At 43.0% G+C, this 144,179-nt stretch overlaps 5 protein-coding genes across 5 annotated transcripts in view; 3 read left to right on the top strand and 2 right to left on the bottom strand.

The window, feature by feature from the left end:
* Positions 1-12,123, top strand: part of kif23 (kinesin family member 23) — a 14,214-nt gene extending 2,091 nt beyond the window's left edge. Inside the window, 26 exon segments of the mRNA XM_048256166.1 lie at positions 146-274; positions 418-436; positions 439-522; positions 648-784; positions 883-995; positions 1,525-1,695; positions 2,167-2,211; positions 2,548-2,660; positions 2,790-2,911; positions 3,545-3,647; positions 3,728-3,807; positions 3,928-4,047; positions 4,133-4,292; positions 4,662-4,751; positions 4,754-4,822; positions 5,406-5,572; positions 5,908-6,081; positions 7,016-7,213; positions 7,667-7,963; positions 8,576-8,708; positions 9,146-9,456; positions 10,031-10,264; positions 10,394-10,482; positions 10,763-10,849; positions 11,092-11,162; positions 11,598-12,123. Of these exon segments, the coding sequence (XP_048112123.1) occupies positions 146-274; positions 418-436; positions 439-522; positions 648-784; positions 883-995; positions 1,525-1,695; positions 2,167-2,211; positions 2,548-2,660; positions 2,790-2,911; positions 3,545-3,647; positions 3,728-3,807; positions 3,928-4,047; positions 4,133-4,292; positions 4,662-4,751; positions 4,754-4,822; positions 5,406-5,572; positions 5,908-6,081; positions 7,016-7,213; positions 7,667-7,963; positions 8,576-8,708; positions 9,146-9,456; positions 10,031-10,264; positions 10,394-10,482; positions 10,763-10,849; positions 11,092-11,113 (3,267 nt within the window). The 3' untranslated portion in view covers positions 11,114-11,162; positions 11,598-12,123.
* A 983-nt stretch (positions 12,124-13,106) lies between these two features.
* LOC125302849 (pyrethroid hydrolase Ces2e-like) lies at positions 13,107-25,941 on the top strand. The gene is given in 13 exon segments (XM_048256165.1): positions 13,107-13,154; positions 19,605-19,755; positions 20,218-20,407; positions 20,686-20,824; positions 20,931-21,064; positions 21,511-21,664; positions 22,803-22,907; positions 22,984-23,085; positions 23,302-23,445; positions 24,875-24,913; positions 24,916-25,024; positions 25,214-25,286; positions 25,438-25,941. Coding segments are annotated over 13 exon segments (1,572 nt in total). The 3' UTR covers positions 25,622-25,941.
* Positions 25,942-36,349: 10,408 nt separating this feature from the next.
* On the top strand, positions 36,350-65,718 carry ppm1h (protein phosphatase, Mg2+/Mn2+ dependent, 1H). The gene is made up of 10 exons (XM_048257404.1): positions 36,350-36,892; positions 45,643-45,805; positions 46,833-47,201; positions 52,536-52,648; positions 53,230-53,314; positions 53,552-53,670; positions 58,356-58,419; positions 60,286-60,393; positions 62,626-62,777; positions 62,957-65,718. Exons 1-10 carry the CDS (start codon positions 36,660-36,662, stop codon positions 63,102-63,104), a joined length of 1,554 nt encoding a protein of 517 aa, XP_048113361.1. The 5' UTR covers positions 36,350-36,659; the 3' UTR covers positions 63,105-65,718.
* A 3,804-nt stretch (positions 65,719-69,522) lies between these two features.
* mon2 (MON2 homolog, regulator of endosome-to-Golgi trafficking) lies at positions 69,523-107,162 on the bottom strand. The gene is given in 36 exon segments (XM_048256164.1): positions 69,523-70,278; positions 70,582-70,664; positions 71,691-71,898; positions 72,112-72,235; positions 72,362-72,422; positions 72,583-72,773; positions 73,617-73,745; positions 74,397-74,414; positions 75,356-75,499; positions 76,756-77,013; positions 77,016-77,407; positions 77,728-77,926; positions 78,271-78,564; positions 78,815-78,977; positions 79,407-79,582; positions 80,333-80,443; positions 81,772-81,873; positions 84,688-84,778; positions 84,859-84,932; positions 85,219-85,299; positions 86,672-86,776; positions 87,072-87,184; positions 89,191-89,372; positions 89,945-90,026; positions 91,679-91,860; positions 93,101-93,254; positions 93,698-93,837; positions 94,263-94,387; positions 95,425-95,625; positions 96,241-96,366; positions 96,772-96,869; positions 97,711-97,840; positions 98,270-98,401; positions 99,523-99,650; positions 100,576-100,639; positions 106,667-107,162. Coding segments are annotated over 36 exon segments (5,133 nt in total). The 5' UTR covers positions 106,775-107,162; the 3' UTR covers positions 69,523-70,114.
* Positions 107,163-113,211: 6,049 nt separating this feature from the next.
* Positions 113,212-138,127, bottom strand: slc6a13 (solute carrier family 6 member 13). Its single transcript, XM_048257295.1, has 15 exons — positions 138,012-138,127; positions 131,953-132,153; positions 127,182-127,316; positions 126,514-126,654; positions 126,344-126,431; positions 125,918-126,050; positions 125,216-125,350; positions 117,803-117,906; positions 117,586-117,710; positions 116,768-116,880; positions 115,911-116,048; positions 115,295-115,397; positions 114,984-115,084; positions 114,594-114,764; positions 113,212-114,188 (listed from the first exon to the last, which is right to left on the bottom strand). Exons 1-15 carry the CDS (start codon positions 138,016-138,018, stop codon positions 114,024-114,026), a joined length of 1,860 nt encoding a protein of 619 aa, XP_048113252.1. The 5' UTR covers positions 138,019-138,127; the 3' UTR covers positions 113,212-114,023.
* Between the last annotated feature and the right edge of the window lie 6,052 nt (positions 138,128-144,179).

Genomic DNA, 144,179 nt, shown 5'->3' with positions numbered 1-144,179 from the left:
GGAATGAAGAACATGAGATGACATCCTCAGTAGATCGATTAGATTGATAAGCTAATTGCAATTTTTGACCCGTGTGAACTCAATATTGACGTTTTTAGGCACCACTAGTGATTTGTGTGTGATGGTGCTCTGGTGTTTTTTGCAGGTGTACTGTCGTGTGCGCCCACTGAGCTGTGATGATGAGGAATGCTGCATTGAGGTGATCCACAACACCACTATTCAGCTCCACGCCCCAGATGGCCTCAAGGCCAACCGGAATGGGGAGTACAAGGAGGTTCGTTTGTTTTGTTTTGTTTTGTTTTGTTTGTTTTGGGCAGATTCTTTCCTCATTCTTTCCTTATTTGGATTTCCTCAGTGGAAGTCTGGTAGTCACATTCATGGCCGTGCAGGACCATAATCTCTCTCCCTGTATTTCAGACCCAGTATTCCTTCAAGAAAGTTTTGGCATCAAAACAACTCAGATGGAGCTGTTTGAGGATGTTTCCAAACCACTTGTGGATGATGTCATTCATGGCAAAAACGGTTGGTGTTATGAGCCATGCTGTAAACCTGCTGGTGCCTGTAGCTGCATATCTAAAGTATGCCTTTGATAAGGTCAAATATGCGTGTCATACATCAACGTCTCAACATGCTTTTCACTTTCCCAGGTCTGCTCTTCACCTATGGCGTCACTGGTAGTGGTAAGACCTACACCATGACTGGCTCTGCTGGTCAAGGTGGCCTCCTCCCCCGCTCACTGGACATGATTTTCAACAGCATCGGCCCATACCAGGCGAAAAGATTTGTACGGAAGAGTAACGGCTTGATTTCTATTTCTCCCTTAAAACCCATTTGGTTGTTGACTGTCGGGTCTTACCTCGTGTGCTGCCTGTTTGTGCCCAGGTGTTCAAGCCTGATGATAAGAATGGCATGGAGATTCAGAACCAGGTAGATGCCCTCCTGGAGAGGCAGAAAAGGGACAGCCAGCAGAACGTTCCAAAAACTCCATCCTCACGGTAAGTTCATTGGAAGTACGAGTGTTTCGGTTGAGACGTAATGAGGACATGATTTATCAGCAGGGTTCCCACGGGTCATGGAATTTCTGGAATATCATGGAATTTTAGAAAGTCTATTCCAGACATGGAAAGTCAGGGAATTTTATCAGTTTTGGGGCAGGGAATTTTGTTTTAGCAGTTTAAAATGTACTTGCCAAAATACATGAATACACATATTTCCACGCAGAACTGGTCATTTGCTTCACTGCTTCCTTGACTATCCCAACTTCGTTTATTCAATGCCCATTTATTCATCTCTCACTCTAAAAAGTAAAATATTCTTGAACGCTATACCTTAGTAAATAGTATAGTAAGTCATGGAAATTCTTTTTTTTTTTTTTTTTTTTTGTCATGGAATTTTACATTTGACTTAGAGTGGGAGACCTGTATCAGGTTCTTTTGTTAAAACCTTGGGGAATTAAAGCAGCATGCACAACATGGCATGATCTAGATAAGAATAAAACGATGCTGTGTGCTGTTGGAACTGTAGGCAGAGGCTAGACCCAGAGTTTGCGGACATGATCCGGCCGGAGGAGGCCTGCAAGGCGGACGGGGTGGATGAGGACAGCAGCTACAGCGTGTTTGTGTCCTACATCGAGATTTACAACAACTACATCTACGACCTCCTGGAAGAGACGCCTGTTGACCCTTTAAAAGCCAAGTAAGGATTGAGTGATGTCTTTGGGTAACTTATCGTCACCTCTGAACCTCCACATGTCTGATTTGTTGATTGTGACTTTTCATAGTCTTCAGTTATTTAATTGTTTGTCAAAAATATTGTTCACACATTCAAAGCATTGCTGTCATTTTGTAATTGTAATTTACTGGGGGGAAAATTGCCTTTGAATTATAATGATTATTAGGATTTTCAGTATGTGTTTCTATTGTTGGCTTGGATGTGTGAGCACTATTTTATTTGTTATATAAAAGTAGTCACAGAAGTAGCCCAGTAGTGTCTTTGAAAAAGAGCAAAAAAATATTCATAGTTGGCAGCCTTACTGACGAAAGTAAATTGTAAACTATAGCAGAAGCTGCTGAGTTTATAAAATGGCTACCTACGGGCCTTGTCTCTGTGGCTAGTCTATCATTGTCCTTGGTAGTGTAGAGATGAGATGTGTGTGTTCTTCGCTAGGTGGAACAGTGGAGGCACTCCCCTTCGGAGCAACACTGAGTTTATGTACGTGGCCAGTGGCTGCCCTTCCACCCCCACACCCATAGATAGCGCTCTTGAGCTGAAAGTACCATGTGCCCTGCGCTGCTGCTGCACCCCTGTGCTTGTGTGATGCCCCTCCCCTGGTCCCATTGCTTTGCTTGTGCTCATGCCCCCTCTGCTGTAGCTGTGTGTCTGCTTGCAGTCTCTGCTGTGCCTTGTCTGTCATTAAAAACTGTATGTTGAGCTAAGAATCAGTTATGCATAATCACCCCCTCACTGTTGCCTAACCCATCTCATTGATTACATATGTGTGTGTGTTTGTCTGTGGCTCACCCTGTGGCTTGTTTGTGCTTGTTCTAGACCACCCCAGTCTAAAATCCTGCGCGAAGACCAGAACCACAACATGTATGTGGCCGGCTGCACAGAAGTGGAGGTGAAGTCCACCGACGAGGCTTTTGATGTCTTTTGGAAAGGTAGGTGTCTTTGACCTTTCAGTGGGTCAGTGTTTTGGAAAGGTAGGTGTTTTTCACCTTTCAGTGGGTCAGCGTTTATCTCTACAATCTATATTCTTATTATTGTAAATATTATGGTCATTTGCACAGGTCAGAAGAAGCGTAGGATTGCCAACACTCAGCTGAACCGCGAGTCCAGCAGGTCTCACAGCGTGTTCATCATCAAGCTGGCCCAGGCTCCTCTGGATGCTGATGGAGACAATGTGCTACAGGTGAGACTCACCTGACTCACTCTACCTGTCTAATGACCCTGCCCTCCATAATATCATCAGTGTGGTCATCCATACACCAATAACCAGAGTGCTTGTGCTGTTCTGTACAATTATGGCATTATTATGCAATTTCTGTAATGACTTTCATTGAATTTCATGATATTGTTTTCCAGACATGAAAAATGATAAAATGTAGGTGAAAAAACATCTGACTTGTCCTTGCAAAACAAGAATATTGCACAAAAGCATTGTCAATTCTGTGTTACTTCACGTATTCCTGCTTTTAGTGATTTAAAATAGATAAGTTGTAGACCAGTAACTCTTTGGCGAGGATCACATCAGCCAGCGGCAAGCAGCAATGGCTAACGCAACGCTCAGACCATAATAAGTTTTATCTCATTCCTAAGCAACACAAACGGTTTGTCAATTGAATACACTCTCGTTGCGCTTTGAAAGCTGAACCAAGTTCAACACTCAGCTTATTCAACGCCACCGTTCCACTGCCGAACCATAGAGAACAATAGGAAACCTGCCGCTGGCTAATGTGATCCCAACCTTTCTGTGTTGATGCTACTGATTTCTCTAGATTATAGGCCTGTCCCATGTTCTAACTGGTTCCGTGTGTTCTGACAGGATAAGAACCAGGTGACTGTGAGCCAGCTGTGTCTGGTGGACCTGGCGGGTAGTGAGCGGACCAGCAGGACTCGAGCCGAGGGAAGCCGCCTCAGGGAAGCAGGTACTGGACTGGTCTGGGCTGGGGGGGGGGTGGGTTCTGCCTTCTCTGGACTCTTAGCTCACCGGTTTCACCCTGAACAGGTAACATCAACCAGTCCCTGATGACCCTGCGGACCTGCATGGAAGTTCTCCGAGAGAACCAAATGTGCGGCACGAACAAGGTTGGTGCTGGGGATGGATTTCTTTTTTTTTTTTTTTTTTTTTTTAAATATTTTTCTTCTTTTTCTAACTACATCCTCCTTTGTTTATTTTAATAATCTGCCTATTTTCATTCTGCTAAGATGGTGCCGTACAGAGACTCCAAAGTGACTCACTTCTTCAAGAACTACTTTGATGGTGAAGGCAAAGTCCGAATGATTGTCTGCGTCAACCCCAAAGCCGATGACTATGAGGAGACTCTGGTACGACCGTCCTCCTTCACATCTACTGATCATTTTCACCTCTGGCCTTTTGTGGCCTGTGGTCTAACTGTGTGTGTGTGCGCAGCTGGTCATGCGCTTTGCAGAGATGACCCAGGAGGTGGAGGTGGCGCGTCCGGTGGACCGGCCCATCTGTGGCTTCGCTCCCGGCCGGCGCCAGCGGAACTTGGCCTTCAAGGACGAGCTGAGTCGCCGCCTGGAGGAGCGTGGTGGTCCCATTGACACAGGTACACTGGACATTTGTGCAATCTAGAGGATATAAGTATTCAACACTTGTCATATGTACATGCAGGTACTTGCTTCTTAGCGCAGTGTAAGGTGCACTAGCTTGATCTCTTCAAGCTTAAGTACTATGCTAAAATGGTGAACTAGGATAAGTTGTTAAGTGCAAGCTGACACTGAAAGTGTGTATATATTATACTCTGCTGGAAGCACACCATGTTTTTGCAAGTAGGCATGTGAGGAGTGCATTCTGTGAAATGGCCCATAAAGAGGTGTGTGTGTGTGTGTGTGTGTGCAAATGGAGCTGTGTGTGGGGGGGTTGTTTGTGCAAATGGAGCGGGATGTTAACTCTGTGGTGGTGGCTGTTCTGTCAGAGATCCCAGCGGCTCTGAACCAGCTGCTGCAGAGCTTCCCCCCGCTGCCCCCGTGTGAGATCAGCGACCCCTCTGACGACCAGACGCTGCCCGGCTCATCGAGGCGCTGGAGAGGAGGCACCGCATGAGGCAGTCCATGATCGAGGAGTACAACCGGACCGGTGAGGCCCCCTCTCCCATCTCAAATCAGTTGTGTGTGTACAACCGGACCGGTGAGGCCCCCTCTCCCATCTCAAATCAGTTGTGTGTGTGCAACAACTGGACCGGTGAGGCCCCCTCTCCCATCTCAAATCAATTGTGTGTGTACAACGTGTAGGAACCGGTGAGGCCCCCTCCCTCTCCAATAGTGTGTGTGTCAAATCAATACCCACCCTCCCAATGTGTGTACACTGTGTGTGTTTCAGATCAATACTACATACAGCCAATGGGTTTTACACGTACATTCCCCAGTTCTAATCCAAACACTTCGTCAACTTCAGCTCTGTGTGTGTGTGCTCAAAGCATGATTTGTTTACTTTATTAATTACAAATTGTACATTGTAATACAAAGTCACTCATGCTTTTCTTGCTAATTGACACATTTTAGTGGCTGTTGAGCTCAACTATTGGCAACCTTTTAGCAGAATCATTCTGCTCATTGGTCCAGATAAAGTGTGAATAATTATGTTCACAGCCTTTCATGCCTGCTGGTGACGTTCAGATTTGAAATGTTTTTTTGTTTTATTTTTCCTTCTCTCGTCTCAGCCAACATGCTTAAGTCCATGCTGCAGGAGATGGACGGCAGCCTCATGAACAAGGAGAACTACATCCACCAGCAGCAAGGCCAGCTGGGGGAGAAGGACAAGTGCATTCAGGACCAGAAGAGCGAAATCGACCGCCTGGAGAAGAAGGCAAAGATGCTGGAGTACAAGGTGAGGAGAAGCCCCTCTGCCAGTGTTGACATCCTTCGGGCTGTTAAAGCTCTGAGAGGTGTTAATCTGTCTCAAGACCTTCTGTAAGACCCTGCTCTATCTGGGAGAGTACCCGTCCTAGCTGCATTACATCGGATACCGTTGTTGTGACTTTGTTTATTTCCCATAAACACTCACCCATCAGTGACCTAGGCATGGAAATACCGAAAGGTCATGGTGTTGTGAAATCATTTTTCAGACCTGGGGAGAAAATGACATCAAATTCGGTGCATTTGTCGTGAAATGTTATTTTGCAGGAGGATCTGGTGAAATTGGTCCTGCGTTGTGTTTTTCAGATCGACATCCTGCAGAAGACAACCAACATCTACGAGGAGGACAAGCGCACCCTGCAGCACGAGCTGGAGAGCCGTGAGCACCGGCTCGCCCGAGAGCAGTCGGAGAAGAAGCGCATGGAGGCCCGCATGCAGGGCATGGTCTACGACACCAAGCTGCAGTGGGAGAAGGAATGCGTGAGTACAGTGCTCTCGGCCTGCCTCTGTCAGACCAGATGGCTATACTAAGAAGCCAGCTTCTCCAGTTGACGTTAGGTGTAATCACTGATCTCAGAAAGAATGGCACCTTTGAAACAATAGATGGTCGGTGCAGTGTTCTTTAAGAGAATAGTGGGTGCTCCTCAGGTTAGCTGGATATGCCAGTAGCCTTGCTTCATTGTAAACCCCTCAGAGCTGCAAATATAATTTGTATAACCCAATGAAAGCTCCTGCACATATGCGCCGATTTGATTACCTAGATTCCATTGTTTTCAGTACTACCCCGCACACCACCGCCATCGCCATGGAGATTACGATTCAGTTCTGTTTTTGTCCCCACCGCTCAACAAAGTCCATTGTTTATTGAACGCTTTTCAGTTGAATGCTTCTACACTTTCTGTCACTTGCCTACTCACACACCGGCATGAAATGTTTAATTGACAAGTATTTGATAAACAAACTCATTGAAAACATCATAATGTAATTATTTTCTTTTTATATTTTCTTTTTTATTGTATTGAAAACATAATGTAATGTAATTGAACGTCAAAAGCGGAGTGCTTCTATGTGTGGGCCTCGAGTCGGGGACTTTCAAAATGTTAAATACTGACTATAGGCATGAGCTAATTCTGCTCGTACACATGCATGATTCCCATCAACCATAGCAGCTGCACTCGTGCGATTTAGTAGTACTCATGATGGGAAGATCAAATGCTTTGGGAATACGACCCCATGATTGCATTCCCTGGAAGCATCGTTGAGCAACCACCAAGGGTGTACCAAGAGTATTCAAAAGAGAATTCTGTATGTAGTATGATAGTTATTTGGTAGTATCCTCAGGGATAGCTTGGGATTATTTTCTCATGTTGCTTGTTTGCTTACCTGTGTGTGTGTGTGTGGTCTCCCCCCTCAGGAGAGGCGTGTGAATGCCAAGCAGCTGGAGATGCAGAACAAGCTGTGGGTGAAGGACGAGAAGCTGAAGCAGCTCAAGGCCATCGTCACAGAGTCTCGTCCTGAGAATCCCCCAGCACGCCCAGAGAAACCATGGCGTCCCTGGCGAGGGAGAAAGGACCGCCTGCGCCAAGCTTTCGCCTCCCGTCCCGATACCCACGTCGTCCACCTTGACATGCGCTTCTAGCTTGCTCGCTCGCTCCCATCCGCCCTCTTCATCCTCCTCCTCCTCTTCCTCCCCCCATCCCTCTCTACTACACGCATGCCTGCCTTTTAAAGCGTCTGTCCACCAGCAGAGGCCGCTATTCCCTCCACATACCACAGCTGGAGCTGATGGGAGAACTGCTGTCCCACATGGACCTCTGTGTGCATTAATTATGTATTATACCAAGTGACTTTTTTAAAAGAAAAATCTAACACGTTTGTATAGATAATCATCCTTGTATAGCTTTTTAAAATATTTTGTGTGTTTGTTTATGGAGGACATTTTTATTTTTTTAAGTGTCCTTGTTGGCTGTCCTACATAGTCATGTTATTTTTTTTAGTGTGAGTGCATGCAATGTTTGTGTTCTAACCTGACTGTCATCTGCAGTCTTCTTACACTCTCCCCCAGCCTTGCCCCCCGCACCCCGCCTCCTACACCTGCGACCCCAAAGTGGCCAAGGCCGGGGGCACGGGGGGTCCCCTGTCTCCGAAGGCCAGCGGCCTGTCCGTGGCCTCCTGCATCACGGACTGGGAACAGCGGGTCCCCCAGGACAGCAGGCAGCGTAGCCAGTCGCCCCCGTCCAGCAGAGCTCCAGACAGCCTAGACAGGCGCAGAGGCAGGCAGTGGCAGCTCCAGCACCAGCGTGACTGGGAGGTGCCGCAGCAGCCAGACCATGTAGGCGTAGAGGAGGTGGCAGGACCCAGGGTCAGTGGTAGCAGTAAGAGCAGCGCTAGATGGAGATGGAGATGGAGATTGAGCTCTGGCACGGCTGTAGCTACTAACGGGTTGTTTTTTCTTTTTTTTTTTTTTCTCTTTTGATGTTGTGGTGTTTTTTATTTAGTAGTTTCCCCTTATGACATGACCAGTGAATGAGGTTGCTCTTTATTTTTGGTCCTCCGGAAAAAAAAAAAAACCCTACCCTGTTGCTATACACTTCAATAAATCTTTTGTAACATACTAACATGATTAACTGCTCATCCAGTCTCCAGACCATCTCATTCTTTGCAACAATGTAACTTGTCTGACCCCTGTTCCAGTTGCATTTCTCAAGTGCTCTGGTGTGTAGACGACTTGTTATATGATTAATTTTGGAGAATGTGTTGCTAGCGTTGCATTGTGTGTTTGTTGCATTGCCACAATAGAGTGTGCGACTGGCAGCTTCAGTAGATTAGCATCCTACTAACTTAAGAGGCATGACTCCTAGAACCTCGCATTGCCCAGCTGATTGGCTGACCTGTGTGTGTGTGTGTGGTCTCCCCTCAGAGAGGCGTGTGAATGCCAAGCAGCTGGAGATGCAGAACAAGCTGCGGGGTGAAGGACGAGAAGCTGAAGCAGCTCAAGGCCATCGTCACCGAGTCTCGTCCTGAGAATCCCCCAGCACGCCCAGAGAAACCGCAGCGTCCCTCGCGGGAGAAGGAGGGACCGCCAAGGGCCGGGCCTCCCGTCCCTGGTACCCGTGACGCCACCTTGACATGCGGCTTTAGCTTGCTCGCCGCTCCCATCCGCCTCTTCTTCATCCTCCTCCTCTTCCTCCCCATCCCTCTCTATTACACGCATGCCTGCCTTTTAAAGCGTCTGTCCACCAGCAGAGGCCGCTATTCCCTCCACATACCACAGCTGGAGCTGATGGGAGAACTGCTGTCTCACATGGACCTCTGTGTGCATTAATTATGTATTATACCAAGTGACTTTTTAAAAAAAGAAAAATCGCAACACGTTTGTATAGATAATCACTTGTATAGCTTTTTTAAATATTTTGTGTGTTTGTTTATGGAGGACATTTTTATTTCTTTTAAGTGTCCTTGTTGGCTGTCCTACTTAGTCATGTTATTTTTTTTAGTGTGAGTGCATGCAATGTTTGTGTTCTAACCTGACTGTCATCTGCAGTCTTCACTCTCCCCCCCAGCCTTGCCCCCCCCATACCTCCTACACCCACGACCCCAAAGTGGCCAAGGCGAGGGGCACGGGGTCCCCTGTCTCCGAAGGCCAGCGGCCTGTCCGTGGCCTCCTGCATCACGGACTGGGAACAGCGGGTCCCCCAGGACAGCAGGCAGCGTAGCCAGTCGCCCCCGTCCAGCAGAGCTCCAGACAGCCTAGACAGGCGCAGAGGCAGGCAGTGGCAGCTCCAGCACCAGCGTGACTGGGAGGTGCCGCAGCAGCCAGACCTTGTAGGCGTAGAGGAGGTGGCAGGACCCAGGGTCAGTGGTAGCAGTAAGAGCAGCGCTAGATGGAGATGGAGATGTAGATGTAGATTGAGCTCTGGCACGACTGTAGCTACTAACGGGTTGTTTTGTCTTTCTTTTTCTCTTTTGATGTTGTAGTGTTTTTTATTTAGTAGTTTCCCTTATGACATGACCAGTGAATGAGGTTGCTCTTTATTTTTTGGTCCTCTCGGAAAAAAAAAAAAAAAAAACCCTACCCTGTTGCTATGCACTTCAATAAATCTTTTTGTAACATACTAACATTAACTGCTCATCCAGTCTCCAGACCATCTCATTCTTTGCAACAATGTAACTTGTCTGAACCCTGTTCCAGTTGCATTTCTCAAATGCTCTGGTGTGTAGATGACTTGTTATATGATTAATTTTGGAGAATGTGTTGATAGCGTTTCATTGTGTGTTTGTTGCATTGCCACAATAGAGTATGCGACTGGCAGCTTCAGTAGATTAGCATCCTACTAACTTAAGAGGCATGACTCCTAGAACCTCGGCATTGCCCAGCTGATTGGCTGACCCTGTGTGTGTGTGTGTGTGTTGTGTGTGTTTGGTGCAGACGGGTGCCCCAGTGCGCCCCCACCACCGGCGGTCCCACTCGGCAGGAAATGAGCGCTGGGTGGACCACAAGCCCGTCACCAACGTGGAGCTGGACACAGTGATGCAGCCCAACCTGCCCAACTCCATCAAGGTGTCCACCCCCAGTGAGAAGGCCCTGTCCAAGGCCGACAAGTACGTGCTCACGCACCAGGAGGTGGCCTCCGACGGAGAGATCCAGACCAAACTCATCAAGGTACAGGAACACACACCCCATATCTTCTGCATGTCTTTCTGTATTATGTGTTAATGGTGACATTAACTTGACCACACACAGACACATCCAGAATGCTAAAGTGGGTGTTGTTCCTCTGTTTGCCTCCAGGGGGAGGTGTTCAAGACCAGAAGTGGTGGTCAGGCTGTGCAGTTCACGGACATCGAGACTCTGAAGCAGGAGAATCCCACAGCACCCAGGTAACCTGCTATCAAGTGCCCACACCTGCCCTCAGTGTTCTAACCAGTGCCCCCATGCCCACATCTGCCCTCAGTGGTGGTGGTCTTTTTTTTCCCACTGCTAGGATCCGGCCATCTTGGAGTCAGTTTTCAACCTGTGAATTCACTATTCTACAATGATTATGATATTGATGCTGATGTCTGATGTTTTTCAACATGGCATTCACAACTCTGTTATGCTTGTTTGTTTTCTTGTGTGTTGGGTGGATATAGATGCTGTGTGTTTTCTGTTTCCCTGCAGCCGCAAGAGGCGGTCTTCTGAAAACCAACCACCCCAGGGAGATGGGAACATGCAGGGCGGCTGGACCGAACGAACCGGGAGAACAGGGTATGACTTTCCAACCAGAGCTATGGATTAACAGCCTGCAACTTAGCTTACCTAATGGCTTTATTTATGGATTCAGCTCGATGACGCATTACTCTATACAGTCAACGTTCTGACTATTGGCAACTGGATTATTGCAGCCTTTTTGGGTTGAGGGGTTCATACACATGTCTCATTGTGCCATGTCTCATTGTGTGCCTCTGTCTCGTGAGCGTATAACACTGAGCTTCCTCCTGCTCCCCCAGTGCTCTGTGGCTGTGGAGATGAGGGCTGGATCCAACCTGGGACCTGGCTATCAGCACCACGGATACCAGAAGTGAGTCGTGTGTGTCTGGGGCAGGACGCTGCTGCTGGGGCATGAATGTGAACAACACAAAGTTTTCATAGAAGTGTAAACTGTGGAATGGAAAGTGACTGTTCATTTTCAGAAACTCCGTCTCTGCTAGGGAGCTTGATGGACGTTATTGCATGATGTTTGACGAAGAACTTAGTTTTACTGTGAATCTCAGTGTTGGTTTTTCCTCAGGACAAAATGTACAGCAAATTGCCCTGTTGTGCTCATCTAGACAAGCTGCATCTGTTTTCTCAAACCCAGACTACGGTTTCCTCACACCTGCTTATCAAGTTTGCACTTAAAGTAAATGCTAAAAAACTATTAGACATTTTAAAGACTGAAATAAATAGCTAACACCTTGGATTCAGTCCTAGTTAAGTACCAGAGCCTAATCATTTGTGTGTGTGTGTGTTTTAGGCGGAGAAAGCCCTAGAGGAGCTGCTCAGATTCTGCACATCAACATGTTTTTTCTGCCCTGGAACCTCACGCTGTTTGTGTGCAATAGCAGATTCACTTTATACTATTTATCTTTTTAAAATCTGTATATAGTCAATTCACCAAAGTCTGTGCATTTTATATTGTAGTGTTGCCTGGTAGAGTGCTCAGTTCATGTATCATGATGGCAGGGAAAAATGAATGAAATGTTGTAGTACTAGTTGTTCACACGTATATTGCAGACTGTTATTCTAAGAGGCACTATAGCATTCTAGTTCAGTGCATAACTACTTTGTACTGCCATTGGACCAGTTCAAGAATCTTCTTCAAATGCAGGTGGATTTATATTCTTTTGCCCTTTTAAACGGGCTGAACTTTTCACTTTAGCATTTTGTACTTTTTTCTATGTGGCGCAATTTTATATAAATTTGTTGGGGAAAAAAAATACTGCGCTGTAAGTCTTCCTCTGTACCCTTCGATGTTAATAAATTCCCTATGCAGACATGGATTATGCTTTTGGGATTTCTTACTCTAACAAGACTCGTTTAATTGTGATTTTTGTGTTCATTGAAAGTGTATTAAGCCATTTAAATGAATAGTAATATATCACATATATTAGGAGACAAAGAATTTGGCTCAAACACTATATCTTCCATTTTAATGCATTTTCATAAATAATTGTTTTAAATGATTATTTTGTTTTCGGAACTGTTATTGAGATTGTTTTTACATTGAATTTACTCAATCAAAACAACACAACTGCACTTTTATTGATATTACCTGAAAAACAATTAAATAACATGACTTGTTCCACAAAAATGGATTTTAGTGTTTTGGAAAAGAGCTCTTCATATGCTAGGCTTTATCGTTCAAGACAGTCTAGCCTATAAAAATACTTTGTGCTGCATCCATGAAGCATGCTGGTAGAAATATCTATTTAAAAGCACTGTTGATCTGTGCATGCCATTACCAACTTTTGATTCTTTGATTTGGAAAGCAAGTTCATTATTTTGGGCTGCTACAATAAATTAGAATTTCAGCCCAAAGTTGGATAACATGTAGAATTTTGCTGCAATTTCAAAACCGGATTACTCGGTATGTGCTTACTGTACAGAGGAATGCTTCATATCCTCGTGTTTGGTAAGGTCTGCTGCTGTTTATTTCAATATATGGTTTGCTATGTTTTGACCAAGGTGTTCATGAGATATACCACCAAGAGTAATGGGTGTGGAGATGGACAAAGCACTGTGCACAATGGAAATATTAAATGTCATGTAGCCTATATCCAACGTTAATTTTTTATCGTGAACCGTTTCACAACACCTAGCCGCTAATATCATGGGGAAGCTCAGGTTCTGCTCTTTCATGTGATATCTGTGTGATAAGTACTCCGTGAGCAATTCAACAGAGAATAATGGGTGTGAATTTGGACACATTTTGTCTCCGTTGGCCACATAGCCAGGGGTTGCCAGAGTTTCTGTTGCGGGGGCCATGGCCACCCTGGGCCACCCCTTGGTGGCGCCCCTGGGCACAATGGAAGTATAAGGTCTGTTTTTTATTTATCTTGCAGATCGGCAGAAAGAGGACCACAGTGGAGGACTGAAATATAACAGGAACTGAAATATAGTTCCTGCATACAGTGCATAATAAAGAAATGCATTTTCCATTCAAGGACTCATCTAATAAATCAAATCAATTTGATACATGAGTTTGTATGTTTATTATAATTATACTGTGAGCATTGAGAATAGCTGGACGGCTGAAACGTCTGCTCTTGCTCCCAAAATTAAATGGACAAACTCTTTCTGTAGACTTTGTTTAAGTCAATTCTTTCAAAAAACAGATTTTTTTGGCATAGCATACTGTGATAGTTATTTTAACGTTCCAATAACGTTTTAACTTACACAACCTAAATGTAACGTTGTCTTAAGGTTTTTTTAATCCACATGGTAAGGGGAACGTTACTGCAACTAAATAGTAACATTCTCTAAAGGTTGCCCCTTGGTTATCATAAAATGAATAGAAAAACGTTAGGAGAACATAGTATTTCCATCAGAAAAACTTTCCTGGCAAACCATAGGACAACTTTCAAGCAACGTTCCCATTACCAAGAAAAAACGTTCTAAAAACCAAAAATTGTTAGCTGGGATGGGCATTTGCTTAAAAAAGCTTGAGAACCACTAATCTACACACGGAATTCCCTGCTGAGGCTGAGGCTTTTGCAGCCTACACTGTGCATTTGTTTGAATTCGTCAGTATTATATCATAGCAAAGAACACAGTCTGAATGTACCAGAGAAAAGGACAGCCCAATGGGGGGAGAGTTTGAAAATCGTATTTCATTAGATTATATCATGAATTGTTGGTATGTGATGGTAATACTGCATTTAATTACATGCAATATTGGATACCATTAAATCGTATAACATTTTATGTAATAAAATTTTCAAACTATTATTTTCATCCCTTCTGGGAGGGTCCAAGTCTTATCTATGGGGGTCTGACCCGCCAATACCCTCGTAATTCAAACCATGGTTGGGGGCATAAAATACCAACAACAAAAAAATTGCAATGCCTGTGTTTGCAGTGAATCTGAGGAAGACTCAAGGAATCAAGGTCATAACGTAATTCTTGTCAAACTGAGAATATAAAATCAAGAAAAGAAAATACCAAGGAGTGTGTGGACTTTTTCCTAAAAACTTTTGCTTGTTTTTGTCATGCATCTGGGATTGTGCACAAAGTCTCTTTACAAGTTGCTAGAGAATGGAGCCATACACTTTTCTAAGAGATTTATCTGAATACCTGTGTCACCAAAGCATAATTATTTTGCAATCTCAGAGAATCATATTTAATGGTTGCAAAAGATTTAGGGTAGAATATGGAATGACAGTGGCAACATAGAATGACGTTCACAATTTATTAGAATATTGTAACATAATGTGTCACAAAAGAACAGTTAACATGGCTAAAGTCAGGGACATCAGTTTAACTTTCCCAATAGCCTTTAACTTTTTCTTTTTGGGTAATCTTTGAACTGTTTACAGTTTAGTCACATTTCCTATTTGGAAACAGTGGCTGATCTTGCATACATTATTTGGGGACTTGCTGACTGCAGATTTAGAAACTGATATACTGTGGTTTGTTAATGAGGCACTTTGAAGCTTGCCTAGCAATGTCCATCAAAAGGGGGAAGTGAGTGGACAGTGTGAGCCACGTGACAGTCAACTGCAGATAAACGTTTTTTAGCCAACAGAATTGTCCCAGTCCCATGTTTGAGGTGGGCTACACACTTCACAATGACGGCAAAGAGTTATTATCAGACATTCACTGAGACTTATTACCCAGCACCAATCTATATAATAAAACCTTCTGGAAGTACCATTCATATGTTATAAAATATTGAAGTTGTGGGAAGTTTTTATGGCTTAAGCTGTAGGCCTATGTTTCATTCCTCCCGAGCAAGGACTGAATATTTAAAAATTAAAGGAAAACCGAATATTGATCTTTCATTTAAATTTCCAGTAATCGTTATGTGGTTTATAGGAAGTGGAACCAAGTCAAACAGCATGCGTGTCTTGTTACAATAACTTGGTATAATAATATAATATAATAATAATTTGGTAGCATTTATGTAACACCTACATAAACTATTCATTACAGATTTTTCCTATCTATATTTTGTGTTTGCAAACACATAATTAAGGAGGCGTTATGTTGATGTATTTTCAATAGCCTGATATTTTCTACATTTTATACCAAAAACATCTGATTTCTAATGTATGGGATGATAGAGAAACAATCCCTTATTAGGGCCCGAGCACCGAGAGGTGCGAAGCCCTATTGTTTTTGGAAAGATTATTAGGGCCCGAGCACCGAAGGGCACAAGGCCCTATTGTTTTTTATGGAAGCATATGGGTAGCTTTATTCAAATGAGAATACAATCTGCAATATGCAATTCAAAAAGACATTACATTATGCAATTGACAATTCATTATGCAATTTAATATTGCAATTTGCAATAATATCCAACAAATTGTATTTTAATCTGCAAAGTGACAATGAAATCCTAAAATCAATTCCAATAATTTTGGTTAAAAAATAGAATAAACATGGATTGAATTGCATTCCATTTTGCAATGGTACTTCAGTCTCAAAATTCAAATGGCAATTCATTTTGCATTTCAATTTTCAATATTCAGTTTCATCATTTAACTGTCAATTCGTTTTGCAATTTAATATTTAAAGTGCAATGTAGGATTGCATTTTAAAAACATATTTGGCAAAACTGTCAATGGCAGCCTGAAAAGATTTTGGATTATTTTGGGCAAAACGTTTTGCCATCGTTTTGAGGCATTTTATTCAAATGGAAAAGAAATAAGCCCCGTGATTGCATTGCACTTTGGTCACGCTCTTTGTGTTGCAAAATTCAAATGGCCATTCAATCTGCCAAACGCATTGCAATCTGTCAAGTCACTCGTCAAGGCGGGAACTAGGCTACGTCACTTCCGTGTTTACGTCTTACCCAGTTAGCGAGAGGTCATTTAGAGACGAATGACCGTGTCGCAGGAAGTGCATCATAACAAAGGGACGCCAGACCCTCTTGTGTCTCGCAGTAGGGGTTAAGTCATTGAGAGTACATAATTTACTTTACTCTTTATGGAGAATACAGCTGGAAAAAACGTGTTTTCTTTTACAGTTCATGGAAAAAATAGTCACATTAAGTAGAAGCTTTTTATTATTGTTCGTAATTCACATTTGTTTATTAAATAATCGATCGCGACTGACTGTCACGAGATCTGCCAGTCAGCTGGAAGGAGCTTGTGATTCACTCCATACTGGACTCATGGCAGATACTGCGAGGGAAATTTTGGTTTATGGCTATCGTTTAAGGTGTCCTTCCTATTCATTAACATGAACATGATGACTGACTAATAAATGACTATGATGTTTAATAACCCATTGTAGGCATACAAGTTATCATTATATCACATCAATTAAGTGTTTTCTGTAGGCTAGGGCTACATGCTTTAGGCTACAGCATATAAATCAACAATAGGCTATCAACCGTTTTGCAGGATCACTGTTGCAGAAATCACATACAAGAAGGCATCCTCTTGATTGTTTGTACATTTTGCACATTCCAACATAAGGAAGCAGCATGAGGAAACTTGTCGTTTTTCTGCCTCATTTTCTAACTACTTGTTACAAGCATAGACATAATATACATAGACGCCGCATTGGCTGCTGGAAACAAGAAATCGGCCGCCATCTTGGACCTGTCATACTCCTCATTCGTTGCAGCAGAAAACACAAGATGACAGCACTGTGCAGCATGTTCCTGCTCAAATCGGCCGGACCATACTGGGATTTACTTTTCACAAGTAAGATTTAACATTACCGTACTATTGGTTGTATTTTGTATTTTCGAACAATGTGGCCTGTATCATAGCTACATGTATGACCTTTGCAGCAAAAAAGAACGTGTGAAAATCTGTTCGGTATTCAGTGAGATATGATTAATTAAGTGTGCTGACAGCTCATTGCACCGGCCAAACAGATTACACTGAGTGGAGTGGATGACCGGTCCAAGATGGCGGCTCCAAATCTCGTCAGCGCTAGTAGGGAGCAGCGGTCGATGCGGCGTCTATGTATATTATGTCTATGGTTACAAGAGGGTCTGGCGTCCCTTTGTTATGATGCACTTCCTGCGACGCGGTCATTTGTCTCTAAATGACCGTGAGTCCTTATGCGTGAGTCACAAGCTCCTCCCAGCTGACTCTGGCAGATCACGTGGACAGTCAGTCGCGATCGATTATTTAATAAATAAATGTGAATTACAAATAATAATAAAAAGCTTCTACCTAATGTGACTATTTTTTCCATGAACTGTAAAAGAAAACATGTTTTTTCTAGCTGTATTCTCCATAAATAGTAAAGTAAATTATGCACTTATTTCCGGAATTTACGTCACTTCCTGGACTCGTCTGAGGCTGGTCTAATGAGTCTGAGGTCTCTCAATGACTTAACCCCTACTGCAGTTAGTGCTTGCAATGGACTAGTTTGCAGCTGCACTAAGGTCTCTGGCTGATTATGTAGAACACCACCGTGTCAACGAGTCTGACTCAACGGACAGATTAACGGAGACTCCCCTCCGTGGTCTGGCTAGCCTCACTAACAGACCGGGGGTGCGTCCCGGCCCCCGCGTTTGGCCAAAATCTATCTCAGCTGAATTGTTGTATACGATGCTTATTTGTAGGCTGGTGATTGCTGGGGGTTGGGGTGCTACTAAAGATGCCGCTGGTTGGCAGTTATCAGCAGCAACATAAGAGCCTTAATAATGTAAGAACACAGCTGGGTCTAGCGGACACGGTTAACATTATTCATCAACTGTGACATGATATGTTTGCGCCGCCAACACCCCCCACCCCGCCAATAAAAAAAATGTGCCCCCTTGAAAATCGCAAATGCCCCCTCTGTCACTGTACTCTACAGCCGGGCCTGTCGGCCAGAGACTGCAAACTCCTCCATTGTAAACGCTAACTGGGTAAGAAGACATTAACACGGAAGTGACGTAGCCTAGTTCCCGCCTTGACGAGTGACTTGACAGATTGCAATGCGTTTGGCAGATTGAATGGCCATTTGAATTTTGCAACACAAAGAGTGTGACCAATGTGCAATGCAATCACTTTAGGGCTTATTTTTTTTTCCATTTGAATAAAATGCCTCAAAACGATGGCAAAACGTTTTTGCCCAAAATAATCAAAATCTTTTCAGGCTGCCATTGACAGTTTTGCCAAATATGTTTTAAAATGCAATCCTACATTGCACTTTAAATATTAAATTGCAAAACGAATTGACAGTTAAATGATGAAACTGAATATTGAAAATTAAAATGCAAAATGAATTGCCATTTGAATTTTGAGACTGAAGTACCATGGCAAAATGGAATGCAATTCAATCCATGTTTATTCTATTTTTTAACCCAAATTATTGGAATTGATTTTAGGATTTCATTGATTAAAATACAATTTGTTGGATATTATTGCAAATTGCAATATTAAATTGCATAATGAATTGTCAATTGCATAATGTAATGTCTTTTTGAATTGCATATTGCAGATTGCATTCTCATTTGAATAAAGCTACTCATATGCTTCCATAGTATTATTATTATTATTATTTATTTAAAGAGGAATGCCTCTTGAGATGTGGCATCTCATTTTCGAGAGGGTCCTCATAGTCTCTATCCTTTCTGTTTTCGTTGTTTAAAAAAAACGTGTTATATCCACGATGAGTCTCGAATTAATGAATTAGCTCATACCATTGTGTGCTGATATCCAGCATAGATAGTAATAGAAAACAACAAGCTAGCCTACAACTTCTGTAGCATGCATGTGTATCTCTCCTGCTCAAACAAAAGCGTGCATAGTTCTGCATTTAGTTGATTTTGATAACGTTACAAACTTTACTTTACAGAAAATTGTAAATAGCCTACTGGCATGCAGTTAATGGAATAGGCTACTGTACAGAGTTGAGAAGTTGTGGTAGCCTAGGCCAATTTGGTGTGAATACACGCACACAGGGGAAATTCTCTGTCGTTGTTGAGTAGCCTGGCTGATACGCACAGTGCGTACGGCCGTGGTTTTGGCGCGCCTTACTGAGAACGTCTGGCTGAAGCTCTCTCTTTTTTCGAGATCCGCTTTCATATTTCCTAATTGTCTCATGCGAAGTCATTTGTTGTCTGTGATAGCATGCATTGTTATGGGCAAAGGCAGATTTGACGATAGGACCTTGTTTTCTTTTTTAAATGTCCCGCGCCAGGGCCACCCACAATAGCCTGGGCCCGGGGCAGCGGCTTAATGCCCAAACGCGCGGCCCTGGGTTTGACATAAAAGGTGTACATGCCTGGTGGCATGCATGCGCAGATAAGACAAAGAACATTATCTGGAGGCGTGGCGCGCTGGGTGTGTTTAGAGTTGGTGAACGGTAGACTTCAGCGCGTTCAGAAGAACTTCAAGAACTTGCGCACGACCTGGGCTACTCTTTCAGGATTCAAACTCATTCTGAACATAATGAAGCCTGTTTTAACCTCGTACTCATTGCATGCGTTTTGCATTTTACATTATCGACAGTACATAATGGTAAGTAGTACAGTAGTCCAGGAAGTGTGAAAGAAGGTCTACTAAAATGTCGTAAACATATTGCAATTGACAATGACTGACGACGATATTGCACCAGAAAGTGTTGTTTGGTAGTCATGTTTCAGGAACGTGAGCATTTGAACACAGAGATGCCAATGTCTCCTTATCTATAAGATATGTAGGCTAAATCAGTATTTCACGTGTCGGGACCCAAAATTGGTCGCGGAACCGGTCTGGGTCGGTCGTGGGGCTTGTGGTAAAAAAAGCCTATAAAATCCCATCCTATCAAATGTAATGTCAGACCTTTACTTTGATATACTGTATTCGTGTGCCAGTCGTTGCATGGACGCAATACCACTGGGCAATGTTTTATGTGACAGGTCTGTTGTTGATATGTATTATCAGTCACTATAAGTTACATTAATGAAAACTAAATGAATTTTTTCACATTGATAATCATAGGACCTGTACTCCACACCAAACTGGGAGTCCTTAGGGGAGACTACATGCGTGTTGGCGGAAAGACAACAGTGGTTCATGCCTACCTGGGTGTGCCTTTTGCCACACCACCCGTGGGAAACCTAAGGCTGGCTCCACCACAGCCGTTGCAAGGATGGGAGGGTGTCAGAGATGCCACCCAGTTGCCTCCCATGTAAGTGTTTTTTTGGTCACACTCAAATTATGCGTCAAGATTCTGTGCTGCTAAACAATTGCTGTACAAATTTGATGCACTTTTGTTAATTTATTAACTAATCAAAAACTGGCAATGGGAAAGCGTGTCAGTACAACGATATGAAATGAAATTAAGATATACCAAGCCATGCAAGTAAGACAACCTATGTATTCATCTTTAGCAACAAGGCAACACTGTCAACATGTCGACAAATAGGCACTATCAATAAATGTATTTCAAATCTGCATTATCCTAAGGTGTGTACAAGATAGAACGATAACTGATGGCCTATTGGAGGCGGTCGGCTTAGTCATGGATCCACTTGAGGCATCTGAGGACTGCCTATATGTCAATGTCTACACTCCTGCTCAGCCTGCCAAAGAAGCAAAGTTACCTGTAAGTTTAATTATAAAACAGCAGGCTATGTAATAAATTGTTGCCAATGATTTGGTTGTACACAGCGAGTCATGAGTGTCTTACTGTGCTAATGTGTATGTCACAGGTGATGGTGTGGATACATGGAGGAGGGTTTATTATGGGGTGTGCCTCTAATTTTGATGGATCTGTCCTGGCAGCATATCAGAATGTGGTTGTGGTTACAATTCAGTACAGGCTGGGCATGCTGGGATTTTTCAGGTGAGTGATCTATTTCTGCGGTGATTAAGTGATTACAGTTTGAGTCACAGTGGTTGCTGTATCCGTACTCTGTGGCCATGTTGACTGGCACATTTTTAATGATGTAATGAACATTAACATCACTCATTGGGTAATTTTTCCCCTTCATTCAAACACGTGAAAATAAACTATTGACAGGAATGTAATGCATATTCAAACAGAGAATCCTTTAATTTATGAACTAGTGTAAACCACTGTTTCCATGTTTGAGTATTACTGCATGTCTCAGATGTAGGCCCCCACACCTACAGTTGTCCAGAGGGGCGTTTCCCAAAACCATAGTTGCTAACCCTTAGTAGACTTAGTAGGTTGGCAATGGGAAATTGCATTGCAACCAACAAAGTTGCTAAATTAGTTAGCAACTATGGTTTTGGGAAACGAGCCCCTGTTTGGTTTCCTACACGCAGCACAGGAGATGATAACGCCCCGGGAAACCTGGGCCTTTTGGACCAGGTAGCAGCACTGGAGTGGGTCCAAAAGAACATCCACAGCTTTGGGGGAGACCCATCCTCCGTCACAATATTTGGAGAGTCCGCAGGGGGTGTTAGCGTGTCATTGCTGGTAATAGACATTTACATACATTAGTGACAGCCATAATCAATCTTATTTTATTCTTCTTTTAAATGGTCTTTGGTATCTTAATTCATTTAACACACTGGGTCATATCTTGCACCTGGCACAAAGCGCAACCAAGTTTTATTCATATCGTATACCCAATTCAGTGATTATTTTTCACCTATTTCTTGCCCCACTTCCATTAAAAATTGCGCCCAGGGGTGTGTCAATGTAAGAACGAAGATATCCAAGCATATAATCCAAAAATAGCTATTTTACACCCACTAAAAATCATTACACCATTGACTAAGGAAAACCTGGTCTATAGAGAAAAGCGCATATAAGGCACAGAAGTGAAGACGCAGTATCACGAGATGTAAGCAGAAATCCGTCATTCGAACATTGTTGGGGCAAGTTTTGCTTTTTTTAAGCAGATTCCTTCGGATGCACTGTCAAAATACAGACGCTCTGTTTGATGTTGCGTTGCTGGCTCTTAAAGGGAATGACATATATAATTCTCATTGGTTTAAAGGATGTTAGCCCAAAACACACCCATGACTGAATAAGAAGCATAAGAACAACCTTTTGCGCTAAGCGCCTGACATTTGAAAACAAAACCACCCCAAAATGTGGACTGGATGAATTTAAGCTTTTCGCCCCTAACCATCCGTTTCTGATTGTCAAGATAGAGCCCAAAATCACACTGTTAAATTTGCAAATGTGCACTGGACACACCTTAAATGTCTTTAAACTTTGCGTCTCTGATCAAGCGTTTCAGATCGCTAAAATAGGGCCCACAATTTCAAAGCACTGCAGTGTCGGAATGACTGCTATCCTTTGCATGAGTTACAGGGATTTGAAGCACACATTAATATTGTTTTATTTCCTTATTTTAATTTTAAAATCATAATGTTAGCTTTAAAGTTTATCATTCAGGTATACAGTATATTTTAATAAAACTTTTGAACTCTTTCACAAGACTTGTACTAACCAGTTGCTATGGTGAAGTGACTTTTGAGTCAACATTGAAAGAAGGTCAATGTGGCCTGTCAATATTCAAAACTATTCATGTATATGTAAAAAAGAAAACGTGTTGCATTTTGTGTATGTATGCACTGATGAATGCTGTTGGTCTTTGCAAAAGGTTCTTTCCCCGCTAAGCACCGGCCTTTTCCACCGTGCCATAGCAGAGAGTGGCACAGCAGACCTCGTTGGCCTCATCAACACTGATCCTCTGACCACAGCAAAGGTTATCATCAGTCCATCTTCACCATGTTTTTTACAATGGAATGCAGCCTGTATTCAAAAGTTTTCTACATCCCCAGATTGTGGCCAATGTATTAAACTGTGAGGGCACCAAACCAGACCAGATTGTGGATTGTGTGATGCGGATGTCAGTGGAGGACATTGTGAAGTTTTCACAGGAGGTGAGAGACAACTGTCCTCATTTAAAGTGAATGTATTTTAAATGTGAGGCAGAAATAAAGAGCTGACATATTTAAAAACAAAGGGTTTATGAGAAACATGGCATAGCTTTTAAGTTCTTTCTCTGAGATTTTTGAAACTCTTTAAAATTTGAAGTGCTTCAAAATCTTATACTTCATCTTTCAACATATTTTTCAACTTCAACATAATTTTTACAGCATCCAATGGCGCGCTTTCAAGTGGTGTATGATGGCTTTTTCCTACAAAAGGCAGTGCCAGACCTTCTTAAGTCTCATGAGTTCCAAAAGGTGCCATTAATGAATGGTGTTAACAACCATGAATGTGGCTGGATGCTGCCTAGTGTAAGTAAACTCAGTTTTACAAATTTATACATCCTTACATTTAAGAAATTGTTGTAGAGCTCACAGTGCTATATAACCAATCACCAGTAAGAATACATTAGTAATCACCAAAATGGGTCTTTTTGTAAATATACCCAAGTCAATCTTTAGTTTAAAAGCATAATTATGACGTAAACCGCCACTTTTAAGACTGACCGTATGTTCGTTTTCGGGTCAAATGGCCTTTTTGGGAGTGCTAGAGGCACTACTATGATCGCATTAAAATCGCGATTTTTAAAACACTAAAATGGTCCGACACAACATGAACCTTTGCTCGTATCACCAGGGTCTCTACACATGAACACGAGCATTGAGAACATTGTTTGTGTACACAGAGTTTACTAAAAGGAAAGCTTTTGAAAAACTCACTTCTTCACTGGGAAGATGGCGGCGAGCGGAAAAAAAAACTTCTAAAGGGAGTTGCTCAAACCCTTTCTTTGAAAATACTGGTCATGAAATGAAATTACGCCGTAGTTATGCTTTTTCAAACGAAAGTTTGACTCAGGTATATTCACAAAAAGACCCTAGGTTGCATTTTGGCGAGAGTTTTGCTTTAAAATATGAAATGTGCGTGTATTTTCAGTTTATGGCACCGCCAGACTGGGTAGAAGGGATGGATCGTGACTCAGTCAAACCCATTGTCGACCTCCTCTACCCTAATGTAAGAATATAGCCTCAAATGATGCTAAACACATGGAAAGTGAATTTATTACATTTATTATGAATTAAATACAGTATCTCTCCACAATCTTAGAGACATTTCTCTAATGTCATATAAGACCCAACTCTGATTCTATTTGACTGCTTTTTATTGAGGTGATGTAAATATTTCAGCCAGACAGCGAAATCAGCACGACCTTGATTATGAACGAGTACCTAGGGAATGGAGAAGACCGTATCAAAAACAGAGATGCTCTTACAGAGTTCTGTGGAGACATTATGTTCACCATCCCTGCAATCACCATATCAAATGCTCACTGAGGTTTGAGATTTACCTACTATTTGTAGCACCTTGCTAAAATTACAAGCTTTCATGGAAAGAATAACCATGTGAAATTGCAGTAGGCTATAATGAAGGAGACTTTGGGGGCATGAATAGGGGGGGCTCATGAGCATTGCCGGAATTCTCCTTTAAGTATGAAACAGTTGCATAATCATTTATTCTTATAGCATTAAATAGTATCATGAAGTGACACAGGAACACATATAGTACATTACATGTATAAATAAACAAGAAGAAACAAATACACAGAAAGAAAGAGAGGGACAAAGAGAGAGAGAAAGCTCTACTTTTGAAAGTCTTCCCAAAGATAGAGAGAGAAAGCTCTACTTTTAAATTTCTTCCCACAGATAGAGAGAGAAAGCTCTACTTTTAAATGTCTTCCCACAGATTCAGGAGCACCAGTTTTTGCCTATGAGTTCCAGCACCCGCCCAGCATGTTTGTGAAGAAACGTGCCAGCTTTGTGGGAGCGGACCACGGAGATGAGATCGTCTTTGTATTTGGAGGCTGCTTTTATAACGGCCTCCTCAAGATGAATGGTAAAGCTGCCATGGTGTTCTCTACAAACATTAGAATCATACATAATGTATCTGTTCATCACAGGATTTTCATCTGTTCATCACCTATGTTATTGCAGGTGTGTTATACGTAATATGGTTGAACTGGAATAAGTATGGTTAAATTGAAAAAAAAACATTCTAATCATGTGTCTCTGTGCTTTCTGTAAGGCTCTTTTACCGAGGAGGATGATGAGCTGTGTAGAACGATGATGGCATACTGGGGAAACTTTGCACGCACCGGGTAATTCCACTCCACAAAGTATTACAAGCCTCAAGACTGCAAAAGGGTTCATCAGCTTCAACACCTTGGTTTAAAATAACAATGGTTGTTGTCTTTTTTGTGTGTGTGTGTGTGTGTGTGTGTGTTTGCTGTGTGTGCTTTCTCTATTTAGATCCCCCAACGGGCCTGGTTTAACCCATTGGCCAGCATACGGTGCCAGGGAGCAGTATCTGGGCATCGGGGTGAAGCAGCAGGTGGGATACCAGCTGAAGGCTGACCGCTACGCCTTCATAACCCGAACACTGCCAGAGAAGATCCAGGAGATGAAACAGCACCAGCAGCGCACTGAGCTCTAGAGGGACCAACTACCCATCTGCCTCTGATCCAATCCCACTCGTTTGGGCCACACCACTCGTTATGGCACTGATCCAATCCCACTCGTTTGGGCCACTTGTTATCGCACTGATCCAATCACACTTGTTTGGGCCACACCACTCGTTATGGCACTGATCCAATCCCACTCATTTCAGCCACACCACTTGTTATGGCAGCAGATCCAGTGTCTGCAGCATTCCAGAAGCACTTATATAATGGACTCCTGAAAAACTTGAATTCAATAAAAATAAATCTTTATCTATGAAAATTGTAAATCCAGTTTCCAGAATCAAAAGCAATAAACAAAGGTTTCATAATGTCACAATTTCCAAATATCTTGTCTCTACTGAGCAGGCAAGCAAGGTCAAGGTCAAACTGTTTCTCTGTGCTTCAATGGTCTTTCTAACGGTTGTCTTGTCTAATGCGTCTTTATACATGTATACCAAAACTATATAAAAATATTTGAAATTTAAAAAAATCAATTTAAACTGACATAATGTCTTTCATATAATAATAAAGAAATACATACATTAATATTAATACAGAAATAAACAGAAATCACCAAAGCCTTCAGTGCTGAAGGAGGGGAAGGACTACCCAAACACTTTTCAAGCCCAAATCAGAAAAAGTTGGGATGTTTTGTAAAATGCAAATAATAACAGAATGTGATCATATACAAGTCTCATAAACCCATATTTAGCAGCAAAAAAGACATAGACAAAGATTATTTATTGGAAAAATTTATGTTCATTTTGAATTTGATGCCAGCAAAATGTTTAAAAAAAAAGTTGGGACAGGGCATCTTTACCACTGTGCTGCTTCACCCCTTCATGTAACAACATTCTGTTAATGTTTAGGAACTGAGGCGACCAGTTGCTAGAATTTTGAGAATGAAATGTCCCATTCCTGCTCCATATGGGATTGCAGTTGCTCAACGGTATGCGGTATTCTTAATCATGTTTTTCATTCCATGATGCAATTCCATGACAGGTCTGGACTGCAGACAGGCCATTTTAGCACCTGGACTCTTCCTCTATGGAGAAATACTGTTTAAATATGTGCAAAATTCATTTTTGCATTGTTTTTCCTGAAATATTCAATGTCGTCCCCGTAAAAGACATTGCCTGGATGGCAGTATATGTTGCTCTAAACCTGTGTAAATCATTCAGAATTGATTGTGTCTTGTCAGATGTGCAAGATGCCCATGCTGTAGGCACTAATGCACCTCCATACCATAGATGTTGGGTTTCAAACTGAGCACTAAAACAAGTTGGATAGGTTGGATATTTGGATAGGCCCTCTCCTCTTTAGTCCATTGGAGCCCATGATTTGGATAGGTTGGATATTTGGACAGGCCCTCTCCTCTTTAGTCCATTGGAGCCCATGATTTGGATAGGTTGGATATTTGGATAGGCCCTCTCCTCTTTAGCCCATTGGAGCCCATGATTTGGATAGGTTGGATATTTGGACAGGCCCTCTCCTCTTTAGCCCATTGGAGCCCATGATTTGGATAGGTTGGATATTTGGACAGGCCCTCTCCTCTTTAGCCCATTGGAGCCCATGATTTGGATATTTGGACAGGCCCTCTCCTCTTTAGCCCATTGGAGCCCATGATTTGGATAGGTTGGATATTTGGACAGGCCCTCTCCTCTTTAGTCCATTGGAGCCCATGATTTGGATAGGTTGGATATTTGGATAGGCCCTCTCCTCTTTAGCCCATTGGAGCCCATGAGGTTGGATATTTGGACAGGCCCTCTCCTCTTTAGCCCATTGGAGCCCATGATTTGGATAGGTTGGATATTTGGACAGGCCCTCTCCTCTTTAGTCCATTGGAGCCCATGAGTTGGATAGGTTGGATATTTGGATAGGTTGGATATTTGGACAGGCCCTCTCCTCTTTAGCCCATTGGAGCCCATGAGGTTGGATATTTGGACAGGCCCTCTCCTCCATTGGAGCCCATGAGGTTGGATATTTGGACAGGCCCTCTCCTCTTTAGCCCATTGGAGCCCATGAGGTTGGATATTTGGACAGGCCCTCTCCTCTTTAGTCCATTGGAGCCCATGAGGTTGATTTGGATAGGTTGGATATTTGGACAGGCCCTCTCCTCTTTAGTCCATTGGAGCCCATGAGGTTGGATATTTGGACAGGCCCTCTCCTCTTTAGTCCATTGGAGCCCATGATGAGGTTGGATATTTGGACAGGCCCTCTCCTCTTTAGTCCATTGGAGCCCATGAGGATTTGGATAGGTTGGATATTTGGACAGGCCCTCTCCTCTTTAGTCCATTGGAGCCCATGAGGTTGGATATTTGGACAGGCTTTAGTCCATTGGAGCCCATGAGGTTGGATATTTGGACAGGCCCTCTCCTCTTTAGTCCATTGGAGCCCATGAGGTTGGATATTTGGACAGGCCCTCTCCTCTTTAGTCCATTGGAGCCCATGGGGTTGGATATTTGGACAGGCCCTCTCCTCTTTAGTCCATTGGAGCCCATGAGGTTGGATATTTGGACAGGCCCTCTCCTCTTTAGTCCATTGGAGCCCATGATTTCCAAAAAGAATTGCAAATTTTGATTGGTCTAACCACAGGACCTTTTCCACGTTACCTCAGGCCATTTTAAACACGCTCAGGGCCAGATAAGACAGTGGTATTATCTGTATCATGTCTAAATACAATTTTGGCTGCATGGTAGTTTACACTAACCTGACTCTCGCCAGATGAATTTCGTTCCACCTAGCTCCAATCATCCATCTGGGATCGCTCCGTTGAAGAGGTGTTTCAGAAGGCTGGGCCTTATCAAAAATCCTTGCATATGATTGGATAAGCCACTTGTCCGTCATATTATACTTCAACCACTCACATCGAAGCCAACCCGTGACGCTGATGAGAGCGATGCAGGGAAAACCAAAACAGAACAGCCCGACACGCTACGTCACATCTATGAAACTCCCGCCCTGCGTCCTGATTGGCTCTACCATAAAATCTGGTGCCGAAATCACTCTCAACGGAAGCGATCCCAGATGGATGTGAGTGGAGCTAGGCGGAGCTAGGCGGAACAAAATTCATCAGGCGACACTAGCATTTCTGAGTATCAAACTGTGCACATAGACAATGGTTATCAGAGGCATTCCTGAGCCCATACAATGATTTAATTTACAGAAACAGGTCTGGGTTTGATGAAGTGCCATCTGATGTCCAAAAGACCACGGCCATCCAATATTGTTTTTCAGCTCTATCCCTTGTTTGCAAAGATTTCTCTGGATTCTCTGAATATTTTAATTAAAAAGCATTAAAATTACATTGTTATCATTTGTGCATACAGGTTTACACAGAGTGATGAATACCCCTACATCTTTACTTCTATGAGACCCTGCCTCTCTGGGATGCTCTTTTTCATACCCAATCATGTTGCCAGTTACACTAATTAGTTATGAAACATTCCTCCTTTTGTTTTCTTTATCATTATACAACTTTTCCAGCATTTTGTTACCGCCATCCCAACTTTTTAAAAAAAAATATTGCTGGTATCTAAATTCATAATTAAAAGAATTATCCGGAGTAAAATGCACTTTAGATCAATTTACGGATGATTGGGAGTACATTTAGTTGACATCCAAATCATGTCATTCGGATGTGTTTTGAGAAAGTTCGATGTTACCGTTTTTAGATTTGCAAATTATTACATTATGTTTTTATTCACATTTTACACAATGTCCCGACTTGTACTATTTGTCATCATGTAGACTGTCGTCTACGCAGTAGCACATGCAAACAATGTGTTAGCTTGGACCAAGGATAGAATTGGAAATACAATGAGAACTACAATAAGGAGTCATTTTCTAAGGGAATAAGCTTTCAAAAATAAAATTTGGAACATCTTTACATGTGCCATGTGTGAAAATAATTTAGGAGCTTTATTTATATTGATAAATTGTGAGGTATGACAGAGCTGGAAACTACTTGCTGTGTAGGCAGTAATAGATCACATTATACTGATAATTCAGCAGACAAATAATAATAAAACATATCGCAATAGTTAGCTGTATAGACATTCTTGCACAGCCTAATGCTAATAGATATAGCATTGATATTTGATTATTGATATTTGGCAGCAGTGGCGATACAATATCGATATATCGATATTTCGATATCAATGCACAGCCACCTACGTGCGCCACCTACCAGGTTTAGCTCTGCATGTGGGACTTTCTGCTATGCCATCTTTCCACCACTAGATGGTGGCAAACTGAGGTAGAATTCTAAGGTTAACTGCCACCAACATTCTGATAGAAAAAGGTGTGAATCTTTCCTTTGCGAAAAATACATTTGCGATTGATCACATTGATTAAGGGAGGAGCTGTGAATTACCTGGATAGGAGATGACCACCCAGTATGTTTAAAAACTGTGCAGAAGAAACATTTCTCCACTTCACCAGAGCTGCAGGCATGGTCCACAGTGTGTTGGCACCTGGGGGACATCTACAAAATGTACTGGGACCCCTGTGCTGCATCTTCTGGAATGTAGAAGACAACTGACCTGAGGATTGAATGAACGTAGGGTTATGATTATGAATATAACCACTGTCCTGTGAAGGAGAACACAAGCCTATGAACCATTCATATAATTTGTGTACCGGGGAATGTTTGTATGCATGCCAAAATGTACGCAAGGCCGTAGCCTACATGCAGGATATTCTTTTTCTATCAACATTCTGAAGTGACTGAATGACCAGAATTAGGAGTCAATGAGGAAGAAATGTTTCTCGTTCAGAGAAACAAGGTTATATTTATAACCCTACGTCCTCTTTCAGTCGAATTCACTCGACATTAACCAATGTGAACGCGTATACCACGCCTCATAGTGGCTGTGGCCACGTAGTTCACCAACTCATAGTCAACAAAGTGAAGAGAATGTGCTTGATGAGCAATCACACACCACAGAGTGAAGCGTTCATACATGTACCGTAGCAGTATTGGCCTTTCACAAAGCAGTATTCCCTCTCACTCCTGCTGTGGTATAAACCAGATCATCAAAGCAGTAAGTAACGAATGCATAGAGAGACCTAATGAGAATATCAGAAGGTTGATACTAAAACGAGGGAAGAGTTCTCTCACACCTGCTCTAAACTTGAAGGGAGGCAAACTAACTGACACAAGAGTGTGGGGAGTGTGCAGATAGATAGATAGATAGATAGATACTTTATTGATCCCTATAGGGGAAATTAAAGGTCCCAGTAGCATACAGACATACACACACATTCACTAACAGCAGAAAAAGTAATTAAAAGTATATAAAAAAAACACAACTAAGCAATACGGACTGTAGAAGATAAAGAATATACTAAATATACTAAAATACAAATCATACTAAATAAAACTTAATCTAAATCAATTCTAAAAAACAGTATCCACATAGTGGGTGATTAATCAATCAGGTGCGCTTGCAATGACTGAAGCAGGGACTGAGCCTGTGGTCCTCTGTCCATAAGGTAAGGGGCTCTTTGTGAATGAGTGTCATGGTGATGGTGCAAATGAGTTAGTCAAAGTCAAACAGTGCAACAGTGCAAGAATAAAGTCTATATATCTATGTATAAATAACTATATCAAGAAAGGTATAAGTGTGGTCACAGTGCTATGGCATGGAGGGAGGGGTTGTGCATATGTGCTAATAAAGCACGCAAACAGTGAGGCAGAAGACAATGGTAAAGTGGCTAGTGGACAGACAGTTCAAGACAAGGAGGTGGTGAAGAAGCAGACAGGCTATGCGGAGAAGTCTATTTCTCCTCTTTCCTTAAGTGATGCATTGAACAGTTCAATGGCCCTGGGGATGAATGACTTCCTCAGTCTGTCTGTTGTGCAAGGCAGTGAGCGAAGTCTCCAGCTGATCAGGCTCTTCTGCTTAACAATAGTGCTGTGGAGTGGATGACTCTCATTGTCTATAGATAGAGTATTCACTACCAGGTGAGATCAGTAACCGGTGGTTTGGGTGTTTGACAGTTGCATAAGCATACTGATAAGCTCATTTCTTTTCAATGGCAATGGTAGCTTGCAGGCACTGAGATCTTAGGAAATGTAATCAATGATGTAACATGTGATACACGGACGATGAACATGCAATGACATCAGAATGAACATTCAACATAATGGCACATCAGGCTATTTGAGTAGGGACAACTCAGCTGGCGCAGGAACAATGCGAGAGGCCGAAAGCACAGCAGGTTACAAATAATGATGTCCACATTGTAAATGGGTGAAGATATTTCCTGAAGTCCAGCTTGCGCTTAAACATATCTGTTCCATCGATACTCCTTTCCACGCTGCACAAGAGGCAGCAATTCTCGGGTGGAGTGGGCAGAGCTCTTAAGGTCAGGGGGAGGCCGGACTGACTCTTCGTACACTTGGTTGATGGCTTCCACTTTCCAACGGGAGAGCCTGTTTAAAATACGCACGGCCAGTCGCTTGAGTTTTGTGGCAGATGAACAGCTATTTGGACTGGTGGATGGGGTGTGTTTGGTCGGTCTAGACACACAGTGCTGTATCTGGGCACAAGTTGTGTAGCCATTCCTCACCCTGTTGAACATTAGGGCGGAAAGCAGGTAGCTCAATTATTAAGGCTTATATTATATATAAGGCTTCACGAATCACAACACAACCTTGCTCCAGCTGCGAGATCACAACAAATAATTGGCACGATGTATTCACAGCAGGCGCTAATGCGCGATAAGACGAAAAAGTAGCAGAAGGCACAGCCAATTAAATCAAACCAGTGTTGCGCTGTGTGTGAAAACAAATGACGTTAGGAACACTGAGTCGGTTTATTGACATTTGGCACTCGATTCTCCCGGCTCAGTGACACGAACCGGGTTAAATAACCGACACATCGGTCAGTTCGGCAACACTACCATACATTTCTATGGGAGGTTCTTTGAGTGCTGTGTCTCATTAGAACAAGCTAAGACTGCTGCTTGGAGTCCGCATCAACAGGGCCTAAGCATTTGTCAGCCTAGGCATTTGTCAGCAAAGCCTTTATATATCCATAGTAGAATAATAGTATTTCTGATATGTTGCTGATTGGATCATAAACGGCCACAGCAATGAAGAAAAGTGAAAGTGATTGATAATGACTGACTGACTATTATTGTGTTAAGCTTACATGCTTCAAATGTAAAGCACTTTGAGCTGCATTCTGTGTATGAAAGGTGCTATACAAATAAAGCTTATTATTATTATTATTAGAAAGTCTCTGATTATTCTGCTAATTGCTAAGCAGAGGTCAGCACCTTGGGTAGATAAAATGGGTCGGCTTGAGAACCAAATTAGTCCTCTGTTGTTTTGTTAGATCACTCACTCATTTGAACGAAGTTATGAGGAGGGTGGTTTTGAGTGGCCTTTTGAGCTATATCTCCTTCAGAGGCTTGAAGGTCCACTTTGAGAACTACCATGAAGTCCCAAGAGACTTTCTAATGAGGAGACACAGCACTCAAAAAATCCTCCATAGAAATGCATGGGGTTAATTTGTAACGCCAATATGGCAGTTGTCTACATATATCACACCCCTTCCGTGGCAAAACGTCAACATGTGAATACATTGTGCCAATCATGTGTTGTGATCTCGCCGCTGGAGCAAGATTGGTGTCGTAAAGCCTTGCACACGTGCATTTCTGCCGAAATAGATGCCCGATCGTGGGGGGTTATTTCATGAAAATGTTCAGATTCAACTTTAGCCCAGATTTTCTAATGCTCCCATGTCTTGGGAATACATTGATGTGAAAAATGTTCAAATCAAGCCCGAAACCCCCCCTACCCTGAAAATTACTTTTTCAACCCTGAAAACGTGTGTTTTTTTCAAAGTACATAGTGGATTTATGTTCATGCTGGGTCCTTTAAAGGTATTTCATGTGGCATGCAATGCCGTAAGAGTACTTTGCACTACAAAGGGTATAGTGTCAAGGTCATATTTTAGGTCAAAGGTCACAAAAATGGCTCAAAATGCCTATTTTTTGCAAAAAAACACAATATTCTAACATTTTGCTAAATTCAGAAAGAATAGAAATGAGAAATGTTCATTATGGGCCCTTTGATGGTCTTTCATGTGGTATGTCATGCCATGAGAATAGTTTGCATTATAAAATATCCTATTTCAAGGTCATATTAAAGGTCAAAGGTCACCCAAAATGCTCCAGAATTACATTCAATAAGAAACATTAAGCAGAGATCATTACAATGCACAATGTAAAACAAAGTTGACCTCAGTCATAATGTTCTGCATGGTTCACTTCAGCTTGAACAGTGGAGATCTTTTACGAGCAGATATACGCAAATGCTGATAACATGGCATAACTTCTCTATCACTGTCATTGCTGTCGGTGTCCGTGGCAACGTGTACTTTTCTCCTTTTGGAACCCCTACATGTATTCACATGTCGACGTTTTGCCGAGGAAGGGGTGTGATATGCGTAGACAACTGCCATATTGGCGTTACAAACTAACCCTATGCATTTCTATGGAGGATTTTTTGAGTGCTGTGTCTCCTCATTAGAAAGTCTCTGGTATCATCTGCTGTATTTACCTGCTCTGAGATACTATCAGTAGATTCAGTGGTGGTCTCTATGGTTGCCTCCCCCATAGCTTCCTCGTATGTTGACCCAACCAATGCTGTATCAGCCCTCTTCCGTTCCTCTTCCTTGTTCTGCATGCTGCAGGGCCTGTTCCCTCGCATTCTTTCGTTCCATTGTTCGCTCCCACTTTCTATCAACCTGCTCCTCACAGTAACCTTTGCGGTCATTACGCATGGAATGCAAGAACTGCCATTCCTCATCCCCCATCTTAACCCCAAAAAGGTTTTCTTGGGACTCTCGTGCCGATTTGTTCTCACAAAAAAATGTCAAACAGATTTTCCATATCCCCATTGTACTCCTTCAGTTTTCCATTTCTCACTTCGTTTGGACTGTGGCCAATTCATATTGGCGAGGAAGCGGGTAAAACGGCTTCTACACACAGTTGCGTTCCATTAACGCATGCCAGTGGGTGTTCCCGACGGTAGCTATGCAAATGACTTGAAGTATAACCGTAATTTGATTGGTTGGTGCCGTCTGTCGATTGGCTTGATTGGCCGCTGCCGTCTGTCGGTGCAGCAACAGCTGAACTTCTCAACGCGAGTGACGGGAGAAACGCGACGCAACAGACCCACAATTCAGTTCGGCAATGGGATAAAGTGAATGGGATGCGTCTCCAGCACTGCAACACACGCAACTGTGTGTAGGAGCTGTAAAGGGCTTCAATTCTGCTGGCAATGTATTGCTCCCCAATATATATGTTGCAGAACAACCAGTGGTCTTTTAAAGCAGATGCGAGAATCTTTGCCGCACTAGACCTGGTTTGCAGGATTTTACCGGCCCTTGCAGGGCGAAGAAGATACATCATGCATTCAATGATATCCTTCTTACGGGGCAAGACACCATGAGGGAGGTCAGATGCTTCCATATAGGCCACAAGTTCCTTGGATTTTGACCTTGTTCCATGAATACAAATCGCCATTGTTAATTCGTCAGTACTGGACATGCCAAACTTCAATTATGATGAATGTGGGTTTTGTCACTGAATAAAAGCCACATCACATAAGACTGTTTTTTAGAAACAAAATATCTTGTATGACACTTAAATTTTCTGCCAGTAGTGTGACACATTTCGATGAGAATCATGATTTGATAAAGTGTGGGAATGTTATTGTTTTTTTGGGGCAGAAAGGCATTTCGGTGACCTTTCACCTACAATATGACCTTGACATTAGACTTTTCATTGTGCTCTACTACTCTAAGTACTCTAACGATATGACATGTGGGACATGTGACACATGTGGGATCATTAAATGGTCCAACTTGAAAATATTTATATGTTGTAATAGGCCAAAAGTGGAAAAGCTGTGAAATATGGCAAAAAACACGCATTTTCAGGGTTAAAAAAGTAATTTTGGGGGTGGGGGGGTTTGGAAGAACATTTTTAAAAAATTACACAGGAGTGCTTAAAACATCTTGTTGCATCAGGAAATCAGGGCTATTGTGGTATTTGGTATTAACACCCCCTACAATAAGTGCCCAAAAAGCGTTGCTATATGGCCGTCTAAGGGAGGGACTTGGCAAAAAGGACTTTGATGGTACTAATGTAGTGGACGGTGGCCGAAAGCGCTGTGTGCTTCTTAGACTGATTGAAAACCCTCATCGAGGTTAATTTCTTCATCAGTCTCTACTTAACTTATAACTAATGTGTGATGATGCTCTATGCATTACAATTATGAGCATAGAAAATGTTGTTACAAAACTCTGTTTCAGAATGAAATGCTATTAGAAAACATATTTTAACTGACCATAATTAGGTCAATAAAAGCTCTGCAGTATAAACGCATAAATTAGGAATACACTTCAACAACTCTTAGGTCTGTAGGCTCATTAGCGCTCTCTGAAGCCTGTGAGGACATTCATGAGTGCAGTACACAGCCTATTTACCGGCACCCTCAGTAAAACATCATTAATAGCATAATATATTACTCAATCCCAGCTGAAACCATACCAGCATGATGATGACATGACTCAACAGTGTCAAATGTTCAAGGAACACAGGAAACAGCCAGTGTTAGCGGAGTCCTATGCTGCACTCATACGCACGATTTCCAGAATGGAAGCAACTGTCAACAAAACCTCTACCTAAAAGCACTGTTGGAATTTGGAGATGTCGAGATGTTCTGTAGCTAGCCTACGAGATAAATTCCGAGAGAAGACTGACTCATTGGTCTGACATTAAGCTGATCAGAGCAGTGGCTATGAGACCAAATCCCACAACAGGACTGTCACATGACTAAGCTCACCATTAGTTTATTTCCGTGTTCACTTGGGACTGTATGAAACTGTGAGGGGTGCCCGTCTTGTCCGCGCAGTTGGATAGAACACTGTGCCAAGCTGGGGTGGGGGGTAAATTCGGAATAGGGAGACCACCACAGTATTCAGCAGGGGCGCACACTGTAGCGGGACCATGCTCACACGAGTGAAATCGGCCGTAGCCAATATAATGGGAGGCATCATGGCTGGTGGTACCAACGGCGATAATCTGGGCATCTCCGATTTACCGCTGAAATTTCCCTACATGAGACCGGAGTTTTTGGGTCTGTCACCTGACGAGATCGAGTGCTCCGCGGATCACATAGCGCGACCGATCCTCATCTTGAAAGAGACGAACAGATTGCCGTGGACTACAGGATATGCAGAGTAAGTGCTGCGTCCATGTTAAAGTAATAGGCTACAGCATCTCTAGCGTGTTTTCAGCTGTCTTATAAGTATGGCAGATGCTGACACTTAAAGGACAATTGCATAGGCTACAATGCAATACAAGCATTGTAGCCTATACGCATTCGTCCACCACCATATAGGCTACAATTTAGGTATCGTACGCGTCATGTTATAGGTTATGCAGTAACAAATGCACAGGGTAAACTTGGAATAAAATAGTCTAAACATGTCTTTTGATTACAGTACACAGTACATAGTCGCTTTGATAGCCCTGTTCTACCTGGTTACCAGTTCATCCAATCACAGCAACCTAACCTACAGAAGGCCGTTTTACAGATGATGGGTAGCCTAAATAAAACAATGCGAAGCTCAAAATAAAGGAGTGAAGGATATTCATCAGTCAATTGATTTTCGGCGAGGGAAACTCGCTTGAGAAAAACATTGTAAGTTTTATTCGCCTTGCACGGCAGTCCACCTCTGAAAACGCGTTGGAAAAGTCAGTCCTCCGTCCTCGCGCAATAAGGACAGGCGACGTCACAGCAGATGAGTGAAAAACGGTTCAAGGTTTAATGTTCGAGAAATCTTCGAGATAAATCGTAGGCCTAATCTCAACTGGTTTAACTATATGTCTACCCTGTTTACTCTTTATATACGATTGTATAGAAATTAGTTGCCTTTACCTAATATTTAGTCTGGTCATGCAGCATATTTGAGGTCCAGTTTAATTTATTTCCCTTGTGTTCATTAGCCTAATTACACACCGGGCAACTAATGACTGCTGGTGTGACGATCTTTAATCATGAACATTGTATTCGTGTATGAAATGTGTAGGCCTACTGATGTGTAGGCTAGGCTATGTGAGTATTCATTGGCGTCCATCTGTACCTGTGCTGTAGGCTAACTTAAAGGGCAGTGAATAAAACAAAGTTAGGCTACTTCAAAAATGTATGAAACTAGTAAGAAATGTCCATTTTCCCACATTAGTACATGGTACACTTACAGTATACAGTAGCCTATAGTACATCACTGTCATAGACAGGTGATTTTTCAGTATAGTCACTCACTTCCCAGTCCTGGTTTTGCAGTGGATGGTGTTTAGTGGTTATGTGGATGTGTAGTCATGCAGCTGAATAAAGAAAGCCTCTTCTCATGCAGCCATGGCAGTGAACTAACTTAAAACAGCTGAACTGCTTGGTGTCCTGTGGGTACAAAGCACATTCAGTCCCCAGATAGTCTGATAAAATGTCAACATTGACATCAGCACATGGCAGCATAGTGTTTCGGGCCTTTACAAACTGTGCCCAACAGCCATTCTGTGGCGGTGGCTTTACTTCTCCACATTCAATACACTTCTTGTTGAATTGAAAGTGATTCTGGTCCGTGGGAATCTGCACCCTGTGCTTTGTGGAGTGTGCACCAGGCCTCGGTGGCTTTGAGCAGTGTTGTCATTTTGTCAACAGCTGGCTCTCCAGCTGGTGGACTCGAGAAACACCCCTCTGAGTCACTGTCCAGGAGAGCAGGAGAGGCACAGCCAGGGATTAACCACAGCTGCTTCTTCCTGCAGGAAGATAAGCTGAAAACCATGATAAGGAATTGCTTTTTGTCATCAGCCATGCTTGCTTACACACACATACACACACACACACACACACACACACACACACACACACTCTGGCATTTATTGCCATATAGGCTCCAGTGGTAGATAAATTAGGATGGTTCTGCCGTATTCAGTAACGTCATGTTGACAAACAGCAAATGACAACAAAGTGTCTAGTGGAGATGTTAGATGTAAACGGTCAATTATGATGTTCCGCACATTACATCTGCAGTTCAGCGCTTCTGCATTTCCTGAGGGACTAATGGATAAATCCATAAATCTCTGTCAGTAAAAGACTTTGTGTGTACAACTGAAATTACCTTTTCTAATCACAAAGCACACTGCAGAACTTTGTACTTTGACAAAATATTTTCTACACGGGCTGACAAATATTTTTGAGTGTCTAGTACAGTAAGAGACCTTTGCACTGTACGACTATTGGGGTTAACATATAAATGTAATCATTTAAAAAAATTGTCAGCCATTAAAAATGATCAGTCATAGAAATCACTCAAGTTACAGTAAGGTAAGGGTCTAAATTTCTCTACCTTTGCTGACTGTCCAAGATTTTTATAATCTCATAAAATATCCATCATTTCTTGGCTGAGCTAAGCAAGTTGGGTGCAACAATGTGTCAGAGCTTCTTCGAAGAATGGCTACAACATACAGACACAGATACAGAAAATACACACAAGAATGGCTACAACATACAGACACAGATACAGAAAATACACACAAATGCAATGCATTTGTTTGTTTACTATTATGAGAAATGTCACTCAGCCTGATTGACATTTAATGATTAATGTAGTAGTTTATTCACTTTGGCATGTGCTGTTTTTGTCCAAGTGAAGCACAGTCCAAAGCTTCACTCAGAAACAGTGGTTGTATGGTCCAGCGTAGTGTGAAATCTCAACAGATATTAACACATGCCCAAAGTCAAGTCCACTCCCAAACACAGAGCCTTTCAGTGAATTCATTTAGTAAATACTCAGAACACATCATCCATGCCAAATGCCTTGATGTGTGTGTTGACCCAGGGTAATTTGTTTACCATCCCAGACGGGTATTCCGCAGGTGAAAGGGGGTCTTTCTGCCAGTGCCTTTGGCTGAGCCGGATTTTGTTTGCTCTATTTCATCTGCCAGTGAAGTAATGAGTTGGCTTCGATCACAGCGTAGAAGATACAAGGCTCTTTCAATACTAACAGCCGGACATGCCTCTGGCAGGGGCTGCCGGGGGGCCAAGTAGTGTTACTTTTGAAAATTTTGTCAGGCATTGGCCTTCACAGTGCTCCCCCATACGCTACTTTACTGTTGGACGCAGTGTGTATTAGTTTAGGTTCTCTCTTGTTTGAATTTCCTTTCAGTTCTGCCTTAGTCTGGGTTTCATGTTGATTCCAATGTAATTGTGTTACTGCCCCTCTGGCACGGGATCTCATCTCAGCATGTCATGGCTCTTCAACCCCTTTCCCCATACACACTCCTAGTTAGCCTGCCTCCATGACAACCAATCTGCACTAGCTGTACCATCCGAGGACAGAAAGGGCATCAGTTTAAGATGTCAGACCAAGACAAATTAAGGATTACAGTCAAAGTCTTTCCCATTCCTGTACTCACAAGGGTATTGTCTGGTCCTCTCACCCGAGGCACGTCACATGTGTACACTGCAAATGTTGGGGATGGCTGTCTGCAGTCTGTAGTCTCTCAGTCATGAACGCTGATAGGCCTGTGTACAGGGGGAACAGTATAGGCATTCTGTCCTGATTTCACTTCCTCTCTGTTGACCAGGAGCAGAAGTGTTTTGTTGTTTTCTCCTAACAGTAGGTTAGTTGAATATTTTGTGGTTGCCTAGTTACTTGTTAGTGTGGAGTATTCAGTAAACATCCAGGGTATAAGTAAATGTGAGTGAGCTTGAAATCGGTTTAGTTCACAAGGGTACACATTGGAAATATAGAGAATAGTTTCTTTAATCTAATAAAACCAATGAATTGATGGATGAGTTGTTTTTGCCAGTATTGTGTGGTGAGATTGTAACAAATCTAGCCTGGGAGCCTTTGGCAAATTTCTGATTTGCTCTGCAGGTCTGTCTGGCCAAGAGGCCTTTGAAGCTCATTTCCAATGTCACACGGGCACGCAAATACAATCGCTAATCCGGCATGGACGTGTATTTCTCTTAGGAATTCAGTAAACAACTGCATTAATAACCTTCGTTTACAAGATTGTTGCACTTCTGAAACTATTTGGCAAGAGTTTAATGCACCAATTTAAGTTTCATTTCACTGCTAGTTACGCCCCTACTGGAATGAACCCTGTCCACACCCACTCTCAGTTCCAATGGAGAAGGTCTGCATGCTAACCAGACTCTAACAAATCATGTTTTCAAACATAACTTCATGATCTTTATTTCTTTGGGTATTTGATAGTTGTCCAAAGTTGATTATAGCTTCACAAAGTGCACTGAGAGATTAGTGATCCTGTGAGTGTCTTCTGTGTCACACAGCCTGAAGCGGGATGATGTGACATTAATGGCATCCTGTGACCTGTATTGTCCAGTTCTGCTCTGATATTTGATTGACATATCTGTGTTGTGACCCGTGTAAGGACAAAAGTCACATCGACTTCGGTGTTAACAAGTACAGAACCATGGCTTTGTGGTCTTTGAAACGTTAAGAGGCTGTCGCTCTCTTGAGAAATAGTATTAGCCAATGCACAATTCTTTCTTATTACAGTAGGTGAAGTCGTGTAGGTAGGAGAGTAGAATAAACCTCACTGTCACATTATCAGTCATGGCATCATCATAACCTCCTGTTTTTCATATTAGTCTCAGTGTTTTGCACACAAGCGATGGAATGAGGTTAAGTGTATCAGGGCATGAAGTCTAGGACTCTATCTGACCATGGGCTGAGACTGAGGGCCTGTCCACACGGAGACGCTTTTTAGGTTAAACGCAGAGGTTTTGCTTCGTCTTGTCCGAGCGTCCAAACGAATCCTGTAAACGCACTGCCCGAAACCGCACTTTTCTGAAACCTGGTCCCAGAGTGGAGAAATCTGAAACCATAGCCCGTAAATAAACCATAATAAAGGACGGGACTGCACCCTTCACAAACCGTAAAATAAAGTTTATTAGTTTTACAGTTGACTACAGTTGACAGTTCACCATCAGTCCACACAAACAATTCTGGTTTCCTTTGCACTAGCCATTTCGCCAGAGCCTATTCTGTCTGTTTTAAAGCGCAAGTTTTGGTGAATTTCTGTAAAGACACAGTGCCACCTATAGGCCTGGGGTATGAAGTAACGCGGTTGAGTCGTGTTGAGATGGATCCGTTTGGACGCAAATATTCTTGATACGGTTCCAGGGAAGACGGAGGAAAAAAAGATCGGTTTGGTACGTGTGGACTAGGCCTGAGAGAAGGGCCTTATATCATCATCACACACCAGGGGAGCCATATCTCCGCGGAGAGAAAGCAAACATCCCCAATGCGGTTTGACACTGCCCTCTCTCCATGCTGAGTAATGTCAGTAAGCATGGCATTGTCTCTCGCTCTCTCCTCTGTGTCTCTGTCTCCTACCTTAGCTTTCATTGGTAGTCGATCTATGATGACTCTGTCTCTGGGTGAAAGAGAAAGCAGCAGGTATCTGGGTTCAGTAGTAAGCCAGGACACTTGACACAGAACACAAATCTCCACCATCACAAACACCCCCAGCACACACACACACACACACACACACACACACACACACACACACACACAAAGAAAGCTGGGGCCAACAGATCAATTAAAAGGTAGCCATGGAGACCAGTGCTGCTCTCCATTTCATGACCAGCATTAATTAGATGAAAGACTAAATTGCCTTCATCCTGTTTGCTATGACTAATTAGAAGCCCTGGGCAGCCACCCATAGAGAAGGCAGCCAATCATCCCGTGGTGAGCTTCACCCTCTTCCTGGATATACATAGAACGTTGAGGGTTCTGAGCACTGTCATCCCTGCTTCATCATCAATGCAGTATCTGAAAGGGTAATTAAAAGCTTGTGTCTATGTGAGATTATTTAAAAAGCAAGGAATTTGAAACAGCATCAAAGCTGTTCTTTGAGTTAGTTAATTACATACATACATTGTATTCATTTCTGTTTACATGTATTAAAGGAACACGCCAACATTTTGGGCAATTAGCTTATTAGCACTGCTACTTGGGCAGAGTGATATGCATGAAGCACCTGAAAAGCTCCAGTTTTACTTCTACAAATCCCAAATAGCAGTGCTTCGCCTGAATGAGAATATAGTTCTAAGTATGTATATTCTTATAAAATCGCTCTGTCTAAATAGGGCCCGAGCACCGAAGGGCGCAAGGCCCTATTGTTTTTGTAAGGATTATTATTTATTATTATTATTATTATTTTAACTTTGTCTCAGAGCGTTTTCCTTTTTTGAGGTGGTTAAAGATGGGTGAAAAGTCTTGAAATTTGGCACACACATCAGGTGTCATGCAAAGCAGTTAGGTACAAGAGCTTGGCCCCGGGCATGGCCCAGGGACTCAGTAGCGCCCCCTTAGGTGATTGATGCAGTGGTTGGCACATACTTTCAGCTAGGCAGACCAAATTTGGTAGGTGTGTGTATCTCCCCAAGATGAACAACTTTCGTATGTACAATGCATTAGCCACGCCCAACAGGAAGTGAGGTATTTGGGATTTTGTGTGGACTAAAATGTGATGAATTGTGATGCCAAAAGAGGTGCTTCCCATCGGTGAAAACGCATGAAATTTGGCACACACGTCAAGAGGTACCATGAATACACAGGGGAAAAGCCTTGGCACTGGGCTTGGCCCAGGAACTCCATAGCGCTTATGTCACTGTGACTTGTGGTGGCATATAGTTTTACATACACACACCAAATTTGGTGGTTGTTTGTAACTCCCAAAAACAATCAACTTTTGTATTAACATGCCATTAGCCACGCCCACAGGAAGTGGGGTAATTGAGATTTTGTGCATTGTGGACATGATCAATTTTAACGTACTCCTTCTAGACGATTGATCCGATTCATGTGAAAGTTGGTATACATGATGCCAATATGCTTCTGATTCTAAATTGTGAAGCTTTTTTTGATATGATGTAATTTAACGAAATGGCGAAACTATGAATTTTAATACCCTTCCACATAAACAATAAATGTGTCTTAATTCACAATGCATGGCTTGAAATGTTTTCATAATTTCATAGGTCTTTGAATACCATGGTAGTGATGATATTCGCATGCCCAAAATGCATATTTGGCATATCTGTCACATGATCAATTTTAACATACTCCTCCTAGACAGTTTGTCAGATTCATGTGAAATTAGGCAAATATGATGGCAAGATGACGCTGATGTTTTTTTTTATATGTTGTAATATGTTATGATTATAATATCTTGCACATAAACAGGAAATGTGTCATGAAGTCAAAGTGCATTGAATGAACAGTCTGAAACCCAATCAGAACCCCTATTGGCCTGCCTGGCATAGCGCCACCACCTGGCCAAACAGGAAATGTGTCAGAATGGGCAATGCCTTAACTGATTTATTTGAAACCTAGTAGGTATACAATATTGGAAATCATTATTGTGATGATGTGCACATATCAGATGGCTAGCATAGCGCCACCATCTGGCCAAGCATGAAATGTGCCAGAAATGTTCTATGCTTTGAATGAATGGTCTGAAACTTAACAGGTTAATAGATATTATGATTATGATGATATCCAGACACCTAATGGGCCTGCCTGGCATAGCGCCACCACCTGGCTAAACGAGAAATGGGCCAGAAATGGGCAATGCCTTAACTGTTTGATCTCAAACTTTATAAAATATTGGATATCAATATTCTGATGATATTAACATGTGTAATTCCCATGCCTAGCATAGCGCCACCATCTGGATAAGCAGGAAGTGTGTCAGAATTGTTCTATGCTTTGAATGAATGGTCTGAAACTTCTCAGGTTAATAAATATTATGATTATGATGACATCCAGCCACCCAATGGGCCTGCCTGGCATAGCGCCCCCACCTGGCCAAGCAAGAAAATGTGCCAGAAAATAACATGCAACAACAAATAGCACACGCATCTCAGGTTAACAGATATTATGATTATGATGATATCCAGACACCCAATGGGCCTGCCTGGCATAGCGCCACCACCTGGCCAATGTAATTCGTAGCCTATGTAATTGTAGTGTAGCGCCACCTACTGAATGCCATCACAGTAAAATGTAACGTAGCAGAAAGTAATCTGAATGAACACCCTGAAACTTCCTAGGTTAATAGATATTATGATTATGATGGTTGGTTCAGTTGGTTCTGAACACCTCAATGAACTATGCTAAGCTAGGCTAACGGTGGGTGCGTCAGGCTGAGTTACTGCACGCACAGAGAGGAGAAGGGTATGTAACATCTTATCTAACTCTGGGGGAGACAGCTGAATAAGCTCATTTCAAAAAATGTTCTCCCAAAATTTCCCATGCGCGCATGCACGGTCAGACACAGCCATGGTGGCCAATTGAATCAGCCCACAATAAATAGTATCATACTTTATGTAGCATGTTTAGAAACCCCAATGATTGCAATAATTGCACTTAAAAATGCATGTGGTGTAGGTCATTATGCTGAGTGCTGTCTGTTAGTGATTTTGTTAGTATCAGGAATAGGGCTGGGATAAACGATTGTTTTTTAAACGATTAATCTAGCGATTATTTTTTCGATGCATCGATTAATCGAACAATTCATTTTTTCAGTCTGATTCGATTTAGATTCGATTCGATTATCGATTATTTCCCCATTAATTCACTAATAGCAACTTATACATGTTTATAAATAATATTTAAATAGTAGGCCTACAACATAGAACATCAATGTGTGGTGGCCGGTTTTGATTTCGTGGTGCCCAGCCACAGATTAGTCAATGTACGGAAAACACTGAAGATGTAAAATTAAAAATATTTAGTAGCACACGTTATGCTTGATCTAATCGACGCCATATTTCAAGGGCCGACGATTTTTTAAGGCCGATCGCCATCGACACGCCGACGTTGTCCCAGCCCTAATCAGGAAGTGAAGTGGTGGGCTGAATGATGAGTGTGCGGTGGTTATTCAGGGTGATCAATGCAGGGAAGAGTGCTCTGAACGAGGACCAGGCCTGCTGTGAAGTTGTGGCCCTGAAGAGGAGGCCAGCCCCCTCCACCCCCAGCCACACCCCGACCACCCACAGGCGCTCGTCCCTGCCCAACGGCGAGGGTCTGGGGCTCCGAGAGAGCGCTGTAAGTACGGCTCCCCTCCGCCCCCAAGGCCTTACTGCCCTTTCCCCCATTTGTGTGGTTTCGCTTGGTTTCTCTCACTCTGTCAGCTGTCTCAACAACAACCCATTTCAGCTCCCCATGGCTATGCTATTCGAAACCAGGTCAACCAGTTTGTGTAGAGGAGCCCGCCACATTTTTCTGCCATGTCATCATGCATGGTGCTTTCGACATTTGTCAGATTCAGTTTACATTTGATGTTCCCTCTGTATAACTGTCAGGTAGCATATATGTTACTACTACTGTACTATTGACAAACATGACAAACATGCAAGAATTGTGTGTAAGAATTGCATTTTAGTGTAACTGGCCATATAGTAGTAACCTGACTCTCGCCAGATGAATTCCGCCTAGCTCCACTCACATCCATCTGGGATCGCTTCCATTGAGAGTGAATTCTGCACCAGATTTTATGGTAGAACCAATCAGGACGCAGTTTCATAGATGTGACATATAGCGTAGAAGCGATTGTGAGACTGTTCTCAGCGTCACGGGTTGGCTTCGATGTGAGTGGTTGAAGTAGCACGTCAATAGATGACGGACAAGTGGCTTATCCAATCATATGCAAGGATTTTTTGATAAGGCCCAGCCTTCTGAAGCACCACTCCAATGGATCGATCCCAGATGGATGAGTGGAGCTAGGCGGAACGAAATTCATCTGGCGAGAGTCAGGTTAATATAGTAGACCATCTGAAATAACTTCTAACTGCTTTATTTTAGCTTAATTTCATTGAACCTCTGAGAAGAGAGGATATGCTGTGTATATTTTATACAGGGATAGAATATTGATTAAGATTGTAGCCTACTGTTTTCCAATTTCCCAAAGAACATACTTATGTAGTGCTGGACAAAATGTTCAATTTTCTGGAAACACCTGATAGAGGACTAGAAGAGTAAGGTGACCCAGTAAGAGGTTGTAATGATGTGTCCGTGGGCCTGGTGACCCAGTAAGAGGTTGTAATGACGTGTCCATGTGCCTGGCCACATGCAGGACTCCGAGGGGCTCGTGCTGCACTACTGGGGCCTGTTTGACGGGCATGCGGGCTCTGGCGCCGCCGTGGTGGCCTCGCGCCTGCTGCACCACCACATCCAGCTGCACCTGCAGGAGGTGCAGGACATCCTGCGGAACCCTGCCGTCCTGCCCCCCACCTGCTTCGGCGAGGAGCCCAACCACCACCAGCACCACCAGCATCTGTCTCCAGGGGGCGCTCAGCGGGCCCTCACCCGGGCCGCCTCGCTCCGCGGGGCCTCAGGGGCCCCCGGCTCCCCCAGCACGCCGGCCCCACGCTTCTTCACAGAGAAGAAGGTCCAGCACGAGAGCCTGGTCATTGGTGCCATAGAAAATGCTTTCAAAGACATGGTGAGTGCATAGGACCTGCTGGCCCCCCTAAGGCCAACCAGTTACCAACGAGGACTAAATCAGGCATACAAAGTCTTGTGGTGATTCTTATCAATTCATTCTTTACAACAAAAACATGTTACATTTATGTACATTGATGTTTACATTTACATTTACAGTGAGAGGGTACTACAGTGTCAGTGGCTTACAATGAAAGAGTCACTACAACCATCATCAGTGTCACACCCACACAGCGCTGAGGCATGAGCGCCATTTTGCACCACATACTACCATTAAAGCCATTAAAGGGATATTCCACCATTTGGTTTTCCACCTCCCCTTGAGTTACCGGTAAACAATTGAGTTTTACCTTTCCCCAGTTCATCCAGCCGTTCTCTAAGTCTGACAGTAACACTTTTAGCTCCAGCTCATTGGTTCAGATTAGACCGTTATCTTATAGGAGAGATGCTAACGGTATAATCTGATTCAATGAGCTGGAGCTAAAAGTGCTGGTCAGACTCAGAGAACGGCTGGATGAACTGGGGAAAGGTACAACTCAACAGTTTAACTCAAGGGGAGGTGGAAAACGAAAGTATTTTCCCAAATGGTGGAATATCCCTTGAAAGCTTGGTATTATTAATGGGACATTAAAGCCATTAACGCTTGGTATTATTAAAGCCATTAACGCTTGGTATTATTAATGGGACTTTTAGTTCTCTTTTTGTTCAGTTGACAGGAACTCAAACAATGTTAAATTAACAAATAAATATATTAGTCTTGTCTGACCTGTTCTCTAAGGCGTGAGAGAATGAGAATCATGCATCACTTAATGAGACTTTTTGGGAGGAAGCAATAGAATTCCGCTTTTGCTGGCACCATTGTCGCAGAGCAGTGTATAAATGACTTGCATGCGTCAGGGCTGTGGCCTCCGTAGTCTAATGATCATTACTGAGAGTGCAGAGGCATGGCAATTAAGGTTATGGGGAAGCAGGGGACCTTTGCTATCCTCAGCGTCATTATGAAATCATTTAGCATCATTAAGTGCAGTAATCTCAGCACTAGCCAGACCCCACTTCACATATTTTTTATTTTTACGAGATTAAACAGAGCTTGGGACAGGAAACGGGATGTGTTTGGGCACATCATAAGACCCCGCCTCTGACTTGTTTGAAAAGGCCAGTAGATCCCTAGATGAGTCAATTTGCCCCGTACGCCTGGGCTAATCCGTAACATGCCACTACTCCACTGGGACAGGTAACATATGGTGCCAGTCCACTGCTGCGGAGCTAGCGTGCGGGCAGGGGACCACCGGCGGGAGCAGACCGCCATCACCATCAGGGGACTCTGGACGTTAGCTCCCAGTCAGGACCACTTTAGTGATGGCCTCTAGTGGTTGCTGCCCTGTTCCAGACAGGGCGTAAACTATCAGTGACGTGGTGAGAATCTAATCTACTATAATAGTGAAGGGATTTGGGTTTAATCTCATGAGGCAGAAATTACTTTATTAACCACTGCGACAGAATAGGACCCTATTCAACAGTGGGGCACCTGGAACATTAACACTGGGGCAGTTACAAACTTATTTAACAGTATGGCACGTAGAACCTTACTTAACACTGGGGCAGTTAAGACCTGATTTAACAGTATGGCACGTAGTACCTTACTTAACACTGGGGCAGTTAAGACCTGATTTAACAGTATGGCCAAAGATCCTTGAGTACCACTTCAACCCTAGTCTCTGGTGGGGCGCTTAGAACCTTACTTCATGCTGTTTCATGTGCCAGAATAATTATATAGTGGTGTGTGTGTGTGTGTGTCTGCGTGTGTGTATCTGTGTGTGTGTGTGTGTTTGCGTGTGTGTGTCCATATTAGTGTACATCCTTGTGTGACTTGGCATTCAGAGCTGGGGTATACATTTTCTTCTAAAATGTGCTCTCATCAGTAACATTTAGTCAAAGTTCTTTTTCTGTATCAGTATATATGGAGCATGGTACACAACTGACGATGCTAAGAAGGCATGTTATTGACACAGTGTACCATAATATGCAAAATGCTAAATGTTTAACCAATTAAGCAGCATTGCTGTGTCACACCACTAGGTGGCAGCATGCTACAACTCGTATCATGCTGCATACCCATCCTTAGTTTAACTGTACTCGGTGTGGCATATGATTCTGCAGCTCTGAACCATTTGTCTGATTGAGGAAATGTGCTGCCTTCGTTCCCTGAGCCATCTTGTGCTCTTTATCAAGCACACATTGCCACACACTCATCAGTTTACTCTGCCTGAGTTGCTCAGATAAGATAGCAGAAGTGTGCCATGAAATTATGCACTGCATTGTGTCGTGTATGTGCTGTATCTAATCAAAAGCATAACAAAAATGTAACTTAAGCATTAGATAATATGTATAAGCACTATAGTTGATCAGATGTATGACATTCTACAACAGACAAACAGTTACAGTAAAAGGAAACCATAAATCAAATAAAACCATTAATCATAATGATGGTGTGTAGAGGTGGAGTGTCTGGTGGGCAACAATGAAAGAGTCGATTTGCCACTCTCTCCTCACTGCAGGAGATTTCATGAAATTGGACCTGGTTGCTTCTCACATTCTGCTCCCGTTCCTCCCTCCCTCCCTCTCTCTCTCTTCTCTCTCTCTCTCGCTGTCTTTCCCTGCACCTGCACCACAGACAGCATGGAAATGTGAACAGACTCACTCACAAGCCATCTTTTTTACCCTGTGTAGTCACACCTCAGCTTATCCAGGTTGCCTCCGTTCTCCGCACCCTTTTCGTGCCCTTGACGTGACTGTCTCCTCCCCCCTCCCCCTCCCCACACATCCTCCACCCACCCACTCGCTCTTCTTCATGTTCTGAAGATGAAGCTGCTTTGGCTCTTTGTTCTTGCTCCTCACCTCTCCATTCTCCAGGTGCCTAATCACAAGCGCCGCTCCCCTAATGGCAGCTGTGGCTGCCGACTGTCAGGAACGCTTCGGTGGGCGCAGACTTTCTGGTAGAAAAAAAACCGGGTGTCTGGAAGTTCAGCGGCTTATCTTATCACTGATGCCGGTATTATCGGTTTGTTGCTGACGTGAATCGGTCCATTACTGTCTCAGCGACTTGTGTTTTCTTGTCTCTCTTTTTTTCCGTATTTTACCCTTTTTCTTTTTATAGAGAAGCTGCCTCAGTCAGATAAAGACTGGCCAACGTGCAGACATCAAATATGGTGTGTGTGTGTGTGTATCCGCCTTATCGCCATCCTTGTTTGTGTACACTAGTGGAGAATGGTGAGATTCCAGGCCTCGTCGCTCTGCAACACAGATTGGAGGAAAAAGCTCCCCCTCAAGCCTCCCTTCACTGCCCCCCTCCAAGCCTTCCTCCTGCACCCTCCTGCCCCCCTCCTGCACCCCCCTCTCCTGCCCCCCCCTCCTGCACGGACACATCAGTGAACTGCTTGTAAAATCTCCAAAAACTTTACAAGACGCTTCCTATTGTGTCTTATACTGGCACACAGGAAACAAGAATTTATTCTCTTGTAACTGAGGTCGTGTCCATAAAAAGCAGCCGTGGCGTAGGAACTGGTTAGCGTTTCGGACTTGTAACCGGAGGGTTGCCGGTTCGAACCCCGACCAGTAGGCACGGCTGAAGTGCCCTTGAGCAAGGCACCTAACCCCTCACTGCTCCCCGAGCGCCGCTGTTGTTGTAGGCAGCTCACTGCGCCGAGGGATTAGTGTGTGCTTCACCTCACTGTGTGCTGAGTGTGTTTCACTAATTCACAGATTGGGATAAATGCAGAGACCAATTTTCCCTCACGGGATCAAAAGAGTATATCTACTTATACTTATATAGGGATCAAAAGAGTATATCTACTTATACTTATATACTTATACACGGGATCAAAAGAGTATGTATGCTTATACTTATATACTTATATAGGGATCAAAAGAGTATATCTACTTATACTTATATATACTTATACAAAAGCACCTCTCAAACCAAGTAAAGGGCTACACCCATGCACTGCAGGATTTGTGTTTGTTGAATCTGTAGATATTTAGTGAGGTTGTTACAGGTCCTTGAATGCTTGGGTAAAGTAAATTATATAACAGGCTGAACATGGCTTTCATGTTGTGGCACACTGCAAGGGGAGATGGTTCAGCGGCTAGCTCTGCTACCTTTGCAATGTGAGGGAGCTGAGTGCTGAATGCTGTAAATGGTGCGTGTGGCTGTGTTTATAATTTAGAGCATTTGTGGCATAGAGTTGTCCCAAGGCAACAGAGAACTCTCTGCTCTGACCTATGTGTGTGTGTGTGTGTGTGTGTGGATGGCAGAGGGAGAGGAGAGGTGGAGAATGTATCAGGATAAAGTCGCTATTGGGACTTAGCCACTTCTTCCTGACATGCGCACACACACACACACACACACACACACACACACACACACACACACACTCTCTCTCACACACACTCACACACACTGAGCAACCAAGCAGATGGCAAAGTCGCCACATGATGAGACCTCACTGAGACTGCCTGCCATCACCTCTTGTCACAAACACTAGGTAGTAATTCTGTGGCTTGGGAACCAGAGACCCTTAAGACACATTTTCAGTAGAGACAAGCAATTCTTTTGTATGGAACATGAGAAAAACCATCGATCCCTTTGTCTACAATACAGTCCTGTACATGAGAAAAACCATCGATCCCTTTGTCTACAATACAATCCTGTACATGAGAAAAACCATCGATCCCTTTGTCTACAATACAATCCTGTACATGGAAAAACCATCGATCCCTTTGTCTACAATACAATCCTGTACATGGAAAAACCATCGATCCCTTTGTCTACAATACAATCCTGTACATGAAAAACCATCAATCCCTTTGTCTACAATACAATCCTGTACATGAAAAACGGCATTCTGGCTCAGTTCTACTTTACATGTAATTCTGTTGTATGTTCTATATAGTAGTGCCTCATTGAATTTAATGCCAACTTTGTAATTAATTCTGTGGTTGATCAATTATTCAACTCATTAATTAACATAATGGATTTTTAATAAATTCTTGGATTAATTAACATAATTAATGGGTTTAATTATATACTTTGGCTATGGTTTTTCCTTTTTAAAACTCTAGGACACGGTTGTTATGGGCTTTTGCCTGTCCATTGACCATTTATCGCATATTGATTTATGGAGGCATGGTAATTGTAACAAATGATCTAATATACTGTATATTTTTTAATCCATGTTCTTCAGAAGAACCATACATCATCATATCATCCCTCTTTAATATTAGCAGAATGTTTTATTTTTTTTGCATAAAATGATTGCTATGTTTTACCCCACAGGATGCCCAGATCGAGCGAGAGAAGGCCGTGTACAACATCTCGGGCGGCTGCACAGCTCTGGCAGTGGTGCATCTGCTGGGCAAGCTCTATGTGGCCAATGCTGGAGACAGCAGGTAAGGACGTGGGAGCTCATGGTAGGGTCTCTGTGAAGCTGCCAAATTGGGGAAGATAAACATCACATATCTATGTTTATGACAAAGTTGCATAAATTTCTGTAGGAAATTTGTGTGGGCGATATGGCATTTGAATACGTTGTAATGAGGTAGCTTATCAGTGAGCAGATGTCTCTACTAGTCCTGACAGAGATGAGTAAATGTCTTGTAAAACACCGTTGAATTTGTTTGTGAACATGAAGCAGCAAAACGTTCCTCCTTAAAATGTATGTATCTTCCTCGGTATGGTCAAGATCTTTTGGTATTGCATGCAGACAGGCCTCCAGCCAACGAGTCCCGCTTACGTAACTACTGTAAATATAAACCTAAAGGCTAAATACCACCCAGTCTCTCCCCCTCAGACCACACCGGAATAGAGGAGCCTCTGTTTAAAGAAGGACATTCTTCACTTGAAGCACAACATAAACGTTGTTTTGAAAGCACCATTCATACATGTTTCAATCGCCCTTTCGGATTTGTGTTTGTGTGCCCATCTGAAAGCATTGCACATCCATACCGTATGCCCTCTGTTCACCCGCCAGGGCCATCATCGTCCGCAACGGCGAGATTGTCCCCATGTCGACAGAGTTCACCCCGGAGACAGAGAGGCAGAGGCTCCAGTTTCTGGTGAGGCTGCTGTCAGTTCCTATTGAGTCAGGATTAGCCCCACCACACCACTCAGTCACTGCACATATCTAACAACCAGATGGGGCAGGGTTCTGTCAGGAAGAGGGATTCTGTAACTCCCATGTCTGAAGGCACAGGAAGCTGGAATCACCTCTCTCTCTCTCTCTCTCTCTCTCTCTCTCTCTCTCTCTCTCTCTCTCTCTCTCTCTCTCTTTGTTTTGCTGTTGTTTTGGACAGGGTTTCATGCAGCCTCACTTGCTGGGCAACGAGTTTACGTATCTGGAGTTCCCTAGACGGGTGCAGAGGAAGGAGGTGGGGAAGAGAATGCTCTACAGGGACTTCACCATGAATGGATGGTGAGTCCTGCTTCTTTACGCACGGCAACGCTTCTTTACGCACGGCAACGCTGTCTATGAATAACCCTCTGAGTCACGGCCCTGCAGCCTACGTGGGAACACCACCGGTGTGTTGATCGCTGTCCGTCTATCTCCGCTTGCACAAAGGAAGTTATGAAAGAGGGTGCAAGCCATCAGCGGAGGCACATCTCAATCGAAGTCCACACAAATCACAAGGCCAAAATATAATCTTTTCAACCTGTGTTTTGCTCAGAGTACTTGGTGATTGGTGCATTATCTATAACAGGCTTTTTGACTTGTTGTAATAGACAAATAGACCATTTTAATTGGAATTCTTTTAAAACAACAACCCTCCATCTCACTGCTATGTGTATCTCTTTTTACCCGAGTTCTTGCGAGAGCACAATTTTAATTTGCTCAGCGAGTCACTCAGTAATGATGCTCATTACCCATGCCCTTGGAGCCGAGCTTCACCAATCACATCGGTGTATCTGATATAGGCGGGCAAGAGGCGAGCTAAACAAGAGCTAACCCTAGGGCAGCTGTGGCCTACTGGTTAGCACTTCAGACTTGTAACCGGAGGGTTGCCGGTTCGAACCCCGACCAGTAGGCACGGCTGAAGTGTCCTTGAGCAAGGCACCTAACCTTGTTGTTGCAGGCAGCTCACTGATTAGTGTGTGCTTACCGGTATATACTTATACTTATAACAGAAGACGATGATATTTTCAAATGCATGCTTGGTGCCGCCCCTTGAGTTGGGCCATTTTCATTACTCATAGCCAGACCCTAAATCTTTCTAGATTTGGGTCTGGATTTCCAGGCTAATCTCTTTTGGCCTTACTGGATCAACTGTAAGATAGCAGCTACTCAAAGTGTCAGCTCTGCTGTAATTGCTGGAGCTGATTATAACAGAAAAAAAAGTGTGGAAAATGATAAGGCCATAATCCACATGGTGTCCGCTGTTTCGCAGTGGGAGAGACAGGGTGTCGGATTGCAGCGGAGATAGCGAGATGTGTGCAGAAGGGTCAGTGGCGCTCATTAACGTGTCCAGCATGGGAGATGATGAGAGGGCGGCGGCGAGGGCTCGCGAGTGATGAATTATCAAACACGTTCCCCCCTCAAGAGGTCACTCTTCATGAAGGAGGAGCCGGGCCTCGGAGACGGATTGGCCAGACCAGATGGGCTGAAAGCTTTGTGTACACTGGAGGTCCCACTGAAGACAGTGGTGCGAGACAGATGTTCATGGAAATGTGTGTGAGAGTGTCACTCGGTCAGTTAGTCGGCCGCGGCGTGTGTGAGAGTGTCACTCGGTCGGTTAATTGGCCACGGCGTGTTTGTCTTGAATGCTGGGCAGATCTCAGAACCGTGTTCTGATTGATGTTCGGCATTAAAACAGCTTTCTGTTCTGCAAATGTTAGGTTGTGTGTGTGTGTGTGTGTGTGTGTGTGTATTATAAGACAGAATGTGAGTGAGTGTATGTGTGTGTGTGCATGTGTGTCAGCGTGTCTACTGGCTTGTCTGTGTGTGTGATGGCGCACCTTTGGGACGCGATGGAGCCCACAGTCTAATTAAGAATGCAGAACCGTGCCTCTGGCTTCTCTCACTGCTCATATTTTTACACTTTTTTCCTCCCCCACCTTCCTCCACTTCCCCTCCATCACCGCCTATCTGTCTCTTTCTTTCCCTCTCCATCTCACTCTCTTCTGTCCTTCCTCCCCATGTCTCTGTGTCATTCTTTTTCTCTCTCTTTATTTCTCCACCCCTTCCCTCTCCCAAGCTAATCACTCTTTTCTTGTTTATTTCTCTCTCATCCACCTTTTTTTGTCTTTATCTCTCATAAGCTCATTCTCTCTCCTCCCTTCTTCTTGTGCTCCTCTCTCTTTCCCCCCCTCTCTCTCTCCCTCTCTCTCCCCTCTCTCCCCTCTCTCTCTCCCCCTCTCTCTCTCTCTCCCCCTCTCTCTCCCCCTCTCTCTCTCTCTCCTCTCTCTCTCTCTCTCCCCCTCTCTCTCCCCCCTCTCCCCCTCTCTCTCTCTCCCTCCCCCCCTCTCTCTCTCTCCCCTCTCTCTCTCTCTCCGCCAGTTTCCCCTGACCCAGCTGCCTCTGAAATTCGCAGTGCAGATGGGGGGTTGTTGCGAGTGGCAGCCTCTGCTGCCTGGGGGCCGTGTTAAATTGATGGATGCTCTGCAGTGGGCATGTTCTGTAAGTTCAAACGCCACGGCGGGCTGTGGCTGGGCTACGATCCCTCTCCTCCTCCGTCTCTATCTCTCCTTTCCTCCTCCTCCTCCTCCTCTCCTCCTCCTCTCCTCACGCTCTCTGGAACAAAGAGGCGCTCTGTAGTCGTACGGCAGTATGCAGCATCACCACCACCCAAGTCATTATCTCCATCCATGCCACCATCTCCATCAGATCTAGTCTTGTGCCAGACGACCATGCTGAGGTAGGCTTGAGATGGATTGCGTATCAAAATGGCCGTCATTGTTTTTCGATCTGCCGTGGTATTCTCCATGCTTTTGTTGTTTATTTTTACACTATTGACGCAGTCCTTTCTACAATCTTTTTCACCTCCTTGTTGTCATGTACAACTGTAGAAGTAGAGGTGCACCAAACCATCATGCTCCTTCAGTGTTGTCTGTAGCTTAGTGGTGTGAGATGAAGTCGCCGTAGCACAACTGCACACTACCTTGTCTACCTTTAACGGGTATGTCGTTAGAACCATGCGGGTACTCATCAAAAATGTATACCGGTCAGAGGAGAAGAGTGTCCATAGAGGTGTCAAGTGGAGCGGCTAGATAGGCATAATGTGAACATAATGTGATGTGAAGCCTAAGTGATGCTACTCCTCTGAGTTCCCAAGGGTCCCCCTGTCCTGGGGCCGCCCCCTCTGAGAGCCTGAGAGACGACTCGGATCTCGCTCTGGTGGCCTCGCTCTGGTGCCATCATGTCTCCGTGCAGGGGATCTAGCTCTGTGGTGACATAACTACCGCCTCAAAAGGTTGGGCTTGGCAGGGGCGCCTACACTGTGTAGATGCAGTGGAAGTATGATGCAGAAGGTCCACTAGAAATGAATGACAGAAATTTGGACATGGGAACTGGGACTAGTTAGGAACAAATTGTTTGTACTTTCCCTAGAACCACGTCAGTATCGACAATCTAAGCGTTTGTGAGATTTTTAATGGGATACTCGAGAGAAAGGAATAATAAAAAGTTTTTGATGGTTGAATGAGTCAACATGATCAAGTAGATTATAAAATCAGGGGAATTGCTAGGCAGTTAGAAAGCCCAAAATGAGTGATCAAGTACTACAGTAATTACCCATGTGTAAGCCACATTGTGTATAAACCGCAGGACAGTGTTTTATGCCATTTTAAAAAACAAAACCATGTAATAACCTCACAGGTGTATTAGCCGCAGTTCTCAATAGCCCAATGAATCAGAACCAGATTGTGCTTTTGTGTGCTTTTGGACCGAGCTCTTGAGGTGGAGCCTGGATCCTGTGTTGAGCGCGACCCAAAAGTGGGCCTCGATGTGTGCTTTTGGACCGAGCTCTTGAGGTGGAGCCTGGATCCTGTGTTGAGCGCGACCCAAAAGTGGGCCTCGATGTGTGCTTTTAAACCGAGCTCTTGAGGTGGAGCCTGGATCCTGGGTTGAGCGCGACCCAAAAGTGGGCCTCTATGTGTGCTTTTGGACCGAGCTTCCTGCCACGACTGTGGCTCCGGCAGCCTGAAAATGCTGAGTGCGAAACAGCACCTGGTGAGAGAGCATATGGGCACCTCACGGTGGAAGCAGGCAGTTATCTGCACATTTCTCTCCAAAGCTCCACTAGTTCCCCCCTTGTGACAAGACTAAGAAGAAAATATCTCATGTTACACATTTGGAAGATTTAGAAAAACTCTCACTCTCATGGTGAATGTCTGATGCTCTCAGTTAGCTTTGTTGACAGCAACATACTTGATTTTACACAAAGAATGCTGTTAAGTGGTCACATACATGTAACATGTCAACACGAGTCTCTTCTATATCTCCTTTGGCTATATAAGGAGCTGCTTCTGTATGCACTGTTTCCACAGTTACTCCCAGTTGGTGACTGCTGAATAATTCACATGGGAGTGGGCTTAAAGATTCCTCTGAGCAATTACTATGGTCCGCCCTGCTTGTTGCTATATAGCACGTATTTTAGTTGCACAACTGGCTGACATCACAGGTCCCTAGTTCTCAGTAAACAGACCTGTGCTTTCCACAGTATTCCACAATTATCAAATAATGTTCCCTTTGTAGGTAGCACACTTACAAATGTAGCAGGCATCTACAAAAACATACATTACAAAACAATAAAAACCTAAACAATACTTCTTTAACTAGTGCTGTGTAGATTAGAGGGTTAGTGGGTCTGTTTACCTCAATAGAGCTGTAATCTCTACCTTAAACTTATTTGTCTGGGCACAGCCAAGTGATGAAGATCATGCGTTCAACAAAGTCCTTACAATCCTTGACTGTAGCTACCAGCACCACTGTTTTTTCTACTGTGGTAGAATAGTCCACATGGCTTTTCCACTACAAAGGCTTTGTGGAACCCTCCTCCAGTGATCAATCTCTCACCTTCTTGTGAAGGCGTGGAGCGATTTCCCGAGAGCATGTGTGTCTGCCATAAAGCAAAAACCTATTACAGTCTCCTCTGTTCTGTGCAGGGCATATAAAACCATAGAAGACGACGACCTGAAGTTTCCTTTAATATACGGGGAAGGGAAGAAGGTAAGAAATGCTGCCCTAATAACAATTATTCCTGTGGCCTTGCGGGGTATTTGACTGAGACTAAAGTCCAGTAATTACCATTTGTCAGCTTCTGACATTTACAGTCTGTTACACAATGCAGCCCCAAGAAAGACCATGTTCTATTTATAACTTAAATAATATAGCCTACCCTTTCGGATACAAGCATATGAAACATGTGTATTAGTACTTAATGTGTGATAGATATTACATACTATATATTCATTACTCTGTAAAATGTATGTTAATGATCATGACTAGGCTTCGTTTGACTGAAAGTCATTGCTGCTTGAGTAAGGGGTTTGTTGACTGGGCTGAAGGATCAGGAGGAAGCACTCAAAGCTAGTGTGTGGTGTCCAGAGACGAGCTGAAATATGACCCGAAGGAGCACTGGCTTTTACCCCCTCCTTGATAATACCCCCCTTAATAATACCCCCTCCTTAATAATACCCCCTTAATAATACGCCCTCGTCATCGCGTCCATCTGTTTAAAGTAATGCTGACAGATGAATGGCAAATCGGAGACAGTGGGCTTCGTGTCAGACTGGCGGCAGAGGCGCTTCAAAGCTTGACTACGAGGGGGAAAAAACTGGAAATATTAATTAAAAATTTGTGTGCTGCTGGGCCTAACAATTAATCCCCAGATATTTCTCCTTGTCTGCCCGAGGAGCGCCAGCGCTTCGAAAGACTCCCACATCTATCTCCTCCTCGGTGCTGGTTCCAGCACTCCTCGAAGTGCACTCCCGATTCCTCCCCCTCTCCCGCACACCACTTTTATGATTCCATTTCAAAAGTAGACCAGTGCGCCTCAGCGGTAGAGAGCTGTTTCAGATGTGTGCAGACAGAGAGGGGTAAAAAAGGAATCGGGAGTTACATGTGCAAACGAGGTTGGCTTCTGAGTAGCTGCAGCACTGAGGAACCGTATAGGCAGACAGCTGGGATACTTGTTTTTAATGGGGTGACACTTCTGTTAGATATCTGCATTTGTGTAAATGTTTCTTAGTGCTTTTCATCTTGCTGTAATTCAATCTAAAATATGTACAAAAATGTATGGTAGCATTTCTCAGGAAGTAATTTTATATGTATATAAAAAAATGATTTATGCATATGGTGGAGACTCATCCATGAGGTCATGCATATCTTATGTACTTCATGCTATGTGCAAGTGCCACAAATGATCCTTATTATGGCTTTTGAGTTCCCATAATGGATCATTAGGCTTTTGGTTTCAGTCAGATCTAGCAGACTTTAATGCCACATTTCAGTCGCATCACCTCTAGTGGTACTTTTATATGATTTTTTCTCATGAAGCTCTCCTAATAGAGTGTGTGGTATTTTCCAGAATTATTTATATTAATAAATATATTAAGTATATTAAGACTAATGATTTTTACTGGAGATTTGTATGCACCTCCATCCATAACAGAAAGCGAGTGAAAGCACAGGGTTAATGATTAGTGTAAACACTGAAGCTGTGCATACCACTCAAAACTCTCCAGATGCTGTTGCTTTGCAGTAACTTGGGGTGACCACAGAGCCTGTGTCTACTCACCAAAAAAGTCAAAACAAGCATTTTCATGCACCTGTATGGTTTTTCTCAGACAAGAACATGTTGACATAGCGGGCATGTTAGATCAATTAAGGTTCTACTCATGAGACCCACATGAGAAACTGGAACCCTGAAACCATCTCAGTGGAGTCCTAAGGCACAAAGTGATCAGACAGGCATGTCCACTGCACAGCCAACACATAGGTCATGTAGGTCACCCTTACTCCTGGTAGAATTGAATTAAATTTCAAACGTGGACTGTGCGCCGTTCATTTGCCACATGTGTGTTTTCCACTCAGGCACGTGTACTGGCTACTATCGGTGTAACCCGGGGCCTCGGCGATCATGACCTGAAAGTGCACGACTCCAACATCTACATCAAACCTTTCCTCTCCTGCTGTCCAGAGGTACTACACACACGCCAGTGTAGCGTCTCATACATTATACATAAAGACCCGTTTGTAATGGCAGCTAGTCTCATGGAGCCAGACGTATATCATAACATCCAACTGGAGTGAGAATTTGGTCTGAGTGTGGGTGTGAGCGATTAGCTTTAATCCAGACCTGTTCTGGACATCATGAAGGACGAAATCAAAGAAGTCAGATTTAGATTCAGGGGAGAACTTCAGAAAACAGCATGGGCTAATGGTCTAGTTTGTTTTGGAGAGTAAGACACAATAACTTGTCACAAAAAGCTGAGCTTATGAGCTTACTAGCCCTTGTTTGCCCTTATCTTGTTCAAAATGCCTGGGTGCAAAGCACAACCCCTGCAATCTGATCCTGAAGCAACGCGTTTAATATTCCCTAGAAAAGTGTTCTGGCTTTCCTTCTTGTCTGCCTGCCCCCCAGACATCTTTATGTTCAGTCCACTTATTCTCAGCATCAAAGCAAAATACAAAGAAGTTTTCTTATTACTGTGGGCTGACCTAACTAGCAATACGTGTTAAATAAAACCTATAAATAAGCTGTCCACTTAATTGTGATGGTTATATTCAGACATTAAAGCCAAATACATATTCGGTATAATCTAACCTATAATCTAATCTCAATGTGATGCACATTATTTTTTAATGAAATGGAGAAAGCAATGTTATTTGGCATGTGTCATTACATATAACAGGTGTCTGAATGTCTCTGGGCCTCAAGGGCCATCGTGAGATGATAAATGTTATGACAATGTGGTAAGAATGGCATTGTGTATCAACACAAGCTGAGACAAACCCATCCACTTACTTCTCCTTTTAATCTGCCTTTAATCAAAAATACTCCCCCCAGCCCCCCAACACCCAGCCGCCCTCTCAGACCATCAGCACGAGCACGAGCACAAGCTGCACGGTCAGGGTGTGCGTTCCCAATCACCGTGGCTCTGATTTCTCCCACAGCTCTCTTGATCTTTTATTCACTCTGCTCAGAGTTCAGACACAGTTCAGCTTGCAGTCAAGTCTCTTCTCAATGTGGTAAGTATGGGTTTATGCATAGACACTTCTCTGTCAGGGTGTCGTTCTCTCTCTCTCTCTCTTTCTCTCAGACACAGTTCAGCTCTCTCTCTCACCAGTTTATATGGACACTTCTCTCGCTCTCTCTCTCTCTCTCTCTCTCTCTCTCTCTCTCTCTCTCTCTCTCTCTCTCTCTCTCTCTCTCTCTCTCTCCGTTCCTTTGAACTTCTCTCCCTGAGCCATCCAGCGTTATATCTCTGTGCAGCTCTCTCTAAATATGCTTTCACTGTGCGACTGTATGGCGCGGTAATAAGATGTGGATCGCAACGGTTGAACTAGGGGTCAGAGTCTCGACTTGTAGTGCATGCTGTTGAAAAGTTTGCAGCTCCGAACAGGAGGCTAGAGACTGTGAGTTCTTCTGTAATGTGTGGAGGTGATAAAAAAAAGTCCAGTCGGAGTAGGTGTTGCTCTCCACAGCTTATCAGAGAAGCTCTACAGGCTCTTTACCCCCCCGTAGCGGAGGGGAACTGACAAGCACTTTGTCAGCGCAAGGCATCCATTTCAGTGTTTGTGGCAGCGTGTCACTGTAGCAGGGGAAAATCAATGGCTCTGCGTGTGTGAAGGTGACTTGGGTAGAGTGGGAGGCTCATGAGTGGAGGGGGTGGGGTGGGGCAGGGCGGGGGATGAAATAGTGGACGCGTTTGTGGTCACCGCCATCACTAACGGGTGAAGCAAGTGCCAGCCAAGCAGAAAAGAGGTCATGGCAGAAGGCGTAATTGCCATTTCTGTGAGTTAACGCATCACACCCACGTTAGGGACTCTGAATAAGGTATAGAGGAATGCAAACTACTTAAATGAAGATGCAGGACAGTCCATTGAAGAGCTTTATGATTTTTGTTAATAACCAGTAAAAAAAAGAAACCAAAAACAAACAAAAGAGACCAAAATCTTTCAAAAACAGATATCAGATATCTTCAATTATTAATGTTGTTTATTTAGGGTTAGCTGTAGTTTATTGTCTTCATTACAAAGTTGATGCCCCTGTCCATTAAATTCTCATCGATCAACAAAGCATATGTGTAAAAATATCCAACCCAATCTTAAAATGTCTTGAATTTTCTGACACTTTGTAGACACTATATGCCCTTTCACAAAGGCTGCTTCAGTTCCCTCACATCTTGGCAATAACTGACCTTTTCAAAGGTGAAGGTGTATCCCCTCACTCAGTTTGAGCATGGAGCAGATGACGTGTTGGTACTGGCAACCGATGGCCTGTGGGATGTCCTCTCCAACGAGGAAGTGGCTGAGGCTGTCACCTGTTTCCTTGGTAACTGTGACCCAGATGATCAGAACAGGCAAGTTTCCTCCAACACAGCGAATGACATTACTACAGTGAACACTGCACTCTTTGGTTTATCTGTTATATTAAAAAAAGAAAGTGACAGTAAATCTTTGTAAGGACACATAATTAAATCTTCCTCATATTTTTCAACTGTGTGGTGATGTGTTGTTATTTTGTGTAAATGTTTACCAGATATACCATGGCAGCTCAGGATCTGGTGATGAGAGCACGAGGAGTGCTTAGAGACAGGGGCTGGAGGATAGCTAATGACCGCCTGGGTTCTGGGGATGACATCTCCGTGTACATCATCCCACTCCTACATGGGAACAAGCAAACCTAGCCAACATGGACTCAGGGCCGTTGAATTAGTGGCCTCGTGTTCTGGGAAATCCTGAGGCATTGATGATTGTTTGAGTCTCTGAGGGCCGACAGATCCAATCCACTGACAAGGATACAAACTGTCAACCATCAACACCCCATTGGTAAAGGTAACAAACAATTTTGTTTGTGGAAATGGAAGATCTCAGGATGCAAGAGACCCTCTTCAGTGCCACCATTTTGTAGTTTGGGATGGATTCAAAAGCTGCTGATGAACATTGTACATTGTTTGCCATTTTTATCCCAGGACTTGTACTGTCTTTGGGATGCCCTAAGAGAGTTTATGAGCATGCCAAAGTATTGGCTATTCTTTGACTTTAGTTGGGGCTATATTTATTTATTTTGAAAGTTAATACAGGATTGTTAAATAAACATTCTTAACATATAGTTTTATTGTCAAAAGATTAGATTTAAATGTGAAAACATCTGTCTTTTCCTCAGATAGCTTAAGTAAATGTGCGAAAGATTCTTTTAAATCTCCTGTTTTATGGAGAGTTTGTACAGACATTAAATAGACTAATCAGAGTTGCTTACAAGTCATCAAGATGGTCTTCCCTCAGCAGCCAGACTGTTCTCTCTCTCCAAGTAAGAGTGGCCATCTGCCATGTGTACATTTCCACCGACTCCAACCTAAACAGAGCTGTCAGACTCCCGGTATTCTGTTATACTATGGGTCTCATTTGGAGAGAGGGCTCAATGCTCCCTTGAGGTGCAGGGGAGTGGTGATTATGCTGTGTATACTTACCAGTGCACTGCAAGTGGAACTGCTTAAACCATTACCCTTATTCGCATGTGGCGAAAGAACAATATTCCGTTTCAGCATTGGTAACTGGCAGTTTGGGTGCCTTTGCACGTTTAAATATTTGGACATTAATTGCCTGAATCAGAAACACCATAACAATTGGACTATGCATCAGCTTCTTATGCAGTCCAAGTAATTTTGAAGTGACTAAAGAGAGAGTTAGAAGCTTATATTTACGATGCCAGTGGTAATCTAGTGCTCTATCAGACAGTACAAATAGTCAGTATTCTTCTCAGCATGAAGTACTGTTGCATGATTGTGTTGCTCCAATGTATAAGTACATAGTATGAGTTTTTTAAAAAAACATAATCTATTTGCATTAGTGTACCGTATAGATCAGTCCCTGTGTAGTTTATTGAGGTTTATGTTTCATTACTCAGAACAAGATAACAATGGGTGTTAAATGCCTTAACGCCTCAGTATTATGTTTTACCACTGATGTAATGCAAGATGTTTTTAATGTAATTCACACAGAGCAAATTGTTTCAGATTCAGAAGTTCACATGCAATTGGCTTTAGTCCATGACCTGATATACTTGTTATCTCACAACAGACATGTAAGAGGTGAGTAAAACATTAATACATGTCATTCCTCCTGACAAGTTTCAGAAGGTACAATTTGTGCATACCATACCAGCACATTCTGTGCAAAGTAATAAATTCTTCCCCCAACTATCTTCACAACTGTTCTGATAATTGATGCTGCAAGTGCAGTTTTTTTGATCTGTAGAGGAAAAAAGCATTCAAATGTATACTGTGACTTATGTGCAAATCAATGCTGTGTTGGTGCCATAGACCATGTTATGTTTATGTTCATATAACTGTTTGATTAACTTAAGAACTGATTTTTTAAATTTATTTGGTATGAATGTTTGTTTTAATTTATTAAATAATCATAAATGACCATAATGAAAATGATAGTCTTACTATATGTACAAATTGATTGTTTGTGTTTCTCCCTATTTCTGTCATGGCTTCCTGTGAAATGAATGCTCGGTCATAAATATTTGAAGTGATGTTAGGTGAGCCAAGTGATCATTAAGATTATTTCCACTGGGGCTCCTCGTGTCTCAGTCTAAACTATTCCCGGAGCCTCTAAGCTGTATTTATCTTACTGAGGGCTGAGCATGAGCTGGATTGATGGGAGGGAAATAATGTTGTGATGCCTGACTGACTGTACAAATGAGCCTCTGCCTGGGAGATTCTATCCAGGTGGATCATTACGAAGGAATTGCAGTCCACATGTCACTGTGAAATGTACTCAAACTCCACATCCGGGCCCAAAACACTCGTATCCCATCTCAAACCTCAAAACCGCAGGCTCTTCCTCCGTCTCTCTCATGTGGATAACTTTTATTCCCTGTAAAATGCATGACTGGAAGATCCAATATTTCTCACATTGAAGAGGACTTTAATTCCTAAACATGGGTTGTGTGTAATTTCAAGTTGTCTGGGGGGAAATGGCAAGACTCCTTTGGCTTTATACCACACCACACCACATCATCTGTCACCTTTTTACTGCATCAGGATTTCCCCCAGTTCTATTTGTGCAGACTGCATCACATCAATTATGAATTGGTGTAGTAAATGGCCGCAGAGGAACGCCGGCCAATCGGATTTATGTGGATAAGAGAAATGTGCATGTCTTATGTGAAAAGTAAATGTCTTACACATGAAAAATGACATTTATGTACAGGATATTTGAATTTCTTTTGTATGTGAAACCACTTTTGTAATCATTAGTAAACCTTTTGGATTCAGCATTTGCTAAAAACAGTCTCATGTCAATTGATGTAACACATTACTCCAGTAAAAATGCTTCACCTCCTCTTGAGGAGTTCAAGATGGAGCTGACAGCCTGCCAGGGTCCTACTCCTACACACGTACCATTGGACGTCATGGTCTGAGTGGTTGTTTTCATGTACATTGAGTCCATGTATTTGCCCTCCATGCTGAGCAACATTGCAGGGGTGGGAAGGCAGAGGATTTAGGAGTGGCAGAGCACTGCCAAGGGAGGCATCCACACCCACCCACATCCACAGCAGGAGCCACCAAGCCATCTGGTCAGCATAACCTAAACATGGCTACCAACATTCCAAATAACACTCGTTTGGAAAGACGCTCCTTCTGTGAGTTGGGTGGGGTGTGTTTGTGTGTGTTGGTGTTTGAGGGAGAGATTGAGTGAGTGAATAACAGAGAGAGAGAGAGAGTGAAAGGGAGAGATGGGGGTGAGGATGGTCAATTACAACACTGTACATAAACACACTTAGTCATTCCAGAGTGTGGGTGGATTTTCAAGGTCACCACATGCCAACTCCAGAGGAGCACCAGGATTGTTGCTATGGAAAAGAAATTTTCAGAGAGGGAGTGCAACTCTAGGAAAATCCTGGTTTACAGCTCTTATAGATAGCTAAATAGAGTATTTGTCACTATTTCACACACACTCACATCCCATCATACTGAATGGGGAGTGTCTTTTTTTTAAATCTTATCTCTGCCTGGATTTCAAAGTGGACCATTAGCAAAACACTTGGGAGTTAAAAGGGAGGGTGTATACAATGACATTTATTTATGATAATTCAAACTAATAGACTTCAAATGACTGATTAAACCATATACTTTTCTCTTCCCTATTTCATTGATTGTCCTTTAGTATGCTGATGCCATCTCCCTGTGTATGGTGGAGCCAGGTTTGTGCAAAAGAAAACCTTCCTCATCGCAGCCTGGCAACCAGCAAAGTCCACCAGACCAATCACTCATCTGCCTCATTCCCCTAGACCCAAGGGAGGCGATCTTTAATTACACCAGGAATATAAATGTGTTTTCCTAGTTCAGTGGCCACTGTCACTACCTTCCCTCACCACCTCTGATAGTTAATGACATTTGGTCAATTGAAGGTTTATTAGTTCAGCTCACATTAAAAAAAAAAACCCAAAGGTCTGGAGGCAGAATCTCTCTCTTTGACAAAGCCTTAGAAACTAGTTAGAATTGTTTTTCGTCTCATGGGGTCTAACGTACACAAAACACTAAGGACGGGCAATTTGAAAGCATTCAAAAAATGTATGCTTTCCACACGAGGTCCAGCTTCAGCATACAGCTGCAATAATAACTGGAGGCGGCAGATATTCCACCAGGGGCTTGGTGCAGAGGACTCCAGTTTATGGCCTCTGGCTTTAAGAGCCCCGGACTGATTTATCTCCAGCCGGGCCAAAAGGGGAATGTCAACAGAAGACAGAGCAGGGGGCAGGGTGGACTCCATACCCGCCCCCAACGGCTTCTGTCTGCACAGTCCACTGCTTCGCCCAGTATAGGCAAGACAGGGGGAAACGGTTCTCTCCCTTCCCATTCATTCCCTGGCTTCACAAGTAAGCTTGTTAGTAGCCTACTCCATACCATCTCCAACTGCTCTAGGTAGCCTACTTTAGCAATACATAACATGAAACTCAGGACAATGTTGAGCATTGACTTAACGGTGTGCAACACACCTTCTGTTGAAATGCCCCCTCCCCCCACTCCATAGGCTATCCATACCATACTGACAGGGAAGTCAGCTGATGGGTCGCATATTGTGTTCAGTAATTACTAGTTGCCTCCAGCTTGTCTATAGCATCTGGGGAATGGAGGATCTCTGAGCCTAGATGTGATTGTGTGCCGGGAATCTAGGGTTAAAGAGCTCCACGTGGATGAGGTCAGACAGACGTCAGAGGATACACATTGTGCGCATTTTTCAAATGCTGATTTCCTGCAGGACATTGACTGACCTGAGCCTCTGACAGATTCCCTATAAGAAACACCACATTTCAGTCTTCAGAGTTATCTGATCCAGCCGTTCAACAAGGACCAAACATCTTTAGGAATGTGAATTATGAACACCGGCCATCACACACACACACTCAACATTTACCTTAGTGGGTAGGCAATGTGGCCACGTCACAACTCTCTTCTTAGCAACAGTACCATGACCTACATGCTTTACAGATTTGAGGCAGCCAGAGCCTGGGGATAAAATCAAATATCTATATAAAAATTAATGACCCCGTTTCACTCTCACCATCCCTTAAGGAAAATTGGTCTCAGTTTTTGTTAACTAAATAGCAAAGCACTTTATGGTGTCAACAATGAATGAATTTAGGACTAGAAAAAACGTTTAGAAGTATTTAAGTCATTCAAAAGTCGGCTTCGGAATGGGAATGATTGATGTGCGAATTAGTAAGTGCACAGTGCGAAAATAACTCGATCACCCATTTAGAAAATAATGTATTAGGCAAAAATAGTTCAAGTTAAAACACAGAACATAATTAGTTACAGCAACCAGATATTTATTTTCGGAGTGGATACCACACACCTACCGCTTCCTTAATCAAGCACTCGTGCAATGCGCACACGCGGATGCACCCGAAACCGTTCAACTGCGAACATGACCATGAATTACCGTAGCACACGTCAAATAGAAATCTGAATAGTTGTCGATGAAAAACAGACAATTGAAAATTTGTGAAATAAGTCTTTCCTTCGTCGGAAGTCGATATCCACCAGCACTAGCAAGGCAGTAGCTTGCGCAGTCATCTCCATAGCGGGCAATGTCAAATCCCAACCAACAGCACAAACTACTACCTCAGCCAGTACATGGTGCACCAGGAATGCAAGTCCTTAAACATCCTCGACATTTAAGCAAAGGGAAAATAATTGCCTTGTTGGCCTGGTTAAATCGCAGAGGTCTACTTCTTCCTTCGTCTCTCCCGCTTCCCGTATGCAGTTCTACGGCGTGCTTTAAGGCGCAATTGAAGTAGCACGATAACCCCGCCTATGGCTCCGTTGCTCTCTCCACCCCTCTACCAACCTCTACAATTCGCCCTTCCCCTCACATGACCTGCTACTACTCCTGTTGCTACTAGTAAGACTACAGATAACATAGTAACGATCTGGTTTGTACCACCATTACAAGACCATTCAATTTAGTTCTACTGTGAATAATAATAATAGTAGGCGGCAATAGTAATAATGACAGTAGAAGCAGGTTAATGTAAATAACGGTGTAGAAGGCTAGTAAAGATAGTGGTACCATTGCATTAACAAGTTAGTTCCTATGTTCCGGTCCCATCCCTTGGGATATTTAACCATAGATCATGTGAGCAATAGTTTAATTTGTCTTTTAAAACATCAAGCACCAATGTAGCACTATTAAATTAAAGCCAATTACCTCAAGTTTGTGAAGCAATATTGCAGAATCTTATTCCAACACATGTAGGCACACATCATTTTTTATAAACGTATTTCTGACATTTGAATGTAAGACACAATCCATTGATGAGTTTCAGCATTAGACCGGCCACATGCTCTAAGGACTCACTGTTCCTGCTACAAGATGGAGGTTTGATTTTTGAGAGCCAGCAGAAATGTATGATAACTTGTACACTAGCTTTGTCATCAGGTATTCAATACAATGTAAAGTCATCTTCCATTCATAGGATGCCAGCTTTCAATCATCAACATTGATGCATTTGGCTACAGACTGATGGAGGGAACAGTGAACATGTGAAAGTATTTTACTTTATCATATCAAACCCCGAGATTGTAGAACTTTTTTTTCCATTTATTTTAAACACACAGGTACAACCCTTCTCAAGTGGACTAAAGATGACATGGAATGTTACAGTAAGATCTTGCATAAAATCCTTTGTGGTCAAGAAAAGTCCTTCAAAAAGAGCATTCTTCCATCACACATTTCTTTGTTCGCTTGGTTTTTGTTTTTCTCCATTTCAAAGATGAATAAAGCCCAGTTAATTCATTCTTACTTACATCATTAACACGGATCACCACACACACTGTACATTGACTCCCCTTGCAGAAATGGAAAAAAAAAGCACTGCAAATGCACTGTAGCAGTTAATCAACTGTGAGTCCAGCCAATGGGAATGGGTCATCAATATGTTTGAGAAGCTTATGGTGATTAAGGTCAACCCATGATGCGAGAGCGTTCAATACCATTTGCCACTGCAGTTGCTATGGGTTACAGTCCTTCAAACAGGCTTGTGGGAGATCAGAGTCCGCTCCTGTGGTGTAAGGACACATTCATCTTTATCTTTTCTCTTTTTCTTTACCCCCTTCGATAGTTAAAAAGTCCTCCCTCCTCCCGACCCCTGCCTGAGGGGGTGGCTGGGGGTGGCTGGTCAGGACTCTCCGTTCTGCACTTTGGACACGGGGGGCTGCATAAAGTCTTTGAAGGGCCCCAGGGCCTCCTTGAGAGCCGAGCTGACCTCTGAGGAGGAGCAAGTGATGCACTCCACCAGAGTTGGATAAAGCGCTATCACCTGGGCCCAGGTGTTGCCATCCACTGGAATGAGAGACAGAGAGACGGAGGAGGAGGAGGAAGAGGAGAGAACAGACAAACTGTATGATTCCATAATATAGCTGACACCTAAAATGACTTCCATCATTAGGACATTTTACATTTCATCTACTTCCAGAGAGCCTATCTTGACAGACCTACAGAGCAGGTTCATCTGAGTTCACCCAGGCTAAAAAACTATTTAATTAGATACCATCCTTGGGAGTTTTTATGTACTAGATCCCTTTGCTTCTAAAGAATCAATATCCACCTTTATCTAAGTTGATCCTTTCTCCTCATATTACTTACCATTTTCTGGCTGGGTCTTTTTAAGGGAGTCCATTAGGGTGCTGACTGCTTTTAAGACAAAGATGATTTCCGTGACTTGTTGCCTAGAGGGGAGATAATGAGAAGATCAGGCTGACAGGATCTAATCTAGCCTGCTTAATATTTGGCTTGACGATTAGCACACATGGCATCAACTCAGACAAAAATGACACGCAGCCGTCAGACGTGTCAACAAGGGGGGACGAAAGAAATGATGGGTGGAAAAAACCCAGTCCAGGCGAGAATGATGCAAATGGCATCAACCTGAGCAGATGGCAATCAAGCTCCATCCTCTGTGCACTGAGAAAGACACAGTGAGAGAGCTGTTATGCTAGTCTGTGTCTGCACCACAGTGCACGCACATTACACACACACACACACACACACACACACACGCACACCTAATCACGCACATCTGCAAACACTCTCACAGACATTGACTGTAAGTACCCACCGTAGGGGATATTCAGTGCTGACAGCCAGCAGAGCTGCAGTATCTGACATGAGACAGCTGCCTGAGGGCAATGCCAAAGTACCTCTTACCTCTGCATCAGCCCAGCTCCAGCTAAGGGTATATATATGTGCATGTATGAGGAGTTTTTGGATATGAGTCAGTGCCAGAGAAGAGTGTATGCAGTACCCATGCGTCTGCATTATGCATGTGTATGTGTGTGTGTTACAAAATAGATGCATGTCAGTAGATTGGTATTTATTACAATCGTGACAGTTTATGCTTCATATGTTTACTTGGCCTTTAAATGTGTGTGTGTGTGTGTGTGTGTAGAATGGATGCACTTGCACAGAATGTAGTGTACGTGTGTTTCTATGGATGCCTGGAACTTACTGTACAAAGCTGAAGAGTGTGTGTGACTAGTACATGATGTTCAGCATTTGTATGGTAATGTAGCGGCATGTTTATGGAATCAAATGTGTGTCTGTATGTCTTCTAAAGCTTTATGTGTGTGTGTGTGTGTGTATGTGTGTATATGTGTGTGTGTGTGTGTGTATAGCATATATTGCATGAACCTTTATGTGGGACCGAGCAGAACAGACCCATGCCCAGAGCAGAGCGTAGCGTGGCGGTGGCTCACCTGGGCAGTGGGCAGCGGCCACTCAGTCTCTCGTCCTCCACGTAGCGCCGCAGGACGTCCTGTGCCCGCTGCAGTAGCACGGAGAGCGCCATGCGCGAGATGTAGCCCTCCTGTGGCGTGGACGCCTTGTTGCTGAATGAGAACTGCAGCAGCGTCTCGAAGCACACCTTGGAGAAGTCCTCCCGCATCCGGATGTCGATCTCGGCTTCTGGAAGCCACACAAAGTGCGGGCAGGGAATGTTGTCCCAATCAGACACAGTACACAATATGGGCTTGGGCTACAAATCCCACAATGCCCTGCTCTGCACACAAACAGACATACTACACAGCTTGAGATTCAGAAGATAATACACAGTAATGTCCGGGATCTGAAGAGGCTGTTTGAATGTGCTTCTGGTGGTGTTACTTTTATGCTCCTCACCGGTGAACGAGGAGGACTGGGAGTGGATGGAGCCTTTGTTGAGCATTGCCATGATCTGGCCAACGAAGTCTTTAGGGATGAAGTTGGCGAAAGGCAAAATCTCTGTGCTGATCAGCTGCACCACCTGTGATGAGAACACCAGGGTTAACATGCAAACATACAGGGAATCATCTTGAAGTGTTCTTCAGTGGTACTATGGTGAAGAAAGTGAGAAGTCGGCACAAAGGTCAAGTCAATACTGAGACAATACCTCAACATCGATTGCTTCATTTTTCTGGAACTCCTGGATGGACAGGTTATCTGGAGGCGTGCTGGACAAAAGAAAAAGCAGGGCATGCTGAAATAAGCTCGTCCAAGCCCAACAATGTCATTCAACCAGTGCTGCAGCCTATTGTTCTCAGGCGCGTTGCTGGTTTCCAAATACAGGATTATTCCGGTTTACCTGGAGCTGTGGCGGCCCACGTACAGTACCTTTTGGTGAACAGGAAGTCTTCGAAGGCGCAGGCAAGCTCTGGCCACATGGTGTCGAACTTGCCCGAGGAGGCGTGTTGGCGGGCGACGGGAAGGCCAATGGAGAGCACTTTGAGCAGCGAGGAGACGGCCAGCTTCCATGTGCTCTCCGCAGGGCAGGAGTACTTCAGGCCCAGGGGCATCCGCAGAGTCTACAGAGAGGGGGAGGGAGAGAGAGAGAGAGAGAGAGAGAGAGGAGAGAGAAAAAGAGAGAGAGAGAGAGAGAGAGAGAGAGAGAGGGAGAGGAGAGAGAGACATAGAGAGACAGAGAGAGGAGAGAGAGACATAGAGAGACAGAGAGAGGAGAGAGAGACATAGAGAGAGAAAGAGGAGAGAGAGACAGAGAGAGAGATGTGAGTGAATGTAAATTAAAAAAAGAGGGAGGAAAAAGAGGTAAAAAGGGCCCTCAATACAACCAAGAGAGCGCTCAGAGAGCAGGGCTCAGACACCACACAACCAGGGTCACTGAGACAGCGCCCAGAGAGCCTAGAAGCCTGGCCGAAGGACAGCGGGGTGTGCGGCCGAAAATAACTGGGCATTAGTAACGCCGCCGAGAGGGAGGCTCCCCTGATCTGCCGCCGCAGCTGGGTGTGGTGAAGTGGTGCGGTGCGGTGTGGTGGAGGCTCCCCTGATCTGCCGCTGGGTGCGGTGCGGTGGTGGCTCCTGCCGTGCGGCCCCTCTCCACCCTGACCTCCAGCGGGGCCTTTCCCACGCCTCTGGACATCCGCTGTCCCGCACGTAGTGATTTCACCGCTTCTGGCTCCCACCCTCCGACTCCAAACGCCCGAACACACGCAGTAATAACAGCAATTAAACTGACACAGCTGTATCTGTACGAGGGCCCTGTGCGTGCGTGTGTGCCACTCGGTATCATTACGCTATGAATCAGAGCCCTTTGTTTTGTGGCCTTTTGTTAAGACGACAGGAAATGCATGCTGCTCATTAAATGTGCAGCCTACAGTATACACCATAAAGGCAGGGAAAAGGGAGCTTACCTTGATGATGTTTTGCAGAACTTTCTCGTTTATGACCGCCTTGTGGCAGGCAGTCTTCTGGTAAAGGTCCACCACTACTTCAAGGGACCTCTCAGCAAAGGGCACATAGTTTAAGGCCACCCATTCAGCCTGTGGGAAAAAGAAACAGATGGCAAGATGGAGGGAGAGAGAGAGATTAGGGGAGGAGGGATGGAAGTGGGAGAGATGAGAAAGAGGTAGGCAGAGTCTTGTGTTTGTAAGTGTTGACTTTGTTGCTGACAGGACTGAATAAACCCATATACCTTCAAGTGCTGATAGGGCAAAAAAAAAAAAAAAAAAAAGAATAAAATCAGAGCTTTAAAACCGCAAAAGCATGCAAACGAAGTCAAGACCAAAAAACCCATAAAGTAAAGTCCATGTGCACAAGAATGAGAATGAGTCGTGATGGGCAGAGAGAGAGAGAGAGAGAAAGAAAGAGAGAGAGAGAGAGAGAAAGAGAGAGAGAGAGAGAGAGAGAGAGAGAGAGAGAGAGAGAGAGAGAGAGAGAAAGAGAGAGAGAGAGAGAGAGAGAGAGAGAGAAAGAGAGAGAGAGAGAGAACAAAACAAGAAAGACAAGCAGACATATAGACTGGCAGTGGGTGAGGCCGAGAGACACAGACAGACACATGTGAGTAATGAGGGAGAGAAGAGGAAGAGGAGGAAGAGGAGGATGACAAGAGAAGGTGAGATCCCTCGACTAGCAGTGTTACAATTCAGCTAAGCTTGTGTGGCTAAAGTAGGGCTGACGGAATGAGGACTCACCGGTGCAAACAGTTGGATCTAAAGTGGATCCATTGAGTAGTACAGAAAACAGAATGAGAGAAGAGTGGACAAGCGTTAACGCCTTTACTGGCCTCTGCAGATTAGCCAGTGCCATGCACTGTGTATCGTGCTGCTTGAGCGACTGTCTGCTGATAGTATACAGTACGCAACGGATTTCAATAGTTACAGACACAGACATAGAGAGACTTGTGTCTGGCCACTGGGTCTGATTTTAATGTCAGTTCACACACAGCATTTCTGCAGCAATTCAGTTATGTCAGTATTCACACTGCTACCATTCACACCACTGCATGAAGACCACTCAATATTTAGAAGAGGCAAAGCAGAGAATTAACAATGGTCACTTGGCATGCGACACTGCAACTGGGATGACGCAGCTGTGGGAGAGAGCAGGGCACTCGGGTGGCACTCTGGTGGCACTGAGTGCCCGTATGTGGCATGGTGCCGAGAGAACCAGGAAGAGGAACCGAGAGGAGCCATTAACCAAGGATCACGTCAACTCAAAGGTTTCATCAGGGATGTGGCTTTTTGCCTTTTTTGTCTGTTTAATGGATCCATAGCTTACCCAATACTTACCCTTGTGGGATTTTAAGAAGTACTCAATTTAAGTCAAAGAGGTAACTAACTACCTATTCTAGCTTTCACATGAACAACTAGTTTTGGTCACGAGAGATGAATATACTGTACACATTATCTGACAGGCAACACAACAAATACACTACTGTGAGGCAAGGAGACACAAATAACACACTTGAGGCAATGTAAGGGGCAAGGAGACACACACACACACACACACACACACACACACACAAACACAAACACAAACACACACACAAAGCTGCAGGGAGATGCCTGTGGAGGAGTGTTCATGGTCTACATATCTGAGAGAGAGACCAACAGCACCATAGTGGAGAGGCCGCAGTCTCACTGCCACCCACCTGGTTGTATTTGGCATTGGCCACGTGTTTGGTCTCCAGTTTGCCGTACTGCGGAGGCTTACAGGAGAACTCTACGAACAGGAGCAGCTGCTCGAAGATGGCGGGGTACATGACCTGCAGCGTCTCGGGCCCCACGCAAATGGCCTGTGGTGGACAAGGAGACGGCACTTAAATACAGACATCAATAATCTATATACATATATACATACATTACATGCACACACACATACAAGAGGAAACTCCCAGGGTCCGCATTCCTAATGCTGTATGCATTTTCACACGACGCCCTACAGTGCCATTTGCAGGCAAGGAGTGTGGGAAGCTCAGGGCAGCTGGTCCAGTGGAGGGGTCATCCTAACCGCCGGATTCTTTCTTAGTGATAACAAATCAGCTGCTCGGACTGTGTGTCAGGTTGTGGGAGCGTGGAGGCCGGAGTGGGGGGGGTCAGGTGTGTGTGTGTGACTCAAGCTTTATCCATGTTTGGGAGAGTGTGTGTGTTTCTCACAGGTATGCAGGTGTGTGGGAACCAGGGGATCAGGATTTGGAGAGTTAGCTTCCGTCAGTGATTGCATGACATCCAAAGGGATTCAAAGGGATCAGTTACTTCGATTTTGTAAACACTTGTAACGTGTGTGTGTGTTGTGTGTGTGTGTGCCTGTGGTGTGTGTGTGCTGCAGGTCGTGTGTGGTGTGTATGTGCCTGTGGTGTATGTGTGTGTGCCAGCAGGTGGTACCTGTGGTGTGTGTGTGGCGCTGCGGTACCTGTACATGGTGTGTATGTGTGTGTGTGTAGGAATGCGTCGCGTCGCATAGCGCGTGTGTGTGCCTGTCAAATGCGGGTGTGTGCCTGTGGTGTGTATTGTGTGTGTGCGTGTGTCGTGTGTGTGATATTATTGCCTGTGGGTGTGTGCTGCCTGTGGTGTGTATGTGTGCCTGTGTGTGTGTGTGTATGTGTATTGCAATCACTGCCTGTGGTAATACCTGTGTGTGTGTACCTGTAGTGGTGTGTGTGTTAATAGTTATTGCCTGTAGTGTGTGTGTGTTGTGTGTGTGTATGTGCATGTGTGCGTGATAGCTCGTGTGTGTGCGCCGCTTGGCTAATGCGGTGGTGTGAAGTCTGTGAGAAATGCTGGTGTGGGGTGTGTGTGTGTGTGTGTGTGTGCTGGAGTCTCTGTGCGCAGTGTGTGCTGGAGGTCTGTGAAATGAGTATATGTGTGTGTGTGTGTGTGTGTGTGTGTGTGTGTGTGTGTGTGTGTGTGTGTGTGCTGGAGGTCTGTGAGTACGGGTGTGTGTGTGTGTGTGTGTGTGTGTGTGTGTACTGGAGGTCTGTGAGTATGGGGTGTGTGTGTGTGTGTGTGTGTGTGTGTGTGCTGGAGGTCTGTGAGTACGGGCGCAGGGCACCTTCTGCAGGACGTCGAGGGCGGTGAGCACGGCCTCCTGCATGCTGGTCAGCACGGCCTCGGTGTAGGAGGGCAGGATGAAGGGCGAGGCGTCCGAGCTGATGGGCACGGACGCGGCTCCGTGCAGGATGACCCCCAGCTTGCGCAGGTCCTCCATGCTGAAGCCGCCCTTCACGTGCGCGTAGAGCGCCGGGAATATCTGCACCAGCGCGGTCAGGAAGGGCTGGCTGGGGATGAACGAGGGCTTGTCCGCGCTGGCGGCGGCGGCCGAGTGCACTCGGTGCCCGTGCGGTACCACGTGTTCCACGCCGACCACCAGAGGGCCGAGTCGTCCAGCTCCTCCCCGGGCGGAGGAAGAGGAGTGGGGGCGGCGAACTGGGCACTGTTCATGTAGCGCTGGGCCAGCCGCTATCGGCCAGTGAAGTCGCTGCGAAGGGGTCGGGGCGCCCCGACGGGACCGCCCTCCACAGCACCGGGCACGCCCATGGCGGCCAGGGGGTCGGGCTTTACGCTGTCAGCGTCCTTGACGGGCGTGACGATCTGCAGGATCTCCTGGAAGCTTTTGAGAGCAGCCAGCGAAACCTCGTTGTTCTTGCTGAGGGCGGCCGACTGGATGTGGTCAAGCAGCACCTCCCAGGCCTTGAAGAAATCACCTGAGGGATGAGGGCCATGTGAGAGCAGAGGAGGGAGACAGAAACATATTGGTCAAACAAAAGCAGATCTGAGCTTATGTGCTCATGGTTCCTTTCTGGTAAACTGACTTTTCCTCATCACTATTGTGTTAGTGTTTGATTTAGGAGTTTAAAGTTGAAACTGGGCTCTGTAAAATGCCTTATTCATACGCCATGGTGCTATATAAATAAAAATAAATAAATAAAATGGAACTGAATTGAATCCCGCATGCTTTGTTTTCTTTCGGCATGTATGGGGCCTGCTCTCCCACCGCTGTCCAGCACCCTCTGTGTCCACCCACCGAGCTGCTGCAACGGGTATCTGCGCGTGTTGAAGATCCGCGCCACCCCAGCGAGGGTGAGCACCCAGGTCTCCGCCCACTGCTTCTCCGCCGTGTCCCGGGAGTGGTGGATGAGGATGTTACCGCCACCGGACTCGATCTTCTCCTTGTCGGCTGTCGTCGAGGACTTCCTCACGCAGTCCAGAAGATGGAAAAGCACCTGGGCACAAGGGCCACACACACACTGAGCTAACACTGACCCATTGAACTCTGATTAGCTTTGAGGAGGGGGGCTACCATCGGTCATCAAATGTTTGATTCTAAGACAAACCGTGCATCTTCAGAAACTTCAGAGAAAAAAAGGAAACAGTGGAATATTGATTAGCTAGCCAAAGGTATCAGAGAAATGGCCAAGTCACACAAGCCAACAGAGCAAGGGAGTCCATCAAAGACAAAATCCTCGCCTACATCCTGTTCATTTCCGTCAACACTACATGACTTATGTGCTCCCATGGCTCAGCTGCTCCTGGTCAGTTCTAGGAGGGGGTCAGTGGGCTCTCGTACCTTCCAGACCACGATGTGCCAGGTGGGCTGCTGCAGCAGCGTGCCGTGGGCGTTGACGGTGGAGAAGAGTGTCTGTCCGGCGCTCTTGCGGACGGCGGGCCGCGGGTCCACGCACAGCTCGCCCAGCTTGGCGTAGAGGCAGAGCCAGAGGCAGTCGAAGGGCGGCGCTGGGTGGAAGGGCCGGTTCAGGGGCTCGCCCTTCTCCTGGGCCTGCTTCTGCAGCAGCGCCTCCTCCTGCTCCAGCTCGTCCGTGATGGCCTCTCCCCGCTGGAAGAAGTAGTCCGAGATGTTCCACTACAGGGACAGGAGCAAGTTCAAGTTCAAGTTTATTTATATAGCACATTGTCATACAAAATGTCATTCAATGTGCTTAAAAGAAACAAAAAATAAAAATAAGAGCAAGAGGGAGAGACACGTTAGAGGACTCATGACTCATCAACTACAGATTTTTGTAGTGTGTCTGTTTTCGGTGCTAGATAAAAAAGGGATGGAAAGTGAATGCAGTGTTTTGCAGTTCCTACAAACACAATGTGGTTCCTTTTACCAGAAGGCCAATGGAGGTGAGGCTAATGTTGAGTTCCTGGTTCTGAAGACCAAAGCTGCCAGCAACATCCACTACAATCTGGAGGCATGTGCAAGGCATGGTGGGTAGGAAGTCCGTCACCACCAACTGCAGGCACTGGAAGGCTGTTCGGATTAAGGACTCTCTGAAATACAGCATTGGCACTGTAAGCATATTTTTAAAAGCTTGGTTTATTTTTAAAGGTAAAAGCTAGTGGGTGTGCTAATGGGATTCTAATTATGTGTCACAGAAACACACAAATGTATAATTTTCTCAGATTCTTTCCACATTTCACCTGGAATATGAGGCGAAGATTTAAAACTTTCCTAATGACGATTAAGCACACTCTCAGTCTTAATTGAGCTCTTTGGAAACATTAACAAAAATGTAATCCATCACAAGAGGGAACTAAATTATTGTTTGGAAAACTAGCCCTACAAGGCATATCATTAAATCTTGCAGCCGGTGGTTGCATATCACTACTGAATCCTTTCCTGACCACAGAAACAAGGTCATCATCTGCGACAGCAATTCCATCTCATTCCTGCTCAACTCCGGGCGTGTGTCCCCTCACCCTTGGTCGTTGCGGATGGCTCCGATGACCCCGAGCACCAGGGGCCACCCGGGCCCCAGACTGTCCCCCTGGCTCTGCAGGATCTGCAGCACACACTCCAGCTGCTTGTGCCTGATGTCGGCATGGAGCACATTGGAGAGCTCCTTCAGAGGATTCAGCAGCAGCAGCTGCAAACGCTGGGGGGGCACAGTCAGGCAATACTGTCACCGTGCACATGCATGCACACACACACACACACACACATATAAACACACCGCATACACGTACACTCACACACACTATACAGGTACACACACACACATACATATGCGCGTACACACACACACACACACACACGCACACACACATGCACACACACACAGTATACATGTACACTCATACACATAGACACGCGCACAGACACACACACACAATATACACGTACACTCATGCACATATGCACACACACACACACACACACACACACACACACACACACACAGTATACACACACACTCACATACATACACATGCACATTCGCGCACACACACGCACACTATACACGCACACTATACACACACACACACATGCGCACATATAACAAGTATGCGCACGCACGCACACACACACACAGTATACACGCACACTCACACTCTATGCAATAATAATGAATTTAGGGAAATTTATGCATATAGGCTTAATTAGACTCTGAAATGCAGACAGTGAACAGCCACGTAGCAGACACTAAAGGCCACGGCATCAATTATTCATGACAACTATTCATGAGAACTAGAGTCATACCCAGGGCAAGTTTCAAATGTATGTCTTGGATCAGTTAGAGAGTCTGTTTCAGGAACTTCAAACATCTGAAATCAGTGAAAATCACCAGGGGTAGGTGAATAGCACTATGCCTGACCAAAGACGTGAATTCTGGTCTAGACAGTACCTGGTTCTGGGACAGGGGAGGCTCGTGCTTGTAGGAAAGGCCTGCTTTGATGAGTGAGGTCACGGCCTCAGCTCCCCACTCTCTCATGCGCGCATTAGGGTGCTGACAAACCTACAGGAGGAACAGAAGAAGCACACAAAACAAGGGTATGGAGTGTGTTGAGACACACACACTAACAAAGATACAGACACCAGACACAATACACAAGCATCAAAAGAGTACAAACACATAGTAAAAAAAGACAAAACAAGAAACAAGACGAGACTCAGGAGACACAACTCAAAAACATGAAGAAGCATACACCAAGATGTTGTGATAAACAGCAGACACAAAGAGAAGAGGGCAAAAAACAACACTGTGTGTTTATAGAGCGACAGGACTCAACAAACAGCAAACAGAAGAGATTTCAGACAGACAGACAGACAGACAGACAGGCAGACAGGCAGACAGGCAGACAGGCAGACAGAGACTGACAGACAGAAAGACAGAGAGACAGAAAGACAGAGAGACAGACAGACAGAGAGACAGACAGAAAGGCAGACAGACAGAGAGACAGAGAGACAGACAGACAGAAAGGCAGACAGACAGAGAGACAAGACTTCAAACTGAGAAACATCTTTTAAGAGCCCTTTTCCTTGGGGTGCCTCCAGTCTGTGATGTGGGCAGAAGGGAATGACTGACACCCAGTGACAGAATCAGCGCACTCGTCATTGCAGCTGATAAACAGAATCACAGGAGACTCTGGTGTGGCATCTTATTTCTCAGTGCAACCCAGTGGGCTTGGTGACAATTTCACAAGTGACTGATTGTACACGATGATTTATACAGAATGCTGGTGAATCATTCTTTTCTGGAAAGAACATCAAATGCAGACGCACATTCTGCAACTTCAGAGTAGGTCTGGTAGTTAATAAACAATGACATGTAATAACGACATTGTGTCATGACTGGCAATTTGAAGGGAAAACTGATATGGAAAAGAAAATCACATGCAGAAAACAGATTTCACAGTCGAAGACATTCCATCAAATGGAAACAGGCCATAGCGGGCTAAGACCATCTTGTTTTCCATGTCCACGTAAGAGATTGGGAAGAGATTCTGGTCTTACCTTCTGCACAACCGACATGAGTGCAAAAGAGAGAGAGACAAAGAGACAGTGTGAAGACCACCAGCATAAAGACTGTTGAAAGCAATTCCATCAATAGATATTTGAACTCAGCCATTTGAATATCAAAGAAGGTTGAACTTGACTTTGACTAAGCACGGTATGAATGTGTAACAAGGTGTGAGCTACATTAGGCTACCCTCAACTACATCAAACACATCTCCCAACATCACCTAACAATGAGACATGGAGAGCATAGAGCATGCACACACACACGCGCACACACACACACACACACACACACACACACACACGGCTGCTGAAAGAGCTCACCTCCAGGAGATGAGCCGTGAGGGGTCTCCACAGAATCTCGATGCGGTCCATGTTGACCAGCCCCGTCTCCAGCAGCTTTGCCACTGCAAACAGGGACGGCTCCTGGGGTCACAGCACAGGACAAAGGCAGCAGGTGAGCTTAGATGACCATACAATTACTACAGAAGCTTAGATGCTTGTCAAAGGAAATTAAATTGTGTCTCCTGCATAATATACGAATGAAGTGCCTAGTGTCTAACAAATTGTGTCTCCTGCAGTGTCTAATGTTGTATAAAATTATCACTATGGTTTGTAGACATCATGATGAGAGAACAAGTTAGAAACTGTAAAGCATGTATTCATATAACCTCAATCACAATCAAGTAATACACTGAAGTTATTCCTAACCAACATACTTTTATAGCATTTTAAATAACAAGTTTAACTAATACTAATAACATACTAAAGCTATTCTACCAGAATTCCCCCTATGTGCGTTCTGTATCCCTGTCTCTCTTTGTCGCTTTATGTCTCACTGTAGCTGGGCGAAGCCTGTTTGAAAAAAGCATGCTTGGCCTTGCAGCTGCAGAGATAAAGACGTCATCGGAGGCGGGCTCTACTCAAAAACAGCTAGTATGAGAGAAAACGAGTGAACGATATGTAACCCATGAACGATTTGTGACCTGTGATCACTGTATAAACCCCTGAACTTTGTGTAAACCTCTGAACTTGTGCTATACGGTGAAAAGTTAGTACCCTTGGCAGCAATAGTGCTGACTTGCGAAGATAAGACCGAACAACGATCCTTTCATAACGCCACCTGTGGGTTCGAAGTTGCCAAATGTTGTGTCAGCATCTAAGGAGGGGTATAAATGTTGCTGTTCAACAATTGTTCGGGAGTGCGATCGTGCGATCCACTCAGGCTTTGCGCTATGTAGTCATTAAAGGAATTTTTGCACGGAACTCTGCCGGACTTTTGCGCCTTCTATTTGAGACAAGTTTTTGACTTCAGCACTTATAATGGTGTATTTTTGTTATGTTGTAGGCAAGATGTTTGGACTTTTCTGGCCCGAGTCTGAATATCTGCCAAGACACTAACAAACTGAATGGCCTTTGCACAACAAATACACTGCGGTCATTGACTTCAACATAGAACAGTGACTGTGGGATTAGTGTGCACACAGAATAGAAAGGCACACAGCGGCACATAGATAGATAGACAGATAGATAGATAGATAGATAGATAAGATAAGATAGATAGATATCGTAAACGTGCTAATTGCTAACCATTTAGTTCGAAAATTCTTAAAACAACGTTTTTTAATACTTCAAAATAACATTTGCTAAATCATCCATGGGCAACATACGGCCCACGGGCCACATCCGGCCCGTGGGCTTTCCCTGACCGGCCCGCGTAAGGTCCATGAAAGAACAAATAGTCAAGAGCCTAGCATAGAGATAATGCACGCAAATCAATATCGTTGCTTTTATTTTGAAAGCGACTGCTATTTGTAGGCCCATACATTTGTGCGTGGATGCATATGATGTAAACACCCTCACTGAATTGTGCTGGTGAATAGAATTTAGGCTTCTGCGTCGACACAATGCAGTTGCCTTTAAGTCGGCGTAAACCTTTCAAAGTTTTGTGTGTCTTATGTCTGCGTCGCTAACCACCGCAAAGGTTGTCAGAACGAACTCCTGCTGTTTGTTGGCGATACGAAGTGTTAATTTCAAAACGTTACTGGCAGATAGATAGTTTACATTCGGATAACCCCGTCATTGTAAGCAAAATATGTCTGAGTTTATTTGCAAAGCTTATGTTAGCGAACTAGTATGATGCTACTACCCACAGGTTGCTTGAAGCAGCCGGATCAACACACAGGGTGAGTTGACCAATCACAGTTTTGTGCATAAAGTTAAAGCAAAAACATAGCCTACATTAAAATAGTTTTCTTTGTGCATGTTGATTAACTAATGACAGCCTACTATTGTCTGCTCCACATTTTCATAGTCTAATTCTGCATAGAGTTAATTTAATGATGGTAATGATTTAATGATGAAATACTGCTGAGTGTTGATGAAATGGTGGCACAGGCCGATGGTTGTACTGACTCCTTCACATTTTCATGGCCTAGCCTAATTATATAGATATTGTAGTACTTTTTTATATCAGTCTTTGAAAACTAAAAAAAAAAAATGTCAATGTCAAAAAATCATTTTCGAGAATAAGGATTAAATATTGGACATAGATTAAATAGCCTATTGCTGTTTTTCCTTTGTCTCCCTCACATTTTCATCTGTTCTTACGAATAGTAATTGAGTTCAGACTTGAGTTCGGTATTTTGGGTCCGGCCCTCCTCAACAGTCCCAGTTTGTCATGTGGCCCCTTGGGGAAATTAGTTGCCCACCCCTGTGCTAAATGAACCTTACATTTTTCAGTAGCCATAGGTATGTAGATTTGAACAAAATCTGGTTTGGTTCTTACCGGGCTTTTACTGCCTGAAATGTCCAATTTTGTTTACCACGCTCGGAGTTTAGTGCTGGGCTGGTGGGTGCTTATTCCCAACCTTCATCAAAATTCCACTGGAGCTCCAAGCGGATTTGTACACGCAGCCTTACAACATTGTTTACAGCTCTTTGAGTCACGGTAAAATGTCATTTTTGGTACGGTAAGTACCAAAAATTAAGTTTAGATATTGTTATTTAGATAAACTTATTGTGTGGGTGCTTGCGTTTCTTTAGGAATCCGCCGTCTTGGTTTGTATAGAAATGAATATTAAGTGACACATACACGTCAGAGGTTGGACATATGTGACTGTTGGTAATATGTGACGTTCCTATAGATAGATAGATAGATTTTATTCATCCCAAGGGACATTTCAGAATAAATTCACAGTTCTTTTTCTGCAAATCAGTTAAAGCTCTATTCACACTAACCTTGTTATTCCCATAAGCCATTTCCATAGCTTCCATTGACAGAGAGCAGAGGGCATTTATGAGGTGGTGAAGGGATACATCATCCAAGTACCTACAGACACACATCAGACACATTAGCCAATACAGCAGGCTGCTGTACACACAAGCGACCCTTAATGAAGTGGTGCTTACTGGGAACTCTCAAACAGCCTGGACAGGATGTTGGCTATGACGGGCAGGTCAGTCATCACTGCTGTGGTCAGCACCTGGGTAATTGGGAAAGAACGTTGCGGTCAGGTGAGCTGCGCAGACAACACAGCAGTGATTACTGAAAATCACAATTACTGTGAGTTTGGAATTCACTACATCTGTGATCTGCTAAGGGTGACTTAAAGGCTGATCTCAAGGTTGACTGGGCACAGTAGAAAACATCAGCTGACTCCTGAGACGTGTGCAGTGGACGCGCATAAGGGTCTGGGCCTGACCAAGCTCTGTTCTGGTTGAGTAGAGGTCAGAGCGGCTCAGCGCTGGCAAAGGTCAAAGGTCACTCACCGTGCTTGGGCCCTCCACAGCACGGCCTGGCTTTAGCACGCCGCCAACCCCTGGCTTCAGACCCAATATCCACACCAGGTGCTGGGGAGGGGGAGGGAACCACATGGAGAAATGAGAGAGACAAGGACACCATGAGAAGAATGAGAGAAGATGAGTGAGAGACAAGGACACCATGAGAAGAATGAGAGAAGATGAGCGAGAGACAAGGACACCATGAGAAGAATGAGATGAGCGAGAGACAAGGACACCATGAGAAGAATGAGAGAAGATGAGTGAGAGACAAGGACACCATAGAGAAGAATGAGAGAAGATGAGTGAGAGACAAGGACACCATGAGAAGAATGAGAGAAGATGAGCGAGAGACAAGGACACCATGAGAAGAATGAGAAGATGAGCGAGAGACAAGGACACCATGAGAAGAATGAGAAGATGAGTGAGACAAGGACACCATAGAGAAGAATGAGAAGATGAGTGAGACAAGGACACCATAGAGAAGAATGAGAGAAGATGAGCGAGACAAGGACACCATGAGAAGAATGAGAGAAGATGAGCGAGACAAGGACACCATGAGAAGAATGAGAGAAGATGAGCGAGACAAGGACACCATAGAGAAGAATGAGAGAAGACAGGACACTGAGGTGTTGTGCTAGTGATACAAAACATGACCTACAAAGACACTTCAAGGGAGTCAGGCTGAACTGAAAGCCCTGCCATCTTCCTTGTGCATGTGCATGTGTGTGTGTGTGTGTGTGTATGTGAGTGCACACGTGTGTGTGTGTATGTGCACATGTTTGTGTGTGTGTGTGGACATGTGTGTGTGTGGACATGTGTGTGTGTGTACATGTGTGTGTGTGTGTGTGTGTACATGTGTGCGTGTGTGTGTGTGTACATGTGTGTGTGTGTGTGTGTGCGTGTGTGTGTGTGTGTGTGTACATGTGTGTGTGTGCACATGTGTGTACATGTGTGTGTGTGTGTGCACATGTGTGTGTGGGTGCACGTGTGCACATGTGTCTGAGCGTGTGTGTGTGTGTGTGTGTGTGTGCGCGTCTGAGTGTGTGTGTGTGTGTGTCTGAGTGTGTGTGTGTCTGAGCGTGTGTGTGCACATGTGTGTGTGTGTGAACATGTGTGTGTGTGTGTGAACATGTGTGTGTGTGTTTGTGAACATGTGTGTGTGTGTGTGTGTGTGTGTGTGTGTGTGTGTGTGTGTGTGTGTGTGTGTGTGTGTGTGTGTACATGTGTGTGTGTGTGTGTGTGCACATGTGTGTGTGTGTGTGTGTGTGTGTGTGTGTGTGTGTGTGTGTGTGTGTGCACATGTGTGTGTGTGTGTGTGTGAACATGTGTGTGTGTGTGCACATGTGTGTGTGTGTGTGTGTGTGTGAACATGTGTGTGTGTGAACATGTGTGTATGTGTGCACATGTGTGTGTGTGTGTGTGTGTGTGCGCGTTAACACACCTGGAGGGTGGCGAGGACCAGCTGCCAGGAGGTGCCCAGCACAGCGCCGTGGCAGTGGGACAGGTTCAGCAGCGTGCGCATGCACTGGATGTTCTTGGCTGTGAGCTGCAGTGGGGAAAAACAAAGATGGAGAATTTACTGTGCAGTTCATCACTAACTCCCTACCCTCCATCACCGACCCTCCAAAACACAACCGCTCTGATCACATCCCAGAGTGCATTGAAAACAAACACAAGGACATAATACGTGGTACAGTCTAGTCGCGTTTCGGACTATTGAGTGGTGGAGGTCATAGTAGGACCAAGGGGCAGCTTACTCACCACCACTGTACCCTGGGGCTGCACCTACTGCCACCCACACACACACACACACACACACACACACACACGTGTGCACTCACCACCACTGTGCCCTGGGGCTGCACTGTGAGGGGCTGACCTACTGCCACCACCTGCTGGTGGGACTCGCTGGAGGGGCTGATGATCTGCACACTCTGGCCCTGGATGGAGTAACCTGGGAACACATTTGAACTCGTTATTTCAACAGGAAGGATTCAAATATTTTCAGAGATGATACAGCTTTGGCACTCATGGGTACATAAAAGCATCGCCTACGCCACACAGGAAATGAGAGCAGAATTTTGCCTGATGTTTAGATTTTCTTTTTGATAACCCTGCCAGTCGTAGCCCACCGACAGCTAGCTTGTGAACAACATGTCCCAAGGTGCCAAATATCAATGCTAACAACTTACATACATAGCCTAGGACAGTGATATTTGCAAGGAGGGGTTGATATTTAGAAAGACACAGACACACACAGAGACACACACACACGACTCAGATACTGACTTGCAGCAGAATGCATACGCCACAAGAGGGCATCACATCACCACAGAAAACAGTTTCAAACCATGGACAAAGACCTGTCTGTGATAGTCCCATTCGTCCTACACCAACACACGATAACACACATGTTATTTACACCATCACAAACAAGTCACAGAAGCAGTGAAGGTAAACAGATGTCAGCATTAAACACTGCACTCCCAGCAGATCACACTGTGCATGTTTTGAGCCATCAATCTGCGCTTGATCACCGCTCAAGTCGAGCTAATTGAGACGGCACACCCACAGAACAACTCTCTGAAAAGTGCAGCATGCGCCAAGCCCAAGTGAGTGGCGCTAACGACACATTTGGGCGTCTTGATGAATTCGTACTCGTACATAATATGCCTAATGAGATTTGCACAGCAGCCCATTCACACGGGCCTCCAGTTTGAAGTGATGGGACTTTATCACACGGGTGCTTTCAGACTTATCATTTCTCCACATGGAATATTTAAGAGGGAGATTCTGTCTATGTGTACAGAGATAGATAGAGAGAAAGAGAGAGAGAGAGAGGGAGAGGGGAGAGAGAGAGTGTGTGTGTGTGTGAATAAGTGCGAGGGAGGGGGAGAGAGGGAGAGAGAGAGTGTGTGTGTGCGAATAAGTGAGAGGGAGGGAGAGAGAGAGAGAGACAGAGGGAGAAGGAGAGAGAGTGTGTGTGTGAATAAGTGCGAGGGAGGGGAGAGAGGAGAGAGAGTGTGTGTGTGTGAATAAGTGAGAGGGAGGGGGAGAGAGAGAGGGAGGGGGAGAGACAGAGGGAGAAGGAGAGAGAGAGCTGAGGAGAAGGAGAGAGCATGAAAGCGAGAGGTAGACTTCCCCAGACACATGAGTCCTGCTGTGACTAATTACTGCGAGAGCAGCAGGCATAGCACCGCGCTCCACGGCTTAATGACACCTAAGTAACAGATCACACGGCTCCTCAGGGGCAGATCACACGGCTCCTCAGGGCACAAGACAATGCCTAAGCACACATCATTTGGCAAGTCAAACTAAACTAGGAACATAACTCAAGACAGCAACACTGTGTACTTGTGCATCTATACCACACTACACTGTTCCATACAAATACATGCTGAACAAAAAATAAATATGGATATCCCCAGCCTGCAATGTTTTGTGTTAAAAAAATCAAGCCTATTCAAGGTACGGGTCAGATCAGGCCATTTCCTCATAGGCCCATAGCCGTTGGGGGGGGACATGGGTGCTGTAACAATACACTCTTCTTCATGCTGCTCAGTCTGAGGTCACTGTTAAGAAGTGATGGACCATGAACAACCCTGTGTGGTCCTTCACATTGTCCAGCCAGGTCATAGACGGAGAAAAGGTTGAAGATCACGCCACTTGCCAGGGGACCCCCTAAGCATATCTAATAACCGTTTGATACGTAATACGTCTTTGTTGTGTAAATATATAAGTTATGGACTGTGGCAGTTCCAGGCAGAAACAGACCACACACAGACAACCACAGGTCATTATACACACAGTGTGGTATGGGCATGTAACTATGACACACACACACACACACACACACACACACACACAGACACAGACACACACACAAACACACACACACACACACACACACAACACACACCCCCACACACCCCCACACACACACGGAGAGGTCTGTCTCACTCTTGTTGGAGAGGTTGGCTGCGTTGCTGCTGAGGACGGTCAGGGCGTAGTGCGGGGGCAGCGAGGCCTTGCAGATGGCCGTGATGAAGGCGTCCCGCGGCGTCACTAAGCCCAGCCGCCCGCACAGAGAGGCCACGGTCAGCTCCGCCTTCAGGATGTTCTCCGTGGCCGTCTCGTCCGTACTGGGGCGCAGAGGAGAGCAAAAGAGGTCAGGCCCACTAGTCCAGACACCCTTGGTGGGGGGGTGTGTGCGCGTATTGGACATAGAGAAAATACGGCACACCAAACACTAGAAATCAAACTTTTTTGTGTATGTATTGCAAAGTATTGCGAGTCTAACTTGTCTGACTCCGGGAGGGCATTTTTTATTTCTTTGAAATGTCAGTATTGGGCATTCTCAGGGCTTCATAAGAACTTGACAGTACAAGTAGCAAGTCAAAATGTAGCTTAGATCATTTGATCCCTAAGTCGTATTAAGGCACCCATGTCAGCCAAACACAAGTGCCTTCAGGAGAGGCAATGAAAGCAGCCGAGCTGTTTTGATGTATGTCAAGTCTAAGAGGCTGAAAAGACTTGAAGAGGATTCATGTTTCATTAGGAAACATCCTCAGCTATAAAGGCAGAGTTACAGGGTGCTGACTAAAACAAACTCCTCCTGTTGTTGGGAATGAGCAAATGGACTTTAAAAAGGAGGGCAAACTCCTCCTCCTGTTGTTGTTGTTGTTGTTGGGTGGACTTTAAAAAGGAGAGCTACCTGGCGTCCAGCAGCAGGGAAAGCGCTGCCAGGAGGCCACACCAACACGCGTTCACCATCTCCTCCCACACCTGATGTACCACTGGGGGAAACAAGAACACACACACACTTCAGTGGCCTGACAAAACTGGACAGCTGGGCTGATTGACATGTTTAACTAGAACTATATTTGTTAATTTATAGCAAATAGTGTGTATTCAACATTTTACATTTAGAGGGTCCAAACAAACCGGAGAAATAACAATTTCTGTGTCATTAATATTGATCATGCTGTTGTAATTCCTACAGCTAGAGGTCAGCATTGTGCTTTGAAAGAAACTTCCTTTTCCCATAGTTCTACAACGGACTGTTGTCTGGCTTTATATGACATATGCTCTCTATTCATATATGCACCTGGCTTATACATCCCAGGAATTACAATACTCTGGTTAGCAAATAACATATTCTAATGTCATCTTTTGTGGTTTGTGTGTATTTGTCATAAAACCAAGCACTTCGATTTGCATTTCGACCAATTACCTTACCAATTTGACCTTACCAATTTGTCTAGATAGTTTAAAAGTAGACCGTTTAAAAGTTGAATGTAAATAGTTTAAAAGTTGTTGACAGTCTGAAAGTTTAATGAATGTTGATATTCAAATAGTTTAATGGCTGTGTATAGGTAGATATTTGACGATAACTGAACGTTGGAATGGCTCTAATGTTTGCTAGCAGTTATGCTAACAATTTTAACTATGCTAACAAATAGTTTAATGGCTGTGTATAGGTAGATATTTGACGATAACTGAACGTTGGAATGGCTCTAATGTTTGCTAGCAGTTATGCTAACAATTTTAACTATGCTAACAATGTTAACTATGTTAAACATGTTACTTAGCTAATGTTTTCTAGTAGTATTGCTAACAATGCTAACTATGCTAACCATGCTACTTAGCTAACTTAGCTAATGTTTTCTCGAAGCTTTGTTCAAAATGCTAACTATGCTAACAATGTTAAACATGCTAACCATGTTACTTAGCTAATTTAGGTAATGTTTTCTAGTAGTTTTGCTAAAAATGCTAACTATGCTAACTATGTTGACCATGCTACTTAGCTAACTTAGCTAATGTTTTCTAGCAGTTTTAAAAAAAAGTTAACAATTCTAACTAGCTACAGTGGGTAGGAGTCATAGTTGATGACAAGTGACAGTTGCAATGGCTGAACAGTTAAAAAGTTCAGTAGTTTAAAGGGTTAAATTGTTTAACAGTGAATTATTGTAGTGAGGACTTTTATTTTGAAACAGATGGAAGCAGTTGAACAGGATGTGTAGTCTTAAGAGAGCCAGTTTGTATGCTTAAAGCCTGAGACTGGCAGTTGCTGCAGGTGGCCTGGCCACCTGGCATAGGATTCTAATTGCTTAACGGCTCTATTGTGATGTCATCAGCCCAATGTTAAGTCTATGGGAACATGTTGATAAAAGTTACAAAGATGAAACATACAAAGCACCCATGTCCTAAGTAAAACCTATGTAACATAGTTTGAATGAAGTTTCTACGTTAAACAGTACAGTGCAACGTTTCTACGTTGAACAGTACAGTGCATTTAAATGCACTGTAAAAACATTTCATTTTTAAGACCAAGGGACGGTAGTTTATGTGTTGTCTCACCATCAAAAAGCTGGTTACTAATCTGGCTATTATTGCATTTAGGACACAAAACGGGTGCACACAGCCAGCTCAGCAGGCTCTCACTCACAGGGTTCCTGGGGGGTGTCCAGTGAGCCGTCCCGCAGGGCGGCGGCCTCCTCCTCGGCCGCCAGCTCCCTCTCGATCATGCAGGTGATGCCCCTCACCAGGTCCAGCAGTGCACTGAAGGCCACGGACATGGCGTAGCCCTCGGGGATGGAGGGCGGCTCCACTTTGTCCAGCATCTCCAGGCTGGGGAGAGAGGGTTGCAAGTGCGTTCATTTGATATCTGATCATGTTTCGGTTCTTTTTGCTTGAGGGTATTGAAATCACAACTCATGTCTTTTAATTTTTGTCGTCATAAGTAGGTCATATCCTTATGTTTCTAATTATGTGTCCTTATGCTTAGTCAGAATTATGGTCGGATAGAAGAATCCAACTGTCATTTGTTATGTGTCCTTCCACATGCGTATGACGGGACTGTTTTTATTTCATTCTGTTCCTGTGCCACTACTGAGTATTTGTGTGCCTGTCTTCAGAGATAAGGGGAATGTTGATCTGTGTCTCAGTTCTGCATGGGGGCATCCCCTTCTTCAGAAGTTATCCATTCTGGACAGCCAGGTTGGCACTAATCAGGGTCTGATTTAGTGTGGTCCATGTAAGCCGAGATGACCAACACCATCTCTTGGCAACCTGGAAGGATACTTAAACCCTGACTATTTGCTTCTTTAGTTAGAGAAGCTGATGGATATTTGTGTGAAGGCATGCTGTCTCTCCCTTGATGCACATCATTGTAAATAAACCCCCTTTTTTCTCTACTACTGCCTGCCTGCGTCTCTATTCATGCCATCAGAAAGACCATCATGCTTTGCATGTGTCTGAGTGTTCTGTTTATCTGCGGTGGTCTAGAAAGGTGACATGAGCTAGAAGATGTACAGCTCATCTGAGCTGGCCCAACAGTGCTTTGCCTGTTATGGCGAGGGTTTAAACAAGACAAGACGGAACACAATAAACAAAGGTTCACCGTTAGGTCTGCGCTTAATTCTCTGGAAGCCTGCATAATATTTGGTTTCATTTCATGATTTGTTTGGTGAGCTCAAGCAAAGAAAAAAAAAAGAAAAAGAACATCAAGCATTCCCAGGCACATCGCTTTGAACATGATGCATGTCCAGTATTCGTTTTCTGACACTGAGGTGAACCTGGTGGGTGTATGAAACGTGAGCCCAGCGGCAGGTTTCTGAGTTGTTTTGTGGTTGAGAGCAGGAGACACACACACAGCTCCAGCCCTGACCCTCAGTGCTCTGAGCATGGGCTGTTTTGTCTGGCCGTGTCTTGTTGAGTCTAGCCATCTGTGTGGCTGAGATGAGCGTGTGTGTAGTGAGATGGAGACAGAGAGAGAGACAGAGAGAAAAAGAGAGGGAGAGAAGGGGGGGGGGCTGAGAGGGAGAGAGAGAGGGAGGGAGGGGGCAGAGAGGGGTCGCTCGGTGCTCACTAAGTGGCCTTGGCGCTGCCCTGCACGTTGACGGTCACAAGGGGGATCCAGGTGCCGCGGTACTCAAAAGCCGCCTGCGTGGTCAGGCCTCCGCTCACCCCCGCCGAGCCAGGTCCACCTTGGGCTGCCGTCTGCGCTGTGGACCCAGAACCACCTGAGAGAGAGAAAGAAGGAACGAGACAGATATACAGGTCAACACAAAAAACACCTCATCTTTCATTTCAATGGCACATTTAAGTCTATGCCACTGTACCACGACAGGCACAGCAGTCCAAGGCCACCATCATGTCTGGCTGCATCAAAGCTAGTCATATCAAAGTTAGTCATTTCTTAGCTAGTCATATCAAAGCTAGTCATATCTTAGCTAGTCATATCAAAGCTAGTCATATCTTAGCTAGTCATATCAAAGCTAGTCATATCAAAGCTAGTCATATCTTAGCTAGTCATATCAAAGCTAGTCATATCTTAGCTAGTCATATCTTAGCTAGTCATATCAAAGCTAGTCATATCAAAGCTAGTCATATCTTAGCTAGTCATTTCATTGATGCAGTCAAACATGAGTAGATCTGCGGCTGCTCTGGACAGAAAGCCACTGACCGGTGGGTGGGTTGATGGAGGCGGGGTTGCCAGCACTGGGCACGATGAAGAGGGACTGGATGAAGGAGCCCAGGGCATTGACGATGTCCCGGAACACCTTGGTGGAGTGCTGCTTCATGTCGTAGGACTGGCAGAAGGACCTATGGGAGCATAGGATTACGGAATGAAACCGGCAGTTGACTTATGTGAAGTGTGCACACACCTGCCACATTCCAGACGTGTGTCTGCAAGCGGCTTGCTACATTCTCAGTGACACTAGAGGCATATATCCGTCATGGCATATTAAGCTTGGCATGCGGTGTAATCGCAGATATCTGTACATGCACGGCTAACATTTCCCCGCAAATTCCAGAGAGACAATTAGTTTACAATTTGTCTTTTAACGCTAACCATAAACAAACAACCCAGTGTGCCCCACAGTGAACATAAACATGGTGGTTTATAGTGGTCATTACTGAAGTGAACACACACACACACACACACACACACACACACACACACACACACACACACACACACACACACAGAGGGACAGGACGTTAAAAGTATGAAGTAGGTCTTTCACCGCAGGAGGTGGGGCTGGACACACAGGCGGTGCACTGACTCCACGGCGACGGCTCTCAGCCACTGCGGCTTCTCTCCATCCAGGAACTTGACCAGCAGAGATAGGAAGATCTCACACTCCGTCACCTACAGGACACACACACACACACACACACACACACACACACACACACACACACACACACACACACACACACAGAAAACAGTGAAGGCACACATACAGTACACACGTCAAGCACAGACATGGTCAATACTTTTAGACATGCGTCCCAAATACAAAAAAAATCATTGAAGATGAATACAAAGAGACCATGTAGTGGAATATTGGGGGCACATTGCTGACAAAACTTCAAAAGAAACTAGAGGGAAGAAGAAACACTGACATAAAAAGAATACCAAGAGCAAGAATAACAAGAAGGATGCTATGTCCACACGTAGCAAGGCATTTTTAAAAAGGAATATTTTTCCTCCTTTGTAATTTCAAATAATTCCATCCACACAGATGCGCAAAAATAGCCAGGAAAAAACATGTCAGTCAAACAGATGGCAATGTTGGCCAATTGGAGGCCTGGAAATATTTCAAACACAGGAGAAAACATCACGTCACAATCTCAAAACTCTATTTTCTCTGTCTACACACAAACACGGACACCACAGCTTTTAAAAATAAGAAAACTGAACTTTTGTGTGGACGAAAGGCCAAAACAATAAAAAAAAATCTCTGCATTTAAAAATACACAATTATGTGTGGACAGAGCCTATGAACAGAGTAAGAAAATGGAGGAGACTGCGAGAGATAGAAACACATACACAGAGACAGTGATGAGATACAGCACACAAGGCACGAGAAAGAGACACTGAGAGAGATAGAGATATAAGGGCCTTGTTTACATTTGGTTTACTCTATGCGCGTTTACTCAGCGTAAACAGGGTCAGAGAAACACAGTCAGACAGAGAGAAAGAGTGAAAGAGAGAGTGAGAGAGAGATGGAGATAGAGAGACAGAGATAGATAGAAAGAGATAGATAGATAGAAAGAGAGATAGAGAGACAGAGAGAGAGAGAGAGAGAGAGAGAGATCGATAGAAAGAGAGAGAGAGAGATCGAGAGAGAGAGAGAGAGAGAGAGAAGAGAGAGAGAGAGAGAGAGTCCTGGTGCTCCTCACCAGCAGGCTGTAGAAGTGCTTGATGAGCACGGAGACAACGCGCAGCAGGCGCATGCAGATGGGGAAGTAGGGCTTCTCCACGGGCGCCGGCGAGGCCGCGCTGCCACTGCTGCTGCCCTGCCGGAACTTGATGTTGGGCGAGAAGAGCTTGATGACCAGCGGGCACACACGCTCCTTCAGCAGGAAGCTGAACTCCTGGTGCTGCAGGGGGGGACGCAGAGAGAGAGAGAGAGAGAGAGGGACAGCTTCATCAGACTATACAGAGAGAGAGAGAGAGAGAGAGAGACAGCTTTATCAGACTATACAGAGAGAGAGAGAGACAGCTTTATCAGACTATACAGAGAGAGAGAGAGACAGCTTCATCAGACTATACACAGAATTGTCTTGAATTTCCCCTTGGGGATGAATAAAGTATCTATCTATCTATCTATCTATCTATCTATCTATCTATCTTGTCAAAACAATAGTCAAAATATGCTTTCATTCTGACAAAGCACAATAGGTAATAAGTAAGCTAACACTAAACACACCTAAAAACACCCTACACCTTAAACAACCTTAAATTTAATAAGAAATCACCCTACCCCAGGTAAGAGCCATATTATATTCTACATAACATCAGAGAGGGAGAATGCTTCGGTGCATCACACATGACACATGAATAATGAGAAACAAGAACAGAGCTATGACCCTCATTATGAGTCAAGGTGAAATGCATTGGCCAGCAGACAGACAGCCCAGTGCACTCAGCAGTGTTGTGACTTGTGGGGCTCGAGCGGCAAGTTGCGGAGAGGAAGTCCAGCTGAAAATGCTGACCTGCAAGAAGACTCCCGGGAAGTCGTTGAGCACCGACTCCAGCAGCTCCAGGCCAAACGTGCGCGTCATCTCGGTCATGCCCACCAGCCAGTACGGCGCATCCGCGTTGACCAGCTGACACAGGTCCTGTGACAAGAGTGACGCGAGGAAGAGCTCGTGAAAAATGTCCATTGTTTGTGAATTAAATTGTGTGTTTGAGTGAATTGTGAATTGAGTGTTTCCTCAGCATAGAACACGTAGGATTGGAGGACACACCTAAAAGCAGCCCTCTGAGATCTAGAGTCAGCCAACCCTCAACAACCACTCAAGCTGTCCACATGCAAGATTATTCATGGCTGTTCCCCATTTCTAGTCTTTATACATCCTTGGCCAAACCACATTTGTCCCAAACCAATTGCAAAATCATATCTCTGAAACTGCGAATATCACAAAACACACAGATGGACTTATAAGAAAACATCCTTAACAAAGCCATTTCCAACTGGGAATATATCAATACAATAAATATATAGCTCCCCCTGTTGGATGTACCTGGAAGAGCATGTAGGCATCCTTGGCACTGGGCCTAAGGGTGCTGACCGAGCGGCGGTTGCTGTTGCCCTGGACTGGCGGGGGCTCGTCGGCCATGCCTGGGTGGAGGAAGAGAGGGAGGAGGGAGGGAGGGAGGGAGGGAGAGAGAGAGGTAGGGAGAGAGGGAGAGGTGAGGGACATTCGACTCAGCTTGGCCCCTGATTCAGGACTGAGTGGGAACGCTGAAGAGGGCCCTCATGTGAGTGCCCGGTGCTGGACACAGGCATGCAAGCACTTGCAAACATACTGACGTATACACTTGCACAAGCATATATGCACATAATACAAACATATTCACACAAACTGGCATGGAAGCACACATCAGTACTCACACTGAATCTCTCACACACACACACACACACACACACACACACACACACACACACACACACACTGTCACACACATTACATTACACACACGTCTGTCTTGAATTACATTAACGCCAGGCAGCCACAGGAGCTGCTGTTCCTAATTATATTATCATACATGGACACAGAGGGCCAGTAATAAAATCAACACAGTCCGAAAAAAAAAAAAAAAAAAAAAAAAAAATGCACACACACACACACACACACACATTACTTATTCATCGAGTTGAGACTTAAGTCATGGGATAAGCAGCTTTTGGTGATCTGAGAATAACTCCCCTTCCTGGCTCCAGAGGAGAAACAAGGCAAGAAGACGTGATTGCGAAATGAGCCGCCGGAGGAAACGTTTCCAGGGAGCCTCAGCGTTTTGAAGTGATAATATCCTCTATTCTGGGATAATATCCTCTATTCTGGGACACACACACACACACACACACACACACACACACACACACACACACAGACCCTTCTCCTCTATTCATAAGGAGGAGGAGAAAAACACACATGGGTGTTAATGAGGGGCACGCTCACCTTTAAAGCACTCGTCTTCTGCCACCATCCTCTCGAACACCACCGTGACCACCTGCCGCACTGTGGCGGCTGCTGTGTTGTTGGTGATGTTGTCCTTTGTGAAGTGAAGGCGGAAGCACAGGACGATGGCCTAGGGTCAGAAAAAAGCCTGTTTTAGTGACCAGCACAGTGATGCTACAAAACATCTAAACGCAAGCAGGCGCAACATCTGTGTTGGAGGAAAGCCCAGCGTGAGGAGGTGAACAGACCAGCTAATGCACACAAGCCTTCTCTCCTGAGGAAAGGGACCAGAGAGAGGACTTGCTACTGTGGTACTGAGTTAAAAACCAGATAGAGTTAAAGATTTTAGAAGAACTTAACTTTTTTAACATGAGTTAAAAAAAAATAACAATTTGATACATATTGCTCTTCTTTCATGGTTTTGCTTTGTTTTGTTTTCATTACATTTCTGAGTACAGTGATCTACTCCAAACATCACAGTGATGTACTACTGTCAACAGTTGGACATCTGCTGATGACCTGTGGCTAGGCAGGGAGAGGTCAACGCGTGCACCAGTACCTTGGACAAGACCTCGTCGTGCACCACCGTGTTTGTGGTGAGCAGCACCAGGACCGTCTGCAGCAGCTTCAGTTCCTCCAGGCCATTCTCCATCAGCTGCCACAGCATGTTAATGATATTTCCAGCCGCCGCCTGGCCAACAACACACACACACACGCGCGAGACACACACACACACACACACACAGCACAGATACACAGCACAAACACACACACACACACACACACACGCACATGCTTAAGCCTCATGAGGAAGGGTCATTTTCACACCTCAGATCAATGAGTCAGTAAGAAAATGTCAGAGATCAACATCATAGCCTCACGGTGAGGCCATGAGGTCACATTGAGTAGGCTAGAGGATGGCCTGTCCCAAAGATTTAAATGAGAGTTTCAAAGGTCACTATAACAAAATGCTGCTGCCATCCAAATTCTTTCTGTCCACACAAAACACTGATAAAGCACATAAAACAAAAGAATAATCTGGAAACAAAACATAAAAAAAAAGTCTTTGAACCAACATCTAAATGTACTCTACATGCTCTGAAATTCTGCCAGTTCCACCGAGAATCTGAATTACGATCGACAACGGTGTGGGGTATTTGGAAAGAGCTCGACCTCGTCCACCGCTGGTGCCTGTCACAGCGCTAAACCCCAGGGCTTATGGGAGATGCGGGGGCAGTGGACCATGAGGTAAGGGCTTTTTTGGACTGAGCCAGGGATGACCGCTCCTGATCAGTGCGCGGAGCAGCCACAGACACGGCTTCTTTTTTCCAGACCGCTGGTCTCCTCTGGTGATCTAACCCAGGGATTGTGGCTTGAGCATGTCTGGGCTCTGCCATTAGATTCATGACCAGTGAAGAGGAAGTATGGGAATTTGGCTTAGTTCAAATAGAAGCACTTTTATGGTTTGTACTGAAAACGCAGGATTTCAAGGAGCATCTTATAATGAAGCAATATGGCACCAGTGAGAGAGGGGTTGGTAAAGACATACCTACGGCTGGAGTTCAGCCATAGGCACTTCCATCATATTACTGTTTGCACTGTGGTTTTATGATTTTGTGAACAGTGGACTACAACAGACAATATTTCTTTGCTTCTTGAGAATAAGGCTTGCAACACACTGTTTTGTTGTTGTTGTTTTGTAAGATGTCTGGCCAATATTGCTTCAACATTTTTTCAACCTATGGATCACCGGCTCCGTCTAGTCGTCTTGTTGTGTTGTGTTGTTGTGTTGTTGTTGTGGCGCACCCTTACCTCGGACACCACCTCGTGGGACATGAGTCTCTGGATGGCGGCCAGGCACAGCTGGGTGATCTTGGGCTCTTTGGTTCCACAGCCCATGAGGAACGGCTGCACCACCTCCGAGCTGTTCTCCTTCAGAGCTGCACACACACGCAGACGTCCACGTCACGTCCACCAATTCACTCACACTGCTGAATAGTGACCTCATCAAGAAGGAAGCGTCAACAGCACATGCTGCACAAAGAAGCACTGAAGGCATGCACAATGGGGCTAGTGAGAGCTGTAGTTATGAGTAATGGACTCTACTCTGGTCTCTGGTCACTAACTGGTAGCATTTCCTTCATGTACTTAGTATTCAGCTGAAGCACAAACTTTTTTAGCCTGCACTTGAACTGAATGAATGAATGAATCTTTGGTGTTAAAGTATCTGTTGATCTGACACCAATGACCTTTACGGTAACAATAGCACTAAACAGGAACCAAGTTGCTGAAAGTGACAATCAGTCCATGCAGAACGGGGATACAACATGATAATGAAGATGAAGATGAGACAGAAATACAGATATGAGACAGAGACAGTTACCAGTGACAAGTCAAACCACAAAACATGCTGTTCAATGTTATCAATAAGCGTACACATTGTTTAACTGTTCTGAGTACATTGAAATTAATCTTGTTAGCCTCACTTGATAAGATTCCTTTTGAGACTTGAAAATGTAACCCTGTAAATGTTTGTACGTACAATAAACATTGTACTTTCAGTATGTACGTCAACATCGGTACTTTTTGTACTTGCGTAATGCCACATAGACATGGTCTCAGACACATTAAAGTGGAAGTGGTAATGATGGCTTCGGGACTGATGGTTCCATGTACAGTATTTCAGGAAGAGTTCAATAAGCACTGTTCACACTGGCTAAGAGACACAGAGGGAGAATATTCAGGCCGTCAGGTCTCCCATGAGAACACCACCAATGACCACTCCTCAGGGTGTTCTGCCAGACATTACACGAGCTCCACAATAACATTAGGCCTGTAATTTCATGAAAGACAGATTTAGTTTACCTGCTAGAATATCTGTGTTTCTGGCAGCAATAGTTTTTATCTTCACAATCCCGGATTCTGCAGCCTAGAAATAAACACAAAGATAAACAAAACCCTGTTAATTTCCACAGGCTCAATCCTGGATACGCTACCCATTACTACTCTAGCTTTCTGTTTACCTAAGCAGGACAAGGTTTCTGAAAAACAGAAACATTGTCAGGGTCACACCAAACCAAAATACAAACTAAGTGGACCACCGTGTAATGACATCACTTATGACTCATTCTGTGGCCTGCACTTGCGTATTGGCTAACATGATTGAGTCTTTTGCAGCTGAAGATGTCATTGTAATTGTGTGTGTCCACACACCCAACTGTGTTGGGTGTAAGTATTAAAAGAAAAATTTAAGTAAAACAAAATGAAAGCTGAAAAAAAACCCCCAGCCCATCAACTTCAATGTACTGTAACCTTATTGACAAGCCAGTAGTCAGTAGGACTAAAATATGTTCTTATTTATGACATAGTTTCACATGACTACATACTGTACCCTTTAGTAGTGCACTACAGCAGATATGCATCCACTATCCATTACTGTGCTAGAATCAACATGGACATAAAAGCATCAGGGAAAAGATGCCATACAAGCTCTGCAGCCGGAAATGACCCTATTGCTGAAGGGGGTTAGAGTGGGGATGGAGTGTGTGTGTGTCTGAGACAGCTCAGAGCAATGTGCACTCTATAGCTGAGCTCTGGCTGCCGACCCACATTGTGCAGTCCACAGAAGACCCTGTCTGTCTGTCTGTCTGTCTGTCTGTCTGTCTGTCTGTCTGTCTGTCTGTCTGTCTGTCTGTCTGTCTGTCTGTCTGTCTGTCTGTCTGTCTGTCTGTCTGTCTGTCTGTCTGTCTGTCTGTCTGTCTGTCTGTCTGTCTGTCTGTCTGTCTGTCTGTCTGTCTGTCTGTCTGACCATCGGGCATTTGCCCCTGTTCAGCCTTTTAATAGCTCCATGTTTACTGTGACTACCACAAAGCGTGCCCTCCTGTTCAGTGTATTACTTGCTTTCTCAGCAGTGCTGTGATCAGCTGTCAGATCCGCTGCAAATCAAACGGTGTGAACAACAGGTCTGCCTTTACACGTGTGAAAAGGTTCATCTGGCTCAGAGAGCTCTGGGGCTGTGCAGCTAGGCAGCTGTGCTCACATCTAGGTGCTGTGAGAAAGTACAATTGCAGGAATAAGTGGATATAAGAAAGATGGATGCAAATGAACCTTAAATGATTGCATGGATGCCTTAGGATTCATCGTAAAGGATTTCATAACAGTCAGGAGTTGGAGCAAGAGCACAACATTGAAAATGTTATTGAATACAAGATGGTAAGGTTATGTCCAAGTCCTTTCAAACTTCAAACTGTAGTTTTCAACTACATCGAAGGCCATGAAATGTAAGACTAACACAATATAAAGTACCTCGCAATATAAAGTACATCACTAACGATCATGCTGAACCCAGGTGTCTGCCAAAGCATTAAAGCATTTTGATGCTAAAATGGGAAGACAAAGTGGACACAGTCCTCTGGCATTTGAGGTAGTATGTCATTAAAATCATGCTGTTTACCCTGTTAAGGGCAGAAGGGTGTCGAGACTGTATTAAAATAAACCACTTTATTCAGCCAACAAGGTTACATGCCACAGCTGCGGCTTTCTCAGTGTGGCTCCTGCCAGAGGCCTGGTAAGACTTCTGACTGGCCTAGCCTACTCCCCAGAGGTCTTCAAAGAGAGCATTGTTAATACAAACATGACTGACCAGCGTTGTAATAATGCCTAGTAAAGGTCAATGAAATTACAAACAACAATGATGGACCCATAATATAAAACCTTATTTAGTTTTATTCACAACTGATCTTTTCTCTTAAAAGAGAGAGCACATAATGGTTTGTCACTTTTTGAAGCATGCTTTTATAGACAACTCTCATCTTCTCATTTTGTTGGTATACAATCATTTGGAGGGCGGATAAACACACACTTTGTCATTCTAGCTCCACCTTGGGCCTAAGCAATGCCCCATGCAGCTCCACCTAGGGCCTAAGCAATGCCCCATGCAGTTATGTGGTCTGGATTGGACCTCCAACCCCACGAAAATGTTAAAAAATAAATCTTTCAACAGCAAAATATCACAAACCTTGCTAAAAAAGACAATATTTTGCATGCAAGCAAGCCTTTTGTTGGCATTTGTATTGGGGTTTACATGCCATTTTAGTAGATTGTTTTCAACCAAAGTACCAACCACTGACTACAGTAAGAAAACAGGTGACACATTCAATTACATTCAAGAACCCTTGAAATAAGATATAAGATAATAAGATAAGATATGACCCTCAAACAAATTGTACATCCAAAACAGCAAAACACACTGTGGTTCACTGCTAAAGGTGGAGGTCGAGAATACCCACAAATCTGGAAATAACTAGGCAACAGAGATTTAATTTCAGTTGGCTCGAGTCTCTAGAATCCAGAATCAACATCCATGACGAACTAATAGCCAGCCTAATCTTAAAAAGTGCAGGCCTCACTCTCTGCCTTTGTTTGGATTTGGGAGCTTCTGGCCTTTGAGGGAGGTTGTGGGCGAATAAGGGGAGATCAGTGTGCTCCAGTCCAACCACCTAGTGGTTGTCCTCACAAAGCCAACGCATGGACTTCCAGCACAGGAAGCTAAACCAGATGGAAATGTGCAAAGAAAGACTGCGTGGTGAAGTAGCCTAGCCACAGTTGAAATAACAATAACAAGTTGTCTTTGAGGAAAAGCAAGGATGTAATGGGGGCAGCCGTGGCCCACTGGTTAGCACTCTAGACTTGTAACCGGAGGGTTGCCGGTTCGAGCCCCGACCAGTGGGCCGCGGCTGAAGTGCCCTTGAGCAAGGCACCTAACTCCTCACTGCTCCCGGCGCCGCCCGTTGTAGCAGACAGCTCACTCATGCCTGGGATTAGTGTGTGCTTCACCTCACTGTGTGTTCACTGTGTGCTGTTTGTGTTTCACTAATTCACCGTTTGGGTTAAATGCAGAGACCAAATTTCCCCTCACGGGATCAAAAAAGTATATATACTTTATGTAATGACTCTAGTCAGACAGTACCACTGTGCTTCACAACAATCAGGAATAAGGAAGTCTTTCCTGGTTTCAATAACCTTGTGGAAACATTCTCATAGACAAACAAGCTTATAACTACGACTACTTGTTGAGTCCGGGGATGTTAGACACATAATGTTGTATAGGCCTAATGCAAATTGATCCTAAACTGGATAAACTGGCTGAGCAGTAATGAATAGGCTCTATGTATTGTATGACAGCTAAGCTACAGCTGCCTATAAATAACCTTCATTCAGGCCTAGGAATAGCAATCCTTCTAGCCTACAGGGTAGTTCTAACTGAAATGAACTGTCTTAATGGTGATGAGGAGGATAAAAGACAAATTAAGTTGGGGATCTCTTGAGAGGATGAAACACCACATCAATCTAAGGTTTTCTTAAATTGCCTTTAGTCAAAATGATATTAATCACTATGGTAACTTTAAAACCAATTTGATTTTGGCGACATAACTAACAACACACCTGCACTAAGGGGCCAAATGGATTTAGGCCTATTTATGTAGGCCTGTATGTAGAATGTAGGCCTATTTAAAGCTGGCACTGAAGCCTCTCCTCCAAGGAAACAAGCTGACCATAGACAAAAGAGGAACTGTTTTTAAAAGTCCCTACATATGGAAGAAAACACTGAAAAGCTTTAAATGTACCACACCCTCATGGCTGCTAGCCTACAAGTGTATTTTTGGCCCCCGAAACACAGCCAACTTTTCCTTAACAGCTGGGCAACTCATCAGGAAAACAGCAAACTCTCTCAAAGTTTAGATGTTTAGATCTAAACATCAAGGCAACAAGTCCATTATGACCTCAGCTCACTTTAGAAAGTGTTTCAGAGAAAAACGACAGGCTACACATTTCAGAAAGGCAGACAGAATAAATTCCAGATGCACTCTACTCATGTGACATTGATAAAAAAAAAAAAAAAAACACGAGAATCATAGACAATTTTGGGGATGTTTCTACTTATCTCAGCCAATGAATTGTTGACTGATAAGAAAATTAGAATGAGGAAAGCTGAAATGAGCTCTTGACATCAACTTTCCAGGAAATACACTCAAAAGATCTGGATCTACTAGGCCTCACTGAATACTCTTCCTGAAAGAACAGTTTTCAGGGACAAAACACTAGGCATTAGGCTAATCTGCAGGGTAATAATTCATTTGGAGATATCTGGCCATAATCAAACATTTCTCCAAAGTGAGCCTAATGTTGGCCATGTAAACACAACAACACACACCCGTCACTGACCTCCAGAGTAACTGACAGAGACACTGGTACATGGACTTCAAAAACACCAAAAATGCAAATTCAGCCTTGCTTTCTTGCTTTTCATATTCAACACTCGAGCATCTCAATGGTTTACTGAGCCCCGTGTCAGACCCAGTGTTTACTAGAGCTCACAAAAAGATGAAGGGGAGAGCAGTACAGTACAGTTATTCAACACATTTCCAAGTAGGGCTTCAAAGATAACTAGACTAAGGAACACTTGGAAGTGTGACTAAGTTCCCACACAAGGCCAGAGGTTGTTTAGCAGTTATTCATTTTTGGCCTATACCCTGTAACAAGCCAGGCTGCAAAAACACTATACAGTTAACCTGACAAGTTAGCAGAGATACAGGTTGGGCCTAGTCACTGGAGCCCTGGTTTAATTTGTTAACCATTTGAATTTTATTACACAAATTATCTGTTTTTGTCATGTTTCCAGTTGTTTAAAAGCTGCAAAGGTTGTCAAAGTCAATGACCATTTTTCACGAATCCTCACTGAACAAGAATTTTTCAAAGCTCTCGCTTTACATTTATAAACATTCAATGACTTCACTAGTTTATACAAATGAAATATTGGAGTCATTGATTTGCCAAAATATAATACATAAAAACATATGTTGAAGAAAAGTCCATGCATTTCAATGTCCTACAACTGAAGGACTTTGTGATAAACTGTAGGGCAGGCTGTATCCTACCATAATGCTCCAGCTCAAGTGTCCAAATATGTTTTGATTGCTCCATTTGATTCCTTCAATAAAAGTCATATCTTAATGGGAAGAGTATTTCCCTAATTTGTGAAAGCTTTGGAGTTCCTTCATATGAGTAATGATGACAAAACCCTAGTTGTGACCTGCTCTAGCCTATAGCTTTCACAGGCAACAAAACAAATCTGGTCCACTCGGGATCAGTTTCTGATCCTATATGGTCTTGTAGGTAAGTAGCCGTCATTTTCAACCAAAACGGTTACTGTATGGCTAGAGGCTTACTGTACCAGGCCTCCAAGTAATACGTGTATGGTTAAGCCAAGTATTTGATCGTATTTGAGATCATGCAAACAAATAAGGGCAAACAAAATATCACAAATGTAAATGATTACATCTGATCAACCTCATGCATCACTGACACGTATAACTCCAAAGGCTTTTGAGGATGCTGTGTCGCCCAAGACGCAAGAAGAGTCAGAATGCATAGTAGGCTGCTTAAACGTGGCCATTTACTCGGTCCACTCTCATCTGAACTCATCTGATCACAAACTAAACAGATATCTAGGTCATTTAATTCAGCTCCATGTTGTTTAACCAAACTAAGTTTCTTTAACGCCAACGTTAGATGGAATAAAGAAAATCCGTCCGCATTCACTCTGAGGTCGGTGCACAACCACTAAATTGATGGGCCTAGTGTAACTTATAAACGCATATGTTGGGGTGTTGAACAGATAGTTTGCTTGACAAACAGCATGAGAGCCATTCCTTTATTGTCAGAGATCTGGCTAACTTACCCCACTGCATATGCAGCTGAGACAGCTGCATTACCAATTGAAGTGTCATCTCTCAAGCAACCCTTGCTTATAGTAGGCTACCGCTGTGTTGATGACATCAGCGAACACATGAAAATCCATTTGGGAGTAAGGTTTGTACGGGAAAGACTAGTCATAAATTCTTTAGCAACACTCATTTACTAGACGCTGGCTAGTTAGCTAGCTAGCTAACGTTACCTCTTTCACAGGGGGGAATTTTTTCTTGCATTCCATGGACAGAGACCGCAAATCCGTTTGCATGTTCTCAAGCAATTTCTTCACGGCTTCGGGGCTGCTCGTCGACATTATTGCTATTGTCTCAAGCCAAATATCCAAAACATGAAAATAATAGGCTTGCAATAGCAATCCTAAGACAGGGTCCGGCCTACTTTTTCACCTCCAGTGAAAAAATAAAAGCGATGTGAAGCACTACACAAGCGTCCATTGACACAATCTTCCACTTTTCTTGCACTAATCGTCTGATTGCAGGATTAGACTGCCGTGGACGTCATCTGTCTCCCTTCACCAGGTATCCAATGCATCACCCATAACACTTGTCATCATAGATATATGTCCAGTGACGTTAACAGCTAGTAAGAATAACTTATTTGTTCGTTTCAGCCATGGGTTTCATGGCTCCTGAATTCACCATAGCTAGCTAGAGTCATTCCGATCCCACAATGCCTGTGCGAATATTGACACGTCACTTGGACTTCCGTAAACAGTGGCCGGATTTCATGTCTATGATAAAACCTTTTGTATCGCCCCCTTTTGGTTGTCTTGGGGAATACAAGTCCTCTTCGAAAAATGGCCTTCCCAAGAATAGAGACTCAGAAAAATTACATGAGAAACTAGTCGGCGTTGAAGAGGATTAGAAGGTGATATCAGTGAGTTTTCCTCCAGACTCATATTGAAAGTAAATGTGATCTCAAGTTCTCCATCAAATGAGCTAGACTTGATGATGATGTTTACATGTACTTTCAGCTGAGAGAAAAGGCAGTGCAGTACTGTCACACACACACACACACACACACACACACACACAGATAGCAAAATCAGATTGGCAGATAGCCACTTATTGTCCGCCGTTGGACCACCATCTCTTTCAATTTAACTTGTCATGAATATTAAGAAAAGTTAATAGAATTATATATGGAGTATAACTAAACAAATAAAAAAGATTTTAGACCAATAGTGGCAAAATATTGGCCAATTTGTCTGCAATCCGCCAGAGAACCGATGAGCAAAATCCCAGCGGACCGCCAGCTATGCCCCCACACACACACTCACACAGAAGCACACATACACAGAGAAGCAAACACACACATGCACACACTCACTTAGGCCTACAGTGTACATGCACATAGAATATTCAAATGTGTAAGGATGTGGATGGCCGACAGTCACTTCTGCCAGCACAAAATAGAAAGTCATCTTTAATTTGGAAAAAATCTTTATTTTTAATGCTTTGGGTTACAGATGTGCACCTGTACAAAAAAGGAATTCAGGCAATCATTGTATAACTGTGTGCAACTGTTGACAGTACCTAACAGGCTTCTTATAAAAACCTTGGGATTTTGTTACTGCTTTTAGTCACTTAGTTTTCTGCAGCTTTAGATAGATAGATAGATAGATAGATAGATAGATAGATAGATAGATAGATAGATAGACAGGTAGATACATACTTTATTTATCCCCAGGGAAATGTAGGCATCCAATAGCTTATAAAACACAAGAAAAAACTCTCACAACACAGGATGAAAATGCAATTGTAAGATGATAAGTCTATCCACCACACTCATAGTTTCCCCACATATATCAAAATGTGTATAATGCAACATAAGGAAAAAAAAATTCTGGTACCATCCAATGACCCATGCAATGAAAAATTAGTCTAAAATGTTACGGAGCTTTATCCCTGACACATTAAGGCAGTTGGCGCTGGAAGCCTCAGATACGCTTTTATCAAATGGGGGAGCAAAAATGTCAGGAGTTGCCACCAGCACAGCAGAGCATAATATTATCATGGTGCTTTATGTTACTTTGGAAACAAATGACAACACATTACACTGATAGGCCTACACACACAAAAATGCAAACCTGATTCTAATAATAATAATAATAATAATAATAATAAAAGAAAATATTTATATTCATACATACTTCTGTAAATGTCATTCCATTAAAACAAAGGGTTAGATTAGGCTTATGTCTAGACCATAAGCTGCACCAGGAACTTCTTTTGTAATTGTACAATATTAAAAAATCAAAAATTAATATTGTCCTATACACTGAGACAAGCACACATTGAAGTACTGCTGAGCTATGCTGATGTGCTACAGAATATAAACAAAACACTGACCCCACCTAGTTGTAATGAAAATACATTCTAATTACATTATGTGATATAGTCAGGTAGTGGCTTCACAATTTAGTGAATCATTTTAGTAACAGAAGTCCAAAAACTTTTGACTTGCAGTTTTCTCTAAGCTTTTAATTGGTCCAGTTTTCTATTAGTCACTGATTTATGATATAGTGTATAACATTTTTGTAAATACATGTTGTGCCTCCATTTTAATTTGCACACTTTCCACAATATCTGTTTGAGAAACCATGGATACTCATACCCCAAACATAGACCAAAAGACCAATATGTGAAGTAGTGATATTCATTATGTGAGAATTCAATTATATAGTTTTTGGCATATAATACAGGTTTTAATATTTAGGGGCAGCCGTGGCCTACTGGTTAGCGCTTCGGACTTGTAACCGGAAGGTTGCCGGTTCAAACCATTGAGCAAGGCACCTAACCCCTCACTGCTCCCTGAGCGCCGCTGTTGTTGCAGGCAGCTCACAGCGCCGGGATTAGTATGTGCTGAGTGTGTTTAACTAATTCATGGATTGGGATAAATGCAGAGAGAGTATATATATATATATTTATACTTATAAATATCAGGGCCCTAAACCTGGTGCATCAGGGCAGCAGGCACGACCGAACATCTTGTTGCTAGTTTACATTGGCGCAATGATCATTATTACGCCAGGTGTACAAGTTGACGAGTTGTCATATGAACCTTGTGCACCCACGGGCATGTCGATGAAAAAAACGAAGTGGTCAGGCACATGAAGTCAAGTCAAGTCTTGGCAATGCAAAGACTGCGCTGTTGTGATTGGATGAATGTCCTTATAGAGTCTTCATTCAGTCAATCAAATAGTATTGGGGTAAGTGTTGTTTTTTTCAGGCTATGTTTTCGATTGTAACCCCGTGTAACCCCAGACTAGATGGCTTCACAATACCAGACCAAATCCGATTTTTCACTTGATAGACACATCTGATGTTGTCCAAACAGTATGAACAGCTGAAGTCACATATAATCTGACTTTTTCCAATTCTGATTTGGGCCACTTCCATATGTGGTCTAAATGTGATGCAGGTCTGATGTTTCGCAATGCGACATGCAGTCTGAATACTTATATCAGAATTCATGTGACTTTTATGCAGAGGTGGAAAAAGTATGAAAATATTGTACTCAAGTAAAAGTACCAATACTTTGATTAAATATTACTCAAGTACAAGTTAAAATACTGATCTGAAACTGTACTCAAGTAAAAAAGTAAAAAGTAGTTCATTTAAAATGTACTTTTAAGTAAAAGTTACTTAGTTGCTTTTTGGGGGTACCATAAACCAGACTTTCTAATGAGGAGACACAGCACTCAAAAAATCCCCCATAGTAATGCATGGGGTTAGTTTGTAACGCCAACTATGGCAGTTGTCTACACATATCACAACCCTTCCACGGCAAAACGTCGACATGTGAATACATTGAGCCAATCATGTGGTGTGTTGTAAAATACATTGAGCCAATCATGTGGTGTGCTGTGCTGAAGACATCGTGCCAATCATCTGTTGTGATCTTGCCGCTGGAGCAAGATTGGTGTCGTGAAGCCCACGCACACGCATTTCTGCTGAAATAGATGCCGCGATAAGTGCCCAAAAGCGTTGCAATATGGCCTGCCGAGTGGAGGGACTTGCCTAAAAGGACTTTGGTCCTAGCTGGAGTTGCTGCAGCCAGCAGCTAAGGCAGCAATGTTCATGCTCCCAGTGTGTAGCGCTGTAGCTGCAGCAGCTCGAGCTAGGTAAAACCGATTGTTTCAGTTTTGTTCATACCGACAGTACTCAGTGACGTTGAGAAATGATCTCTGTGAAAAAATGTGAAAGAGTTCTCCTTTAAGTTTGAGCAGTAGTTGATTTTCAAAGTTAGTTGCACTCATCCTTGATCGCTTTGCAGTGAACAGTAATCAGCACAACTGAATCACAGGCAGCTGAGGCAGGCAGGCCAATGTTGAGTTGCAGACAGTTTTTAATTTAGCAGAAGGTTCAGCACATTAAATCAGACATGGGAGTATAGGGCCCCAATGGAGGGAGAGGGCCCTTGAAAAGTGGAACTCTGGGGGGCACAACATTTTCACCAGACATTAGTAATAACTCAGGTAATCCACACATTTTATAAGTAGAGTCATGTGTTAAGAAAAAACACTAAGGCAAAGGAAAGGGAAGGAACGAGCTGGAATCTGTAAGTAGTTATAGTTATCCTTTCTATCTGTGCAAATTAATATAAGCTTGGTTAGTAGCTTACATATTGATGGGCTATAAAAGGTTTTTCATTACCAAGGTGTCACAAGAAACATTTCATGATGGATAAAAAGCAAAAGCTCTCCCAAGACCTTTGCAACCTTATTGTTGCAAAACATATCAATGAAACTGGTTACAGATGCATTTCAAAACTTCAGAATCTTCTAAGTAAGCAGCATGGGAGCCATTATCTGCAAGTGGAAGGAACATCACTGCATCATCAACCGCCATGCACATTTCTGACCAGGAGTCAGAAGGATAGTCAATTGCTCCAGAAAGACTTGAAGGCAGCCAATTCAATTAAATTAAATTAAACAGTTCTGGAAGTAACTAAAGATCAGGATTCACAAGAGGGACCCCTGGAGAAGAACAATGGGCCAAAATCACACCTGATACTGTGACTAATAAGATTTGTCATACAGGAAATGTCTTGAAGCTGTCATTACAAACAAAGGCTTTTCCACAAAGTATTGAAGAAATTTCAGTAGGCACGTTCAATACTTTTTTTCCTGTGTCATTCAACAAAGGTCACTCTCACTCTCCCTTGCTAAAGAGCTAAATGGTTTAGTCCGCCTGCACGATAGTCTATCTTTTGTTTATTTTTGAGCATAGTAGTGGACCGCTTTGTTGTTGCAATGTCTTTTCCAAAGAAACATGTCATTGGGTACCAAAACAAAGGCCGAAACAGGAAAAATTGACATCAAAATAAGGGAAACAACTAATAAACTTCTTTCAAAGAAAGGTGAGCACAAACCGTCAAAACACCACGAAATCCCATGGTGTTTTGCTTGAATAGGCTATCTCCGCAATCATTAGTGCTAAAACGAACTGAGACAACCCATTGAAATAGCGGAAAATACTGGAATCGTGATCCAGCTCCATCTCCACATTTAATGCAAAATGTTCTGTTGTAGGCTACAGACCATTAAAATGTTTAATCTCTGTTTTCGAGTCTTAACTTTTTTTTTTACCAGTGCATCAAAATGTAATCAAGTAAAATTTAAAATACCAAATAAACTACTTAAAAATACAAAATACACAGAAAAACTACTCAATACAGTAATGTAAATGTAAAACCTCTGCTTTTATACAGTCATAATTTTGCAATGAATTCCAAATAAAGCACCAGATAAATTGAGACACTCAGTGGAAATGAAAGAGCGTGAAGAAGATAGTCAGTCAGATAGTTTTGCTGTGCGTGTCCATTTGTTGTTGTTTTGCACATGTGGGTCAGGTTAGATGGAATCTGACACATTTAATGGAAAAATGTAATTCGAGGAATTACCAGTGATATGGCAGATAGTTTTTTTAATGGATGGATGTTGATAGATGGATGTTTAATGGGTTTAATGGGTGGAGTGAATGGTTTGAAGAAGATGGATGGATAGAAAGTTGGATTAAATGTGCCTTATATCCTTGTAGAATGGGGAGACACAGAGAGAGTTTGCCTAGTTGAGCAGAAAGCAGTTGATACAGGTGCAATCAGTTTAATTAGCCCTTTATGATGTCATAGTGCCAATGCAAAGTCTACAGGGAAAAATAAGCTTGTTTTTTGTTAATATCTAAAAAAGTATAAAGTTTACAGAAGTGAAAAATACATTGCACAGGTGTCCTTTTCAAGACCTAAGTTACTAAGTTAAACTGAACAAAGTTTCTATGTTAAACTGTTGAAGTTGAATTAGACACAGAACATTTTGGATAGAAGATTAAGAAGAAGAAGAAGACGACTTCGGATAACAAAACAGTGCATTTTCATGCACTGTAATAATCTGAACAGGCACAAAAAAACAAACAAAACAATCGTATTTGAGCAAAAAAAGTCAGACTTCAGATTTGTGGTGTGAACCTAGCCTTTGTTTTGTCGTTTTGTCGACCTCAATTACTAAGCCAGTACAGACATGTGTATACAGATACTCTATTTGTCACACACACACACACACACACACACACACACACACTGTTGCATAGACAGTTGCGTGTGCAAGCAGAGTTCTGCAGAGAGCAGCATCGTACATGCGCTACTGGCCCTTGGGAATGGGAGATGGCATCCTCATTGGTTTATGGATGTTATGCCCAAAACTCGCTCATGCATAGACTACATGTACAAACGTTCCTGTATGCTCATTTATTTTCGGTGGAGCGTTAACGACCATGCGGGACCATGCGTTTTGGATCGTTAAAATAGGGCCCAGGTCTTGAAATTAAAATTATTAACACTGTTAACAAAGATGTCATCAAGAAAAAAATCAACACATAATAGCAATATCCCAACATGTATTTGTACAGACTTGATGATGAACCTTTTGTATATTTATGTGCAGAAGAAAACCATTACAAATATATAAAAAAGACATTTTCTCAGACCCTACAATAAGAACACTTGTGTTTACAAAAACTGCCTTTTGAGAAATGGTATGCAACATGACATACAGACATATATGCTTCCTTAGAAAGCAGATATGGTCACATGGACTGAAACATCCCTATATACATCAGTGTCAGTAAACTCTGTGTTCCTCTCTGTCACCAGTTGACCACACACACACAAACACACACACACACACACACACACACACACACACACACACACACACACACACACACACACACACACACACACACACACACACACACACACACACACACACCCACAAATAGACTCCCACCAAATAGACTTGGCAGAATGAGATTATTATTATGTTGACGTTTGTGTGCAGATGAAGCCCTATGTGGGCCCCAGAAAGCAAGCAAAATCAAAGTCGCCCCAAAGCAACCTTTATCCATGCTGTCCACAGAAGACGTCACAGGAAAGGGGGGACGCCCTCTTTGTGCTGGTACATATTTGGCTGCCTTATACACTGGATGAGGTATTGAGCTGCTGTAGATCTTGGGGTTAGGAGTATCGAGACGAATAGCTGGATCCTAACAGTGGGACTCCTTTTCACTCACTGGGAAGTAGCCATCCTTCGTAGGGGTACTTCTCTGGGGGAAGCCATCGGAATCTGCAGGGAAGATTGCCAGCAGCTTTTGCTGATCCCGCTTGGTCTTAGGCAAATCTGGGGAGGGTCTGGTGAGATCGTACAAGCGCTGGCAGAGAAAGAACAGCCTTTCATTTGGTTGGTGTTCAAGAAAAGTCTTTCCAACAATTGAACCAACAATTGGTGTGAATAATCGGAGCAAATATACTCAAAGAATTGTTTGCATACTACTATCGCTACGTGGTTATTATATGTACACATACAGTTATGAGAAAATATGACACACTACATCAGATACTCACTTTAAAACGTATGGTAATGGTAACCACTTTTACATACAATAGTCTGGTATACATTTGTGGACAAAGGTGCACTATTCACTACACTCACAAAAAGGACTTTTTTACTTTCTCAGTACATTTTGCATATACTTCATAGAAGCTGTTGGATATTTGAATATGAAAAAAGTTAATATGCTGCTGACCCTTAGAGCATGCTTGTTAGTGTGACATACCTCCCTCAGTGTTCCTTTGGTGATGTATAGTTTGTAGGCCACCCACAGAGGGATGCATACCATAGAGGAGAGTGCCAGGAGCCAGCCCAGGGCATAACCCCACCATGGGTACACATACTCATTGTTGTATTTGAGAGGAGTGTATTTAATCAGGGAGAATGCAAAGGTGCCCTGTGCAGATGAGAACATTCCAGTAGGTTAGTAGGCTAATGTATATATTCAGCATGTAAAGAGATGTTTCTTTTCTATAATCAAAGGGGATCTTGCTGCAATTGCTATTCTGGCATTAGCCAACAGGAGGAGCTCCTTCTTTACCTATCACTACTTAACAGCCTGACCAAGCTTGAGGTTTAAGATCCGTTAGATGGCTGCATGTTTTTAAAAACTCACAAAGCAGGTAGCAGGAGTGAAGAACATCCAGCAGTACTTAATGATTGCTCCAGGTCGGTAACCAATCATGTCCTCAATGTTGTCATAGAAACGATCAGCACCTTGAGGTAAAAGTCAATATTTAGAAACATTGATGATTAGTTTCCTCCTCTAATACCTGAGGATCAAGATAATGTTCTGTTATATACATACAGTTCAATTAAATAAATGCCAGTGTTACAAACAACACATTCAATATCCAAACAACTGTAAGTCTTATAAGATCTTCATGAGCATATCACTGATATGTGTAGGAGCTTGCAGGGACTCACCATATATCCATGCAATGCAGACTGTCTCAAAAATAGCCACGAACAGAAGGCACATCCCACTGGCTGCATAGTAATCAAAGAGCTGGAATACGTACATTCCACCCTGGAAGAAGAGACAGACATATAGATTTACATACAAACATTCCACCCTGGAAGAAGAGACAGACATATAGATTTACGATGGTGTTCACTCCATGAGTCAGAACACACTGGTAACCATTCATATGCAAATCACACACATCTTAACATAAATTCTCTTCAGGTGATTAAACCAATACAGTAAAGCATCCATATAAACAGAATATATGATACGGTCTGTTTATGGCATTAATGCTTTGGCTTGGTTTTGGGCCAGCTAGTTCTCTAAGTTCATGCTATTTACCCTATGTGTTGATGAAACACACATGGCTTGTGTTTTCCCATGGCAACTCATTAACACTGATAGAAGGGTAGTCAAGAACATCTTTTCAAACATTCTACAACAGTGAAATGCCTGATTTACAATTTTTGCTATTAGTGAATGTCCAGCCCTGTCTAAAAAAGAAAACACTTGTTTCGCACTTCCTTTTCCACAGTGTTGAACCATAAAGTTCTACAATGGTGTTAAGGAAACTACCTCAGTGAGCATGATCAGGCCAACCAGGTAGGACACGATAGATACTCCGAGGATGAAGAGCTCCCTCCGATTCTTACGACGGAACACAGAGGGGTACATGTCCACCACTGAGGTCACCAAGCTCTCAACACAGACAAACTGGACAGGCAAAGACAAGACAGCACTGAATACATGAACATCAACAATACATGCAGGAAGTAGTGTGATGCATCCTTCATACACTAGACACTACAGTATATTTGGATATGTTTATGGGCACATTGCAAAACTGTTCTGCTGTGTCCTGACAATCAACAAATATGGAAAGTGAGTATAACATTTTGAGAGTTTGATAGTAGCTTTACAGTGAGCAGTAAAACTGATCAGTGGCTTCCATTCAGTGTTGACATGAATCGGTTCTGGTTGAGTAATAGTTTCTAGCAGTTAAGCACTTCACAATTTCTCATAATTCACTTGGGTTGTGTCCAAGAGGAATTTTGAGTGATAACAGTTATCACTCAAAATTCCTCTTGGACACAACCCAAGTGAATTATGTGAAATTGTGAAGTGTGTATCTTTGGTTTTATGCTAATACCTAAGCATGAAAAATAAGTTATGAAAGCAATTTTGCGGAACAAAATGTTGTACATTATTGTTATATGCAAAACATTACATAAAATTGTTATATATGAAATTTCAAATAATGTAGAATAATCCAAATCCTTAGTGCTAAATGTCAATATATTGCCTTTTCTGGAAAACTAAATCTGAATCCATCCACATCACCATTGGTGCTGATTAGTTCATTGCAATAAAACCTATAATCATTGATTAGTTCATTCCAATAAAACAGATAATCAATTGAAACAGGGGCTTGCCTGACTGTCCAGTCCCAGCAGCACAATCATGATGAAAAAGAAACATGCCCAAACAGGGGAGAAGGGCATCATAGAGACGGCCCGTGGATATGCAATGAAGGCCAGACCAGGACCTAGGGAGATGAACATGAGAACACACTCTGTGTTGCTGACAGGGGAAAATCAAAAAGAATCTTCACACCAAATGTCCCATATAGACCGTTTCAGTCTGTTCCTAGAGGGTTTCCGGTTGACACATTCAAAACCAATGCAGATACTTTGAAATGAAAATTAATCGGATTTTAGCGCAATGGTCTACAAAATGTTGTCCCCAGGTTACCATTAGCTCAATGTTGTTTTCTGTGCCACCGGAAATGCCTAAGGAATGCACCTGTTTGTTTATGCAGTTGAAAGGATCTATACTAGCGCCATAATAAAGCCTATTCATTAGCCAGGGTGCTGGCAGAGCAATACACATTCACCCATGAACTCCATAAGTCCAAAACAGGTCTCTCTCCTGTTGCTGTGTGGATGACCCAATGGAAAGGCTACATGGGTACAAGCACAGGAAATGTCCATGTGCCTGTATGTTATCTTTACATTGTTTTAGCCTTGAAAGTTAAAAAGTAAGCCATATTACTCTACACATAATATAACAGTTTACCTGAAGAAAAAGTTGTAGTTGTGAGTGAATGTTTGACAAGGTATGCTCTGATTTTCAGATGGCCTTTGAACAGGGATTTTTCTTTCTTCAAATGTGTTCTTCTCTATAGGTTCAGTTTTTCTATGCCTATGGTATTTTGCCCCTATGTTTAGATGTTTGATGTAAAGGGAGTTACCTGATTCTGCCACTTCTGAAATGGGCACATTCTGCTCATATGACATGAAACCCAGTATGGAGAAGATGGCAAAGCCAGCGACAAAACTGGTTCCACTGTTGAGAAAGCATAAAGCCAGACAGTCCCTAGAAGAGAAAAAACAATACTGAGCAAAAATAACATGGCATTTCATTTCAGTTACCCACTTATGCTTCAACATGTCCAATCAAGCACTCACCTGTAGCAATTGTTGTTATACTTGTTGTAACTGCCAAGCGCTGTTAGGCATCCTAAACAGATGGCATAGGAGAAGAAAATTTGCGTCCCTGCATCCATCCACACCTGAGTGGAGAGTTTTGACAGAGAAAATACCCCATGAAAATCACATGCTCGACTGACACATGTAGGACTGGTGGGGGATTTAAGGACAGGTCGGCATTTAAGTTAATTAGGGACGAAGACCGTGCAGGTCATATAAATACCGAAGTACGTCTTCGGGGTCCAGCGGGCATTGTTCCCGGTGGAGACCACTCATCCAATCACAAGCGAGAGCCCCAACTCCTTTAAACTGCCCCTGTAGCTACACGGCCCTCCAGGATTAAGGACACTTACCAGGCTGCTAGAACAAAAGCCAGAAGATGCCTGTCAATCAGGCTGTCCTTTCAGGCAGCTCAGTGACAGGACAAAGAGCCCCCTCTGTAACCTGTGAGACAGGCTCCCATCAGAGTGCTGCTTTTCCACTTGTCCACAGCCGTGTCCAGCTCCAGTCTGAATGAGGCCAGCCTTTGTTGTCTGCATTCTGCAGGGTGGTGTGGAAGCCCAGGGGGCAAGGTTTGGGCTGCTTCCCACTGGTAGCATGAAGTGCTCTCCCCCAGAAGCTCAGAATAGCTTTTTTCACCACATCGTCACACCTGTGGTCTCACCTGCATGTAAACAGCATACACTCTGCCACTTCATGATATGCTGTCATGTGGCCATGCATATAGGCCTATGCATAAGGGCTGCTCAGACCGAAGAGGTGGCTTCTGCCATGAATAGGCTTAACAATGGCAAGCCGATTGAGCATTTATTCTGATATCTTGATATCAGGCATAATTGTCATGTACATGTAAGCCATTTTTGTCAACTAGTTAACTAGTGAGCCATGTTTGTGTGAACTAGTTAACTAGTGAGGGCCAAAATATGCACACTAGTTAACTAGTGGGAGCCAAAAGGCTCACTAGTTAACTAGTCAACACATTTTAGCTTCACTAGTTAACTAGTGAGAGCCAGAAATGTCTACTAGTTAACTAGTAAAGGCCAAAATGCATACCAGTCAGCTAGTTGAAGGCTTTTGGGTCTCACTAGTTAACTAGTGACAGCCAAAAATGTGCACATGTTTACTAGTGAAGGCAAAACACATCACTAGTTAACTAGTTACAGTAGGTCAATGTCACTAGTTAACTAGTGAACCATAAATGGCTTACTAGCTAGCTAGGTGATGGCAGTAGGCTCACTAGTTAACTAGTTGATGCATCATTTGTCCAAACTAGTTAACTAGTGAGGTCATAAATGTATACTAGTAAACTAGTTCAAGACAAAATTTACACTAGTCAACTCAACTAGTGGTGCGGAATTCAAATTAGGAGGCGGAGAATTCTGGAAATTGAGGCTTTCTATTGGCTCTCTATGTCCAAATAGAACATGACAACCAATCACAGTACAGAATTTCACGAAATCCCACCCACAACATTTGCATGTGGCACACAAGTTAACATGCTGGCCAAAGGTACTCTAGCTAGTAAACTAGTGGCTTCAGTGTGACACTTACATGTAAACTAGTGAAGGCAGAACTGCTCACTAGTTAACTAGTGAAGACACAAATGCCCACTAGTTAACTAGTGAGGTCTAAAAAGTGTCACTAGTTTACTAATGTGCACCAAAACAGCCACTAGTGAACTAGTAATGGCAATTTCCATTCAACTAGTTAACTAGTGAGGTGCAAAAAGTGTTACTAGTTTACTAGTGTGCCCCAAATTGCCCACTAGTTAACTAGTGAAGGCCATTTCAGCTCCACTAGTTAACTAGTGAGATGCCAAAATGGTCACTTGTTAACATGTAAAGGCCAAAATACCCACTAGTTTACTAGTGAGGGTGTTGTGGGCCTTACTAGTTAACTAGTGGCATGCATATTTTGTTCACTAGTTAACTAGTTACATCTAAAAACACAAACAAGCTGACCGTTTTTGTCCACTAGTTAACTAGTGGAACAATTTAAGTCTCACTAGTTTGCATGTGTGGCAGTGAAGCAGCTCAGTAGTTAACTAGTGCGCACAAGACACACACTAGTGGCTGTTTTTGGAGCTATCTAATTCACTAGTAATGCAAAAGGTACTCTTACTAGTTAACTAGTGACAAATTGGCCTTCACTAGTTAACTAGTTGACATGTTTGGCCTCACTAGTTCACTAGTAATGGAACAGGACATACTCACTAGTTAACTAGTGAGCATATCTGCATTATAATGCCTTTCACTAGCTTATAGAGGGCATTTTGAGCCTTACATGTTAGCTAGTGAGGACAAAACACTGTCCATAATGAACTAGCTAGAGAAAAATGCCCCTCACACTAGTAAACTAGTGGAATTTGAATAAATACACAAACGGTTGGCATTTTGTGCAACTAGTTAAAGGAATTATCCGGAGTAAACTGCACTTTAGATCAATTTACGGATGATTGGGAGTACACACGTTGAGTTGACATCAAAATCATGTCATTCGGATGTGTTTTGAGAAAGTTCGATTTTACCGTTTTTACTCAAAACTCGTTAGCGTGGAAGTGAAATATTATTTTGCCGCTACAAAGCTATTTTTTATACCTCTTCTACAGTTCCAAACAACATTACACTTACATGGTAGTGAGTGAGAGGGTCCCTAAAGCCAAAACCAAGTATCCAGAGGTCTTTATGTGGTCGGATAGAGAGTCCAGAATGAATTTCATTAAGCCAGTACCTTTCGAAATGTTGCCATCTTTGCTGCCATCTTTAGGGGAAAGTCCATAGGAGTCGCATTGCCAAGTGTGGAGTAACACGCTCTGAAATTCACAACCGAATGAAAAAAAAACATAGTCCAGGATTTCTTTTGAAATTGAAATGAAGTTGTATGGACTGGACTATGATGGCAAATTGTGAATTTCGAAAGGTAACTGGCTTGATAAAGATGGCAGCAAAGATGGCAGCAAAGATGGCAACATTTGAAAGGTAACTGGCTTGATGAAATTCATTCCAGTTCTATCTGACCCTTTAGGGACCCTCTACTCACTACCACGTAAGTGTAATGTTGTTTGGAACTGTAGAAGAGGTATAAAAATAGCGCTTTTGTAGCAAAATAATATGCCCTTCTCACTTCCACGCTAACGAAGTTTTGACTAAAAACGGTAAAATCGAACTTTCTCAAAACACATCCGAATGACATGATTTTGATGTCAACTCAACGTATGTACTCCCAATCATCTGTAAATTGATCTAAAGTGCATTTTACTCCGGATAATTCCTTTAACTAGTGGGACGTAACATTCGCCACTAGTTAACAAGTGCGCAATGTCGCACTTGCATGCAAATGAAGAAGGCGGAACAAGGATTTTGATTGGTCCATTTAGGACTCAGAAACCTAGAAAACATCGCTGACTTCGTCCAGGCTGTTCTAAGAGCAAACTTTTATAAACTAAGATCGTTTGAGCATAAAAATATGTTTTAATAACATGTATAGTGACAAAGTTGTGGTGTATTGCTGTAATCTTCATTCAGTTAATGTCTACACTACACTACACTATCTTTAGTTTTTCAGTTATTAGTCTGAAAATCGCGATAAAACTGGAGGCATTTGTATATGGTTGCCTAGCAACAAAACGTTTCAGTAACATGAACATTGACGATAGAATTGCTGATGTGGCAAGACTAGCTCAAGTGGTTAAGCAGCAGGAGGCCAGGGTTCAATTCCTTAGAAGTGCATGAAGTTGTTTTTCTTGATCTTTGAGCTTTTAATTACTTTTGAAACAATGTGCAGTTAATGTGTACAATCTTTTGTTTTTCAGTTTTTAATCAGAAAAGCGTGACTGAATGGATACATTTATGTCTGTGGTTGCCTAGCAACAATAAACAAAGAATAATATTAAAATCGATCCCTTGTATCTTTGGTGTGGATCACTAAGAGCTCACTTGTTAAAGCATGGGGTTTCCCTGTTTTTATTAAAAAAACATTTTGACAGAATATGAGATACTGTATACTGCAGGCTCTGCTTTACTATCTATACTGAAGTACCGTTGCAGAGCAGTGTGTCACTTTAGCCACTAGGGGCACCCATCAGGACCTGATCGCGAGGCTATGAACAGTAAATTTACATTTAGACTGGGTGGGATTCCTACATAATACTGAATAGGAGTCTTCTACCCACCCTCTCATTAGAATTTGCATAATAGCCGTTTCAGGCACTAGTTAACTAGTGAGCTGCTTCACTGCCACACATGCAAACTAGTGAGACTTCAATTGTTCCACTAGTTAACTAGTGGACAAAAACGGTCAGCTTGTTTCTCTTTTTAGGTGTAACTAGTTAACTAGTGAACAAAATATACATGACACTAGTTAACTAGTAAGGCCCACAACACCCTCACTAGTAAACTAGTGGGTATTTTGGCCTTTACATGTTAACAAGTGACCATTTTGGCATCTCACTAGTTAACTAGTGGGGCTGAAATGGCCTTCACTAGTTAACTAGTGGGCATTTTGGGGCACACTAGTAAACTAGTGACGCTTTTTGCACCTCACTAGTTAACTAGTCGAATGGAAATTGCCATCACTAGTTCACTAGTGGGTGTTTTGGTGCACACTAGTAAACTAGTGACACTTTTTAGACCTCACTAGTTAACTAGTGGGCATTTGTGAATACACTAGTTAACTAGTGAGCAGTTCTGCCTTCACTAGTTTACAAGTGTCACATTGAAGCCAGTTTACTAGTTAAAGTTCCTTTGGCCAGCATGTTTAGGCTTCAACTAGTTTACTAGTATACATTTATGACCTCACTAGTTAACTAGTTTGGACAAAGGATGCATCAACTAGTTAACTAGTGAGCCTGCTGCCATCACCTAGCTAGCTAGTAAGCCATTTATGGTTCACTAGTTAACTAGTGACATTGACCTACTCCAACTAGTTAACTAGTGAGGAGTTTTGCCTTCACTAGTAAATATGTGCATATTTTTGGCTGTCACTAGTTAACTAGTGAAGCTAATATGTGTTCACTAGTTAACTAGTGGGCTTTTACGCTGTCACTAGTTAACTAGTGTGCACAAACATGGCTCACTAGTTAACTAGTTGACAAAAATGGCTTGCATGTTGGCCTGATATCAATATATCAGAATAAATGCCCAAGCGGCTGGCCAAATTACATAGAAGTTAACAAGTGGGAATTTGACATCAGTAGTCAGCTAGTAAACATTTTTGTACCTTACTAGTTGTATAGAAGTCTTTAAACTAGTTAACTAGTGCACATTTCAGTGTCCACTAGTTAACTAGTGAACATGCTGAGCATTAATAGTTAACTAGTAAGATATGAAACATATGAACTAGTTAACTAGAGAGAATTTGGGCCTTACTAGTTAACTAGTGAGCATTTTGGCTGTCACTAGTTAACTAGTTCACACAGAAATGGCTCACTAGTTAACTAGTGGACAGAAATGGCTTGCTTGTACAAGACAATTATGCCTGATATCAAGATATCTGAATAAATGCTCAATCAGCTTGCCATACTTAACTGCTATTGTGGACATTGCCTTTAAATAGCATAGGTGAAGCAGGGCATTTATTATCGCTTTATGTTCTTTTGGGTCCCCACTGTCGAATTCAAGATAGCGCTGCCATCATCGGCTTCAAGGAACCTAACTCTAAGCCTTGCCTAACCCGTTAGTGCCTTCCAGGCAGCACTGCCTTGAAGTTGACAGTGAGGGCCCAAAAGACCACCATAAGTATGGGATAATGAATAATGTATGGAACGCCATTCATTATTGGAAAATAAGTCCCGACAGGGTGAACAGGACCCCGGCGCGCCAAGGGACACATTATCCCGCTTATTACATGAAAAAATAAACTCCACACAATATGACTCTTTACATATATTTGTTACCATTTCATCGTGGCTTTTGCTGAGAAACAAATAGTTTGCAACACACGCTGAACTTAAATCAAACATTCTTTAAAACACAGCTGATTAACCATCTGCTTTCACTTTTGAATGAAGTTCCATTACAAGAAGTGACCGCTCTTTTTGCGGAGTGATATGAAAAACGTGAATAAGAAGCACAAAACCCATTTTCCTTGACAGCGGCCTGTTATACTTAAAGGAAATATGAGACCTCTGAACGTTGGGAAGGCCCATTCAAGCGAGTGGAGCATTCTGCAGCATTATGAAGAGCCACATAATAATAAATGTAATTACAGAAGCAATTGAGTCTTTAGCCTAAATCAGGAAATTATTTGATGAAACAATTGTACAAAAGTGTTGGCCTTGAGCTGGACAAGAGCATCCTGATCACCGTCTGTGCTGACCTGCCCTAAGGCCTATACTGAATGGGGGTCAAACCCATTGGAATGCAACTGTTGGATAACAAGATGTCAAGGGGAATGTTGTTTTCAAAATCCCAAGACTTTTTACCACTTGGTGCAGAAAACCACATTCCCTACTCAATAGTACAAAGTACTATAAAATAACTGCACTTACATAAAAGTTACAATCAATGGACATTATTTTCATTTCATAATTAATCTAGAACAATCACATAATTTGACAAAAAATGTATTATCTCAAACAAGTTTGAGTATTTGAATCCCATAACTCCTTAGCATATTTGAAGTAGAACTTTTACTAACTCACTAACCACTATGTTTTTGTGTTGCCACTCAAATAAATGAAAATCCCCTTAAGTTATAAGAATTCCATTTTAAAATCAAGGCTTTCCACAAAAATCTCTAAAGGCTGTCTCTCTGCTTTTAAAATGTCCCACTAAAAGTAACATGGGATACCTGGAGTCTAAAAACTCAGTTAACCATCAGTAGTGGTTTCACAGATTTAAGAGGGAAGACAACCCAATGGTTTTCCCTTGAGCAACAGTAGAGAGACAGTGTGTCATAGGCTTCAAGGGCACTGTAGATGAGGGGGTTCCTACATCCCGTAGAGATGAAATGGTCTCAGGCGGCCGAGACTCACAGATGGCCCAAACAAAATGACCCGATCCCACAGAGTGAGTAGGCTGGGATCATGACCTCAACACCTGGTCGATCCCTTCATTTCATGAGGACAGAACAGGCCAACCAAACCAAATGACCAAACAGGCCTAAAAACTCAACTTTCCATAAAAACATGCAAAGTCTTTCTCACACACTGGGTTGTGCATTGGCTTTTTCACAATGCAGCCTTCATAATTTAAAAACTCTGCTGTTATTTACTGATACAATAGGTCAGCACAGAGTTAGAACAGATAAGGATAAGCTTGAACAGGATATGATAGGCTTGGCTTTGGCTAGGCTAGGATAGGATGAGACAGGATAGGATATTATCAGCTAGCTTTCAATATACTACTGAGGTGTGTGACTAAAAGTTAATGTACATAAGTAGAGTCCTCTGACCTGTGGGTCACTCAGGCGTCCCAGGTCTGGGTAGAGATAGAACTGAATCCCTCTGGAGGCCCCCGGCAGGGTTACACCCCGAATCAGCAGGATCAACAGCATGACGTAGGGGAATGTTGCCGTGAAATACACCACCTGCAGCAAAGGACAAAGGTTAGAGCTGGGGCCAAAACAACACTGAAAGCCATGCACGTTTTGGTATGACCCAGAAGATTATCATGTCCTTTGTGAACCTTGTGAATGGTCCCTCTAATGAAGAGGGAGGAGAAGAGGCCTGTGTATGTGACGTGTTCTGATAACTCTGCAATTGCGACAGAATTAGAAAGAATTCTGTCGTAAATGCGCACCGCCTCAGATTTAAGGTGAACATATATATTTTCCATAAAATAGTCAAATTTGTCATTTTCAACATTTGATATGTTGTCTGTGTCCTTTTGCCAACTCAATATGAGTTTACGAGATGTGCAAATGATTACATTCTGTATTTATGTGCGTTTCACACAACGTTCCAACTTGTTCTGATTTGGGGTTGTATATTACACTGTATATTGTGTTCCTCTTATCTTCCTCATCATGTTTCTTTGTCATATATGTGTGTCTCTGTGAGTTGTGACAATTGCTATGGCAACAGAACAATTTCCCCTTGGGGGGGTCAATAAAGACGTCTGTCTATCTGTCTGTCTGATGATCGTTGCAGTTCACCTTGCCAGTGGATTTCACACCCTTCCAAATGCAGAAGTAGCACATGACCCAGGCAATGAGAAGACACAGGGCCAGGTCCCAGTGGACTTCACCAATGTGGTCAATCCCAGAGGAGATCCTCAGAACCCTCCTCCTGGACACACATGACATGCAGTGACGCATAGTAGATAAACACACACACACACATTGGGTTTTGACACACCTTTCATGGTTCATTCATGAAGATATGCTAAATGATTCTTGATTCTGACCCATTTTAATGAGAGCAAACAATAAATTAATTTAAAAAAGAAAAGCGGTTAAGTTGCAAATAGATAATTACCATGGCAAACATAACGGTGAGCAGGTAACCACCATGGCAAAATAAAATTGACTTCCTGTCATGATACAATTAGATAACAAAGCAGTGTGGATATTCTGACTTACTCCCAAAATTCGATGACTGGCGAAGTAGCATTCTCCAAGTGGCTTTGGTCAATAGAATCATTCCTCCTCTGGAACTCAACGCAAGAGTCTTGGACACCACAAAAGACAGTATAAGACACACAAGGACCATCCATGTGTTTTGGTGTGCATTACATGCAGAAACATATTACCTGTATTCCATGTATTGTTGCAGGAGGCCCAAGGCAAATCCCAAGAGAAGGAGTACCTGAGGTAAAATACTCCCCAGGCCAAAACAATGATGTAATAGAAATTCAGCAGGGCCACAATGACCTGCGTGGCATATCCAACTCCTTCACCAAAAAGAAAGAATGAGTGTGATCCAAAGAAGAAGACAAATTATGTTGAGTTATTACCAAGCATGTTATTTGGACATTGGTAGAAACACAACTTAACTTTTTATACACCAAATGGAATGTTTCATCCTATTGCTGTCAAACATTTAGAAAATCTAGTCAAGCGATGAGCCAAACGATGAGCCAAAACCATTCAAGCCTTTGGTGATTATGTAGGTCTGCTGTACTCTGCATTAAAGGGAGCTCACTCATAGCCTTTTACTAGAACTGTATGTCACATGCTCAAAATGCAGGATTGAGACAATCTGTCTTTCATAGACTAGTAGCCTCACTTGACTGTGCTTGGTTAGTGCAGTAGACTAATGCAAGCTACAACAATAAGAAAATTGTAGCCATGGATTCACTTTGTGTAATGTAATACAGTTGCAATAAATACAGTTTCAAGTTTTATGTTTCTAAGCATGAATACATTTGTTATTAAAAATACTAATAGCTAAATTATATAAAATAACTTTGACCATCACCTTCTAAAAGTGGGCAGATCTTCCTCCAGCATGTGATTCCACCCTGACTAGTGTACTGACCAAGGGCCGTCTCCAGGAAGAACACAGGTATTCCACAGGTGAAGAGGAAAATCAGGTAGGGGATGAAGAAGGCACCTGTTAAAGGTGTAAGTGAAAGAGATGATAAAGGGAATCTGTTTAAAGCAACACAATGTACTTCTTTCACTTTAAAATAATGACATGTTGATGCTGCACTGATTTACAATATGGAGAATGGGATCTCTAACATTATCAATGCTTGTGCGGAATACCTGGTATTGCAATATAAGTAATGTTGTTGTCACATGTAGGTGCAGGACCGTGTGGTATCATTTTATATACAGAAGGTTTGTCATTTAATGAAATGTTTAGTTTAACCATTCATATGTGCTATGAGAATATGTTTTCATCGGTTTTAGACATATTGGTGACCCCCTTAGTGCTAAATTGGTACCCAGTATTTTGGGAATTCCTCAAATCTTTAATTAAAAGGAATCAGTTTGGAGGTGTCAAATGATCTCTCTCACCCAAACAAATTGACCTAATGATAATTTGTGACATAATGATTCATGTTTGTGATTTAGCTATGTGTAATCGTGTGCAGCAGAGAGAAATAATCCGCTGCCTTTTTACTGACAGTCTGATGGAACAAGAAGATCTTACGACATCTGCTGCGGATTCACCATTAACAGCTGTGACTCAAAGACATGAAACTTCAAACAACAGCTGTAACCCTTTAATCCTGTAAGGAATACACTTCCAACCGCCTGTCTGGTAGACCAGAGGTCCAATTACATAAGTGATTTGCAAACACATAACAAGCTATTGTAAGTGTGAATTCACTGTAAAATGACCATCAAACACCACCCTCCCCTCAGTATTATTCTGTCCTTATTATAAAGCACTTTTTTTTTAGTAAATGTTTTGACCTAATTGTTCTGCCAAAGAAATTACATTAGCACCACAACATTGATTTTTAACCTCTTTACAGCTTTATTTTCCGTAAGCTAAACATCCATTGGGGCCCTGAAATAAGAACGGCTGGATATGGCTCATTGCAGATCATTCTCTAAGATGCAGTAACAGCCATGTGAACACTTTGCTATTCCAGATTAGTGTGCCCAGTGTGCACAGTACAAAATAAGCGTGTGCAATATCATTTAAATGTCAATGATTTAACATTTCTGGAGAGATGTTCTCTCATTATTCTGAGACAATTATTTCAGGCGCTCTATGTTATATGTTGTTGCGTTGGCTATATATAAGCTATGTCACAGTTTTCACTTTCTTCTTCTGTATAAACTCTTGTGTGATTTTGGTAGTGCACTTTGGATCGCTATCATGCAGGAATATTCCTCTTCTACTAAGCTTCTCAGGAGTCATCTTGTCAGCCAGTATTTTGGTATATCCTATCCTTAGCCATATCACATTACCATCTCCACACTTCACTATTTTGGTATATCCTTAGCCATATCATCACATTACCATCTCCACACTTCACTATTTTGGTACATCCTTAGCCATATCATCACATAACCATCTCCACACTTCAGTATTTTGGTACATCCTTAGCCATATCATCACATTACCATCTCCACACTTCTGTTCAGTTTTCTGATTTTCTCACAGTTTGCAATACGACTGTCTATGTCAGGAATTGAACTTATGTCTCTCAGCCCGCACCAGTCTGTGCCGAGACTCTGCATGGCATGTACCTCCCACAGTTGATTGACTTTACGAACGCTGGCTGTAGCTAGGGTAGTTGCTAAAGGTAGGTAGTTCACTAAACCACCTGTCCCTTAGTAAGATACAGTATTGTTATTGACGTCTGTTAATGAGATATTGATCTAAATCATGCTGATAGAGAAGCTTCTCCCGACCTCCTTAGACCCAGAACCGGACAGTAACGGAGTACATTTACTTGAATACAGTACTTGAGTACAATTTTGAGGGATCTGTACTTTATCGAGTATCATTTTTCGGGAGTACTCATGACTTTACTCCAGTGCATTTGTGAGGCAAATATTGTACTCTTTACTCCACTACATTTGTATCCATAACCTTGAGTACCTGTTACTACTTCTAAGTAAAAAAGAAAAATCTCGGAAACCCTCAATTTGTTGTTTCCCTCTCAAACGTGATTGTATTGTGCAGGCGCCACTGGGACAGCCTATCAGCAATCACCTTCAGCTTTCCGCCAAAGTCAACTCCATGGTCAGATTTAGATAAGAGACGAAACCATGGACGAAACAATGGATGAAGATGCAGAAGGTCCATCCCGAGAATGTGCCAACCTGTGGCCCCACCTCGCCAGACTATTTCAATTTTCTGAAGTTAATGATAGTTTTTGCTTCAAGTGTTTCAATTACAAAATAGTATTTTGTATTTGAAATACGCATTTTAAATACATGTATTAGAAATACTGCCCATCCCTGGCAACATGGTAAAAAGATGAAAATGACTTTACTTCCAATTCATTTTACATTCTTCAAGGTATTAACATTAACATTTTTCATAACTCCATGTAGGACGTTTCTGTACATAAATGTTAGCACTGTGGCAGTAGTAATGCAATATTTAGAAAATGTAGGCTACTCTTGTACTCTTGATACTCAAGTACTTTTAAAAACAAGTACTTCAGTACTTTTACTTAAGTAGACATCTGACTGTTGTACTTTTACTTGTACTTGAGTAAAATTTAGCAAAGGGTATCTGTACTTTTACTCAAGTAATAAAGCTGTGTACTCTGTCCGCCTTTGCTTAGACCACACTTGTGCTGATTGCCATGAGGCATAGCCTTTTTACACTTGTCATATTTTTAGACTTTCTCACTGTCTGCAAACTTGACTTCCTTCTCCAAATGTACATGACGTCTCCATCCACGACTATACAATAAAATGTTTGTTATAAATATTCAAATATTCATGTATAAATATTCAATATTCAAATATCCAACTATTTTGCAATAACCATGTATGCCTACAGAATATTGTGGGACGACATTGGGCGGAGTATTGGGATCATGCACACACACACACACAATTCAGTGCATGTTGGTATTTATCAGCAGTCACCTGTGTAAAGGTTTGCGCTGCATGGTTTTATAAATCAGAATAGCCTACTTTTGTATGTGTGTATGTAGGTTCTAAGGTTTTATAAATGAGACCTGTGGTTTGACTTTCAGTCTGTTCTGTTCAGATATATCACCTAATTTACTATTTTTAGACTTTCTCATGAATATATTGACCAACAGTCAATATATTCATCCAAATCCTAGTTTCGTTTGTTTTATGGACTACTAGGTGGTCGTGGAAGAGATCGTTAAAACATTATTTGTCTTGTAAGTGGAACCAAAGTTTCACAGGCACCGTTGTGGTAGATCAAAGGACCTACAACCTTGTCCTTTCATTGGAGAGTCGCCTCGCGTTCAACGGATTCATTTGCATAACGGTACCGATCCACTTGCACGACACTTCATTTTGTCGTGTCGCATAGATGTCGCGCTGCCTCCCCACGTTCAGTCGTGTGTGGGCGTTTTGTTTAAAATGTCAATTACCTGCTCACACTCAGTTCGTTTTAACGTATTATAAGTGTTTTTCCACAAATGGACCACAATTTTAGTTCTGTACTTAACAGTATACAACACATTAATAGCCTAAACAAACTATGCAAGCCATTTGGAAATCTTGTTTTATTTAAACTACTCAATGCAATCTCAAATCCTCACCAGAAACACCAACAGTCAATATATTCATCCAAATCCTAGTTTCGTTTGTTTTATGGACTACTAGGTGGTCGTGGAAGAGATCGTTAAAACATTATTTGTCTTGTAAGCGGAACCAAAGTTTCACAGGCACCGTTGTGGTAGAACAAAGGACCTACAACCTCGTCCTTTCATTGGAGAGTCGCCTCGCGTTCAACGGAATCATTTGCATAAAGATGGGCCTCGGCCAGCTTCTTTGTCGCGCTACATTATTTCAAATGCAACGCTGCCTTCCCGGGATGCTTTGCGTGCGCGTTAAAGTCGCTTGACGTCACCCATAGGACTAGAGTGGAATGCGACACGACAAAATGAAGTGTCGTGCAAGGGCGTGCAAGTGGATCGGTACCGTAACAAAGACAATAGCGGACGGAGCGGCATAGTCGCCAGCGTACCCGTCACACCAAGACATAGAACTACATTTAAGAAATAACAAACGCAAAAAATGAGATTAGGCTAATGTAGCTGTGCAGCTGGATAATATAATCAAAGGTACTGTCCAGGCCTCCGCGAAAAATATGATTTTGTTAGGTTGAGGGAGCAAGTAGAAAGACAATTTTTTTGTTGACTACTCTGAATAGCAGAAACAAAATTGTTTACTGTTACTGTCTAAGAGGAAAAAAGAGCGGCTCTGAGAGGGTTGAAGGGAAGGGTCTTTGGATGTACCCTAGTGCTTACACATCACAATGAATGGTTACTATGGTTATGTGGGTACTATGTAATGTTGCAGTGTGGTGAATTTATGGTTGAATTTTGGCAGTTGGTTGTTTGGTAGTTGGCAGTTGGTTGAACACAGCAGGAACCAAAGATTCTAGAGCGGAGCTCTGTTCTAGAATCTTTGGCAGGAACTCTAGCCCCGGTGCTTGTAGACTAGGCTAAAGTTCTTTGGTTTAAGTTCCTGGGCTGATGGCCCACAGTATAAATGAGGCGAGGACATTGTCCTTATCCACTCTGAGCATTTCAGTCACAAAAAGGCAGATATAGGCTACTCACCTCCTCCGTTTTTGTAGCACAGGTATGGGAAGCGCCAGACATTGCCCAATCCAATAATTTCTCCAGCCACTGACAATATGAACTCCATCTTATTTGTCCACTGACCCCGCTCCTCCATCTTTTCCTCTGTATGTGGGACAATATCCAAAGGCCTGCTGTGGCCATTTGAAGGATCCCTTTTAGACATGCTGTCCATGTCTCCTATGTACAAGGAAGAGGAGATACACATGATCTACCCAGTGGGCTCCTTGACATAGCCTACTAGTATAGTCAAGATATTGATGACTATGTTGAATAGGCCCTATACCTATAATTTCATTACTATTTTGTCATCAGAAGACTTACTTGTGGTTGTAAAAAGGTCCAACAAAGGGATCAATCCATAAATCTATGTAATGCAATTCAATGAATCACACAATATAATTTATGTTAAAAAAAAGACATTGATTGATGTCTCAGAATAATAGGTGATCAGGCCTTTCTGTTCCACTGCCCCTGTGGAATGCCCTCCCAGAGTCTGGACCGTTTTAAATGGAAACTTAAAACATTTATTTTTTTAGCAGCTTATATATGTATTTTTTTGTGCTTATATTTCTATATAGGGATAGGCCTATATCATATCCCTATTTTAAATACTTCTTATGTGTCCACCATTTCAAGTCCAATTTCTGTTTTTTTTTTTTCTTGTGTGGAAACAAAATATAATTATTCCGATTCTGATCAACTTGATTTACAATTTTGGTATGATTTATGAATATAATCAATGATGGATGTTGGACAGTGATACGTGATGCTAATATCTGTTACAAAAGGTTACACAAGTTGTATTAAGTTAGGTAAGAAATACTCTTTTCTGATTGGCTGGTGGGGAGGCTATAGTTCTGAATAACGGGACACCTACGAAGTGGATCTGGTAAAAATAATTTTTAATCACCGTTCCATATCAATATTAATGAATGATAACTATATATATGTAAGGGATAATGTATAGAACGCCGGTCATTACTGGGAAAATAAGTCCTGACAGGGCGAACCGGACACCGACGCGCAGCGGAGGGGTCTTGTTCTGCCCTGAAGGGACTTATTTTCACAGTAATGACCAGCGTTCTATACATTATCCCGCTTATTATACGGCTACTTGCCAAACGAAATAATAAACTCCCCACAATATGACTTTAGCCTACAAAACCTAGCCTATTTGTTACCGTTCATCGTAGCATTTGCTGAGAAACAAATAGTTCGCAACAACACACGCTGCTGAACTTGAATCAAACATTCTTTAGAACACAGCTGATCAACCGTCTGCTTTCACGTTTGAATGAAGTTCCAGTCCTTGCGTAGTGATATGAAAGACATTAATCAGAAGCACAAAACCTGTTGCCATTGACAGCGGTGATTAAATGCTTTGCCGGTGATTTATGTAGATTTAACATAGGCCCGAACGTTGGGAAGGCCCATTCATGTGAATGGAACTTTCTGCAGCACTCTGAAGAGCCGTGTAATAAATAGATATAGCCCATAGTAGGATGACGGTTTCTTTATGAAGGTACACTATGCAGGTTTAGGTATTTTTGGTGACTGTAGAGCTCCCTCTAGAGTTGCGATATATTTATATTTGATTTACTCTACTGTTGTAAATAGTAAACAGCAGGTTAAGGATTAACAACAGGCAAAAAATCTCCAAAAAGCTATAGACCTCTGAAGTTTGCCTACACAAAGGAACCAAAGCTGCCATCTTTGCCCATATAAGGAGATCCGGGTGTTAATTGAAGCTAACTACCTATGGCAAGTTGCATTGTAATTTAGCTCTGGGGTAGCAAAGATCAAAGTGTGCCGTTTTCACATACCAAAGATCACAGTATCCACTCGAAGGCAGAGGACAAAACTGTGTGTAGCAAAACGTCTGCATTTTCGATTTCTTCGTCCCCGCGAGAGTTTAACAGGTGCTATAATTCAAAATCCCCATGTTAATTTCCCATAGAAAAAAATCTCAAGATACCGGATCTCCTTATTTGGGCAAAGATGGTAGCTTTTTTGTAGGCGAACTTCAGAGGTCTATATCTACTGACAAGGTATTCACGATTCTCACGAGATTTGCCGGGCTGCTGTTTTTGAAGTTGCATGGCTGGTAGTGACTCACTACGTCTATGCTGTATAGCTATGCTAGGTGAAAAATTCTCCTATTACAAATTTGTTTACCATCAAATTGGCTTTGTAAAGGTTATATTAAGGTGACAATCTTGCATAGTGTAGCCTACCTTTAAACGGAACCGCTTGTTTCCTTGTGTGCTATGATTATTGCCTATTATTGCAGGTCGGATTTGAACCTGGGTCCCTGTGGGCACTTGGACCCATACATATAGTGGCAACCAGGTGATAAGCCGGATTACGGCCTTCGAGGTGTCTCGTTATATGGAATTAATGGAAACCAGAGGAAACTTCTTTGCTTTTTGCTTCTTTGCCTTGTCCATTAATTCTGTATAATGGAACACCTCAATGGCCGCTACAGTATATCTCTTACGTGTTTCTGTACAGTAATTTGGGAGATTAAGGCATTCACATTGATACAAGCCATCATGTGTGATGGCATTTTGACTTTTCTATGTAAAATAACAGTTTCACCTCGGATAATCCCCTCTACAGTTTGGGGTACATTGGCAAGTATGTTGACAAGTCAACCAGAGCAGCGCTTATTTATGCTCACTGAACACATTTGTGCATTAAACTCTTACAAACGTGTACAACAAACACACATCATGTTTCTTATTTCATCCGCCCCTCCAATGGCCATGATAGTCATGTATGACATTAGCATGGTCCATTCTGGGCAACGACCCGGGAAATCAGCCTCTGATGAAAGAGTTCCTTCTGTGCAGGAAACAGACTGCTCACTGACTGTGCTCACTCCTGTCAGTTCGTGTTAACAGGCCCCAGGCTCCTTTCCTGCCTCTCGCGTCAATAGGCAGTGACTAGGGCAAAAAGCCCCCCTCCCCTCCCCATCCAGACCAGGCCAAACTAATGATGAGGGGGATTGGATGAGGTGGGAGGGGTGCTTTAAACACAGACCTTAGGCCTCCCTCCCACTTCAGATACTCCGCACGGTCCGAGAGAGCCAATCATGTAACAGCTTTATTTTCTGAGGTGAGATCAGAATGGGGGCTTTTTTCCCCCAGAAATTGAGTTCTAACTGCAGTTCTCTGAAATGTTCTGTCTTCTTCGTGGAATGCAGATGTGGAGTCATTAATAGACAGGTCCAGTCAGCTACACACGTCTAGTCAGACAGTCTTCACAACACCACAATCATTTGGGTCAATAGAACATTCTTAACAACTTAGCTTAGCATTAGTTTCACAAGTCAGAATAGCATTGTTTCATGGGTCATCTTACGCCAAGGCCGTAGTCATGATGTCAATATTGGGGGGGATCACAAACTGATCACAAACCCCACAAACTGTTGGACCCCCAAACAGAATTTCAATACATTTCCTGCCATGCAAAAATATTTCTAAAAATCACAAATCAGTTAAACTTTTTTTTTTAAGTACATTTTTTGGGCTTTTTGCCTTTATTCCGATAGGACAGTGAAGATAGACAGGAAGTGAGTGGGGGAGAGAGAGATGGGGTGGGATCGGGATATGACCGCAGGTCGGATTTGAACCTGGGTCCCTGTGGGCACTTGGACCCATACATGGTATGGGCAATGTAGCCTGTTGCCAGTGCCACAGTGCCCCCCATTAGTTAAACTTTTGACAGACATAGGCATGGTCGGATTATTTTTAAATGATGACTTCTGGTAAGATTTTTTAAATGATGACTTCTGGGAGTTTGTGGAAAGAGAAGAGAAGGGTGGAGAAGAAGCAGCTTCACGCAGACAGAGGCTTGGGCTTCAGGGTCCCCTGAGTTCTTGGGCCCAGTAGGCCCATTCAGTAATCAATCCCTGGACATACTGTAGACCAGTGGTATGACTCCATTTGTCTCCAAAATGTATATTTTAAAATAAATTACAAACTATAATATTTTGTTAACCTCTATATTACACATAATGCAATAGCTCTTTGACTAATTACTTACACCTGAGGTTTTTTTTTTTTTAACTAAGGCGTAGACTCATAGGTTTGGACCTATAGCCTAATAAAATGTTGTATTTGTATTTTGATTTTAGTGCTGGCGGCTAATCACACAATTTTAACATAGTTTAAAAGGGACAGGATTCAGGAATAGGCTTCTAAGACAGGCCCCTCCTCTGTCTGACTCACCTCACGTGCATAGCCTGGTTTCTGACAGAAATTACATTTTGTGCCAACATGTAGAAACACAACCTTTATTTGGAGAATGGAGGAGCAAATTCCTTTCTTTGGTTATTGTCCGCTATTCAAATTAACTGTAGGCTATCACCGCCAGTGCATTGTGAACATTCCCCCAAGTTGTGTGCCGTCGCCACATCTGAGTCCTACGTTTTGCCTGCATGGATGCGCGATTGAGTGTGCATCTAAATATAACATGCAAGATGCAACAACCATTTCTAAGAGGCCTAAAAACAGGTTAATTTCTGACATTATTACTAACATATGAATACATGATTATTTATGTTGTAATACATGTGAAAGAAATGAATGACACAAGCATTCACAAATTCATAATTTAAACTAAAGGCCACTAAGTTTAACTTTCGCTATCATTGCAAAAAAATAGGCTACAATATGGAAAATACTTCAAAGTTCCCTTTGAGGTACTGCACCGCAGTAGGCCTATGGCGCAGATGGAAGCTTTTGATAGCACACGCCACAAACGAAAAATGCAAACGAAAAATACAAAACCACCAGGACAAACCCCTCAGGGGTGTAGCCTACTCTATGGAACAATCTCTAGGCTACTCATTTGTGTGTTATTTACGTTTGTTTACATTTTAGATGGTGGTGGCTTGTTGTTTTCCTGTAGTATAGCATTTTTTTCTTTATTTATTTTTCTTTGTCCGTATATTGTGGGGACATTTTGGTCATATTTGAATATGGGGGGGCATGTCCCCCCCAATGTCTATGATGACTGTGGCCCTGTCTTACGCTACCATTTCAGCTGATAAGAAGCCAGTAACCAGATTTGAGAACATTCTTCATTGTCTCTTTTTGGTGTGACAACTTGTAATGGACATTGTATTTTTTTAAATCCTTTCTGCACTTGTCTACCAAAAAAGGAGCTCACTCACTTTCCTGCGTTTTGAAAAATGAATCCCATTTTTACATAAGGAAGTTTTTACAAAGACTCAATTGTGTAACACATGAGTGTTATGAGGTTTTTCCAGGTGCTTTCTTTCATGTCCAATTCCATGCAGTATATTTTTTGAGAGAGGGGCAAAATTGGTAAACACTAACTAAAGGAGAGAGGACATAAATTAGAGAAGAAAAGACTGCTCTTGCAAATCAGATCAAAAACGTAATTGGATCAGTCATGCCAAATCAATCTTGACACTGTAAATATAGGTAAACTGTTTTTTGTAAAAGGACCATATTCCATAGTAAATATTTAGAATGCTCATTAATACAGTTCCTGAAGAAGGAACCATAGAAATGTTAAGGGTCCGTATTAAGTCCCATAGAACCATAGAAATGTTAAGGGTCTGTATTAAGTTCCTGAAGGAGGAACCATAGAAATGTTAAGGGTCCGTATTAAGTCCCATAAATAATTGATAGAGGAGAGAATGGTAGAGCTGTAAATGATGATTATGATTATCACTGACATAATCAGTGAAAGTACATTATTCCTAGAAATTCTGCTTATCACATGCCACAAACACAACAAAGGTCACAGGAGAACTTGTGCAATATTAAATGGTATGAGGGTCAACAACCTAATGAAAATAGCTAAACTAAGTTAGGATGAAATGCACAATTTAATTGCTATGCTTCTAAGTACTAAGTGCATGGACACACACACACACACACACACACACACACACCATTCATTAACATGCTGTCAACAATAATGCTGTTCAAAAAAAATAAGAATAACAGAAATTAACAAATTCTATTACTTTGAAAAAGAGAAATTCATATAGAACTCACCCTTCATTGTGATGGATCAAGGTAGCTGTTAGGTTTGAGATGTGCGAAGGAGGTATCTGACCATATAACGTGTGTGGAGGGGTGGAGAGTAATTCTAAACAGGCCGTCAACCTTCAATGAGCTTTCAGTTAACCACCCAAAGCACTCCCCTTCCCATTCTGACAACACTCCCAAACACACAAATGCAAACACACACACACACACGCATTGAGGGAGAGAATGTGAGAGGAGAGGAGAGAGAATGCACCACACAGTGGAGTCTCAGTGTGATAGAAAGATTGCATAACCTTTGGACTCACATTCTCCAAGGACTTTCTTTCAATGGTGTGAGAGGAGAAGTGGAGTGAGAGAATGTCTTTCAATAAAGGACCACCTTCACTAAAATTGCTCGTTTTGCACTGAACCAAAAACATCCCTCCAGCATCGTCAAGTCACCCAAAGCTTTTCACCCGAAAGCAAGCCTTTCTTCGTCTGACTGTACTGCTTCCCCTCATGCTCAGCTCCTCATTCACTGCTTTTTCCCACACCAGCGGCACCGAGTAGACTGGCCCAGTTTGAAGAACTAGTTCAAACATGGCAAGCCTGGGCCATTCTCTCTCAATGAAGGCTTATTTGTGCCAGTCTCTGCGCCCCCTTCCCCCCAACACCCCACAGACCTCTCCGGCTCAACCTTTCAGTGTTTGGTATCCCTCCTTTTCAATGCACAGGGATTATGCAAAATGATATACATTTTTAAAGGTGAAAAGTTTCTATTTTCAATAGCATACCTACAAAAGCAGCATACTCTGCTTTGTATCGTATATAGCAATGTCCCTTAGCTGTTTTAAGATGACCTATGGCCTCTTGGAATTTAAAAATGTACAGATATAAAACATTTACTCATGTCACACCAGTATAATGGGTGGGTACCTGTTGAAGGTTGTGGCCAGGCCATTGAGAACCATCTCAGGCAAAAGGGTCAGAGACACTACCAAAGGTTGCCAGACAATTTTGTATTGTACTATTTTGAAGCCTAACATGTTTATAGTAAGATTTTAGGAGGTGCCTTCAAACAGTACATAAGTTATTGTTCAGAGTCCGGAATATGTTCCATGTGCTTCGTCACTGCTTTTTACTGGAATAAAGACTCAGTACGACACCGTTCTTTTCTTACAATAAGTAGAGAGTTTGGCAATTGGCTAATGAAAATAATTTGTTTTCATTTAGTCATGAATCATTATAAAGGGTCGTCTATATCCCTTTCTATTCAAAAACAGTCATTAGACTTTGTAATTTTGTATCCCTTAAAAAGGAAAAACAGAGACAAAAAAATCCTTCCCCTTCCCCCAAACAACAGACTTCAACCTCAACTGTTATGCTCCTTTACACAGGTCGCTGATCAGAGTTTGTCTGCTCCATCTTAAAAAAACAGTCCTGTCTCTCCCAATTAAAATCGCACAGTTTTGCTCATAACAACCCGGCTGTTAATTATGAGTTTCAACATGTGGTAAGACATCTCCTGTTGAGCTTTTGGTTAATGACCATTAAGTACACAGCTGGAATCTTTTCTTATAAACCTTCAAATGTTCCCCTTTAATACTTTAATTAAGCCTGTCTATTCTTGTGTCATTATGTCCTGAAAGAATGAATGTTGTGTCAGACATGAGGAGAATTCATTCACAAGCCATTACAGCTGTGAGGGAATGGTTTTGTTTTTGCTTTCACTGTCTGACCTAACAGTGGGTACATTAACATGTGAAAGTGAATACAATTCTGTTAGTCTACCTACCTAAGACTTTCAAAGGGAATTTATGAATATATTGGTTTATCTGCATTGAAATATCACATCTTCATGTGTTTGAACAGAGCACAGCTTTTTTTTTTATGAAACACACCTTTGAGCTCCTGTCCACACATACATGCTATTACACAGAGCAGATATACAGGCACAGGGGAAAAACATGACAATTGATCTTAATGACAAATTGCACTGCCTCTGTGCAAGGGCTCAATGTTAACTTTTAAAAGTGGTTAAAAGTGGTTAAAAGTGGTTGCCAGTTGAGCCCTGATCTGTACATTGTACCATTAACGTGTTTGTGTACTAATAAATGACACATGCGGAGGTCTTGCATGCAAGTTAAACGTTACTTCCTTGTTTACTTTACAAACCCATCCGAACAATCCCCTCCAGGACATCTCCCCCTTTTAGATAAAAGTCCCGACACAAGCCTAAAATAAATCCCTTCTTAGTTCTTGTTAAACTAAAGCTCTGGAGATAAGAAACATTCTCCTTTTCTAGATTATGATCTGTTTAACTAAAACTCTAATCTAGATCTACTCTAAAGATCCAGTTTTTCTGGAGAGTGTGAGACCCGCCCTGATCTGGTGGTGGTCAGGGTTTCTGATAAGCAGGTAACGTAGGTTTGGTCTCAGCTTTGGTGGGGACACATCCCCAGCTCCTATTGTTACAATACTAAAATTATTGTTTCAATACCAATACCAAGTGAAGAATCTCGATTTCGATACAGTTGCGATTTTTTAAAAATTTGATTTGATTTGGGGCCCCCCACCACCTAGCTGATGTGTTTAACCTGAGGGGGGGATGGGCTAAAATCTATTGTTTATTATAAATGTTTATTTTGGTGTTCCCAAAACACCTGTAACTACATGCATTTATTCTGTGAATGGGACTTGGTACAATATTGGTACTTTACAAACTAAATATCCATATACTAAGCTATTTCCACATAGATGTTTATGGTCCTACTAGCAACCCCACATACCATTTCAGTTGCATGAAAATTACGCAAAAATATGAACACGCCTTGTTTTATCCTTATTATTGTCATGGTCATTTCTTGTGGAGACTTCAAATTGTGGGAAAACATTAATAAACTGATGTATTTGAAAAGGAAATAGTGACCGATACCAAATGAAAAAAAATAATTGTTTTTAATACCCTCAATATCACACTTATCTGTTTTGATATGGAATGACCCTCCTGCTTTGTCTGCCTCCCTGAAGTTTTTCAGATTGGGCCACTTCTGAGAAACACCTCTACGCAACTGTCTTCCCATGAGTAACTGAGAAGGTGAGTATGTTCCAGAGTAGTTCGGTATGCAAGCAAAGCTTCGCTCGGATCCCCTCCTTTTCTCCACAGGCTTTTGACTGTATTACAACCCGCTCACCTTCACCATTGGCTCGTGGGAAACAAGGGCTGCTTGTTACAGTATATGTTGAAACTGAAAGTCAGTGGCAAAATGTTTGAATGCCTCTGAGGCAAACTGCGGACCTTTGTCTGACAGTGTCAGGAACTTCATGTCTTGCAAAGACTTGTTTCAGTGCAGCAATTACAGTGTCTCATGGTAGATCTTAAGCGTGCAACTTCTATATAACGGGAGAAGTATTCTACAATCAGTATGTTTGTTGTTGCCAGTCAAACAAGTCAGTTGCCACTCTTTGCCATGGCCTGTCTGGTGTCAGAAGAAGAGTCTCACAGTGTGGTCGTTGATTGATTTGACATGCATCACAGGCATTCACTAGTTGTAGACAGTCCAGGCCACCACACTGTTTGTTGGGCATGTGCTCTACACTTTGTGATGCCCTGGTGCCCTTGATGAAAACTGTGGTGTGACCAGTCATTCAGCAGGAGGCGACCCACAAGGTGAAGGGCTTCTTTTCCCTTTCCCTGCCAAAAGAGTTTCACCTCAGGGTCAGCCGCACATCTCACCCCAGGGTCAGCCGCACATCTCTCAAGCTATCAGTATTTGATGACTCGCTGGCATGTCTCATTGTGCTGTTCATCATAGACTTTCTGAAGATAAATTTTTGAAGCTGGTAATGTAGCCAGTATGGTATCCACAAAAACTCTTTTTCTAACTGCATTTCTTTTTCCGTTTGTAGATCTTTGATGAGTGCATGTAAGAGGGTGCCAGCAATCACTTTCCTGGTACATGCTCAATGTTGTACGTGAATCTCATGAGTTGTAATAGGAATCTCATTACCCACAGTGGGAGCTCATCAAGTCCCCTGGAGCTCAGCAGTGGAAGAAGAGGCTTGTGATCTGTCCTAAGCGTAAACTTCAGATCAAGCGTAAACTTCAGGTAAGAGGAGAGACGTTCACAAGCCCATGCTTCCTTTTCTATTTGTGCATAGCGTTTCTGGGTGTCTGCAAGGCTCCGGGCAGTGGGCTTCCATGTATCGTCTGTTGGTCTTGGCATGAGAACGGCGCCGATGCCGTATGAGGATGCATCAGCAGCTACTCTTGTTTCAGAGGTGGGGGAGTACTGAGCAAGAACTTGGTGTGAGCTCAGTTCCTCTTTAAGCTGCTGAAAAGCTTGTATTTGTGGGTGTCCCCAAGTCCACTCATTCTTCTCACATAGAAGTGCTTTCAGAGGTGCAAGATAGGGAACAACTTTTGCCAAGTAATTGGCCATGCCTAGCACCCTGCGCACGTCTGTGACATTTTGAATCTGGCATTTTCATTATGGCGTTTATCTTGTCTGGATCTGGCTCTATGCCAATTGCTGTCACTTTATGTCCTAGAAACATCATGTTATCTTTTGCAAATTCACACTTTCACATGGACTTCATTCTGTGTTAGGGCTTTTTTTGTAGCTGTTTCAGGACTCAATGTAGGCGCTCGTCATGCTGTTCACTGTTTGCACCAAAGACGAGGGTGTCATTTTTATGATAGAGCACACTCCAACATTTCAGACATTCTCTGCTGACGAAATTCCAAATGGTAGCCTGTTAAAGCAGTATCGACCATAGGGTGTAATGAATGTGGTTAGCAACGAGGAGTCATCAGCCAAGGGAATTTGCCAGAATTGTGTTGGTAAACACTTTTGCTCCAGCGAGCAGAGCTAGTGTTTGGTAACTTTGGAGAATGGCTTCCATTCTCTCCAGTTTCAGACTTTGGGTGGCAAAGGTATGGGAATACAACGGGGTGTGGAAAGACAATAAACAATAGAAAGCAAAACAGGCTTAACTACCTCATATGTAACGTTGAGGTTCCCGTAAAAAGTATACTGTAGTTAGCGAGTCCGGTTGTAGGGGAGCTAACGTTTGACGTAATATGACACTATTATGCCTATGAGTCTTTCTGTCGCACAGTAGGGAGATAACCGTATTGTTTGGATAAGAAGCTAACTCCTGCCAGCACGGAAACTCATGAACAAAGCTATGTAGCCTACAATACCATTGTATGTGAAGGTAAAGCATTACATAGAGGCAGAGCCGGACAGTAACGGAGTACATTTACTTGAGTACAGTACTTGAGTACAATTTTGAGGGATCTGTACTTTACTCGAGTATCATTTTTGGGGAGTACATGACTTCACTCAAGTACATTTGAGAGGCAAATATTGTACTCTTTACTTCACTACATTTCTATCCATAACTGTGAGTACCCGTTACTTCTTCTAAAAAAAAAAATCTCGGAAACCCTCAATTTGTTGTTTCCCTCTCAAACGTGATTGGATTGTGCAGGCACCACTGTTTGGGACAGCCTATCAGCAATCACCTTCAGCTTTCGCCAAAGTCAACTCCATGGTCAGATTTAAATAAGAGACAAAACCATGGACGAAACAATGGATGAAGATGCAGCAGGTCCATCCCAGGAATGTGCCCACCCGTGGCCCCACCTCGCCAGACTATTTCAATTTTCTGAACAAGTTAATGATAGGTTTCGCTTCAAGTGTTTCAATTACAAAATAGTATTTTGTATTTGAAATACTGTACGTATTTGAAATACATGTATTAGAAATACTGCCCATCCCTGGCAACATGGTAAAAAGATGAAAATGACTTGATTTCACTTTCAATTCCTTTTACAATCTCCAAGGTATTAACATTAACATTTTTCATAACTCCATGTAGGACGTTTCTGTACATAAATGTAAGCACTGTGGCAGTAGTAATGCAATATTTAGAAAATGTAGGCTACTCTTGTACTCTTGATACTCAAGTACTTTTAAAAACAAGTACTTCAGTACTTGAGTAGACATCTGACTGTTGTACTTTTACTTGTACTTGAGTAAAATTTAGCAAGGGGTATCTGTACTTTTACTCAAGTAATGAAGCTTTGTACTCTGTCCGCCTCTGCATAGAGGCAAGTAGACCTAATAAAAAAACGGCACTAACGTTAATCATTTCAGAGGTTTTCGATTGATTGACTGTAGGTCGGAA

This window comes from Alosa alosa, chromosome 11 (assembly GCF_017589495.1).
Source record: "Alosa alosa isolate M-15738 ecotype Scorff River chromosome 11, AALO_Geno_1.1, whole genome shotgun sequence".
Taxonomy (NCBI): Eukaryota; Metazoa; Chordata; class Actinopteri; order Clupeiformes; family Clupeidae; genus Alosa; species Alosa alosa.
Note: the sequence above shows the minus strand (reverse complement) of the source record. Positions and strands in the feature narration are given on the sequence as shown.

Excerpts from the sequence above, each read along its gene's own strand:
- slc6a13 (XM_048257295.1), bottom strand. Across the intron at positions 127,317-131,952 it reads GTGCTACAAAAACGGAGGAG|GTGCCTTCTTCATCCCCTAC; the intron begins GTGAGTAGCCTA and ends CACCTTTAACAG. Across the intron at positions 114,765-114,983 it reads TCACTCCTGCTACCTGCTTT|GGCACCTTTGCATTCTCCCT; the intron begins GTGAGTTTTTAA and ends TCATCTGCACAG.
- ppm1h (XM_048257404.1), top strand. The coding sequence starts at position 36,660 with ATGCTCACACGAGTGAAATCGGCCGTAGCCAATATAATGGGAGGCATC. Across the intron at positions 53,315-53,551 it reads GGCAGAGGCTCCAGTTTCTG|GGTTTCATGCAGCCTCACTT; the intron begins GTGAGGCTGCTG and ends TGTTTTGGACAG. Across the intron at positions 58,420-60,285 it reads TATACGGGGAAGGGAAGAAG|GCACGTGTACTGGCTACTAT; the intron begins GTAAGAAATGCT and ends TTTTCCACTCAG.